Source organism: Mastigoproctus giganteus, chromosome 5 (assembly GCF_048544385.1).
Source record: "Mastigoproctus giganteus isolate SK-2022 chromosome 5, ASM4854438v1, whole genome shotgun sequence".
NCBI lineage: Eukaryota > Metazoa > Arthropoda > Arachnida > Uropygi > Thelyphonidae > Mastigoproctus > Mastigoproctus giganteus.
Genome location: NC_143579.1, coordinates 199,155,745 through 199,299,923, shown reverse-complemented (window position 1 = coordinate 199,299,923; position 144,179 = coordinate 199,155,745). Strand labels below are relative to the sequence as shown.

The window sequence follows — 144,179 nt, the reverse complement described above, 5'->3', positions numbered from 1 at the left end:
CTAAAATTTCTGTTCATACTGCAAACTGTCCACATAAGGCCAGAGGAGTTTACAAAACAGAGAATACAAGACCATTACTGCATTTAGTAGTTGCATTGGCCCAAACCATGGCTAACTAAAACCTGTGTACTGTCCTCCTACATTGACTACTCAGCTACATTAGGCCTAGAAAAGTTGCTAACTTGCATCAATTCTTTCAGAAGGAAAAGGAAGAGGAATGGTCCTCCAATGAATGTTTATATCTACATAAAAATAGCAATAACACTTAAGACCAGGTTACAGCTAAGGCTGCACTGATTGTAGTCTGATACAATAAATGCAGACTGTATCAGACAATAATATTAAGATGTTGTTGCTGACTGACTATAAGACATAACTTATAGTCAGTCAGCAACAACATTGTGAGTCAATGTTGGCTTCTATGGGAAAGGTAAAGTTCAGTTGTGTCGCTACACAAGACAATTTGATAATATTACATTCATATTTGCTCAGGTAAAACCTTATATATATCAAATTACACAAAAAGGTTTGCACACAGCATGAATAAAAATTATTATAGAAATGACTGATGCATAACAAGCTTCTGCACATTTTTAACTAGTTCTTCAAATTGCAACGTGTTCAAAGTTTTCAATAAAGGTGCTAAATTTTCGCATGAAGCAAATTATCAATAACACTTATGTATGACAGTTTTTATTTTAAAGTGCATCAATTTTACAGAAGAAATGAAACTCCTACTGAATCTAAACTGTTGAAGGAAGTAAATGACAATGACCAACCACCAAATTTCGAATGACACTGGATTCATTTACAGAAAAACATAAATGTACAACTGCTTTAATTGAACAAGATGATGATTTCATCGTTTCATCTCCTGAGAGGAGAAAAATATATTGTTTAGATGAAACCTGGGTTAACGCTGTTGTACAAAAACTGAAGTGCGACAGGACTCAACTGTGAAAGATGAGAGAAATTCCTTTTGAGAGGATTGTCTACAGCAAGGGTGGCCAACGAGTCGATCACAGATTTAATTTCAGTCGATCACGACGAATTTTAAATATACAGTCATCCCTCGATTTGTGCAACGAAATTTTTGAGATGGTAGATCACGGCACATTTTGAAGGAAAAAAGTAGATTGCATCACAAATTAAGTTGGCCACTCCTGGTCTACAGGGTTGAAGGCTCCATCTAGAAAAGGTAGGAGGTTTATACTGATACACACTGGAAGCAAATCAGGTTTTGTTCCAGATGTGGAAATGCATTTTCATGCCAAAAGTGACTCTGGTGATTACCTTGAAATGGATGGCTGGTATTTTGAGAAAAGGTTAGAAGAAAAATTATTTAGCCAAACATCAGCCAAAAAGCATAACTGTATTAGACAGTGCTTCATACCACTCTGTTCACCTTGAAGCTATACTGACAAAATCAATGTGGAAAGCAGATATACAAGCTTAGTTAACATAAAAAAATTTGGCATGGCATCCCGATCTACCTAAGCCAGAATGGCTGGAAATTGTTAATATAGTAGAGAATTGGTTTTCTGCTTATGGAATAGACAATAGTTGCTTTGGCTAGTCATGCGGCCCTTTTCTTACCTCAATTTTACTGTGAACTTAAACCAATTGAACATGTATGGAGTCAAGTAAAAGGATACAGTGTCAGAGAAAGAGGTCATTTACAATGCATCTGGAAATTGTAAATTTACAGATGCATTGGCTAATGTTACAGCAGACAACTGGTTACATTACGTTCAGCATGTACAAAATACAGAAAAGGAAATGTGGCAAGCCAATGGTATAACCGATAATTTTGTTATCAGTATTTCAGATGACAGTGCAACCGAATCCAACAGCAATTTAAGTGGAAAAAGGAAATGGCTTAATACCTTTTGAGCTTATGAACTTCACTTTCTACAGCCAGAGTAAAAGGTTCAGCATATAGAGAAATTTCCCAGTGGACTCTTCTGTTTCATGAACAAAGAATAACAATAAAAAATATCATTTGTTATACCAACATACAAGGAAACCCTATGAAACAAACTTAAATAAAAGTGAGTAAAATACAATGTGATTTTAAATCTTGATGTTAAATATACAGTATGTGTGTATATATAAATAAATAAATAAATATATATATATATATATATACACACACACACACACACACATACTTCTTGTATATATATATAGTGCTTTTTTTGTAAAAAAATAGGTGCCGGTACTCATTCTTTGCTATCAGGAAAAATTGAAAATTAAAAGGATATGAAAAGTACTCTAAAAATTTTTTTTTTTCCTGATAGTTACTTTTGTAGTAATGTTTTTGGAATAAGAACAACAAATTTAGTATATTAACACAGTTTATTAAGTATAAATTTATTATTTAAATATATATAGAAAAATTAGTAAAATGTGAATAAAATAAGTAAATAAATCGGTCAACTACTGAGTGCTGGGAACTCAGGATGACACAAATTGTCGTTAGTGTAGTATCTCAAATAGAGAGCTTTGTGGTAACTGAAAAAGTTTCTAGTACCCCGGCTTGGCCTAAAACTTAGGAAATAACGAAAACGTTGTCTATTTGAGTCTTTCCAGTTGTTGTGAATACCAAGGGAGGGAGAAGCGACTCCGACTTCTTCCTGCAGAAGCGATTAAAGTCTTGAGGGAGAAGCTACTGGCAGGTGAGGGCCCTGCAAGACTTCGCGCAGGTGCCAACCTACCACCGCCTCAACACTGGCTCTCTGAGTATCTCCTTGCCAGGGCAACCCCCAGCTTTGAAAATTGTTAAAAAATACTTCTTGTCGCAAAATTTATAAATGACCTTTATAGAATTATTAACTAACTGTTTAGCAATCTTTTTGTCACTAAAAGGAGAGTTACTTAGTAAAAAGAAGCACGCTATTGAAGTTCAATAAATTGAAGTGCAACAAAAAAAAAAAAAAAAAAAGATTTTGAACTAGTTTTAACACAAAAATAAATGATAGATTTCAATCGCAATAGTTTTTCCTTGATAAGCATCAACTAACGCATGGTTAATGTGATTTTTAAATTTTTAGCTCAGTTAGCGACGGAAATAGAGGGGGAACACGAAAATTACTTACATTTTCCTATCTGACGCCACCATTTTTAATTTTAAAAATATACGTTGAGCTCTTTCCAACGGTGTAGCTATAGGTTGTCAACAAATTTTCCCCCCTCCATTTCTCAGACAAATTTTTGTCAACAATGATCAATATGGCGTTATGTTGGCCCACTTGATGTGCAAACCCACGCAAAATTTCTAGTCAATAGGATGAGTGGTTTCAGAGAGATACAATGCTGTGACAGACGGACTGAATTGGACAGGCAGACAACCGAGTGACTTTTTAAGGGTCCTTCATTAAACTATGACTCCTAAAAATAATAAGTAAAAATAATTTTATAATTAAGTTTTTGTAGAATATTCCAAATTTTTATTAAGTTCTCATCCGACACCCTATGCGACTTCTTTTCTTCCTCTTTGTGTGTCTCTTGCTGAATGACCTTTCCGAAGCAGCCACGAATCGACATACTTTGCTGGATCGAAGCGGGTCAGTGTGTGGGGGGGAGGGGGGGGGGCTACAATTTTAAGAAACAGTAGTGAAGAAAGTGTTTTTTGTCACCAACGAAGCTCTGGTTGGGCTGACAATCAGATTCATTTGTGAAAATCCTCATTCACATTCACTCGATGAAATTTATATCATACTCAGAGCATCCATCAAATTCTTCCGAAACCATCTTTTCAATTAGGTACCCCTGAATTCCACGAATTGCATTTAACTGTAACAACAATTTTCTAACTTCATTTTCACCAAATGTTAGCAATTCATGCTTAGAAGGTTTAATACCTTTGTTGTCCTCGTTTTCCTTCTCTCGTCATCGGTATTGTCAGTAGTTCTTAAATTTGAAAATGTCAGTGTCATTCAGATATTCAGGTACTGTGACCATGTAAACAGAGATAGGGAAAATTTACAGAAAATGTGGATAAGGCACTTCCGTGAAACAACAGATGACTTTTTGTCGGGGTAAAAGAAATTACTCCCTTCTAATTCTCGAACGGGGCGCTTACAGTTGATTCACGAAGGTGTCCAACCTACGGTCCATAAGGATAGTGAACTAAAACAGCATTTTAAATTTTGTTAATTACCAAAAAATTCTCATTAAATGTTTTGTTCAGAAAATGTAATTGTGTATTGTACTTAATAAAATGTTTGAATATTTTCAATTTTACTTTTACATGCAACAAGATATGGAAAATGTAACACACTAAAGAAATCTCACTTTGAATTTTTTTTGAATATGGTACCTGTAACGGGAGAAGGTTGGACACCACTGCAGTAGAAGGTGGGCCAGAGCCCATTGGGAATACACCTTGATCTGCTCACTGTTGACCAGCGCGACTTCTCCGTACACGGGACAGGTGATCGGATAGGTTTTACCAGGAACCACTAAATTATAGAATGGTAATTCCTTTAGCTCTCTTAATTCGCTCAGCAGCACTAATTGCCTAAATTGCCTGAAGGCCAGAAATGCGAACAGTGCATACCAAGTTAATTCTCTCCTAATCTGTTCGCTATATGAAAATTTTCTCGCCCAACAGATACTATTTTAAATGTAACTTTCAAGGGAATTTAAAATAATTAAACAGAGGTCCAACTGAGCAATGTAGAATTATAAAAATGGTTATACGGTTTTATATAGAAAATATCTTAACAATAGACAGTGAAAAATTTAGTTAAATAATTTTAAGCTTATTTGAATAATAGATAAACATGTAACAAAAATTTACGGAATATTACAAATTTCAAAGTGCACTGCATCCATATGTCACACGTCACTGTTAATAAAGGTGCCGGTACGCCGTACCGTCACAAAAAAAGCACTGTGTATATATTATACATAGGCTTATTACACACTCTCTACCGACTTAAATTTATACATGCTGCCGTAAATATATTTCCATTTGAAAAATCTGATCAAACATGTCTGAATTGTATACCCTTTGCTACAGAAATAGTCTTCCACGTGCATTAATACATTTAAAACTAGGTAAATAGGATGCTTCCACAGGATCAACGTTGACTCATTATGTGTTGTGAAGTTAAGGTTTGTACATTTACAGAGGGAAATTCCATTCATTGCACAATCAAGTTATTTTTTTTAATACAGAAGATGTTTCTGGCCAGCAGCATGTACGCTAGTTGTGTTGTGGCCCATGCAGCTCTTGTTAGTGACCTACCTCCCAATGTTTTTTTTTTTTTTTGTTAGTTGTTGGCACATCGGCTTCTGTAGCCATAATGCACCTCCCAAAGTTTTTGCATTTTTACTCTGATCCAAGCCAGAGGCAGGATTTGAACCCGCGACCTTTGGGTTGAGAGTTATCAAACTGGTTGTATAATTTTTGATAATAAAGTTCTGGACATGTTCTCTTTAAAGCAAATAAATGACCTAGTCAGTTTCAAATAGCCTTGGTTAAGCTTGGTAATGCACACACTCTCTCTCTCTCTCTCTCTCAAATAATTACAAAATCTGGATAGGGTGTTGAATTATTTTTGGCATGTGCATAGTGTGCTTGCATCAAAAATGTTTGGAAAATACTGTCATACAGTTTAAATACAACTTTCATCACCAGAAATTGACTCTAATTTCAGTACGATGGGAATCTTATTTAGCCTTTTAGTTTTAATCTAGCAGAGGTAAGTAGGGCACCAACGAGTTTCCCATGACATTGATCTTGTGAGAACAAAAATTTATTCATTAACCTATATTAAATTTATTTTATAAACAAAAAGTTCTAATTATTTTATTATAAGCACTTGGTATAAAATTCCTTTATGTAGTTGGCAAAAACATTTGCTTACACCAGGTACAATGTGTGTGTGTGGGGGGGGGGTTGCCCCCACTAGCTTCTAAACACACACCTAGGGGACATGCATTACATTTTCAACCTATGTGGCATGATGTATAACTCTCAAATCCAACAACCTCTGGAATGGATCTTTACCAGATTTTAGAATGGAAATGCTAACATCCCTGTATAATACAGTAATGTATTTGACTGTTTTTATTATAACTTCTACAAGTGGCAGTTAATAAATATTTACTCAAACCTAGAAATATGAGTTAGGGATTTGATATTATGTATAATACTACTAAGTCTCAAAAGTTAATGTATATTTGTTTGTTTTTTTGATCTATCAGTTTTTTAACTATTGCCACGAATACAACGAGAGGTGGTATGCTGGAGGAGGCTGAAGTCTGATACATTATAAATTTTTTTCATTTACAAGGCAAAGAAGCAAAACAAATCCACAAGATGAAAGCACACAATATGGAGAGGATGCCGCTCATGCTCATTTTTTCACTTGATGGTGGGGAAAAGACAGTTTGGGTGTTGGCAAAGAAGTGTGAATTATGACACAGGAGAATGAAGACATGTATCAGCCACAAGACCCTGACATTGCAGTTAAAGTAGAATAGCTAGTCCTTGATATAAATTTTATAGCAAATGGAGTGAACTTTTGCCATGGGTCTGCTTGTACAACAATACACAAGTTCCTGCACATTTTGAGAATGTTGTAACCTCCTCAAAATCTGCACAGAAGTGAGTGTTCTACAGTTGGAGCTTTTGTAAAAGAATGTTGATGATTTTTTGACTGAATTGTGATGATGTAACTATGACCCAGAAACAAAACAGACAGCAAACAATGAAAACATTAATTTTTGCCAATTCCCAAGAAAGCCAAGGTTCAATTAATTGCCAACAAGGTCATGTTGTCAGTCTTCTTTGACTCTAAAGTCAAAGAAGGCTGACAACAACAAAAAAAAATCTCCAAAATCTTTACAAATTATCTCCCAAAAGGCAACAGTATCAATGGGAAGTGATACTGTTTCCTTTTGGGAGGTTGCTTATGGTATACAATCCTCCTGAGAAAGTCGAGAAAGGCTATCCTTGAAGATAAATGGGAAGCTATCCAAAGGTGTTTGCCTCCTAGCTGACAGTGCACAGGGACATTGCAATTAGGTATAGCTTTGAAAATCTGCAGCACCTACCTTATTCTCCTGACTTTCAAGACCTTCCTCTTCCCTAAAATGAAGAAACCATTATGAGGCCACAGATTTTTAGACTGCACTGATGAGGAGGTATTTAACAAAGTCCAATTTTCTGCTCTAAGTGAGGAGTTCTATTCAGGAGGCCCGAAAGTGCTTATCCACGGACGGGAAAATTGTGTAGTTGTAGAAGATAGCTACATGGAGAAGGGCAAAATTGCCAGCCAAGTTTCAAATTATTAATATGAAATTCAATGTTTACATGCTTGACACAGATAATTGCATGAAATGTATTTAATATTTAAGTCACTGATAAACCTTGTTTTGGACAAGTGGGTATATAAAATATTAATCCTGGTGCAACAAAAAATCTGATGATTTTAAAAGACTATAGTATGCAAGGAAATCACTTCATAAGAATTTCTTGTGTTAAAAATCAGTTTTATTTTAAGCTGAAATATCATAACATTTGAATTTCTTTAAAAAGTGCCATATTTTCTCAAATACCCTGTGCCCTTGAATAAGCTGCATACCCAATTTTTTAAGGAAAAAAAAAAAAAAAAAAAACCACACACCAGACAACTCCATGTTTATTTCAGCAGTCATCCTCTTTGTCGCCTTTGTTAAGTTTGATCCGAAATAAAAGAGCTGCCTTTTTTAGAAGGCCAACTAGATGATACTGTCTCTAGCCACAGCTAAGGGTATTGCTATGGATACTTAGTATGCCTTCAGACTATAAGATGCAGGAGAATTTTAAACAACATTTTGCATGACAAAAAGTGCATCTTATGGTCAGAAAAATACAATATTTTCAGTTTTTCACTAACTTTGAAAGATTGTAACAACACAGCTTTAGCATAATATTTAACAGAACTTGTAGACATTGCAGTCACCAGTAAAGAGCACAAAAAAGAAATAATCTCAAGCTGCATGAAATGGATCAGGCAATTTCTGTAATGGGTAAGGAAAGGTGACAAATAAACCTGCTCCACTGTCCACTACCTTTCATTTCCGCTGAGTAGTAAACAATATCAGTGTCGTTATCTATTTCAGTTCCAAAAAAATCAAATGAACTGTGTTTCTAGGAAACAAGAATGTTCCTTTCTGAAACACAGAATCAAAATTTTTATAAAGTGCAGCATTCCAAGTTGCATTTTAATAAATATCAGTAATAAACTACTTCTTTTATGCTACAAGTCAGATGGGCAAATAAAAACTGTTATTAAAACAATGAATTTAGAAACTACACTGATGTTAATTAAAAAACACCAAAATTTTATATTTGCTCACTGGGCCATACATAGTCTTAAGAGAAACCTCAAGCTTTGGATTAAATTAATCTTTGGTTCCAACTACTTTTAGAAATAAAAGTTCATGGAGAATTTGGGAAAATGGTATACCCACTACAGAAAGTTTCCTTACCTAATAACTGGATCCACAAAAAAAAAAAAAAAAAAAAAAAAAAAAAGAACACACAGAAATCTTTATCGCAATAATATGTATGAAATGTAATATCAATTATAATGCATGTGCGCACATGCACCATAAAACTGCAGAAAATCTCACAGAGCTCCAGTTAATTAATACTCTTATGAACATCAAACTTGGTACAATCAGATGATATTCCTACTCTGTGCATGCAAACCTACAACTCATAAAATTAATGGCCAATTATGCATAATATTTTGTACATAATGTGAATAAAACAGAAGTATATCAATATTAAAATTTATTTAAATATCTTGACAGTCAAGAACCAAAACCCCCTTTTTTTAAAAGGCTCTTAACATTGCAGTTTGCAATATCTTTAAACATCCCGATGTTTAAAGATAAACAAAGGTCCTGATGCATTTCCACTTAGTCCCAGTAGTGCTAAATCCACTGTTAAACAAAGGCTCTTTCAGGGCATTAGTAAAAACTTTCCTGCTCATCAATTATGGTGAATACTCGGCTGTACCCCTCAAAAAGAAGATACCTTTTGCACCATGTTTGCTTTATACAGTAATTACTAATTATATGCCAAGATTTTAATACAGTAACTAACCAAAAATTAGAGTTTTGGGAATAGGTTAATAATAATAATAATTAAAAAAAAAAAAAAAAAACAATAAATAAATAAATAAAATAAAATAAATGGTATCTAATGTACTGGGTAAACAGGTGATGAAAGCACAAAATGCCAACAGACATTACCATTAGAAAATTACATTACATTACCTGGTTTTACAAACCACAAGTTTTAATTAACTTATGGGTTAGGGGAGCAGTTGTACAGGATACAACAAATTCTTAAAAGTTTCAATCATATTTCCATTAAACTTATAGAATTTTTGAAACAAGGACCACAAATACTACTTTTTAAATTGTTGTTTGCTTTAATTTAAACCAGTTTTTGTAAACAATCATTGGTATTTGACTTATTAAAAAAAAAGTACCCACAGTTACATTATAATGCTCTCTAAATGTTGGGTGTGAAAATTATATTTTGGAAATATGCCAATATGAGAGTTTGCACTGAGTAACTACAAAAAGATGAATGAATGAATGATGCTGGACAGCAGCTCATTTACTAATGATTTATAATATATATGAGGTTATATGTATATGATCTGACAATACAGTACTCTTCTCTAGTAGGGAAAACAATACGTGTAAACCTAATGGCAATCTAATCATTGGACAGCCTGTAAAATTCATTACACACATAATAAAATGAAATGAACATCAAAGAAGTAAAATTTGTATACCTGACCAAAGCTTTACTGTATTATTACTATATAGTAAAAAGCATTTTTAGTTGACAATTTGGAAATGAATTACCCTTTTTCAAAATGTGGAAAAGCAATGAAATATAAACATATCCTCAAAGGCCATCAACTATGCCCCCCCCCCCAATTTAAACATTTAATACATGATCTCAAATTTGTGCAGGTTTCAATAACCTTAAATTTTATTTCAGGTTTCCAATTAAACTGAAATCTTAACAGTAATATGAATCCTACAAAATTCTAGTACATAAATATATCATTACACAACTCCTATTTCCAGATTACTATATTATATACTGTGATGAAGGAAATAAAGCTAAGAAATACTAGTTATGAATGTATATACAGATGAGAGATCAAAATGAACATTTCCACACCCTACTTTTTACAATAAAATCATCGGAACTTTTCAATTGTATAAATATATTTTGAGCATAATTTATGCTGCAATTAAAAAAAAGCAACATTTCTATAGATTTCAAAATATTCCACATGATATAAACAATTTGGAATAAATAAATACTCAGTCTTTATAAAGAACATTAAATATTTCATTAGAGGTACATCTTTATACAAATAATAACTACAAAATATTAGATCTCTCTCTCTCTCTTTCATCCAAGACTACTGACTTCCATTCCTGTTTTATTCCATCTTGCAAAATTTCTGGTATGCATAAATGTATCAGCTTTGATTGCTTATTAACAGGAACAACACAATACTGAAATGCTAATGCCATTGCTACAATTATTTAAAGTTAAAAAACATGCTAAAATAAACAAATATAACTTTAAAATAAAATATAATAAAGGTTTGTTTAAAATCTTGAAGAGATTAAAATTAGATATATCATTACAGAAGGGCATCAATAAGTTTTCAACATCATAATTATCATTATTAATAATATAAAAGCATAACTTATATATAGGTTCAAAAAGTGTGACAAAGGGGTGTGTGCACGTGTGTGTGTTTATCACCACAAATATTTTAGATTTCTTTCATGCTAGTGTGGTTTTAAATATATTTGGTTTTTTTTATAAATCACACACACAAAAAAAAAAAACAAAAAAACAACAATTGTGTGGCATCTCAATTCATGCATTAGGTTTCATATTACTGGCGTCCTTTGTATCTAATTCTAGTTACTGTCTTTTCAATAGTACTTCCCTGCCCTTTCAAGTTTTCACCAAAGTTGATATAGGCTTTCCAGCTATGGATACTTAAATGGAAAAACAATATCCATTTAAAAAAAAAATAATAATAATATATATATTTAAGGACAAGAAAAGGCAGCCCAAGAAAAAAAGTCCTTTCTTTCCCTTTCAAAAGAATTGAAGTCGCATTAATAAACCAAAACTATATTAATAAAACCATACTCAGTATATAAAAAATACAAACAGTACTAAAATGGTAGATAGCCTGCCAATAGCTGCAATCACAATTAAAATTAAAAAACATGAAATTTCTTTTTCCCATAATATATTATTTGAGAACTGATATATATATATATATATATATATATCCAAAATTCAATTTCTAATTTTCTGTTTCCATACAGCATTGTTAGTGAATATTTTGTGACAATGAAAAATTAAATTAATTATTCAAATGATATTACCTGTGTATCTGTCTCAGGAAATATCATATTTGCAAGCAAAAATTTATGAATTTACAACACGCACGCACACACACGACCTGAATTCAAATGAACATGATAACAAATATGAATCTCATTTTGAACAATTACAACTGAATTTTCTTTATACTTACAGTTTAAGCCTAAATTAATCAGACACTTGTAAACCAGCAACTAGATGTACTTCATTTGCTATACATTTACATAGCTTGCAAATAATCTGATTCAACAATTTCCATATGACCATCAATTTATTTATGCTGTGACAAGTAGGGGGTAGGGGGGGTTACAAAATTTAATATGCAAAACATGCTTTATTTATTAATTAATATTTAGATAACTTAAAATTCCTGGTAATAAGATTTTCAAGCATTTTAATATCGGGGGGGGGGGGGGGGGATGCCATATTTCAGACATTACTTAGCATAAGTATTGTTCAATATTTAGTTAATACAGTTGGGCACTCTGATCTGGAGACATCAATTATCAGGCAATTCCCATAATCTGCAATTTTTTCGGTCTGTTCTGAACTTGTAAAATCATAGCATATTGTGCATATTTAAAGTACTTGTAGATCTTATCAAAATTATTTTAATCATTTCTGTTATTTAAAATAATTATTCTTAACACAGTTTATCAAAATAATTTTTAGTCTTCCATATTATGCAACTTAAAATTTGCAGTCAAGTCCTAAAACTGGAAGTATAAGGACCTGTTTTGAATTTTTGGAATTTTCTTGTTTTTTTACAATAAACCACATAGCTTAACTACACGTTATCATAAATTACATTAATGCAATCAGTTCAGCAGAGCATTTGGTCTTTGTTACCAGAAGTATTATATGCACATTTCAAATGTTCTTCAGTGCTAGCTTACAGATTACTGTATATGGCAGCTGACAGTCCGATTTTCCATTGTACTAAAATTTTATGAATTTAGTATTACATTCCCTACATAAATTCCAATAATTCTGAAGACTGCACACAGAATTTTCACAGTACCATATGAACAAGCATTACCATATCATGGTGGTGGTGGAACTAAAACTTGGTGTGCGATGCCTGATAAAGAGCTAAGCAGAGTTCTCTGACACCAAATTAAAGTTATTTTGCACTAACTCTCTGGACTTTAATTAATATGCTTAAAAATGTCATTTTCAATGGCGATTTTCATTTTTGAGATGGTATTTGTATGTGCCAATGAACATACTTAGACATCAAAAACCTTTTCTTTTTCATTCCTAATATCATAAACACTGATGATTTTCATAATTTATTTACCAATTACGCTGGACGACATCAATTTCCTCCATTAAATAATTTTGACAGATTCTCGTAGGAAATATGTTCAAAAACTCAGATAGGTGCTTAAAAAGTTCTCATCACCCTCAGTTTTCAAACATCATAGGTTAATGACCAAAAAACCAAGACCTGTAGTTGGTTTAATCATCCTTTCCATCTATTTTATCTATTTATTTATTTTTATTTTTGTCCCTAGAACATTCAAGAATGTTCTGGAACATTCTAGAATATTGCCATGCACAGAAGAAAGGTTGGGATGTTTCTGGAAAGTTCTAGAACTTTCAATGAAATTTTCTAGAAACATTGTGAGCCTTATAGAAACTTCTCTACCAGTATATATACAAGTGGTTTCCATACCAAGCAAGAATTTTCATATTTCAAAAAGCTTGTGATTCAGAGAGAGTGGTGAACAAAGTGTTTAGTGAATTAGTGTTTGTAAACAAGTGTTTAGTGAATTAGTGTTTGTAAACAAGTGTTGTGTGCATTAGTGTAAATCGTGAACTGTGTTCTTATGGGCACGTATCTCAACCATAGATGAAACATTTCACAATCTTGTCAAAATAAGCCTGATAGCTTTTGCTACATTTGTGAGGAAGTGGTATTAAAATTGCAGCGGAAGCCACTGTCATAACTTGTGAGAAAAGCCTATGAATTTTATTTTGGATATAAGGTCAGAGATCAAGGTAAAGTACGGGCTCCAAAGGTTTCCTGTAGCTCATGTTCAAGGAGCTTAACAGACTGGCTTAGAGGTAGTCATAAATCAATGCCTTTTGCTGTTCCAGCAATATGGTGGGAATCTCAAGACCACATAAATGATTGTTACCTTTGCATGACCAATATTTCTGGTTTTTCTGGGAAATCCAAGCATAAAGTAGAGTATCCCAACATACTTCTACTCTAAGGCTGGTTCCTCACAATGATACAACACCCAGTGCCAAAGCCACTAGACACTTATGGACTTGACTCTGATTCAGGATTGAAAAAGGAGTCTCTAGAAGATGCAGAACCCAGAACGAGTATAGATCTAGACTTTTCAACTCTTGATACTGCAAAGCAGCATCTAATCACTCAGGCAGAATTGAGTGATTTGGTCAGAAATTTGGACATCTTCAAAACAAAGGCTCAATTACTAGGATCACGGCTTCAGCAATGAAATCTTGAAAAGGATGTCAAATTGCCTTTTATAAGGAAGAGGCAATCTAACATAGCAACCTATTATTCCATGGCTAGTGCTTTGGTTTACTGTAACAATGTCCCTAAATTAATGAAAGAGTTACATCTGAAGCATGTCCCCGAGCAGTGGAGACTTTTCACTGATTCATCCAAGGTCAGTTTGAGAGTAGTTTTACTCCACAGTGGAAATAAGTATCCATCCATACAATTGGCCAGTGCAGTTCACGTGAAGGAAATATATGAGAACCCACAAGTTCTTTTGCAAAAAATATGCTATCAAGGATACAATGGAATATTTGCGCTGACCTAAAAGTGGAAGCTTTGCTGACTGGGTTGCAAGGCGGATACACTAAATACTGCTGCTTTTTGTGAGTTGGACAGCTGAGTGAAGGATTGCCACTACAGGGTAAAAAAAATGCCAACACTGTTCAGAAACTATACCAGGCTAGAAAAATGTAGCTCATCCTCCTTTGGTGAATAAGTCAAAAATCTATTTACCTCCACTGCACATCAAGCAAGGTTTGAAAAAAATAATTTTGAAAGTGATGGACACAAAAGGAGAAGAATTTTCCTATTTGAGGCAAAAAGTTTTCTCAAATCAGTGAGGCCAAGATAAAAGAGGGAATTTTTGTAGGTCCTTAAATCAGACTGCTATTCCAAGATGAGGAATTCACAAAAAAATTAAATGCTACAGAAATAAGAGCCTGAAGGCATTTGAAAATGTCTGCAGGAAATTTTTAGGCGATGAGAAATCACAAAATTACAGTGAAATTTTCGATGAGCTAATTTTAGAGTACAGAGAGTTGGGATGCAACAAGCTGTTAAAGTTTCATTTCCTACATTCCCATTTAGACCTTTTTCCTGAAAAATTGGGGGCGGTCTCCTATAAACACGGTGAAAGGTTTCACAAAGATATTTCTCAAATGGGGGGGAAAGATATCAGGGAAAATGGAATCCAAATATATTGGCATCTCATACGGAAGACACTAATGGACAATTATAAAAGGCAAAAAAAAAAAAAAAAAACCCCAACAAAAGAGGTGTTTTGTTATTATATAAACATTTCTTTTAAAAATAGAATAAAATCAATAGACCCATTGTTCAATAATTAGTGTTGTACTTAAAACATTTTCTTAAAATAAAGAGTGTCTCAAAAATATTGATACAAACGTTTAGGGGAGGCAGGTAACATCTAAAGGAATGTGAATCGCACAGGAACCCATAACCGGAAATGTCACCGTAAGTCAGTACACAGTGCTGTTCATCAGTTCGGGAGAGGGAAAATTTCTGGTTTACTCATTCAAGCATGCATCGATATACAAACTGTGGGCTGGCAGACATGCACCTAGTGTATGGATTAGCAGAGGGCCAAATGGTGTGCGCCCCCATGCAGCACAACATCGCCTCGCAATAAATGTATGGGCAGGTATGGTCGGTGACTGCTTAGTCGACCCATACCTGTTACCATCCCGCATGAACTCCGCTAAATATCGGATCTTTCTTGAACAAGTTCTACCAGGGTTACTTGACGATGTTCCAGCAAATGTGAGATGCAACATTTGGTTTCAACATGACGGGGCGCCTGCCCATTATGGAAGGTGTGTTCGTGACCATTTGAGCAGGCATTTTGGGCGTCGATGAATTGGCTGTGGTGGACCCGTTGCCTGGCCCCCACGCTCACCTGATTTATCGAGCCTTGATTTCTTTCTGTGGGGGCCTTCAAATCTATCGTGCATGAATCGCCTGTGGAGACGGAAATGGATCTCGTGGTGAGACTCGTCTGCGCTGCTGCTACTGTCAAAGAAACTCCAGGTGTGTCCGCCAATCCATGCTGCGTCGGTGTCACGCATGCATCGCGTCTCATGGTGGAACCTTCCAGCATCTGTTGTAATGTCATCTCGTACTCCATTGTTAATATTATGTCAAATAAATGTTTGCCACTAATTACTGTCGTGTGCCATTTCTGCTTCTTGTACCTCTGCTACTACTTTCCCATGACGTTTCCGGTTATGGGTTCCTATGCGATTCACATTCCTTTAGATGTTACCTAACTCCCCTAAACGTTTGTACCAATATTTTTTAGACACCCTGTATATGAAATCTTTTTTTTAACTAGAAACTTAGTTTTTGACTTTAATCCCTTCTCCCTTAAAATTGGTGGGTGTTATACAGCAATATGGTTGCTATATTTGAATTCAGCAATGTCAAATCTACAAGGATCACCCTGAATTTTAACATGGAGTGAAAAAAATTAATTTTTTTGCTGACCACTATTATTGCTTGGTAATAAATATGTTTTTGTGCATATGTATACACATTAGACTTCAGTTCATTAAAACTACAATTATACAAATTAAAATTTTTCTCTTTCATATATATATAAATGATGTTTATATATCATTGCGGAAACCCTGATGTTTATATATAAACATAAACATCAGGGTTTCCGCAGACTGGAAAATTCCACAAATAATCACTGGTCTGGCCTCAAAATTACAATATATGGGGTTCCAGAATGCATTCACAAATTTCATTAATACAATTCATATTTCACATTATTATTTCATTTGGCTTTTGAAACTTAAGGCATAATACAGTGAATTAATAAAATCTTAATTCCCCACCTATTGGATAGATTGATTTTTCACAAAACAATCCAAGACAAATACACTAGACTCCTGCTAGTCCGAACTAATTGGGACCAAGCCCTGTTCGGATTAGCCGAATAACTGCAATAATGCAGAAGCAAGCAGTAAAACAGGTCTGGTTTATTAAGGAATGAATGTATAGTAAGCCTACTAGCGTTTGTACGCGAGCGTAACACACCGGAAGCAAACCCCCCCCTCCACGCTATGACTAATTGCACGTGACATTGTGCATTAAACGTGAATGTTTATATCTTCGCTCTACATTACATTTTATAGTTTAGTTTAGTTTAGTTCAGTCTGCTGCCACAATGGCCACGAAACGGAAACACACAACATGTACGTTGATAGATAAGCTGGAAGTTTTGAAAAGGCTGGACAAGGGGGAAAGTGCAACGAAATTAGCAATAGAGTTTGGAGTGGGCAAGGCCACAGTAACTGACTGGAAAAAAAACCACGCAAAGATCGAGCAGTTTTGTACCTCTACTTCAGAAAAATCAGTTTAAAATCGACAAACAGTAAAGCCCTCAACGTTTGACAAGCTTGATGAAGCCTTATTCATGTGGTTCACTCAGGAAAGAGGAAGGGGAACACCCCTAAGTGAACCTCTTGTTAGAGAAAAGGCCATTCATCTCAACAAACTAATGAAAGGTGATGAATCATTTAGTGCGAGTACCGGTTGGTTTGATCGCTGGAAGAAGCGGCATGGGATTCATAAGCTAACGATCACCGGGGAGCAATTATCAGCTGATCATGCTGCAGCAGAGAAATATTTGGGTGAGTTCGCTGATTTGGTATCACATTATTCACCTCAGCAGATATATAAAGCTGATGAGACAAGTTTAAATTTTAAGGCTTTGCCCACAAAAAGTCTAGCATCTCAAAAAGAAATGCGTGCCCCAGGTTTTAAAATGAATAAGGAGCGAGTGACGTTGATAGCTTGTAGTAATGCTTCAGGAAATCACAAACTACCTTTGATGATGATCGGTAAATCAGCGAAGCCGAGAGCTTTTAAAAATATGAACGTTAACAATCTTCCAGTTCATTATAAAAATAAAAAAAAAAGCTTGGATGAACAGACAGCTTTTCATTGAGTGGTTTCATAATCAATTTGTCCCAGCAGTGAAACGTTTCAGCAATGAAAATGATTTGCCACCTCGTGCCAATCTCCTCATAGACAATGCGCCGTCCCACCCAGACGTTTCCGAGTTGACATCAGGGGATATAAAGGCAGCTTTTTTACCGCCTAATGTAACACCGTTATTACAGCCCATGGACCAGGGGGTGTTACAGTCTATCAAGCTTGCATACAGAAAGAAATATCTTAGGTCCTTGATAGAAGATAACACCAATTCACTTTCTTTACATGAGAAAACGAAACAAGTGAATTATATTGGGTTGCTGAGCCGAGCAGTCCATACAAAGATCATGGAAGAAATTATGGCCCTCTCTCAGCTTTGTCGATAGCTCTGACGAAAACAATGACATAGAACAATTAATTCAGCTCGTACAGGAAATTCCCGGGTGCGAGGAAGCAATAGAATCTGACGTTAACGAGTGGATTGCAGCGGATGGAATAGGTCATGAAAACCTGTCGGATGAGGACATCGTGGCAGCTGTCACCCAAGAAGACTCCAAGCAGAATGATGACGGGAGTGATGACGAGCCCGGTGTTTCTGCGGAACAACTTGTGTTGCACACAGACGCGACAGCGGCCCTTGACCTCGCTTTACGCTACTTAGAACAACATCCCAGCGCTACACCGGCAGACTACATGTTTATGAAGCGGTGGCGAAACATAGCATCATCTAGCCAATTTTCATCGTTACGTCAAAAGAAACTAACAGAGTGTGTTACTTCTGAAAAATGACTTTTGTTCCTGTTTTGGTGTGTAAGTATAGATCTGTAATTTTAATAGGCCATGTCAAACACTGATTTATTAATTTTGTATTAGTACAGTACTACAATAAAATACAATTGTTTTGTGGAATTCTAAATGTTTTTGTACCATTAATGCCATTTAAATTTAACTGGAAAATACAAAAAACGTATATTTTGTGAACTAAAAAATTTCCTCTCCGCCAACCGAAACGTGTTCGGATTAGGCGGATGTTCGGATTAGCGGGGTTCGGATTAGCGGGAGTCCACTGTATGATAAAAAGGGCATGGTTCTGCTGTATTCCTAATGATTTTCTTGCAGATAAAACCAATCATGTTTTGATGATATTCTTTTATTAACAGCAAAAGGTACCAAAAAGCTCAAATTTACAGCTGGTAAACCTGAGTAGTAAACACAGCTGCTGTGCAACTCCATGCCCAATTTGTAGAGCGACACTAATGCCTAGTGTGGAGAGAAGGGGGTGTGATTCTTTGCAAAATTACAAGATAAATAATTCACTCATAAGGTATAATGGTTTATTGGAAAACTGAAGATTACACTTGAGGAGGGGGATAGAATTATCTGTTCACTGCTCCCTGGTCATATAACGTTGTCATTTATACCACAGGACTTTCTGCCTCACCCTGTTGTTTAACGAAATTCTGAGAAAAATATTAATGTTGCTTCTGCAAACATTTCATTGCAGGAGGCTTCCCAACTCAAATGATCCAATCTTGGCAAGGGATGTTTATCAAACAAAGCCATTCCTACTGGTTTTGAGTTTTTTCGTGCAATGATAACCTCTCTTGCCTTACCCTTTCTTTGAGTGGCAGGATTTGCTAATGTTCTTCAAGGTCACTGACCACTACACTGTTTTAGCCATTGCAATTAGTATTGAGCATCTACTGCTGGTGTAAGTGTTGTCACTGCAAATAGAAAAAGGTGATCTATAGCTTGAGAACTTACCAGTGCCAGTGGTCTTTTTTGTTACTGTTCGGTGTGTACTGGTGAATTTTTACATTTTTGCAAGCTTGACAGATGTATGCGACTATCATCCATAATAAATTAGAATGATTTCATGGGTTATGGTGAACATTAATAAAAGAAAGTCTTAAAAAATCAAGGAAAAGCTGACTGTAATTGAAAGAGTAAAAAAAAAGTGGTGCCTCAAAAAGACAAATAAAACAGGAATTGGGTATTCTGGAGGGAATAACACAGGGATAGATTGCAAAAGAAGGATGACTATATTCTTTCTTGGATAAGTTTGACAACACCCTGGGACTGAAAAGGAAGAAATCAAGACTCTGCAAAAATGAGGCAGTGGATGATTATACGTTTATATTCAGAAATGCAGTTTAGGGTATCTACTGTCAAGTCTCATTCTGAATATGCAAGTAGAAAAATTTTTTGAAGATGATGGTAAATTCTCTGCCACTGATGGATGGCTTTGGCAGAAATGTCATAGTATTGGGAAATAACAATTAATGGTGAAGAAAATTCGTCAGATGCCGATAGTGCAAAACACTTTCTTTGTGACTTAAAAATTTATGTGCGAAGATTATTGTGAGGAGCAACCAGACAACGGTGATAAGTCCATACTGTTTTATAGAATGATACCAATGAAATCTTTGTACTTAAATCAGCTCTGAACAAAGCAGTGTCATTCTACTGTTTTGCATGAATAAAACAGGAACCCATAAGCTGCCAACTGTGGTAATTGAGAAAGTAAGAATCTGTGATACTTTAAATCTATCAACCGAAAACATCTTTCTACAGGACACGTGAGAAGCTCAAAAGCATGGGTGACTGCAAATTTATTTTTGACATTTGGAAGGGGGGGGGGAACCACCTTGAACCGGAAGCATTACTGTTTATAGATAACTGTCTGGCACATCCACTTGCCGACAGTCTCATATCCATAGATGGAAAGATTAGGGCTATGTATTTACAAAAAACAATACCACAGCGTTAATCCAGTCCCTTGATTAAGGGATCACTTATAATTTTAAGGTAAACTAAAGCTGCTGACTTTAAAGGAAGTAGCATACAAAATTGGTCTTCTCTGAGAGAAGTATTTTGAAAGATTCAATTCAAAATTGTTGTCAAACTGATCAATAAAGAGCAAAATAGTAGACAAATTGCTTTACATCATGATCTGCAGGCATTAGAATTATCCTCATGAAGCAGGAACTCACAGAATATGATTGATCAGTGGGTTGATACTAACAAAGAATTACTGTATCACTTATTAACAGATGAAAGCAGTGTTGAAAGAGTCACCAATGAGAAAAGGACGGAGGAAAGTGATGTGGAAATGGAAGAACTAGAGGAGAAACTTGTTGATGTTCCTACAAATCAAGAAGCACTACAAGGATTAGAGACTGTGATTGGATGGTTAGAGGCACAGCAGGAATCCGAGCAAGTAAAGATTTTGCAGTTAGTGTCACTAAAAAATATGATATTACAAATAGATTCCCCCATAAAAAACAAAAAATTAGACTTTTTAAAGAAGTGATAAGATATATTACTTGATTTTTTTTATGTTGACTTATTAAAACGTGATTTTGAAAATTTTGTTTGTTCATTCATATTAAACACTACTTGTTTTCTCAGTCACTTTCCTGGTAACCTGCATGCATTTGCAATCGTGCACAACATAAATACAGTACTGTACATGCAGTAAATAACAAATTTATGTAACGCAAGGCTATTTTGCTATTCACTTGGGTTTATTTTTTATTTGTCAAAAAATTCTGAGCACAAAGCTATGTTTATCTTGCTTGTAAGTTTAACATTAAAAGGATTCTCAGACTTTTAGAGAATTAATGAATTGGAGAAAAATTGTAGTTGTCTTATAATGCAGGTCACAGCCCCCCGAAATCCCAATTTGTAACTGGGGAGTGGTGTATTACTACAAAACACGTATCTCTTAATATGAAAAGGGAAATTATTTTCAGATAACTTAATTCATTCAAAGGAATTATAAAAGTTGCTCGTTTACATTTTTTTTTTTAAATTTGAATATTGACAGCATCATATTTATGAGAGAAAAAAATGCCACTCAAAACTTTTTTTATATATACATTTAAACAAGAACTATAATAGTATGTTAAAGCGATGCATACCTTTAAATATTACTTACTATAAGCAGCATATTTCATTTTGGATAACAATATTTAATAATAGATATAACTATGCACAACCTCCACGTTTCATGCATATAAAACTTTTATGCCAAAGTAGTATTTTCTTTATAAAAAGTAAATGATTGGTATGAAACAGATATTTCAAGTACTATTTCAAATACAGTTAAATAAAGCAAGCATAATACAGCATCAGAATTATGTTTGGAGGGATCAAACATTATTTATTTTTTGTTTATGCCAAAAGTAAACTTTCCCTACTTAAAATACTACTAAACACCCAATTCTATTTATCCTTTAAGTATCCTTTAAAGCAAAAAACAAGAATTCACAAATTTAAGCCCCCCATCCCTCAAAATATACCTGATTTATAATTACAGGCAGTTCCTACTTTACGAGTTTCCGAGTTTTTTTTTTCAAGTATTAACAAAATCAAAAATATGAACATTAATTGCAAAAAGTGAATATTAAACATTCATAAATACCGCATTTCAAACCACGCTCGTAGCTATACGATGCAGTGTACCCCCACTTTACGATATTAATCTGTTCCAGAGACACCATCGTATCGTGAAAATATCATAATTGAACCCAATAACACATTGTTTTTTGGTAATTCGCTCCATGACATTGGAAGTTGAAATTTACGCTATATAACTCTCTGAAAGGTCTTTTTTTTATAGTATAAATTGTATTAGTTACCAATTGAAATCATTAAAATGCACTACACTTTCATCGTTATCATATGTTCCATTATAAGAATAAATTTTGAACGTCTTTGTTATATTTTTCTAAAACACATTTCTGGAAGTCATTACCAAATAAAAACAATTTGCACTTTCCAGTTTATTGGGCTTTTCTGTTAGTGCAAGCAATTATAAACGGGTAGTAAACTCCATGTTATTGCATTTGCAAAAATACTGATAGCTGGAATTGTGTGGTTTTTTATGTTATTATGGTGAAATGTGTTTCCCCTTTACTGAAATCTTCAATCGTATGAAAAACATAAATAAATTTTCAGAATCTTCTCTTCATTCCTTTTTTATAAAGCTCCGTAAACTTGTTACTCCACGCAAATTGTGTTAGTTGCAATTTGTGCATTCCATTAACAAATGCTTATGCATGCTATTGAAATTTATAAAGAAAAGAGAAGATTATCTTGGAAACAAATGCCTCTTGAAGCATTTCTGAAGAAGACGACTCCTTTTGCAACAAATCAATGAGTGCCGAGCCAATACTGTACTGAGTGATCAATGAGTGTGCATTTAGTCGATGATGATGAAGAATAAACATTATTTAACATTTGTAAGCCATAAATAATTTATTTATTACAGTGGATTCCGGTTATTTGGGCCACCGGTTAATTGGGGGAGCCATTTATTTGGGGCAAATCTTAAAAAACAGAAACCAATCGAGAAAATAGCCAGGGTTTACTTCGCTTAATTGGGACAGCATGCCGTTTAATCGGGGCAGGAGACAGCAGCACTGGAGATTACCCTACGATTGTCTCCGACGGTACCACGTGGTTCGGTCGAAATTCTGGAGGTCACAACCATAAAACAATTAGCAGTCACCTGTTTATTGGGCTTTTCTGTTAGTGAAATCTATCATAAATGGACAGATCTTACTGAATTTGCGATAATACCGACAGCTGGAATTCTGTGGGTTATTATGGTGAAATGTGTTTACACTTCCATGAAATCTTCAATCATATAAAAAAATAAATTTTCAGATCTTCTCTTTATTCGTATTTTTAAAGCTTTGTAACTCGTTACTCGGTTCTCACTTGCGCATATTGTGTTACTTGCAATTTGTGTGTGCTGTGTTCTTTGTTATTGATTGCGTATCTTTTTACTGTTTTAAATTTTAGACCCCACCCACAAATGTCAGTGAACAGAAATGTCAACTAGTTCGTATGTACATATTAATTATTCCGATTATCACATATATTCTTCTGATTTTCACGTATTTTTTAATTGGTAAGGTAATAAAGGGTAAATTTCTGCTTAATATATCTTTGCTTTTATAGCCTGTGGATAATATTCCTCCTATTTTTGCTAATTAGAATCGCTGTTTAATACAATTAAAATTCAATTCATGAACGTGATCACAATGACCTGCACTTACTGCACATCGTATAGTGAACGGTACTTTACTATGTTGAGTTTATTTGATTGTACAGTGAACCAATTGTAAAAAAAAAAAAAAAAAAAAAAAAGGCGGAGGGGGGGGGGAGGAAAGGTACATTGTATTTTTTTTTTAACTATTTACATGAAATTTCGGATAATTGGGGCAGCTGCTTAATCGGGCCAAAATGCACTAGTCCCAATATGTCCCAAATAACCGGAATGGACTGTATTATAATTTGGTTGATTTTACAGGCTACGTTTTCATTTCTTTGGATAAATCAATCATTGTTTAAAGAAACTAATTTCATTGTTGAGAATGTAACCCCTATTTTTAACATTATGTATATGGGAAAAAATTCCCGCTTTACGAGCGCGTGCTAGAAACGAATTAACTCGTGAAGTCGGGAACTACCTGTATTGCTGAAAATGCAACCACAACCAAGTATTCAATTTAATGCACAAATTTTTCTCAGGAGATTACATATTTATAAATGTGGTAAAAAACTTGTCAACGAAAATGTTTTATACACAGGATGTTCAAAAAAATGTATACATACTTTATCAGCTCATAACTCAGTACCCATGTTTCTTTTTCAGTTGCAAGTTGGTGGTAATAATGGAGAAGACCAGACTTATATTTGAACAGCGGAAATTCATGTTGAAGTGGTATTGGAAGTCAGAAAATATCAACGCAGTCCAGAGACAGTTTAGAAGTTGAATACCACACTGAACCACCAATGCGCCTCACAATTTCGCGTATTTGTGATAAGTTTGAAGAGACTGGCACTGTGCAAAATGTACACAGGCAACAATCAGGAAGACCTCACACATCCATGAGTCCTACAATATCACAAGAGGTGCTGGAACTTTTCTGACAAACACCAAGGAAATCTGTCTGACAAGCTGCTCATGAAACGGCAATCCCCAAATCCAGTGTGCACAACATTTTAAATCGTGCAAAAAAGGTACATTTCAAGCTTTGCGCAGGCCCTGAACGAAGATAATCCTAATTGTAGGGTTGAATTTTGTGAGTGGTCTTTAAGAAAATCTGCAGAGGACACTCTATTTGCCAATAAGATCGTTTGAAGTGATAAGGCAACATTCACGTTAATCACCACAATTGTTCACACTGGGCAACCGAGAATCCACACATTACTGAGAAACAACATGTGAATTTACCAGGCATTACTATGATATGGATTATTATCATCCTTGGGTTTGATTGGACCATTCTTTTTTGATGCAACTGTTATTGGTACTGTTTCCCTCAACTTGCTTCAGGAATCAACCGTCCCACACATTCGCAAGCTATTTGAGGATGATGATGATGAATTTTATTTTCAACACGGTGGGGCACCTCCCCATTTTCATTGCGATGTTAGGGCTTATCTGGATAAAACTTTCCCAAACAGATGGATTGGACAAAGAGGCAGTGTTGAGTTCTCTCCACATTCTTCGGATATAATGCCATTGGATTTTTATTTATGGGGATACCTCAAAGATAGTTTATGCCACAAAACCAGCAAAAATCACTGATTTATGGCAAGCTATTGAAGCAGAATGTGCAGCAATATCAAGAGATATCTTAGGTAATGTTTGCAATTCAGTTTCTTGATGATGTCAACAACGCCTGGATGAGAATGGAGGACAATTTGAACACTTGCGTTAATGCATTTTTTTTTCTCACATTTTTTCTTCATTATAAAATTATAAAATTGAATTTATGAAAATAATCATAGAAGTTATTAACAATCAAAGTGTGTATACATTGTTTTTAGGACACCCTGTATAAATGAAAACTTGTATTGGCAATTTTCCCTTTGTCTTTAGTTGGAGATGCCACATTATTTAAAATTCTAGAGCAATACCATAACCAAATTCAACATATCAACATTAAATGGAAAGTCATTTTTTATAAAGATATACACAGGAAACATATCTAATTATATCCTGAAGAAAAACAAAAAATTCTATAGTCTGCTTTTCAAAAGCAAGCAGCACAGTATGTAAGAATTGTTCTAAATCCAAAAATAAATATCTATAACCATAACAAAAGAGGGCAATAAAGATAATTCTCACAAATTGTGAGAATTAACTGATGAAGAATTTCTGTTCTTCAGAAAACTGTTATAGCATATGGATCTAGTTAAAGTCAATAATACTTGTAAATATTTGTAAAATTATTATAAAATGCTGCATTATAGGAATTCCAATTAAAACAATAGTCCCACTTAAGAATAATATTTAGTTACTGGAGAAGGGGGAAAGTTTCAGTTTTCTATTTTATTATAAAACGTAGGGTAAAAGGCAGTGAATTCTCACAGCTTGAGTTACCTGATTACCAGCATATGGCATTTTGTCTTATATTTACAATATATAATTGACAATTACACAAGTATGATTACGGCACAGAATTTACAGTACTGCCACTTTACAACATATAATTAAAAGGAAAAAATACACCAGTTATCTGTATCAGAAAATACAGTTTTTTTTGTTTTGTTATTTTTTGAGGTCACATGGTACAATTGTTTCATCTTCCTAAAATTTTTAAATTAAAAATAAATCACTCATCTAGGTTTTTGTTATATATATATATAAAAAAACGTTATCGCCTTTTGTCAAGCATGCCTGTTCCCTATCAACATGGAATCTGATTCCTAACGCCCATGGAACCATCCACTGTATCACAAAAGGTCTGGGGATTGAAACAAATGAGAGGGAAAAAAAGTTATGATACCTTCATTTTCCGGATACGGTGGCGTGCTCTAGTACAGTGGGTAAGTGACATATTGTGAGAGGCAACCAGCCGACAGCTGGCAAGTGCTTCTCCTGTCCAGGAACTTACTCGATGATGTGGACGCACATGTTTAAGTGGCACATGAGAAGTTTCAGCAACATCATCCTCTGGAGGAATTTTTCTTTTAACACCAAGCACTGTACTATTATCTCGAACTCTCTGATATGGCATTTCTTTCCAGTACCTTCTTGCTTCTTTATTTTCAATATCTCCTATTGAGGCAGAGCTGGATGTCCGCGTGTCGAAGGGCTCTGTTTCTATGTTATGATCTCCATCAGTACTTACAATGCATGGCTTCGAACACTCTTTAAGTAACTCTGATGATGACAGTGCCCTCGTATCTTGACTGTGCTTTAAAACCTTTTCTCTATCTGTGTCACCAGTAGTATTAGGTCTCTGAATTTCTGTTAGTTGCTGTTCACTTCTGATTTCCTGTGCATAAAATCTTTTGTCTCTTTCTGTACGGCAACAAGAACAAAGGTTACAATTATCTCCATGTGTAAGCTTCATACATTCTTTTCCTCTAGTACCTGTCTGATGGTCACTTACTCCTAATGGCGGATCATTACTATGATGGGAGGAGCCACTTAATGTTTTGTTACAGCATGTTATTTTAAGGTGTGTATAAGGTGGACTTGTTCTTCCACTAACTTTTGTATAGCAGGGAGAAGATAATGGGCTGTTCTGGCCATCACGAGAAATCACCTTTTTCACTATTACTTTTCTTGGGGACAGCACCACTGGTTTTGGAAGTAAACTACTTCTGACATCTAACAAGTTTCCAGATTTCTTCTTCACTTTCAGAATGCCAAACATGTAAGATTCTTCTGAATTTTTAGCATGCTCAATTCCTCCGGTTCTCTTTACTAACTTATTTTCCTGAGCATCATTCTGACCTATGAAAATAAAATAAATAAATAAAATATAAATAATAAATAAAGAGAAAACGTGGCTGAAAATTTTTTGCAATATAAGTGAGGTGAATTCATGATTTACATTTTTTTCTTTTTTTGTAAGGTATAATAAAAAGATATACAAAAACAGTTAAAAAAATGTATATCCTTATCCTAAATTCTCTGCCCTTCTGATTTGTAAAAAATACAAAGTACAAATACATATAAAGTAAATATATGTATATACGAGTATACAACTACTTCATCTAGAAGTAGTTGTGATAGAAAGATGTTTTTTTTTTTTTTTTAAATACCTTAAAATCTCTATAGCAATCACAGAAATTTTGGTTTCGATCTGACAATTAACTTTTTTTTCCCTTTGCAACAATGAAGTGATGTGTCACAATGGATAAAAGTGGAGTATAGACAAGTGATTCGGTTCCTCTTTCTGCAAGGGAAAACACTAAAAACAATCCACTGAGAAATGGCCACTGTTTATGGAGAAAAGTGCCCAGGTTACATTGTTGTATATTGGTATAAACAGTTAAAATGTGGAGAACCTCAGTGCATGGTGAAGAATGGCACCTCCGTAGCCAGGTGGCTAGGAGCAGCAGCAGTGCGTAGCACACGCTTCTTGATTAGACCGGGATTCGAGCCTGTGACCACCAAATATGGAGGACGCGGAAAGGTCAGGGAATGACCACCGCATATCCCCGGAGCAATATAGCCTTAGTCGCTAATGCTCCTAAAAACCAAATAACAACAAAATAACAACAACATGGTGAATAAATCTCAGAATGCTTAGAAACTGCTGTAACAGAAGAGTGTTGCAAAAATTTAGACATTAATCCTGGAAGATCGTTATATTAGCATCAAAGAACTAGCTACAGAACTCCAAATTAGTGTAGAGTCTGTGGACAACATACAAGTAAAGTATCTGCTAGATGGGTTCCCAGACTTTGAACCCTTATCAGAAGAAGGAAATGTTCATGTGAAACGTTCTCGATATGCCAAGAAAAGCAAGTGGAGTTTTTTTTCCGCCATGGATGAAGCTTAGATCCATCATTGTGATCCCAAATCTAAACAAATGTCGAAACAATGGAAGCATACAGAATTAACACACCCCAAAAAAGGCATAGATCGAATCAAGTGCTCACAAGTACTTGATTGCACCTTTGTGATGAAATGTAAATCTGATGTAATGTAAATAGTAAATACAAGTTTTCTGATTTTCTAAAAAATTTTTTAAATAAATTGTAGCACTGTTAAACATTATTATTATTATTATGTTATTATTTAATGCATTTTTGTCATTTTTAATTTAATTCAGTCTTTTTGTTACTGGTTAAGTAGGTGCAACCGACCTTTTTACAATACAAGATTTTGAAATTGTGCCATTTATGGCTGCACGAGCTTTACCAGGATGAATACCGAACAGCTGGGCTTTTACTGTATATTGTTTCTTGGTGTATTTTTTTAAGGAGAAATTTGAGTTTTTTTGTTGTGCTTGTATGATGGCCTAGTTAATTAAATTATTAGGATAACCTCTGCTTGGAAATCAATGGATAGTTAATGATACCTCACTGTCTCTGTATGCTTTGCTGCAATTGATTTTGATTATGATTATGGTGTTCTTTATTTTCCTACTGAAGACTGAGGTCATGTACTCAACTTACAGACCAATACCATTATCAACAATTCTGTCCAAGCTGCTAATGTTTTAACATTCTGTATCATCACCCAAAAAGGCAAATCCACTATACATATAAAATTCTCAGACACAGCTAGGACAGCAATTTCAAAGCTCGTAAACTGGCAGGTGCATCTTTATTAGTGAATGTATGGCAAACTGTGATTAATGTATTTTGTCTAAATGAACAGCCAAGCAGTTATGGAAGTAAAACTTCATTAAAATATAGAACTGATGTGTGTACCTTCAACTCCTTATAAGTCACTTTCACCCGCGTGCTGGATAATGAGCTGAGGATTTTGACATAAAGATTTACAGACCTCAAGAGAACTGAACTTGGTATGGGCACCCTGTTTTGTGCCCCTGAATAAACCGTGTTGTTCTTCTCTGCACCTGCCAAGAAAAGCTATGGGTGCTGAGAAGAGCAATCACATATTCAAATTTATGAAAGTATATTACAGCATGGGAAGGTTTGACAAAATGAAAGTGACATTAATGTGAATTTTAGTATTCTGTCATTGGTATGAATTTCGATCAGTAGCATTAATTCTTTTGCTATAGATGATTTGGCCACAGCTAGGACAGCATTTTCAAAGCTCGTAAACTGGTCAAGAAACTGGCAGGTGCATCTTTATTAGTGAATGTATGGCAAACTGTGATTAATGTATTTTGTCTAAATGAACAGCCAAGCAGTTATGGAAGTAAAACTTCATTAAAATATAGAACTGATGTGTGTACCTTCAACTCCTTATAAGTCACTTTCACCCGCGTGCTGGATAATGAGCTGAGGATTTTGACATAAAGATTTACAGACCTCAAGAGAACTGAACTTGGTATGGGCACCCTGTTTTGTGCCCCTGAATAAACCGTGTTGTTCTTCTCTGCACCTGCCAAGAAAAGCTATGGGTGCTGAGAAGAGCAATCACGTATTCAAATTTATGAAAGTATATTACAGCATGGGAAGGTTTGACAAAATGAAAGTGACATTAATGTGAATTTTAGTATTCTGTCATTGGTATGAATTTCGATCAGTAGCATTAATTCTTTTGCTATAGATGATTTGGCCACAAAAAGTAAAGTTTGTTATGCTTCGTGAAGCCAATTCTTGCATTTAATTATCCCCCCCCCCCCTCATAATCAGAAGCCTACCATATTTGTAGAAATATTTCTAAAAATCCTACTAAGTGGAAATCAAAGTTTACAGTAACAAAAGTTTCATTGTTTACCTGTAGAAGCTTTTTTCTTAAAAAATCTGAAGAATTATATATTTTGGAGTGATCCTATTACTAGAATTCTAGTAATTAAATTACTAGAAATATCTGTCATACCTGTACACAACTCTGTGTTTGAGGCATCATCACGCTGCCTTAACTTCTGAATTACCTTCTGCCGAAAAAGAACTTCTGGGGAGGTACCTGATAACAAAAAATAAATAAAACAAATCACAATGTGTGAATAGAACCACGGTAATAAGTTACACAGGGTGTAATGAATTGCATAACAGGTAGAGATGACAAATTTTGTTTGGCCTGTCTACCAAAAATAAGCAGAAACAAGTACAAAAATTTTCATGTGCTAAAAAAAAAAATTTTTTTTTTTTTCCCGACTAAAATTAGTAGTTGAAAAATTTATAAAAAAAGCAGTGACGCAAATTTTCTAATGAATTTTTTTTGAATACCATTACACTTATGGTTTTATCATCAGATGTAACTGATAGACAATATTTCGCATCAAAAATAAAACACCTTTTTTTATAACAGTATACACTAAAAGTAATTATGGGTGGCTGCATGGTATATTTTCTGTGCGTGCCACTCGTGACACATATGTAACGCTGATTTGCCACTGATGACAGAGTACTAACATATGCAACCCAACTACACGACTGTAAACATATTACATTACTATTAGCTTCACTGTAGTTTGCACATTTATTTTTTAAATAAAAAATTATATTTCACTAGACCTGTGCTTTATGTGTCCATAAATTTATGGACACACAGAGCTCAGTTACTCTATTACTATCTAACTGCTACCTCAAAGATCAATAACCTTCAGTGTATGAACACATAAAAGCCTATTGAGTAAGGGTTCCAATACGGAAAGGTCAGGGAATGACCACCGCACCGTTGCAGCCAATAGCTTTGGCAAGAGACCAGAATGCTTGGCTACCATACGGCCAAGAAGCAAGTTTTCTACTCTTAGCCTGTTCAAAATCTAGTTTGGACTGATTAATAACTGCTTTACAATTGTTGCGAACTTTGGTGTAGGCAGAAAATGAAACTGAAAAATTGGAAACGAGCCAATTACGATATGTAACATTCTTCTCCTGAATGGCCTTAGCACATTTATTGGAAAACCAAGGTTTAGATAAAGGATGAGATTTTAGCCACAAGAAAAAGGCTCCATTGGAGAAGAGACAATCACCAAGTTGTGATTTGAGGTGCCTAAAAGACCACTTACTTTGATCGTATACTTAGAAGGGTTGTTTGTGAGAAAAAGATCAAGCGTGTTGGTTGTGTGGTTAGGACTGTCCAGTATTCTTGTAGGTAAATGAACAATCTGTGCAAGGTCATTAGTAATTGCAAAAGCCTCAGCATCTCGACCTGCTGGGTCGGTGTGACTAGAAAACGGAAGCCAGCTGCAGTTGTGAACATTAAAATCACCAAGGTACGTCACTGTTAGGAAAGTTGGACTGGAGAAAGTCAAGTTGCAAAGAGCTCCAAGTGATTAGTAGAGTTGGGAGAACGGTAGAGACAACAGATGAGTTTGACACAATGAGGTAGAGAGATTTTAAACCAGAGAAGATCAAAGAGAGGAGATTCCAAATTGCCAATCTCTGACAGGGAATATCGGAACGGACATATGCACAAGTACCACCTTTGAGGTGAAAGGAATCATACAGTGAATAATTTGGGCAACTGAGATGTGCAGCAGTTGAATCAACTGATAACCGAGATTCTGTCAGAAAAAGTACATGCAAGTGGAAATAGACATTGTGAGATTACAATTAAGACCACATATATTTGTGAAATGAACTAGGAAGTGTTGAGTAGTTACTTGAGTAGTTTTTAAAGTCACAAGTTATTGTCACAGAGTAACCACAAGAAATATGCTGACAGATGAGTTGCCATCACTCATGTTATTATTTTTGGCTTCAACTGTCTGTAAACGTCGGACATCTGCTGCTATTACTATGGTACAGTGGAAGACTGAAAGGTAATGCATTTTATTGCATAACCTTTGAAGAAATAGAGATGAATTAAAAAGAAAAAAAAGGCATTTTTAGGAAAAAAAAAATAGGCAAAACATAACATAAAATCCAAGTAACAAAATTCTTGTCAATGCAGCACGGCTGCACATTGTATCAAAACACTGCTGTACTGCCAGAATTCACTTTTATGTTTTTTTTTTGAGCATGCTGAATGTCTTGGTGTATTGTACTAAACTGATTGTAGTCCTTTTTTTCCCAAAAAATTGGTTAGGTAACGTCCACAGTCCCAAAACCAAATATTTAACATCCTTTATCTGGCTGAGGCTTTGGCTGTTTCTTATTGCTATATCAGTGTGATGAATCCAGGATTCATATCTAGTCACAATAAAATTAAGTGTTACTGTCAAAATAAATTCAGCAGGCAGAAACTGAACTACTTTATATTTTGTGGACTTTGTTCAAGATGCCTCCATTTAAAGAAATGCTAGCATGCACATGCTAAGTAGAAACTTGCTGTGCCATCTATTTTTGATGTTATGAATTCAGAGACAACTTTTCAGCCCATCCTCATACTTGCTATGGTAAGTTACTTCATGGTAAGGCGCTTCAGTAAGTTATATTTTGTTTATTTCACGTGGGAATTATTATATAAAATGGCAAAACGTGTGTGCATGTGTAACTTTGCATTTTTGTGTTCTTAAGGTTTTGTAAACTTGAAAATGGAAGTGACTAAGTTTTACAGTTATATCTTTTTTCTTTTTAATTTTAAGGAAGAATTAATTAACAAGTTCTGTTTCTTTGGAAATAACAAGTGTAAAAAACACATTTTTAAATTTAAACTTATCATTAAAAAATTATGATCAATAAGCACTGCAATGCATTCGTAAAAGGTGGTACACAACAAGCAGAGGAAAAAAATAATAATAAAAATCAGAAATAAACAAAAAAGACTAAGAGGACTGGCTACTGACATAAAAAGACAAGGTAACACGTCTAATATCTAATAACATATGCTTTCAGAAAATATGAACTGTGTACTGTACATAGTTCATATTTTCTGGTATAATAAATACTTGGCCAATCAGGCCGCCAGGAATATAACCTCAATTTATAGCATTCAAGCAATGAAAAATGGACTCCAACATCTAGTTTCATTATTTTTGAGGAAATGAAAATTCTGTTTACACTCTGGAACAGACATATAACAAAAGCTGCAGTATTCTGGCAGCTACACAACATTCAATTAATGAAGGGCATATTTTCCAGTGTCACGAGAATTTAAACATTTATGCTAGCAAAGAGACATGACTGGCATACCATTTAACAGTTTGTCTATATATTACAGCAATTTCTGGTGATGATTAAGAAATAATTTTAAAATTTAAATACCTGTTGCAATTTCAGCTTCTGATTGATCATCACGAGGTCTAAGCTTTTGCATCACCCTCTGTCGAAGAAGGACCTCACTTTTTGGAGGACCAGGAGGATCTAAAAGTACTGTCACAACACTAGTATTATCTGCTCTCATTTTCAGTTCATACCAACGATTCAATGCACTGTCCACAAGTAGTTTTGATGGGTTATTGGCTGGCTTGCTCTGTACATTAGAATATATCAGCAAAGGGAAAAAAATTCATCTTGAAATAAGTACTTTAAATAAGAAAGAATGTATGAAACTGCTAAGTTCATAAATTTATTCTTAGTGTTCATGCTTTATGAAACAAAAGCCAAAAAACACGAACTTTTAACCATGAAGAGCATTTAATTTGGCTTTAATGAAACTGGTCTTAATGACTTTCTAAAGAACTGAAGAAGTATTTCAAAAAGGCTATTAAAAAAAAAAAAAAAAAAAAGGTTACTAGTACGCATTGCTGATGTGATATTATTTCAAAGATAGAGGTAATTTAAGAACAGTTTTTGCAAATTAACTGTTTATAATAAAATTACTGTCAAAAGTTGAATGATTTTTTTAATACGAAAAAAGACCTAATTCTCATACATTTGGAAAAAAATGTTCACAGCAGAGGGGAATGTTTGGGTAGTGCATTGGAATCTTCTGTGCAAATAAAGTAAATAAATAACTGTCTTAAAGATGGGATTAACCACAAAGATATGCTACAGTGTTTGGAAAGTTGCAGCCTCTCCCAATGTAAAGATGGAACGTTATATTTAATTTTTTGGAAGAAATTTATTTAACATTTACGTTAAATTTACTTTAAATGAAGAAAAAGGTTAACAACAGTTACTCACTAGAACATCGGAAAACACATATCAGTCATCAACTTCTTTCAGTTCCTCAATTGTGCAGTAATGCTATCTGGCTACTTTCAATGCTCAGGGAGTTTGCAGCAGTCAGTGAAGATGGATAGATAATTTTTGTAAGCCACAGCCAATCCACTATCTCGAAACACTTTGTTGAAGAATTCATGCACAGAGATGGCAAAATGAGCTGAAACTGTCTTGAAACCACATCTGATCAATTAGTTCTAAATATTGCACTTAAAGTACAAACCACCAGTTTAAGATATGTTGATGGGTTTTTAAAATAAATTGTTGCTATTAGAAACTTTTTTGGTAAACGGACAACTAAAGATCATAATCAGCTATCTCAAAGAAATAAAGACTAAACAAGTGTATGAAAACTGCAGCCCATAATCATAATACGAGGGGAGAGCCTTGTTTCAGTTCCTCAAAAAAAAAAAAAATAAATAAAAAAAAAAAAAATGCGAGTTCTCATTTGGTTAGAAATAAATGTTTCTCATTTCTTTGTACCCTACCGGTGACCATTTTTTATATGTGCAGAAAATGGAAAAATTTTGACAAATTTTCAAGAAATATTCAGATTCTTCATACCTATTTTTTTTTGCATTTCTATATTACTTAATTCATTAACCTTTTTGTGTTTATCTACACAAGTATTATTTCTTTGCAAAAGTCTGGAGGCTTTTTTTTTTTTATGTGCATTGTACTGTGCTTAAAAATTCTGGAAAAGGAATTTTAGGCACTTTAATTAAGTCGATTTGCTTATTCTTGTAGTTAGCATTACTAGAGGCATACGATGCAAGAAAGCAAGCTTATGCAGCATCAGCAAAAAAAAAAAAAAAAAAAACCTCGCATTTTATCCCTCCATTTATTCCAAATGCTGTTTCAGCTCAACCTTAAATTTATTTAGGCTATCAACTTCCACAACAAAAGATGGAAGTCTGTTCCAACAATCAGCTACCTGCTGGCTAAAGGCAAATTTCCGTACATCTATTCTACAACTGTCTTTTCTCACAAATTTGAATCTATGCCCTCTCAAGTTCTTAATCTGAGCAAGAGTAAGAATCCCATCGGCATTCAGCTTGCTCAACCATTTGAGGTGTATAAGGCCATTCAAGGCCTTATACACCTCAGTCAGATCACCTCACAGGTGCCTACTCTCCAGGCACTGCAATTTGCAGAACTTAAGCATTTCTTGGTAAGAGCACCCGTTGTTCCCCTCGCCAGTCTTGTTGCCCTTCTTTGTACTCGTTCTAACAACTCTACATCCTTCCTAAAATGAGGCCTCCAGAACTGCACACAGTACTCTAGGTGTGGCCTGACCATTGCCTTGTACAACGGAATAATCACCTTCCTGTCCCTGCTAGCAAAATTCCTATATATCATTGACAAGACTCCATGATCTGTCCTGGCAGCCTGTCTGCACTGCTCAGAAAACTTCATATTTGACTTCACAACTACCCCCAGGTCTTTTTCACTTTCCACTTCCCCGAGTGTAGTATCACACAGTTGGTACATTTCTCTTTGGTTATTGCTACCCATAGGCAGCACTTTGCATTTTTTAATGCTAAACTTCAGTTGCCACTGCTCAGCCCATTTTCCCAAATTATCTAGATCCAGTTGGGTAGCATACTATCTTTACTATCGTTTACAACCCTACCAACCTTTGTATCATCTGCAAACTTGTTAATCCTGATATACCTTCATCAATATCATTGATAAATATACAAAACAACAATGGGCCCAACACCAAACCTTGGGAAACTCCACTAATAACATTAGTCCACGAAGAGCAGTGTCCATTAATTAACACTCTCTGTCTTCTCCCACTCAACTATCGTTTTATCCATTGTAGCAACTTGCCATTAATACCATACTGATCCAATTTGTACAGTAACCGTCCATGTCCAACCTGAAATCAAAAAAGTCTATCATCTCTACTTTCTGTTGAAGAATGTATACTCTCTTCGGTTTGCATTGTGATTTCTACAGCTATAGTTTGCTAAAGAGAGTAAGCAATCGTCTTTGTATAGAATGAGTGGGGAAAATTGCAGCAACAACTGCATTTTCTGCCTTGGCAATTGAAAAATTGTTAAAATCTTTGAATTGGAAATTTTCACTATTAAGTAAGGATTCACTCAAATGTTTACAATGTATCCATTCTCAGTTTATAATATTTTGTGCAATGCTAAGTATGGAGACTCTGTAGTACCTATTTTTCTATCTCTGCAATATACAGTAAACCCCCGCTATTCGCGGGGGTTACGTTCCTGAGAAATTCGCGAATACCGAAAACGCGAATACTGAGTTATGGCTCCCATAGTAATAAAGGGGTTCCGTTCCAAAGTATGAAATATAGAAGAAAAACTAGTCTAAAATTTTGTCTATGTATGTATTATATGTACCTTCATAATATGACATGTACATAGACAGTACATAGTGAAATGCAAGCATATGGCATCGAAATGAAAATAACAAACAATTTAATATTAAATGTAATATTTATTAGAAATTTCAAACCAGCGCCTTTGCTAGCAAAAAAAAAAACATCCCGCCAGTGCTATCACCAGTTTCGCTAAAGTGTTGATAGAGGAGTTTTGCCTTTTCGCGAATGATGAGTGAACTTAACGGAATTTTATTTCGAGTTCGGTCTTCTATCCACAGATTTAAAGCCTTTTCCATTTTTTCTAATTTAACATCACGAGTTACAGAGCAAATTTTTGAAGCAATTAGCGCGTTTTCACGGACACTACGGCGGATTTTTTCTTCCAATTTCTTGATTGATCGTACCGTTGACTCATTGATTTTATAATGTTTTGCCACTGAGGAGACGCTTTCACCATTAGTTATTTTGTCTAATAACTCAATTTTATTCGCTAATGTTATCACCTTCTTTGATATTTTCACCTTTCTCTTTTTATTCGTAGCCATATTTTTTTAGGGGTTAGAAAGAACTTGTCCACAATAAAGTCACTTTCTTCCGTTAACACACTCGAAAAAGTCTGTTTTACACTGCAAAATGGTAGATTTATCATTTTTGTAAGCATATCAATTTATAAATTGATAAATTTATTCAGTTTATAAGCATATAAATTAAAAGCAAACGACGAACCCTTCCATGACTAACACATACTGAACAAAGATTAGCGAGAAACATCCACGCTCGCGATTTTTTCACCCCTCTCCCCCCACCCACTGAGCGCTGTTTTGACCGGGAAAGATAATTTTAGCCACGCCCATGTTTTTTATGGCGGAAAATATTCACGGCGCTTTAAAATTCACATTTTTTCAGGTTTCATTTTATATTAAATCGGCTATCGCGAATACGCGAAACCGCGAATACAGATACCGCGAATAGCGGGGGTTTGCTGTATTCAGGGATTCTGCTAGTGGCTGTGTGCATGTTACATGTTCTGGTATATAATCGAATTCAAATTTAATTCTTTATGCAATCAAACACTTCTTTCTGGAATGCTTAAGGTTTGTTTAAGTGACTTGCGTAAGAAATTCTATCTGGTCTCTCCTTGTCTGGAAAGTGTATAACCCAATACTCTTTCCAAATCTTCAGCCGAATTTTGGGAGTCCTGCTGCTTTCCAGAGCTTATTACATTTCTTTATTACTTCCTTGTGTGTGGCATGCAGTTATGGAAATTGCTTCAGCAATTTTCACAAATCAGCTGAAGCACAAAGATTTAGAGTGTGAGCATAAAACCTTAGATGTCTAGGTAATATTTGTTGCCATGCGATGTTCATATCGCTACCACTAGCCGACTTGCCAGTGTCAGTTGTCAAATATTCCTTGTCTTCATCATTTGAGTTGTTTCCACTTTCTGAGAGGTTTAAAGCTTAACATTATGGCCTATCCTCTTGCATGTGGTTGCATGGTGGGATCAACACAATCAGGAAGCACTGGTCCCACTGGAGGTATCTATTCTTAGTGTCTAATGTCAGGGAAGTCAGGAATATTTGAAAGTAGTGTAATTGCAGTGAAATTCGAGCTCCAATTTTTTTTCATTTACTTATTGTCATATTATATCATACTTTATAAGTAGCTTTATAGACCTAGTTACGCTTGTTATTTTTATTTTAGATAGAGATTTTGTAGGTGACTACTTAATATAGGTAAAACTGTTGTTTCATTCAAATCTTGCTGCCATTGTTACAGTATAGAGTGAGTGGTAGGGAATTCAAATTATTAATTGTGGTAAATAGGTAGCTAACGTAAAACTAGATAGTGTAGTACATATCACTGCATTTAGAAATGTTACATAGTGTAGTATTGATAATTCATTAATTAAATTGATTAATCTTATTAATTTTCATTGTATTCAGTCATGCCCCAGACTAGAGCAGCAAAGCAATGAGCACAAAATAGCAGGAGTGATGTGGCTTGGGGGAGAACCGAGGAGGGCAGTTCTCCAGTGCATCAAAGCCTCAAAAAATGTGCGGCTTCTGAAATGCTTGCAGATCATTCTGGAACAGGACATGATCTAGCCAAGAAAAATGTCTTTGTGTGTGTGTGTGTGCGTGTGTGCTAGGTCCCAGATAATGTCAAGAAATTAGGCACCAACTCAGCGTTCTGATGGCCACCTACGAGAGTTTTGGGGCCCTGGAAAGATTGTGCAAGGCTTAAGAAGTAGAATTTTTTTCAGCCTGGTCTGTACTTGTTAACAGGAGAGACTGCTTCTACAGGAAAGGGATACACTTAAATAGAAAGGGTGCAAGAATATTTGCTAATGCTATCGAGGCAGTGGTAGGTGGGTCGGAAAACTGCTAGTTTGGGGGGGGATACACAGACTAAAAGGTTAACAGTGGCCGCATGCAGAGGCAAAAGTGATTCTTGCACTGCTTCAATTAGAATGAGCAGCAGCCTGGAAAGCAAGGTAATGGAGATTTCCAGAACTGCTGGGAGTCATAGTGGAACAAGTAAATACATGGGCTGTGTTAGGGTAACTAAGAGTAGGAAAAGGTGCATCTATACTTGCATGTACACCAATGCTAGGAGTATAGTTTTGCTAGTCAAGACATCAAAAGCAGATATTGTTGGGATATCAGAGACGTGATGTCACACAGATATAAGCAGTGCAGAATTGGAATTTGGGGAGTACAATGTGTACAGAAAGAACAGACAGGACAGAAAGGGACGAGAGGTTATGCTGTTAGTTAAGATTAGATTTGTCCACCTTGGGTGGACAAAATCTAAGGAAGTGCATCCAATTTATGTTGGTGGCAATGTTGAGTCTGTTTGGTGTGACATAAGCACTGGGAAAGGAAAAATGAGCAGTTATGAGTTATAGGCCTAATGAATCTGATGAGGTAAATGAGCAATTGTGCAGAGAAATAGAGTGGGCCAGTAAATCAGAATGTCTTATAATGGGGGAGTTTAACTTTCCAGATATTGACTGGAACTTGTGGGTTGGTCACTTGCACACTATCAAGACTTTTATGGATTTATTGGATGACTGTTTTCTACAACGACATGTTCGAGAGGCAACCAGAACGAATAATACTCTTGATCTGATATATCAGCAGTGATTATTCATTCAGTAAGAATTTGCAAATAAAGGAACCACTGGGTAACAGTGATCACAATGTACTGATGTGGGAATTACATAAAGATGTAACTACCATCAAGGCTAAAGGGAAGGGCTTTTGCTTTCGTAAAGGTGACTATGGGGGGTCTCAGACAGTTTTTAAATTCTGTACAGTGGGATCAACTGATGATGTTACCAACGCTGAATTTTAAATGAGAAGCTTTCAGGGACTTAATTTTGGAGGCTACTAGTCTTTTCATTCCAACTGAGATATACTGTTCAAGGTTTAGGCCTAAATGGATGTCAGATGAATTAATGGGGCTCGTGGCAGAGAAGAAAAATGTATGGGATGCACATAAAGTATCAGATAACATAGAGGCCTATGGCAGATATAAACTAGTCTGTAATCAAGTCACAAAGGAGGTTAGGCAGGCGAAGGCAAATTACGAGAAATCCTTGGCAAAGAATGCAAAGAGTTCTTTACTTATGTAAACTCTAGAAGGAAAGGGATGAATCAGATTGGATCACTTAACACAGATGGGTTGACTATTGATGATCATGCTCAGGTAGCTGATAAATTGAATGAGTATTTTGCATCTACATTCATGCATGAGAAGTTATTCAATGATGGGAGTGCCAGAAGTTTATCAAACTCTAACAGGGAGCTAAGTGATTTTGAAATAATTGAAAGAAAAATGGAGGAGAAATTGTTGAAGTTAAACATAAGGACCTTGGGTGGACAAGATCTATCCAGTTATATTAAATGGGAGGCAAAGGAAGTAAGCAAACGTTTAGCCATAATTATGAGAGCTTCCTTGGACTCAGGAGAGGTCCCCATGGACTGGAGGTGTGCAAATGTATCACCAATTCACAAACAGGGTTTAAAAAGTGACACAAGTAACTATAGACCTGCTAGTTTAACTTGTGTTCTGGGAAAAATAATGGAATCACTGGTTAAAGAAGCACTGCACCATCATCTAGAAAAGTTGCAGTAATAGTTAAGACACAGCATGGGTTTGTTAAAGGGAGGTCTTGTCCGACCAATTTGATTGGATACTATGATGTGGTCACAAAGGAACTGAATGCCAAAAATAATTTTGATATCATATACTTGGATTTCAGGAAAGCTTTTGAGTTGCACATGGAAGACTGCTGTACAAATTTGAGACGTATGGCATTACGGTTAAGTTGCTACAATGGATAAAGAGATGGTTGAGTGTCAGAATCGTGGACAAATGTTATTAGTGGAGTTCCCCAGGGTTCAGTGTTGAGCCCATTGTTGTTTTGTAAATTTATCAATGATACTGATGAAGGTATATCAGGTTTAATGTCCAAGTTTGCAGATAATACAAAGGTTGGCAGGGTTGTTAACGGCAATAAAGAGAGCATGCTACCCCAACCGGATCTAGATAAATTTGGCAAATGGGTTTAGAGGTGTCAACTGAAGTTTAACATTGACAAATGCAAAGTACTGCATATGGGTAGCAATAGCCCAAGAGAAACGTACAAACTGTGTGGTAATACACTCAGGGAAATAGAAAGTGAAAAGTACCTGGGGGGTAATTGTGCAGTCAAATATGAAGTTCGCTGAGCAGTGCAGACAGACTGCCAGGGCAGATCATGGAGTCTTGTCAATGACATATAGGAATTTGCTAGCAGGGACAGGGAGGTGATTATACCATTGTACAAGGCAATGGTCAGGCCACACCTAGAGTACTGTGTGCAGTACTCTAGGTAATCAAACTGTGTGCAGGTTTGGAGGCTCCATTTTAGGAAGGATGTAGAGTTGCTAGAACGAGTACAAAGGGAACAAAGGGATGGTCTTACCAAGTTCTTAAGTTCTGCAAATTGCAGCGCCTGGAGAGTAGGCACCCGTGAGATGATCTGATCGAGGTGTATAAGGCCTTGAATGGGTTGAGCAAGCTGAATGCAGATGGGATGCTTCTTCTTGCTCAGATTAAGTACCTGAGGGGACACAGTTTCAAATTGAGGAAAGACAATTGTAGAATAGATGTGTGGAAATTTGCCTAAATAAATTTAAGCTGAGCTGGACAGGCGTTTGGAATGAATGGAGGGTTGAAGCGGAAGGTGTTTTTTTTTTTTTTTTTTTTTTTTGCTGATGATGCATAACCTTGTTTTCTTACATTGTATGCCTCTACTAATGCTAATTCAAGGGATTTTGTCAGTACTGCTGAAGATATCTTAGGGGCTCAGGGAAGCTGCTAATTAGGTGGGAGAAGGGAAATATATAGATCTATGTTTATCTATTGGTGAGTCAATGTAATGCTTGCACACATCTTGGGAATTTTTGTTTGTTGCTGTTATTGAGGCAACAAACAAGGATTATGATGTTGGCAAGATGTTCTGAGAGTACAACCATTTCAAATAAGAAGGTAGATAAAGCTAATGAAACGAGCCTAAAAAACTTTAAGGGGTGTGTCAGAGCAGTAAACTATAGAAGAGTACTTATTCTTAACTGTGTCTACAGTAATGTCAGGAGTGTTGTCATTAAAATGAGTGAATTCGAACTCCTGGTTAGGACAACCAATACTGACATGATAGGGTAAACAGAAATGTGGTTTCACTCGGAAATTGATGATGACATGTTTCCCTATGGTATGTATATGTATTCAGGAAAGATAGAAGGATGAAGGAAGGGGTGATGGGGTCATGCTTTTTATCAAAAGCAACCTGAGTGCAAAAAGAGCTTTTACTAGAATCTGTGTGGTGTGAGTTAGTTGGAAGTAAAGGTATAATGAGAGTGAGAGTAATGAGTCTCTACATGCAGGTGGAATGGGCAAACAAATATATTGTCCTATTATGAGTGACTTCCATCTGCCCCATAAATGATTAGAATAAGTGAGAGGGAAACTAAACATAGGGAACAAAATTTTTAAATAAACTAGACGACTAGCGTACAAGTTAGTGCAATTGCATCATTTCTGTACGTAGACAACTACTTTAGTAGTTATAAATTGCCATCATTCAGTATATTTCATATTGTGTTCATGAGTTTCCATGATATTGCACTACCTCGAATAAGTAACACTTCACCACAGGAGAAGACTATTGTTACTCATTCTCAGAGGATACCATCACCCATACGGCACCGTTTCGGAGCTTATTGGCTCCTCATCAGTGGGTGGGCAGGTACCCTGGTGTTGCAAGGATGACAACTCATTTGTGAAGTATAACTCCACAGTATGAGATGCCGATGGCGTGGAGCAGTGCTTTTTTTGGGATGGTACGCAACGGTACGGCTTACTGACACCTTTATTAACAGTGACATGTGACATTTGGATGCAATGCACTTCGAAATTTGTAATATTCCATAAATTTTTTTCACATGTTTACCTACTATTCAAATAAGCTTAAAATTATTTAACTAAATTTGCATTTTTTACTGTTTATTGTTAAGATATTTACTATATAAAACTGTATAACCATTTTTATAATTCTAAATTACTCAACCAAGTCCTTTTATAGCGAATATTTTGAATTCTCCTTGGAAGTTATATTTAAAATAGTTTCTGTTGAGCAAAGAAAAATTTCTTATAGCGAACGGATTAGGAGAGAATTACTCGATATGCACTGTTCACATTTCTGGCCTTCAGGCAATTAGTACTGCTGCATGAATTAAGAGAGCTAAAGGGATTACCATTCTACAACTTAAGGATACCTTGTAAAACCTATCCAACCACCTGTCCCACATACGGAGAAGTTGCGCTGGTCAAGAGTGAGCAGTTCAAGGTGTATTCCCAATGGGCTCTGACACACCTTCTACTGCAGTGGTGTCCAACCTTTTCCCCATACAGTAGCAATATTCAAAAAAATTCAAAGTTAGATTTCTTTAGTGTGTTACATTTTCCATATCTTGTTGCATGTAAAAGTAAAATTAAAAATATTCGAAATTTTATTAAGTACAATACAAAATTACATTTACTGAACAAAACATTTAATGAGAATTTTTTTGATAATTAACAAAATTTAAAATGCTGTTTTATTTCACTTTTCTCGCTGGCCTTAGGTTGGACACCTCTGTGAATCAACTGTAAGCGCCCCATTCGAGAATTAGAAAAGCGATTTTCTTTTACCCCGACAAATAATCATCTTTTGTTTTGCGGAAGTGCGTTATCCACATTTTCCAATACATTTTTCCTAACTCTGTTTACATGGTCACAGTACCTGAATGACACCGTCATTTTGGACAGTTTCAAAAAAAAAAAAAAAAATTCAAATTTAAGAACTAGTGACAATACCGATGACGAGAGAAGAGTAATTATTTCACATTACGAGAACAACGAAGGTATTAATTCTTCTAAATATGACTTGTTGGCATTTGGTGAAAATGAAATTAGAAAATTGTCAATTAGGTTACAGTTAAATGCAATTTGGGAATACCTAATTGATAAGAAGGTTTCGGAAGAATTGAAGCATTTGATGAACGTTCTGAGTATGATGCAAATTTCATTGAGTGAATGTGAACGAGGGTTTTTCACAAATGAATCTGATCGCCAGCTCAACCAGCTTGTCATCACTACAACACCAGGATACCAGCCAACCCACTGATGAGGAGCCAATAAGCTCCGAAACGGTGCCGTATGGGTGATGGTATCCACTGAGAATAAGTAACAATAGTCTTCTCCATATGGTGAAGCATTACTTATTCGAGGTAGTGCAATATCATGGCAACTCGTTGTGAAGGTATTCACAATATGAGATATACTTAATGATGCCAATTTATAACTACTAAAGTAGTTGGCTAAGTACAGAAATTATGCAATTGCGCTAACTTGTACACTGGTTAACTCCCTACGTAATGGGAGGCTTTAACCCTAAACTATTCTATAAACTGGATGATTATTATTTGTACCAGCACATTAGGGTTAAGAACATTCTAGACCTCATCATTACCTTTGAATGATATATGACATCATAGGGCTTACCACAGAGAAAGAGAGAGAGAATTAGAGTCATAGAATACCTTTAAACCAATAATCACGGAAACCATGAATGCATATATATCATTAATAAAATATAGCAAGAGGAGGATGCCGAGATGGATGAATATGGATCTCGCAAGTCTAACAGAGCAGAAAAAGACAGCATGGGAAAGTTAAGAGTTGATTTGTAATAGTACCACAGATAAGGTAGTGAGGCCTTAGCTGAGTTAGAAATGCACTGGCCAAGACAGCAAAGCATGGGAACAAGGAATTTTTCATGTATGTGAATACAAAGAAGAAGAAAACAAATCGGACTGGGCCATTGTGCATCGTGTGTTGTTCTTATATAACCCAGACAATCAACTGAATAGGTACTTCGCATCAGTCTTTAATGATGAAAGACCCTTCATGCTAAGGTGACACTGTGCAAGTGAGGCTAAGACATGAAATTACTAATTTCGAAATTGAAGATGACTGTTTATTAGAAAAACGTTTAAGTCTAAAGGCAAGTAAGGCTCCTGGAGTGTATACTGAACCATTGGGGATAATTATGACAATTATGAGGGAATCATTGGAGAGATGTCATAATTTGCAGATGAATAAAGCAGAATTTGCAGAAAATAAAGACAGAGAGTAGTTAATGATCAGTGCCAAGCAGCATGCCTTCAAGATGACTTGCACTGCTTCAAGAATGGTCAGAAAAGTGGCAGCTATGCTTTAATGCAGCAAAATGTGCAGTCTTAACATTTGGGAATAGCAACCATAAAATAACTTATACAGTTAGTTGGGGTGAATTAAAAACGTAGAGGATCTGGCAGTTACAATATGGACAGATATGAAGTTTCCTGAGCAGTATAAACAAGCAACCAGGAAAGCCCACAGTGTCCTATTGATGATTTACTGAACAATATCCAGTAGAGATAGGGAAGTCATAATCCCACTGTATAAGGCAATTGTAAGACTGTATTTGGAATGATGTGTCCAAGTACAGAGACCTGATCTGAAGAAAGAAAAAAAAACTCCCCACCATCGAGCTTCTTGAAAGGGTCCAAAGATGGACAACTTGCATGGTAAGATTGACAAAGGGTGATCATAAGATGAAAGACTTCGATTATGCGAGCTACAGAGCTTGGCAAACAGGCATACAGTTAATGGGGGTGAATTAAAAACGTAGATTAGGTGGCAGCAATCACTGCATACTGATATTGGACTTATTCAAATAACTACATGGTAAAGCAAAGAGATTTTGTTTTCAAAAAGGTGATTATAATGGGTATTTTTTAAACTCTTTTCAGTGGGACCAACAGATGTCATTATAAAACACACATCCCAAATGGGAACTATTTAAAGATGTAATCTTAGAGGCCATTAAGTATTAAAAGAAGTTAGCATTCAGGACCTAGAAAGGACCTGATTGAGTTTACAGGGCTCTGAAAGAGCACACAGTGAAATGAATGAAGGCAGAATTTTCAATGTTATAAAGAATTCCAGAACTAGGAACCATAAATTCAAAAATTACAGGGGAAGGGGCTTAGATTTGATTGTAGGAAATTTTCTTTAGCCAAGTTGATTATTCGAACAAGTTGCCTCCACAGGTAGTTGAGGCTCACAGTTTGAACAAATCCGTTGGTCAAGTGGATAGTAACTGATATGAGAAGGGTAGTGCATAATTTGTATTTTCCTACCTACTTTTCTTCTTTTTGGCTGGTGCCGTAAATACTTGTGGTTTCTTTGCACTATATGGTTAATAATTTATACATGGGCTGTATCAATTACTAAAAAATACAAATAGGTGCACATTTATTTGCTTATATAATAATGCTAGGAGTATATTAAATAAATTTGATGAGTTTGAAGTATTAATTAAATCATCAAATGCTGACATTATAGGTATAACAGAAACATGGCATCAAGCTGATACTGAAGATGTAGAAGATGTGAAATATGGTGATTATAATGTGTACTGAAAGGACAAGCAAGACAGGAAGTGGGGGTAATGCTTTTGGTTACGAAGCATATATATTCTAAAAACAATAAAACCCACACAGGGTGCCAGTATAATACTGAGTCAGTCCAGTGTGACACAAACACTGGGAAAACAAAAATGAGAGTTGAAGTCTGTTACAGGGCAATGATAGTGATGAGTTATATAGTTATATAATGACCAGTTATATAGACAAACAGAGTGGGCCAGCAAATCATGTCTTATCTTGAGGAATTTAACTTTCCAGATATAAACTGGAACTCATGGGTTGACAGCCTGCACAGCTGCAAAGCATTTCTTGATTTGTCAAACAAGTGCTTTCTAAACCAATGGGTTTAGATAGGCAACAAGGGAAAAGAATGTTCTTAATCTGATTTTCAGCAATGATTCAATGCGTATTCAAGCCTTCAAGTCAAGAAAAGATTAGGTGGCAGCAATCACTGCATACTGATATTGTATTTATTCAAATAACTACATGGTAAAGCAAAGAGATTTTGTTTTCAAAAAGGTGATTATAATGGATATTTTTAAAACTCTTTAAAGTGGGACCAACAGATGTCATTATAAAACACACATCCCAAATGGGAAGTGTTTAAAGATGTAATCTTAGAGGCCATTAAGTATTAAAAGAAGTTAGCATTCAAGATTTAGACCAAAAGGGATGACAAGTGAACTGATGAGCTTAGTAGTGCTGTGTGTGTGTGTGTGTGTGTGTGTGTGTGTGTGTGTGTGTGTGTGTGTGTGTGTGTGTGTGTGTGTGTGTGTGTGTGAGAGAGAGAGAGAGAGAGAGAGAGAGAGAAATGCACAGGATAATTATAAATTGTCAAGTGGTATGGAGTCTTACAATAAGTACAATCTAGTGTGTAAACAAGTTTGTAGTTATCTACTTAGATTTCAGTAAAGCATTTGATGCTGTTCCATATATATAACTGTTGTATAAATTGGAGCAACGTGGCATTAGGGAGAAATTACTACTATAGATAAAGGGATGGCTAAACGGTAGGACACAAAGGGTGGTTGTCAAAGGACACTACTCTTCATGGACTAATGCGATGAGTGGAATCCTACATGGTTTGGTTGAGCCCCTTGCTGTTTTTAATGCTTATTAATGACACTGATACAAACATTTCAAGTTTAATGTCTAAATTTACTAATGATACAAAGATTTTTTTTTTTTTTTTTTTTTTTATGTGAACCCCAAACACAAGAGGTATTAGAACCTATAGTACTTAGTACCGTGCTTGGGTTGGAGGTTGGGAAGATGAAAGAAGATATTTGTTGACATTGGACTTTAACTTCTGTAGATTGTAATTTTCAGGAAATATGTATGAAGGAAGGTTGTTCCAGAAAACGGCAGTTGAATGAATAAATGAGGAAGATGAAAAGTTGGTTCTGTGGGTTTGAAGTTGGACAGTAAATGGATGTTGGCTGGTGGCAGCACGTGTTCGGACTGTTTATCAAGTGAATCTAGATAAATTATGCACATAGACTTCTTTAAAATGGCAATTGTGATTTAATTAATGCATATGGGTAGCAGAAATTCCAGAATAACATACCATTTGGGTGGTATGAAACTCAAAGTAGTGAAATTAATAAAACAATCTAGGGGATTGGTCTGACATGAAATTCTGCCTGAAGTGCAAACAAGAATTAAAACAGATCACAGAGTTCTGCCAATGATATACAGGAACTTTGCCTGAAGGATAAAGAGACGATTATCCCAGTGTATAAGGCAATGGTTAAGCCACATCTGGAATAATGTAGAAGGTTTAGAAATCTCATTTTAGGAAGAATAAAGATCTGTTATAAAGTGGATTGCAGAGATGAAAAACAAGATTACTTGGGGGGAACAACAGGTATTCTAAACAAGACAGACTGGGGCTTTATAAACTGCAGTATCTGGAATTAGGTATCTGTGAGGTTTGTTTGTTTGTTGTTGGTTTGTTATTTGGTTTTTAGGAGCATTAGCAACTAAGGCCATATTGCTCTGGTATCTGTGGGGTGATCTAACTGAAGTGTAAAGTGTGTTAGTTGTCTGACGGCACCAGGTGTTTCCCCCATCTCCACGTATTCTTTGTGAATGACACAGAACTCTGTGGAGGCCAGAGATTTAAAAAGTGTGTGGGGAGTGGTTTGTTGTGTAGCATTATGTTCTGTTATTTCTCTGACCATTTAGCTTTTGGCCCCCTATTGCCCACACTTTGCCATGAGGAGGCAGGTCAGGCACCCAGGATTTCAGTGGCAAGGCAAAAAAAAAAAAAAAAAAAAAAAGAGGAGGTATACACTAAAATTTGGCCAAGAGATTTACAAGAAAATGGTAGAATTTAGCATTGATTATAATTTGGCGGCATTGTTAAGGGATGTATTCGGTCAGTTTAGTGAGAGGAGGGGGGGTAGAGACTGAAGACTGGGGGAAAAACAGATAAAAGAAAAAGGACGACCGAGTAGGCAACCCCAAAGATGTCAGTGATAGAAGAGCCCCATCAGGCAAAGTATGGGGGTAGGCAGGGAGGAGAGGAGACAGAGACCTGTCTCCTCCCTCCCCAGCCCAGGGATGGGGTTTTAAAGGGAACTGGGTTAGAGTACCCAGTTCAGAACGCTAATGGCGTGTCGGCAGCAAAGCCGCATAATGTCTTCGTCGGTGTCATGTCCAAGTAGTGTCAAATCCGGTAGGAAGGTCAAGCTGCCCATCCCGCTCCGGGGGTGGGATATGTTAGTTAGCAGTGGGGAACCCACCAGGTGAAGGGGTAGGAGAGACACACATTTACTTCATTCATAATCTGCATTCTCACTCTACTTGCATTCTATTTTTATATCTTTTTTTTTTTTTTCATACTTTTTTCTTATATTTTATATATATATATAAACAATAGGGATGAATATAAAAGTTATTAGCCAGATCAGATTAATGCCATCAAAAACAGATTGTACATTACATCAGTCTGTAATCTAGTTATTATAGTAAAAGCACAATAAGTACTATGCATTACATCAGTCTATAATCTAGTTATTATAGCACAATAAGTACTATACAGATGCTGAACATGTATATGAACACAACAGTATGCCAGCATGGGCTATTTTATTTTTATAAGTTATTTTGGCCTTATGGCCTACTGCAAGCTGTATACTATTGTGTTCATATACATGTTCAGCATCTGTAGAGTACTTATTGTGCTATAATAACTAGATTATAGATTGATGTATAGTAATGTATAGTACTTATTGTGCTTTTACTATAATAACTATATATATATATATATATATATATATATAGTTTTTTTTTCTTTCTTTTTTTTTCCACTCACACTCATTCATCACTTTCTCACACACCAGGGGTGGATGCAATGATGTGTAGTGTAAATTTAAATACCAATTAAAACTAGGGTTAGTGTGTACTTAACTGTAGCATTTATGGTTTGTGTTCTTTTTCTAACACACTTACACTTTCATTCATTCTTCTGGCTTTCATTTCATTTATTCAACTCTTTCTTTCTGCACTGCCCTCTCTGGACACCTCAACTTACTGTAATTCTTCAGTTGTGGTGCAGGCCTAGCCGCAAGTTTTTTGCAGGCCAGGGGGAATGCAGTGATAGTGTTTGTGTTGTTAGTAAATGTTTGTTAGTATATATAAAGTAATGTAAGTTATTTTTAACTTTGTATTCTTTCGGCCAATTACATTTGCTTTTCCACGCACTCCCATTCACTCTCTCTTTCCCTCATGCTTGGTCACTCTTTCTTTTGCCATGAACTGTCATTTATTTCCTTTTACCATAATTCCTACTTCACTCAGTGCCCAGCCTATTCATTCTGTCTTTCATTCTACATTGCATCCCTTTGCTACTAGCTTACTGATATTTTTCAGCCAATCTGCTTCCCTGGCTGCCTGTACATCTCCCTCCCCTAAGTGGTTACTTATTTGGTGTGGGGCCCCAGGTTCCCCAGTATACATGGCAGGGTAGTCCTGGGGAGGTTTGTCATGTCAGGTTTCTGTCAGGGTGGAGAATACTGCTATCCTGACAGTTTTTAAGTCATCGTCTGGGTGTGGTGAGAAACTTGGGTAATTTTAACTATTGATTATTGTTAACTAAAGTGTCTGTGGCTTTAAAAAGGGTTACATAAATTTAAATTGGAAAAGGATGGCTGCAGAATAGATGTGCAGAAATTTGCATTCAGCCAAAGTGTAATCAATTGTTGTCAAACTTTCACCTAGTGTTGTGGAGGTGGATAGTTTGAATAAATTTAAGGACGGTTTGGATAAATTATTAGAAGGAATGGACAAATGATTTCTTTTTTTGACTGGTGCTTTATGAGCCTTACTTTCTTGCATTCATATTGTCAATACGAATACTAATATGCAGTTTTCATGTATGGGCTCTGTAAGAGCGCATATGTATATATACATTTTTGAAGGCGGTTTCAAACATGTCCATTAATGTACCAATTGTTTTGAACATCTCTCGGTAAGTGCTGCCATCTCTTATATGTGATTCCAAATAATTGCAAACAGTTTGTAAGAAATGGTAGCACAAAAACAGTTTTAAAATTGCACACATTGTCAACCATTCATATTCAATTTGGGCATCGAAAAGATAAAACTCTGGAATTCAATCCACATGCTGATGAAATTTCATCAGATCAGCTGATACTTAAACAGATATTGTTATTATTATTATTATTATTTTTTTTTTACAAATTAAAAATTATTTTCAAAATTCTGATTTGATTTTCGACAATATTTCATTTTATCAATGGGCAACCAAGTCAAAATAAGAACAAATTAATATTCAAAAGGATTATGTACAAAGTTTTCTTTTTTTAAATTTTTTAAAACTTCGTGAAAAAACTAAATCCACAGAGTCTGTCTGCCTCTAGTGAGAAACTCATTAACTGAAGCCCACATGCATTCAGAGAATTTACTCCTAAAAAGGGTTAATGAATTAATGGTAATATTGCTGAGATCTTTGGTGATGTGATCTCTCATTGTGAATATAGAGATTCTGCACTCAAATCAAAAGATGAAGAATGTGCCTATACTGCCTGTCCTATTTCTCTTAATGGGCTTACTAACTGTGATTTATTTATCCTTAATGGAACCAGTTTCAAACAGTTTCTTCTCACAGAATCATTTTCCAGATTTAACAATTTCACTGTTTCCTCGCGAAATATGTGGCTTTGAATTTTTAATCCAATTGGAGAGGAAACCACCCTATTTTTAAAACAACCTTTTCTTCCAATTTGTAAGAAGAAAAACTGCACATTTTTGTCAAGCAACCTTCACTGGAGGCTGATTAATTCAGTCATAGTGAGAAGAAAGTCCAAAAATGTCTCTACCCTTCTCAATCCAAATTGACTCAATCCCATGGTTTTCAATTTCTGGGCAAAAAGGCCACCAGAAAAGTTGGTAGCAAAACAGGCTGCCTGTATCATAACTCCCAAATACTTTTCTTCTTCTCCTGTCCTTAATTCAACCCTACTAAATGCATAAGTTGCTATTCCCTAAATGTTTTGCTGCATTAAAAGATGCAGCAAAACCAACTTGATGCCTATTCAAGTCATTCTCAAAAAGTACCACTTGGTATGATCATTAAGACAGAAATGGACAAGGACATAATTTGATGCCTATTCAAGTCATCCTCAAGAAGTACCACTTGGTATGACCATTAAGACAGAAATGGACACGGACATAATTTATAATTGAAAATGGACATCACATTTGAATTCAGATCACATACATTTGTGAAATAAATTAAGAAGTGTTTGGGAGGTTTAGTTATTTTTGCAGATAAGGTTGTTTCACTAGTCTTAACTTCTATAAAGAGAATGCTGAAGTTCATAAATCATCTCAAAACAAATCATTCAGGTACAACTGAACATCTTTTTCTTTTGTGCTCACCTTAACCCAAACACTAGATGTAGTCAATCATCACAGCTCTATTCCTCCTTCACTGATATATCTTCACAGGCTGAATGTTCTTGATAAACCTTCACAAGCAAAACCTAAATGCCTACTAGGCATTCTTATCAACACCAGGCATTCTACCTTCCAAACCTTAAGCAGCAGCATCAGTTTATCTTGTAGCCCAATGAATGTTCCGTTTCACTTTTGTTTCAAAACATTGAGCAGATAGGCTAGATGGCATCATTTCAAGTATACAACGTTCTGAAAAACTGCTTCATTAGTCCTAGATTAATAAAAAGTAGTAGCAACAAGATCCTGCCGATTTAAAACAGAGACTGGACTTTATTTCCCATCTGAAAGGCCATTCTCTTCTGATAGTGCTGGACAGCTAGAGGAAACAAGAAACCACCCACACAGTTCAAGAAAGAATCACAGCACCTTGAAATTCCTGAGGCATTCCACCTATATCAGCATTAGCAATGACAAATGATGCAAGAAAGCAAGTTTATAATACATAAAAAAAAAAAAAATGTTCCCACATCATCTGTCCATGCCTCGAATAATCAACCACCCACTGGCAGAAGCAAAATTTCCATATATATGTACTGCAACCAACCTCCCTCGATTTGAATTCATGCCCCCACACACATATATAGTTGGAGCAAAAAGAAGAGTGCAATCAGCAATGAGCTTGCTCAATCCGTTCAAAATCTTAAACATTTCAATCAAATAGGTGCCTAGTCTCCAACACTGCAATTTGCAGAACTGAAGCCTTTCTTAGTAAGACCACCCTTTTGTTCCCATCTCTGCACCTGTTCCAGTACACCTACATCCTTCCTAAAATGAGGCCTTTGGACCTGTATATAGTACTCAATATGTGGCCTAACCATTGCCTTATACAATAGGATGATCACTTCCTTATCCCTGCTAGCAAGGTTCCTGTATATTGCTGACAAATTCGCATCAGCTGTCTTGGCAGCCTGTCTGCATTGTTCTGAGACTGCTCAGAGAACTTATCTGACTGTACAATTATCCCAGGGCTTTTTTCATTTTCCACTAACCAGGGTGCTGTGCCACACAGTGATTGTTAATCTGGGATTACTGCTATTCACATGCAATACTCACATGCATTTGTCATTGTTAAAATTCAATTGCCATTTCTCATCTCATTCGACTAATTTTTCTAGATCTTGTTGTAGTAGCTTACCCTGATTACTGTCATTAACCACCAACCTCTGTATCATTTGATCTGACATGCCTTCACCAATATCATTAATAAACACACAAAATAGCAATGAGCCCAGCACCAAACCCTGGGGGAATTTACTAATAACTTTAATCCACAAAGAGCAATGTCCATTAATAACAACTTTCTTCTCTCACTCAACCATCCTTTTATCCAGAGCAGTAACATGCCTTAATGTCACACTGCTCCAGTTTATACAGCAGTCTTTTATATGCACCAATATCAAAAGCTTTCCTGAAATCCAAGTTTATAAAATTATTTATTTATTTTTTTTGCATCAAGTTCCTTTGTTACTGGATCATAGTATCCAGTCAGATAAGATCAAAAGATTTGTGAACTGGGAATACATTCGTACATCTACAATCCAAAAGAACACCTGCTGAATTCAAAGATGCTCTCATAATTGGGTTTGCACACCTAATTTGCTAAATTCCCTTAATATAACTGGATAGATCCTAACTATCCTAGGTACCTTTTTTATGTTTATCTTTCAACAATTTCTCTTCCACCTTCCTCTCAATTATCACAATATCATTTAGCTCCCGGTTTTTTGATGAACTTCTGTCATCCCCTCTCCCAAAAGAACTCCTTATGTGTAAACATAGATGCAAAATACCTATTCAGTTTGTTGGCAACCTGAGCAGTATAGTCAACAGTAAACTATTGACATCAAATGAACTAACGTGATTAAACTCCATCCTTCGGTTAAAGTAAAGAAGGTTTTGCTGCTTTTCTTTGCCAGAGATTTCTCATAATCTGCCTTAGCTTGCCTAACCTTCTTTGTGACTTGATTACATACTAGTTTATATCTACCATAGGCTTCTTCATTACCTGATAATTTACACACATCCCATGAATTTTTCTTCTCTGCCACCAGCCTCATCAATTCAATTGATATCCATTTTGGTCTAAGCCTTGAACAGTATTTTTTAATTGTATGAAAAGCCTAGTATCGTCTAGAATTACTTCCCTGAATGCTTCCCGCTTAGAATTTGGTGATATCCATTTAATCAAAATGGATATCAGTAGTCATTCCCTCTACCCTTGACAGTAGCCATGTCTTTAAATAAATCCCACAACAGTACATCGTGATCACTGCCACTCACCAGTGGGTCTTTTATTTGCAGATTTTTAATGCATGAAGAATCACTGCTGATAATCAGATCAAGAGTATTGCTTCCTCTTGTTGCTTCTCTAATATGCTGCTGTAGAAAACAGTCATCCAATAAATCAACAAATTCTTGCTAGTATGTTAAAATCCCCCAATATAAGACATTCTGATTTACTGGCCCACTCTATTTCTCTGTATAGTTCTTTGTTATATGCATCAGTCATTTGGTATATAATACGCTGCCACTCTCACTTTCGTTTTCTTAGTGCTTATGTCACATCAAACTGAATCAACATTGCTCTGGCCACCCATGGCAACTGGATACACTGCCTTAGATTTAATGTGCTTCTTAAATAAGAAACATAATCCCTTCCTCCCTCCTGTCCTGTCTAACCTTTCAATACACACTGTATTCCTCATATTCAAATTCCACATCCTGTACATCTGAGTGCCATGTCTCCAATATCACTACAATGTCTGCATTTGATGACTTAATCAGTATTTCAAATTCATCAGTTATTTACTATGCTCCAAGCAGTAGTGTATATGCACGTATACATGCACCTTTTCTTACTCTTAGTTCCCCTAACATAGGCCACGTATTTACTTGTTCCATGATGATCCACAGCCGAGCTTGAAATCTCCAAACACCTCGTTTTCCAGGATGCATGTTCCAATAGAAGCAGTGCAAGAATCACTTTGCAGCTTTCATATTCGATCTGCAACAAATGTTTTGCATTTTCATAATCTTCTTTTGTGGGAAATGAGCTGCAGTACAGAAAGCATCAATTGAAATTTCTTTTTGTCATGAATGAAATGGACTTTCGGACTTCTTGTTGAGCTGTTAATAAATAGATGTCAATCCAGACTGCAATTATTGTTCAACCTCTTTGCAAAGATAATTCAGTTCAGCAATGACACAAAGAACTAGCAACCATATAGAAAGATGCAAAAAAAGAAAAGAAAAGAAAAAAAAAAAAGTGAAATACCTTTCCTGTAAACAAACTACATTTTGCAGCTGTAATTGAATGAAGTCCTCTTTTACATGAGATTCCTAGAGCTTGGCAGTAGATTAGACCAAAGTAACCATTTAAATATTGCTAATTAGGGCACTGTGGAGATTGCTTGAGTGTTTCAATGGAACCACAATCACTATCATGTTCTCCAAATGGAACTTCCACCTCTGAAGTCACTTTTGATGAAGACGGATTACAGCAGTGGGATAAAAGAGGGCAGAATTCTCAAGATAGATAATATTTCTTCGAGCTTTTTGGCTTTTTATATATTAGAATATCCACCATACAAAAGTAAAAGTCATCGTGGTAGTTTGGACTTTAGCTACCACAACCTAAGTAAGGGACTCGTGACTTGCCTTTGTTATTTACAGGCACTGTACAACAATAGACTTCCACTGCAAAAGCTTTATAAAACCCAAAATTTCAAATGTATGATGTTTTTAATCAATCTAGTACACATACAGATGCAGCATATGGACTCTGAAGAGAGAGAGAGAGAGAGAGCGCTTACAACCTAAAATGATAGCCAAAACAATCTGAAAACAAACAAATTTATATGCGTTTGAAAGTATTTGTGTAATGTATGCAGAAATTGTAAAAAGTTAAACATCTTCACTGTACAGCAAACTTTAGTTGTGTTGCACTTAGCACACTAAATTATGAAACAAATAAAGGCATAAACAAATTACTATTAGTGAAGTAATGAAAACAGGGACAACTAGCAAACAGTAGCCAAATTATGGTTATAGAAAATGAAACATCATATTATGGGCAAATCATATAATGCTAATGTTTTTGGGTATTTATTTGCAGTCAAAACAAAACTGAAACATCAAAATATATGGCGCATGTGCCAGGTATGGACAAGTCAGATATATGGTTTAAATTATTTTAATAATAACAATAATAATTTATCGAAAGAGTAAATAGTAAATATTTTCAAAGTGAAGACAGCCCACACAATTTTGTGTTTATATGTTGATTTATTGAGTATTGAAATTCTGATTACAAAAAAAGGAGTAAAAATAAGTTAATTCTGCACCAAACTACTAACCAGCTGTTTTTTATTGATGACATTTTAAAACATTTTAAAAATCAACCTTTGGGATTCATTATCAAGTTCTTGAAACAAGCTAGGTTGGTTAGTAAATGAGGATAGGGTTAACTTCTGTCAACTCTTTTATGTAATTAGAATTCCAGTAAAAATAAACAAACAACTGAAGCTCAAAATTACACGAAGCTAAGTGTCTTTACTTCATAAATACTACAAGTAATCTTTCAAATATTGCATTACAATCTTATGCATGATTTACATACAGCTAATATTTCGTAATCAGAAATGGAGTTTCTAATAAATGTATATTTATCACAAATCATGAACAGGAAATAAAAAGTGATGTTCCAAAAGGAAAAAAATAAGAGTTACCAATTAAAAAACTGAGGAAAGACAGTGTAATGAGTGAGGCACAGAACTTAACTGATAATAGAAGTTAACACTTCTATCTGAAGTAATGTAATAAATACATAGTGCAATTCTGTATTTATTCACACATTGTTTCAACTTTAGTCAAGCAAATAGTTATTATTTTGTATTCCTTATAATTCAAATTCTACATAGAAGAGATTAAGAAAAAAAATAAGACAACTGGATGACAAAAATAGGCAGAAATCAGTTATCAGATAAGTTTGGCATACCAATACAGATGAATGTCCTGATTCTAGAATAATTTGCTCATTTTCTTGTTCAGCTTTCTGCACTAAACGAACAGCATCCCATGGAGTGACCATATTCCAAAGTCCATCTGAAGCTAAGATAACACAACGATCCCTCTTTGGATCTAATGTTATGACACACACATCAGGTTCTGGACTGACAACAAATTCTCCTTGAAGATAGTTGTAACTCCATAAATCCCCTGAAGAAAGGAATAGATTTATAACTGCACTAAAATATTTTCAGAATTACAATACTTTTAATCAATGAAATTATCAAGATGCTTAGTACATTAAGAAAGAATAAATATTACAATATATACAAAGAAATCTGCATTATATTTTAAATCAACAATGACAAAATCTATTTTGTCATTGTTGTTATTTATATAGTGCATTATGGCTATATTGCATTGTGTCTATTTATGTCATTATAAACTTGCATCTGTGTGTTCATAGTAGTGATGGACAAAACCAAGAGGCCATAATCATTTATTTCAATTAGGGCAAATCATTTGATTATATTCATATTCAAATGATTAGTATTTACCAAATACTATTCATTCAATTGGGGCTTAGAGGGGAACAGGCATTCCATGTGTTATCAGACACTCAGTTTAACACACTGATGGATCCAATATCTTTATATTTCAGAAGATTTTGGAGAAGTCCCGTTGGCCTGCCTCCCTAAAATCCACTCATGCACACCTTCTCGATGGTAAGCCCTGTTACGTCACTTAGGTGGCAACAAATGTGTAGAGTGGTTCTCTTCAAGACGCCTGGTCAGCGTGAAGAGGAAAAGACCAAACCCTCCAGCACATGACAGATGACGAAACAAACAGCCCTCAGTGGCTTTCACTTCCCCTCTTATGGCAGTGAGAGGATCAGAGTGGAAGCAGAGGGTGCTAAGAATCTCTGGATACAACCAGGCTGCAATGCACAGAAACTGAACTTGGCCTGTTACAATGTAAGATCGCTCATTGGTGAAGATAGGATATTAGAGTTGGAAAAGGAATTTGAAAATGTGAATTGGAATATCATCAGTTTGGCTGAAACAAGAAGAAATGAATCACTTATAAGTTTATCAAGTAGAAATCTGCTGTACACCAATGGGAACAGTGAAAGGAGAGTGAAGGTGGAGTTGGCTTTCTGGTCCATAAAGAAATAAAAAACAACATTTTGGAATTCAAAAGTATATCACCAAGGGTATCAAGACTACTACTCAGGATTTCTAAGAGGTACAAGCTAAAGGTTATAATGATTTATACACCAACATTAAGCCATGATGAAGAGGTTGAAGAAATGTACACCGAAATTGAGTCTTCTAGATGAGCAGAAAACCCACTACACTATTAGTATGAGGGACTTCAATGCTAAGGTTGGAAAGAGACAAACCAGTGCAGAAAGGGGGAACTATAGGAAATTTTGGAATTGGTGAAAGAAATGAAAGAGGTGAAAGACTTGTGGAATTTGCAGAATCTCAAGGAATGTCAGTAACGAACATTTTTTTCAAGAAAAGAGCGAACAGAAAGTGGACATGGAAGAGCCCAAATGGATTAACAACTAATGAAATCGACTTCATCCTCACTAACAGAAGATACATCATGAATGATGTTACCATCCTGAACAAGGTAAATGTTGGAAATGATCATTGAATGGCAAGATGCACACGATATAGATGTAAGGAAAGAAAGGAGAAAAACTGACTAGTAAATAATATGGTCTTTAGACATAACAGAAGGGAAGAAAAAGCAGTACGTACTGGAACTTAAGAACAAGTTTTAGCTTCTGCACAGTTCAGGACCAAGATATCAATGAGGAATACTATAACTTTCTGAAAGTGATAAAGCCCAAGAAACCTATAGGTAAAAAGAAATCCAAAGAAGAAAAAATTAGTCAAGAAACACTTGTCATGATGAACCGAAAACAACAAATGAAGAACAAGATAAACACTGACAAGGATAAAATTGCATATACTGAGTTGTGCAAAGCCATTAGAAAGAGATTCAGAGAGGACATAAGAAGATTTAACACAATAGAAGTAGAACAAGCATTAAGAGAAAACAAAGGACTTAAATGAGCAGTAATACAGAAAGCAAATGATACTGAAACTGAAAAATAGTAATGGTGTACTTATAAATAGTAGAAGACTACTATAGAGAATTATACAAGGAGCGAGGGAATGATGCCAGCAGTGGGGAGGATGGATCACAAATTAGTAACACATACGACATACCCGACATCCTTCCTGATGAGGTAAAATGTATATTGAAGAAAATGAAGAATCAGAAAGCCCCAGGGGAAGATGAAGTTGGGAGGAGGAGACAACACAGAAACTGGCAAGACTCTTCACAAAATGCATTAGAAAAGGCGTGAAATAATGCAATCATAGTTTTGCTGCACAAGAAAGGCAATAAATTTGAAATTGGAAATTATAGACCAATTAGTTTGTTCAAATTTTGGTATTAATGTGTTCACCATTTTATTTATTATATATTTTTTCTCCCTTTCATTTGCATTAATGACAGAACCTATAATTTATTTATAATAATTTGTATTTTATCTTCCTGTTAAATATTAACCTATTTTTCATTATAATGTATCTATACACTTTTTCCCCCTCACTTTAATATTTATTTTTTTAATTTCTTCCTATATGCCTTTTTCCCTTTACACTCCTAACTGGTAATGCATACAAGGCCCATTATACACCTTCTTATGTTCTTTGTAATTCTACATATACCAGTGTACTTGCTAAAGGCAGTTACTACAAGTCACAAGTGGTTCAATCACAACTAACTGACTGCTAAGCATATTTTGGTATATCTCAGTGCACAGAAATAAAAATATTGTATAATTTTCTGGAGAACACCAATGCCAGAATCTTGTTAATTGCTTGTCAAATTAAGTTTTTAAGTTTATTCCATATTTTTTATTTACCTGCCTATGCTTTTCATAATAAAAAAATTTATAATAATTCTATAACCAGCATTTTTATATAAAATAAAGATACGCTTGAAAAAAAAAAAAAAAAAAAAATTGACATAAAGTCAGTCTAGAGAGCTTGTTTACTTTTAAAGCACTGTGTATCATGGAAAAGGTTGTTGACCACTGCTCTAAGGTATTTGCACGAGTATATAAAATTTTTTCCTCCCCATATTGTTTGTGCAAGTCAAAGTCACTTCATTAATTTTCTAATGCAGGATCATATGCTTTCAAGCCAAGAACTTTTAACCCACAATCTTTTATTGTAAATGTGAGGACTACAAGTTCCCATGACTGCTTCTGAAGTGATTTCTTTGGTGAACATTCCACAGATGCACCTATGCTTACACATGGACTTCCCAATCTTGGTCTGTCCTTACTGAATAGGTTTCAACTGCTTCTTCTCCAAGTGTAATACTGTCGTTTTTGGTGGTGCATTTTATTGAATCTGTCAATGAAATCAGTCTGGAAACCTCTCTACTTTTGCCACTGTGGCTTTTTGTGATCCCATGTGCTCATTATTATCCTTCATTCCCTTCCCTTGGCAGGGGATGGTTACTCTGTACCCTCCCCCCCCCGCCATCCCCTATCTTCACCTGGTGAGGCATGGGCCTGCCCCGCCGACTTTTGGGGTTATCTTCACTATTGACTCCATATTTCTGTCTTTCACCCCCCAGTCTTCAGTCTCCCTTCCCTCTCTAGCTATCTTGCGACTAGCGTTTGACCCTTGCCTAAACTACACAAGCCCCACACAAAAATTTAAAAAATAAAAAAATAATAAAACATGAACTCTAACCCGTATAACTTATACCTCTTTCGGCCTGACCCAATTTCTAGCGTTCCTCCCCCCCCCCTCCACTTTTTTTTTTAAGGTCCTAGCCACTGAAATCTCAGGAAATTAGGTGGCAGGACCTGCCAGAGTAAATAGTAAATTTCTAAAATACTGGTGTACCTGGTCTGCCTCCACGAGGTATAGTGTGGGCAACGGTGGGCCTCATTTGAGACCCAACAGCTAAAAGACCAGATGAACAACGGTACAAAACATTACACACCACAATATCCACACACTTTTAAACCTCTGGCCTCTACAGTGTTCTGTATCACACCACAATGTATATTACGCAGAGATGGGGGGAAACCCCTGGTGCCGTTAAACCCTAAAAACACTATACACTATTATCCTTCATGTGGTAAAGAAACCCATCAAATTGCACAATTACAACAGCTTTATTAAAACAAAAAATTCACCAGAGAACAGGAAAGTACACACACCTTTGCATTTATGATACAAAACAGTAAAATTTTAAAACTGGTGTTTTGTGCAGGCATTATAGAATTATTTTCAATGAAACTAGAATAGGAAGTTGTCTATAAAGAACAAAAACAGTTTACTTAATTTTAATTCCATTGAAAAAGCTATGCTTTATTTGAAGTAATATTTGCATTTTATTTTATACAGGGTCAAAAATACATTTCAAAAAATCACAAAAATGAAAATTGTCATTTATTATTGTTAAAACACACACAAATGAAGAGAAATCTCTAAAATTTTTTCTATGGACAATACCGGCCCACAAACATGACCAAATCAAATTGATAGTCCATTTCTTCCTAAACCTTTGCTAGAATGTTTGTGATAATTAACATCACTGCCTTAGTAATTCGCATTTCAATTCAGGTATATCTGTTGGCAATGGGGACACAACATGCCATCTTTAGTATCTTGACCTATCCATCACGGAGGTAGTATGTTATTGGGATATTCTTGCATCTCTACATGAAAGTGAAGAGGTGCATAGCCTATTATTCAATACGTACAGTTATGCACATGGCCTCTCTTTTCAAACTGATTACATCAATTGTTAAACTGACTTATGTTGTGTGGGGTTTATGTAGGATGCACAACAGTTACATTGCACACACTAGTCACTGAATTTGTCATTGCAAACTAGATGACACAAAATACTTTTTGTGTCATCCATGTGTTCCCTGATGGACATAAATGAAATTACATTTATTTATGTCTGTACAAGTGTGTGTTCATGGGTCAATTCACAAGATGCAGTAATGTTCTGTTTCTTCTGGACTTTTAGGCACATCACCAACATGTGCTCCATCATTATTATTATTATTCATTAGCCATATGATGCAAGGCCCATATTCACCAGACGTGAGCCCCTGCATTGATGTCTAAACAAATGTATTCACGGGACAATATTTGCATGTTGTGCAGGCAAAAAAAAAAAATAAATAAAAACACGCCCCAAATGTGTACCCTGTATGAATGAAAGATATTTTATGTGAAAACAACTCTGACAAAAACCAGAACCACTTTAAAATCAAACAGCTAGAACTGAAGTTATGAATGATATAGCATTTTATGCTCATGCCTGCTACTTACTCTACCGAATCATCGTAAATAGGTAATTAGGCTATTTGCTTGGAGAAAAATCCAAGCGAATAGCCTAATTGCAACAATACAAGTATTTGTATTTTTGCAATCCACATTTTCGTTACATTCCACTGTTAGGTGCCACTATATCTTCACATCAATAATTTTCTGATTAATGATGCCACAAAGTCAAATGTTGCATTGTTGAGAGTATCAAGCAAGCCAACCTAAGAAAATAAAAATAGCAGTAGCAATGAGTGCACGAGAACGACAAAGACTATCGAGGATTGCATAAAAGACAAACAGAAAATTAAGCATTGGATTTAGCAGTGCCTTCAACCAGCAGTGCTGTTCCATCTAACAATGATGTACCCAAAGTGAGTACTAATTATGTACAAAGGAACATTTCTCGAATTGCGGAGCAGATGAGGTTAAATAATCAAGATCCTTTTCCTTACACCGACTGCTATTTACATAAGAACGTGCATTGAGAGTTTCAAAGAATATTTATGAAAAATGACTTCTGTTCTGTATGCTACATTTATTTGCGATCCTCTATAGTTCGAAAAGTACACACACACACACACAAAAAAAAAAAAAAAACCCAGCTGCTAAAGAAACACCATTGATTTGCACTGCATTTCCCAGTGTTGATGCTGACAGGAGCCTTGTGTGTAATAGATGTAGAGGATCACTTAAGAACAACACCATTCCAGCACTATCTAAGTCAAATGGTTATATAGCCAGAAATTCCATCGCATTTACTGAAGTTGGATTTAGTGACAGAGAGACTTATTTCTCCTCGCTCACCATTCATGCAGATAAGGTACCTGCAACATGCATAAGGACAATATGGCATTCTGGGCCAAGTGATCACTGTGCCTGTTTTTTGTTGTCTCTGCGGGTTACAGAGGACCATTTCGTTTGTTGGCTAATTGTATTTTGTTAATTCATCTCGTTTCATTGGTGAATTATATATGCTACATTACTTTAAATTGTTATGTTCTTAATAATGTAAATATCATCCTGTTGTCTCTGTGGGTTGCAGAGGGCCATTGAGTTTAGTTGGCTAATTGTATTTTGTTAATTCACCTTGTTCTGTTGATGAATTGTTCATGTTAATTATTTTTAGCTGATGATTCAGGGTTTTAGTGGATCTTTCACCCATAGCTTGGGTCATATGTCTTTGGCAGCAGGGGTTCTGTTGTCTCAATAACCTTAATAGTTGTTTAAACTTGAACTTATTTAAAATGATTTTATGCGAGTTGCTGCATAAAGGGTTTTAGATTTTATGACCTGTTTTATCGTTTTAACTTCTATTTGTTTGTTCATGCTGATAGTTTCAGCTGAACTTGTATATTATAGAAGTTATCGTGGCTGTTTAGTAAACTGCTATCAGTACCGGTTGAGGATTCTCAACATTAGTGATTTCTCCTTGTCTCTGTCGTGATAGTCTGAATTTGTGTTTGCTGGCTTGACCCTGATCCCAGTTTTCTGGTGTCGGGGTTAGGTTCAGACTATCACTTATTAAAATGTAAAATACTACTTGATTATTGTTAAGTTAAATTTTAAGTTGTCTATTTGGACTTGCTCTCTGATTGTGTCTTGGAAGTAGTATTAGATTAATTACCTTGTTATGTGTTGTTATCTTGCATTAATCGTGTTGTTGGGGGTTTTGCTGATTGACTGGCTGTTTTAGTCGTAAGTTTTTCAAGGTTTTGTAATCTTACTGATTTGTAGTCTTTCGATTGCTTATTGGTATGATTCTTGCCTTGTTGTTTTTGGAGTTTTAAATTTGAATTTAAGTTATTATCTGCCCTAATGGTTGATATTATGACTGGGTTTATTATGATTACTAGGTAAAATTGATTGTATGTATATATGCATTGGTTTTTAATTACATGTTCCTTGTAGTCTTCTTACTTTTCTCTTTTATATTCTTCTGCTTATATTTCTAGAGGATATCTGTATTCCTCTTCTCTCCTGTTCCTTTTTCTTCATCCTTTCTCCCCTTTTCCCTTCTTTCTTTCTAATTATTTTGAGGTTCTCCTTGTGACAACCTCGGTTCGTGTCTCTTGTTAGTAGAACCTGGCTGTCTCCTTGTGGCTCGGGACGGGAGTCAGAGAGCCTTCGTTCTCCTGCCCCCTGACTGCTAAATGCCATGTGCCGGCTTACAACATACAACAAAACACACATTAATATACACATAAACATACAAACGTTTCATTAGGCCTTTTTTTTTTTATTATTTTTAATATGCCGGCCTTGGCACTTTGCCATTAGATGACTTGGTGGCATATAGGGGAAACCCTGGTTACCGCCTTTACATACACCTTACTTCAGTCCGCTATGTAAGTAGCGGACATTTAGGAAGTGACATAATATACGTCATTCCCATATTACATTTTCATGACAAATTGGTTTTTACTTCAGTCTGAAATTTAGTAGGTGCCGCCAAAGATGTTTTCACATAAAAAAAAAAACAAAAAACTGGATACTCTGTGCCTGTTTCAGTCAACACGGTGGTCCATTGCTTGCCAAGGGAGATTGAAGACAATCATTGTATAAATGTGCATATAAAATACAAGAAAATACACAAGTCCAACTATCTAATTGGGTGAGCAAGAAAGTGAGTGGTTAAAGCGTGGCTTCAATATTTGGTCCACAAGTCTGTCTACTGATTGTATCAAATCACGATAGATCAATCATTCTTTGATGATAGTCACATGGAAATTAGGCTATTAGGCATAAATCCATTATATCTTGTCTTCCAGCTTAAATTATGGAAATTTGTGAATGATCAAATAAAACATTTACAATACAAAAACTCTTTTATTTCATAATCAATATATACAAATCAAAATACCTAAAAGAAACGCAAAGATTAGTAACCTTTACGGAAATTGTGACATTTACATCTCACATTTTTGTCACCACCTTACTTCAGTCCGCTACGTAAGTAGCGGACTGAAGTAAGGTGGTGACAAAATTTTACAAAAATTTTTACTTCAGTCTGAAATTTAGTAGGTGCCGCCAAAGATGTTTTCACATAAAAATCAATATCTTCTCTGCCTGAGATTGGCTACCTACAGTCCCAATTGATTAAAACTTTAAAAATTCTTCCAGTCATTGACAGGATTCAAACGTGGGCCTCACAATTACGTGATTCTTGTTCATTTTGTGTTTAAAAGGTGATGTCTTGTGGAGTTGTGGAAATTGTGCAAAAGTTTGCAAATTGGAAGATTACTGCATAGAATGAATTCTTATAAATGGAAAGAAGACAAAATTAATGAATTATATGTTTGGAGAGAATACCTAAATTTCTAAAACTGATAATATCAATTTTAATTAAATGAGTAATTTTAATTCAAAAGGTAAAATTTTCAGTCTTCACTGATAATCAGAAATGACATAACATTAAGTGCACAAGTGAACTATTTACCTAAGGACCTGGCAACAGCTAAAAAAGGAATCTGGTCAAAATGAGTACTCCGACGAATAGGTCCCCTATGACCTAATCTGGGCCTATTCCACACTACTCTTTCCACGCCAGCTTTATTCATGACTAAGCCTCCAACACTATAAATACGCTCCTTTTCTGCTGGAGATTCTGGCTTGTGATCTTTGGTGAGTGACTGTGGCATCCACATATCAGAGTCTAATACATAAAAGGAAAAATCTTTTAAATACATGCAAAAGGTGTTTTTTTTTTTTTTTTGCACCAAAATTTCCATAGAACAATCAAATTAAAAAAATTTTAATATTCTATTTACGAAAAATCAATTAAAAACAAAATAAACTAACTGCTACCTAAGCCAAGAGAGTTCAACAGAAAATTTGTATTTTATAGTGATTTATAATGGTAAGTGAGCGTATAATAGTACCAGCAACAAGAAAAAAGAAAAAAGAAGTGAATCCCTTCTAATAATCTGTGCACTCTTTCTTTAAATTCATTCAAACCTCCTACACCTACCAAACTAGGAAGGCTATTCTAGACTTAAGGTAGCTGAGTGGATAGGCTGACCACACTCAAGCCAATGTAAATGCCAAATATGGTGAATGATTTTATTTATTGTCAAAATGATTAATTATAAACAGAACAATGTATTAGTATTAGTATTAGCTATAAGGTGCAAGAAAGCACCAAGTTTTTGCTGCACCAATCAAAAATGCTACCTATGTGTTTCACTTATATAGACAACAATTCAGCTGCCCTGTGAATTTCCCGAAGTTATCATCCTCAAACCCATGGAAGCAATTTATTTCAGTAATTAACAACTCTCTGGCTAAAAGAAAACTTCCTGACATCTATCCTTAAAACCTATCCCAGCTGTCCTGAATTGGTTGTCACAAACCACACTTCCCATGTTGATATCAGCTCCTAATTTTGACACTACACCCTTCATGCATCTATCGTATCATTACACTAATCTGTGCAATGAATAAATTAAATTATGTACTGGCTATTACTTCCCCCCAGCAAAGTAAAAAAGTGGCAGTTTTTACTGTATCACCTAAATAGACTTTAAAATCAGTGATCAAAAGAATAAACCATGCATTGAGCATGTTTTTAAAAATGTGTTCAGATAAAAATTCCCTTTAATGGCCCAGTCATTCTGCAAAAATGCATTTGAATTAGTAACTTAATTAAATTCAGTACATTTTCAATTGCACCAAGATAAAAATTTTCATATAATATACACAAAAAGTTAAACATTAAAACAAAAACTGGCATATTAATATGCAAAAAATAACAATGTTATATCTATTACTGCTAAATGAATGAAGTTTATTCTTTATGTTACTGATTTTAAAGTCGATATTTAGATAAAATACAGCAGCATTCCTACTTTTTTAAACTTATTTTTTACTTTGTTACTGTGTAAAAAAAAAAAAAAATGACACAGAATATTTCAACAAGTAAGGGTTCTTTTGAAATACAAATTTTATTTAATTCATAAAATCTGTACCCTACCACCCACTTTTACTTTACCTCTTGAACATATCATGAATAGCCAGACAAATAAAACATACTTATCTGTAAAAATATCTAAATCCCCTAAAAATTTCCTCACTGATTTCACAAATACACGTGGTCTCAATTCTAAATTCAGTTATATCCATTTCCACTTACTTTTTCTAACAGTCTCAATTTTCAGTTGCCTCAACTGCTCCTCTCAGTTGCCCTAACTATTTACTCTATGATTCCTTTTGCTTTAAAGGTGGCACTTGTGCATATATGCAATCTGATATTTCTTTTACCTAATTTGGAATCTCTCTGCCCCAATGTATCAAATTCATCTGCTGCTACTATCATCTGCTCCCAACTCTACTAATCATACAGAACTCTTTGACTTTGACACACACACTCTCTCTCTCTCTCTCTCTCTCTCTCTCTCTCTCTCTCTCTCTCTCTCTCTCTCTCTCTCTCTCTCTCTCTCTCTCTCTCTCCCTCCCTCCCTCCAGTCTAACTTTCCTAACAGAATGGTAATTTTCCTTGGTGATTTTAATATTTGCAATTCAAAGTGGCTTCAGTTTTCTAGTTACATTGTCCTAGCTGGTCAAGATGACAAAGCTTTTGCGATAACTAATGATCACCCAGTAACTGCAACCACCCAGTGGATTTTTTATTTGCAGATAACCAGATCAAGAATTTTGCTTCCTCTTGTTGCGTCTCTAACATACTGCTGTAGAAAACAGTCATCCAAGAAATCCACAAAAGTCTTGCTAGTGTGTGTGACCAACCCACAAATTCCAGTCAACATCTGGAAAGTTAAAATCTCCCATTTTTGAGACATTCTGATTTGCTGGTCCATTCTATTTCACTGTATTGCTATTTGGTATACTCATCAGTCATTAGGCCTATAACACACTCCTAATCTCAATTTTGTTTTCCCAGTGTATCACACCAAACTGACTCAACATTGCACTTGTTACCAAAGTCAACTGGATGCACTGCTTTATATTTAGTATTCCTCTTAACTAAGGGCATAACCCCTCCACCTTTCCTGTCCTGTCCTGTCTGTCTTTACAGTATACACTGTACTCCCCATATCCAAATTCAGCATCACTTATGTCTGAGTGGCACCACGTGTCCACTACTCCCATAATGTCAGGATTCAACAAATTAATCAGTACTTCAAATTGATCAAATATATTTACAGTGCTCCTAGCATTAGTGTACAGCAATACTCTGCATATCACTGATAATTGGTACCGAAACTATTCCATGTTATGTGAAACTGTGCTGATTGAGGTATAATTATAATGGGTTTTAATTGAATGCGTACCAGAGAAACAGTCTATAAACAAATTATAATAAATCTATAAACAATTTGCACTTGATAGCCAATTAAAAGGATTTGACATTTACAAAAATATTGCAAAAATTTTATTAATGAAAAGGTAACATCATGAGAGATGAGAAAAAAAATCTTTAAAAAAGCAGTTGTTTATTTAGATATTTCAATAATGAAGTCTGGTGAAGCCATCTCTTCTTTTTCTCGGCATACAAGTCTTTGTAGCATCAAATCCCATTTTGTAAAATTTGCCGTATCTTGATGCTACGTTCAACATTCGGATCTCCATTCGTAATCGCCTCGCAGGCCATGTCAACCCCCCAAAAAAAACCTCTCTAGTTCTTCTGTTGAAAATTGTTTTGGTGGTATCCACTTCAGAATTGTTTCTGAAGTGTTATCCACTTCAGAATTGTTTTCCTCTTCTGCATATGCAGTTTGCTCGTCAATTTCAAGGAGAGTTGCATCATCTAAGCCGCACGTGAGTCAATGCAGTCACGTACATTGGTAGTGTCCAAAGTTTTCCAACCTTCACAATATCTTCGGAAATTGTCTGAACTTGCGATTCAAAACCAGTGAAATCATTTACCAAATGGGTCAAAACATGCTGTCAAACAGAACGCATGTTGTTGGCAGTGATTTCTAGACCAAGATGTAGGATATATTTTCGATCGTATTTAAAGGGGTAAAAAATAAATTTTGAAATGAAAAGTTTGAAAAACTATAATTACATCTCATCAGGATGGAATTAAGAATACTGAACACTGTTGCACGTTGCAGCTGACTGCCCGAAGGGAGCTATTGTCACATGTGCATGGTAGACAATAGAGTTGGCACCGCAGCATATATGTATAGTACCTGGCTACGACAATGCAGCATATATGCATAGTACCTGTCTAAGCTATTGAATGAGTTTTGGCAGTGTTGTTGGCAGTGATTTCTAGACCAAGATGTAGGATATATTTTCAATCGTATTTAAAGGGGTAAAAAATAAATTTTGAAATGAAAAGTTTGAAAAACTATAATTTCATCTCATCAGGATGGAATTAAGAATACTGAACACCGTTGCACGTTGCAGCTGACTGCCTGAAGGGAGCTATTGTCACATGTGCATGGTAGACAATAGAGTTGGCACCGCGGCATATATGTATAGTACCTGGCTATGACAATGCAGCATATATGCATAGTACCTGTCTAAGCTATTGAATGAGTTTTAATATGTACAGTAAATTTTCGGCTTAAACTTAATTGAAAACCGTGTTACAGTGAAACCCGTGTTGTTTGAAGCCGTGCTAAGTGAGGTATTGCTGCACATGCATGTGTTCTTACTCTTAGTTACCCTAACACAGCCCACGCATCCATTTGTTTCGTGATGACTCACAGCAGGGCTCAAAATCCCAGACATATATTGCTTTCCAGGCTGCAGCATGTACCAACAGTAGCAATGCAAGAATCACTTTCACCTCTGCCTGCAGCTCTAGTTAAACTATTAGGTAGTGCAGGACTATCTGGACAAGATTGCAGTTATACTTCAGCATAGGTTTGTTAAGGGAAATCTTGTCTGACCAATCTCATTGGATTCTGTGATAAAGGAACTGGAACTGATGCAGTAACAAATGAACTTTATATCATATACTTGGATTACAGGCAAACTTTTGATACTGTTGCACATAAAAAATTGCTGCACAAATTGGAGCAGTGTGGCATTAAGGGCAAGTTGCTGCAATGGATAAAGGAATGACTGAGTGAGAGAAGACAAAGAGTTGTTATTAATGGACACTGCTGACTGTAGACTAATATTATCAGGAGTCCTCCTGGGTTCACTGCTGGGCCCATCATTGTTTTCTGTATTTATTAATGGTATCAAAGGTGTATCAGGATTAATGTCTAAGTTTTCAGATGATACGAATGTTGGCAGATTGGTTAATGACAGTATGCTCCTGCAACAGTATCTAAAAACGTAAGGCAGATGAGCAGAGAAATGGCAATTGAAGTTTAACATTGACAAATGTAAAGCACTGCATATGGTAGCAGTAACACCAGAGTAGCTTACCAACTGTGTGGTAATTGATCAAAAAGATATGATGTTAATTGTGCAGTCAGAGAACTTCATATCTGATTGCACATTGACAGAACTTAACGAGATCAGAGGAATTTGGCTAGCAAGGATAAGGAGGTCATTATCCCATTGTGTAAGGCAATGGTTAGGCCACATCTTGAGGACTGCATACAGGAGGCCTATACACAGTACTCTGGAGGCCTTATTTTAGGAAGGATGTAAAGCTGCTGGAACGAGTACAGAGAAGGGCAACAAGACTGGTGAGGAGAACAAAGAGGTGCTCTTACCAAGAAAGTATTCAGTTCTGCAAACTGCAGTATCTAGAGACTAGGCACCTGCGAGGTGATCAGATTGAGGTGTTTAAGGCTTTCAATGGATTGAGCAAACTCAGTGCTGGGGGAGCATAAATTCAAATCGAGGAAGGACAGTTGCAGAATAAATGTGGGGAAGTTCACCTTAGCTAGTGGGTGGTTGATTGCTGGAACAAACTTACATCTGTTGTTAAAAAAGTTGATAGCTTAAATAAATTCAAGGAAAAACTAGCCAGAGTATTGAAGGGAATGGATAGGTAAAACGGGAAGCCTTCCACCCGCCCTGATGCTGCCTTGCGTTCTTGCATCATTTTCTAATTACATTTTAATTACCTTCTATCTTTATAATAATGGTCCAATTATGAAATTTACCTGCTTACCCAATAATGTGAAGTTACTGCTATTTCAATACATGACTAGAAATAAACTAATGGCAACCACATTATTTTGTGCATGAACATCAGATATAAAAAAAAAAAAAAAACACATTATGGAAATCCTAATGTCTTAAAACTTGATACTAGAAGCATGTTGGACAGACAACTTGTGTATTAGAGGCCTGCTAATACCGGACAAATGCTAACTCGTTGAGATTTTATTTTGTAATGGATCTGTGTCCTCATTTTAAATTAAAATTTTAATTCAATCTAAGATTTCAGGCAGATTTTTTTTTTTTTTTTAAATAGAAATATTATAAATATAGATATTTTAGAAATTTTAAGGCAGGAATTCTCTTACCTGAGATTTAAGTTTTTTTCACTTCTTTAGGAAAAGGAACCCACAATAACGTTACAAATCGTTTGATGGATGAACCTTGTAACAGGACAAAAGAATGAAAGGCTTTGACCTTAAATCCATGCAGGGTAATAACTAGAGGTATAAAGGGAGAAGCAAACACGTGTCGAAGGCTGTATTTATATAGCACAGTCACTTTCCACTGAAGCATTTGAAAAGTGTGTGGGGGATTAAATAAGTGAAAGGAAGAGAAGAAGGACAAAAGGAAAATTTCCTGCCCCTTGTATTTAACTAATAGTTTGGGAATTTAAAAATCTAGAGATTTAGAACAGTTAAAAGTTTTTATGGTGGAAAGGATATCAAAGTTAGCATTAGCAAAGGCACATGATGCAAGAAAGCAAGCTTATATAACATCAGCCAAAAAAAAAAACCCTTATTTCACCCATCTAATCGCTCCAAATGTTTGGACAATGTTTGTCCAAATGATTCTGCCTTGATTCCATTCAAGCTATCAACTTCTACGACAGATGGAAGTTTGTTCTAGCAATTAACCACCTGCTGGCTAAAGGTAAACTTTCCACACATCTATCTTACAACCGTCTTTCCTCAATTTGAATTTATGCCCTCTCAGGCGATTATTCTGAGCAAGAGGAAGAATCCCATCAGCATTGAGCATGCTCAAACCATTCAAGACTTTATACACCTCAATCAGATCACCTCGCAGTTGCCTAGTCTCCAGACACTGTAATTTGCAAAACTTAAGCCTTTCTTTATAAGAGCAACCCTTTGTTCCATTCACTAATCTTGTTGCCCTTCTCTGTTCTCGTTCCAACAGCTCTACATCCTTCTTAAAATGAGGCTTCCAGACCTGTATACAGTACTCAAGGTGTGGTCTGACTATTGCCTTATACAAGGGGATAATCCCCTCCTTATCCCTGCTAGAAAAATTCCTGTATATCATTGACAAGGACACTATGAGCTACTCTTGCAGACCGTTTGCACTGCTCAGAAAACTTCATATCTGCCTGCACAATTACCTCCAGGTCCTTTTCATTCTCTATCACTGTCAGTGTGGTACCACAGAATTGATACGTTACTCTGGGATTACTGCTTCCCATATGTAGTATTTTACATTTGTCAATGTTAAATTTATTTGCCACCTCTCAGCCCATCTGCTCAACTTTTCTAGATCCTGTTGCAGTAGTGTACTGTCATTAGTGTCATTAACAACCCTGCCAACCTTCGTATCGTCTGCAAACTTGGAACTTAAGCCTGATATATCATCATCAATATCATTTATAAATACAGAAAACAACAATGGACCCAACACAGAACCCTGAGAGACTCCACTAATAACATTAGTCCACGAAGAGCAGCGACCATTGATTACCACTCGGTCTTCTCCCACTCAACCATCCCTTTATCCATAGCAGCAATTTGCCTCCAATGCCACACTACTCAAATTTGTGCAGCAGTCTTCCATGTGCAACAGTATCAAAGACTTTTCTAAGATCCAAATATATGATATCAAAGTCATATATTTGGTCTTTGCATCCAGTTCCTTTGTGACTTCATCATAGTATCCAATCAAATTAGTCAGACAAGACTTCCCCTTAACAAACCCATGCCATGTCCAAGCTATAACTGAAGTCTTGTCTAGATGATCCTGCAATGCTTCTTTAACCAGTGCCTCCATTAATTTCCCTGGAACAGAAGTTAAACTAACATGTCTGTAATTACCTGTGTCTCCCTTTGATCCTGTTTTGTGGCTTGGGGGTCACATTTGCACATCTCCAGTCCATGGGTACCTCCCCTGAGTCCAGGGAAGCTCTGAGAGCTTCCTTTTTTAATTATGGCTAAGGGTTTGCTTACTTGAATGGGTTGAGCACGCTGAATTCTGATGGGATCCTTCCACTTGTTCAGATTACAAACCTAAGGGGGCATAAATTCAAATTAAGAAAAGACAGAGGTAGAATAGATGTGCAGAAATTTGCCTTTAGTCAGCGGGTGGTTAATTGCTGGAACAAAACTTCCATCTGTCGTTGTGGAAGTTGATAGGTTGAATAAATTTAAGGATGAACTGGACAGGCATTTTGTAGGGAATGGTGCGATTTTTTTTTTTTTTTTGGCTGATGCTGCATAAGCTCATATATATGCTTTCTTGCATCACATGCCACTACTACTACTACTTCCTTTTCCACCTCCTTTAATATAACTGGATAGATTCCATCCACCCCAGGTGCTTTTCTTGTGTTTATCTTCAACAATTTCTCCTCCACTTTACTCTTAGTTATTACAAGATTATCTAGCTTAATGCCAGAGTTGAATACACCTCTGGCATTCCCCTCCCTGAATAACTTTTCATGTATGAATGTCGATGCAAATATTCATTTAGTTTGTTAGCTACCTGAGCAGGATCATCAACAGTTGAACCATCGATATCAAGTGGACCAATCTGATTCATCCCCTTCCTTCTAGAGTTTACATAAGTAAAGACTCTTGGCTGTGTTTCTTTGCATCCTTTGCCAAAGATTTCTTGTAATCTGCATTCACCTGCCTAACCTCCTTTGTAACTTGGTTACAGACCAGCTTATATCTATCATAGGCTTCTGTGTCACATGTTAATTTATGTATCCCATGCATTTTTCTTCTCTGTTACATGTCTAATTAGTTCATCTGACATCCATTTAGGCGTAAATCTTGAACAATATTTCTTTGTTGGTATGAAAAGTCTAGTAGCTTCCAAGATTAATTCTTTGAATGCTTCCCATTTTGAATTTGCTGTTGGTAACATCATCAGTTGGTTCCACCATATAGAATTTAAATACTGTCTCAGACCACTGTAGTCACCTTTACGAAAACAAAAAACCCTTCTCACTTCAGTACACTGTGATCACTGCCACCTACCTAGTGTGGTTCCTTTATCTGCAGATTCTTGATGCATGAAGAATCATTACTGATAATCAGATCAAGAGTATTACTCTTGATCATGAAGAATCATTACTGATAATCAGATCAAGAGTATTACTCTTGATCTGTGAGAGAGAGAGAGAGAGAGAGAGAGAGAGAGAGAGAGAGAGAGAGAGAGAGAGAGAGAGAGAGAGAGAGAGAGAGAGAGAGAGAGATATTGTTATGTTTTGTTGTTAAATTTGAACCTATAGCATATATTTTTAGATCCCACTCCTCAGAAATTATTACGGTCTATGTATGTTTATTGCCTTGTTCGTTGATCTTATTGCCAGAGTCTCACTGGTTTCTTAACTCGAATTTTGTGTCTCGTTTGTCTAATATTATAGTGTTTTCAAAGGATGGGTAATGCCCTGTGTCTAAGTTGTGAGCTACCAACTCAGAACTAATTTTTTCTTTATTATTTGAAGCTACTTGAAATTGCTTTTGGATTCTTGTATGTAACAATGCTCTCATGCTGCCTATACAATCACAGTCTGGTGTGCAAGGAATTGCATCAACTATGTTTGTTTGTTGTTTAAAATCTATTGTTTTATTATTGTTTTTGGAATTTTCAAGGCATGTGAATAGTTTCTTAGAGCTGCTAAAGGCTAAGTTTACTTCCGAATCTTTGAAAATTTTTTTAAAAGGTTGTTGGTATGTTTCAATATATGGGAGGCCTTTCCATTATTTTTTCATCACTTCTCATTTTGGTTTTTCTTTACTATTTCTTTCAGCAGTATTTAAGGCACTATGTATGAGCCATTTCAGGTAGCCATGGTTGGAGAATTGTCCTTAAATGATTTGATTTCCTGTTTACAATCATCCTCTATAGATGAATACTTGAAAGCATTACTGAACTGGACTATTAAAATTGATTTTTTGCAAGAAAGCGGCCCATAGCTGTCATAATGAACAAAATAAAATTTGAATATCTCAGGTAAGAGAATTCCTAGCGTATAAATTTCTAAAATATCTATATTCATGATATTTATATTAAAAAAAAAAAAAAAAAAAAAAAAAAAAAACACACACACAATTCTGCTTGAAATATCCACCTGAAATCTTAGATTGATTTAAAAATTTAATTTAAAATGAGGACACAGATCCGATACAAAAGAAAATCTCAACGAGTTAGCACTTGTCCAATTTTATGGATATTAAGCAGGTCTTGATTACAAGATTAAATTTTGTCTGTACAACATGTATTTTGTGCATGGTGATAGGAAACAAAGTTACTCAATTCCACTGGTTAAAGATTAACATCAAGCATTACTAATTATGTAATTTACTGGTTGGGAAATAGCCCCATACGTGTGAGGAATATCATTTGACTTGTGATTCCTTGTGAATGTTGAATTACCTACTAAATTATAATTAACAATTCGATGGTTCATTTGATATTTTCTGGCACAGCAGAATCTGGACCATTATGTGAAAATCCACGGTTATATCAAAATAGAAAGGTTAAATTGTTATAGGGTGCACCTTTATAAACACTAACAAAACAGGGGGAAAAAATCAAATACAAAGCACAAACTGGATATTAAAACATGAAAGATACACTAAATAATGTGATGCAATTCCAGATGCCACAATAGCTGAGCATTTTTCCCTAACACCTTATACAAATGCTCATGAAAGCTATAGAACAATAAAAGATATGTACATAAAACTAAATACCTATATCATCAACTTTCTATGATTTTATTATTTTTTCTTATCTTTTAGTCAATGACCTTTACAAATCACTGTAATAAACATACCTGAATCCTGGTAACCTAATACTATTTTGGAGTCACCAACGTGACCGATGTACATTTTCCCCCTTCGGATAAATGCAACACTAGCAGTTGTTCCAGAGGTACTAGGCAAACCGGACACAGTTTTTGGCCATTTTCCTATGATAAAAATAAAACTTTAAATCAGTTTTGCCATTTTTCCTCCTTTAATTCATTTTTAAACAATTACTTCTATTAGTAAAATACGAAAATTATGTAAAATGGTAATAGTAGATTAACAATCAGTTCTAAAAATGGTTTGCACACTGTTATAATGTGCTTAAACATTAAAAAAGTAATGTTATGGAGTTTAATAACTGGAAACAGAGGGATATTTCACTGCAACAGCTGAAAACAAATAAAACTGATATGCATTAACTGCATTCGACTTTTGATCATAGGGATCATCAGTCTGCTTCCACCAACGACCAAGACTGAGTACTCAGTGATAAGCAATATCTGAAATTTGTCCTTCTGAATCATGAAGTGTTTATTATTTAAAAATTCTAACTTATAAACAATAAAATTTAAAATTTTTGTGAACTGATCAGTCACATACACTATATTACCAAATATATTTGGACACCCCTCCACAAATACTGTGCCAGAAACTCTTCCCAATTAGTATATCTAAGCCAATAGATGTGTGTATTGGCTGAGACATACCAAAATAATTTCCATAAGTTTTTCTATACAGCAACGCTGTTAGAAGCAGTATGGGTAGTGAATCGGAACTTAAAAGTCTTTCAATGTGGGATGACGGATGGATGTAATATCAATAACTTTCTAAATCCCCCAAATTCTACTTTGGTTGTTGTTCAAACATAAAAGACCATAGGTGAAAGGGGCTAGACAGTCATACCTCATATTCAAAGAAGCTGTCTGTGGAAAATCACACAGCAGGTTCAAGAGGTCACAAGAATATCTATCAGTGTTCCCATGGTGAATTTCCCCCCCCTCAGACTTCAATCAATTGGGAACAAATGAAATTACCCATTATAAGACACTTACACTTGTTTGGACTCAATGGAAACGCAGCTTTCCATTGAGTCCAGCACATGAGTATCACAGTCACCAATGTGAAACAGAGTTTTGAGTGCTGCTCCAGACATTTGTGGAATCTAAATTAGTGACAGTAGAGGTTTTATACACATATATAAGATCCCTTGTTTTGAAACTACTTGAAGGTCCAAAAACATTCCGTAAGTGCCACCACAAAAGGAATAGAGCTATACAGAAGAATTATGCAAATTATGCAATCCACTGTCGGTAGTTTGTTGTGATAAATGGAAATAAAACAATATAACTATATTCATCCAAAATACAATTCACCGTATTTTGGATGAATACAGTGAACTGTATCCAGGGAAGCATTCTACAATGGTAACTGCATAATATGGGCACGTGTAAAAAAGGGTGACAAGTCAAAAATGGTATTTTTGAAATTACTTTAATTTACGTAGTAATGATACAAAAAAATGTGAAGTTTTTATCTGAAAAAGAATAATGCATAATTGCAGTACTTGTCACAGTACTGTTATACAGAGCAATGAAATTGCATTACTTTTCGTCTAGGCATGATCATCCATAAATCCAGATAAAATGACACTTCTCATTTTGAACTCTTCACTTTTCTTGAGAAGGCCCAAGTCTAAACTACATGTCACAAGAGCTGACTTAAATTAACCTAAGAATGTCTGGATTTTTCTCTTCAGTTCCTTGTCAGGATGAAGGTAGACAGTGTAGGTATAGTCTTCAAACATGCTCTGGACTAGGTGCAAATTCCAACTAATCAGTAATACCAACACTCAAAATTGTTGAATATGGAAACACGATTGATGAAATTTCACTGCATGGAGAATACAGTGAAATTTTATCTCTTTTGACCTTGAGGTAAAATTTCACTGCAACATTTATTATTGGACCCTTCTTTGAGGAGTTTCAACAATTGTGGATCCAGAGCCAATCGTACATCTTTAGATGCCTGAGGTGCAAATCACCTTGGGGGCCCCTTGTAGTTTGAGATATTTTAGATTAAAAAAAAAATATATCAATATAAGAAAAAAACTTTTTAATATTATAACTGATAACACAAAAAAATACACGTACAAATGCTTAATATCAGATAATGTATTCACAAAAGTAAAAAATCACAGATAAAAGAAATAATAACTTAACACAATAATTAAATAACATTTAAATATAATCACAAATAAGATATGAAGTTTCTCACCAGTACTGCAAATATATGGATATTTGCAGTACAGTATTTGTGAGAATATCCACATACTTTGCAAATATATGGATATTTTTTTTCTGGCCTTTCTCTTTGCAAATAGAGTAGAGCATCAGTTATCTGGAATAATTAATGTCAGACCTCTTTCAGATAGCAAAATTTTCTGGATAATCAAAGGTAAGGTAAAATTAAATAAATTCTGTTATAATGTATTAAGGTAAAAAAAAACTAAATAGCATGGGGGAAAAAATTTAATTAAAAATAATAATTTATACATAAAAATTCGCACATTCACATTTTACTGCAAATTTTATGTGGAAAAAATTAAAGCAATTTTTTAAAATAATGTTCAATTATTTTTTTGTTTCATTTGTTGTGACCTATTTTTTGCTGCTAAATCTCTCAAGTTCCTTAATGATATCAATTTAATTATATTGCATTCTTCCTGGTTTTCTGCCCATTTCAGTGCAGTTTCTTTTCGTTGATTTACCATAAAAAAAACTGAGAAAAAACAATAAATCACAGTTTTGGGCTGATATTATTCTTACCAAATCTGGAGCTAAACTAAACACAATATGAAATCAAGAGAGCAAAATAAGTCATAGAAAATTTGGTTCATAGAAGCAAATGGCTAAACTCTATCACTCATGATTTCCGAGAAAACCCACCAGTTCTAATCCAATATTTCACCAGGTATACGCCTGGAAAAAAAAAAAAAAAAAAAAAAGACAGAAATACTCTCATAGCATAATAAACATTTGTCTCAAATACCATTAATAAATAAATAAAAAAATAAAAAATAAAAAATCAGCCTTTCAAATTATTCCGAATAACTGATGTTATGGATAACTGACTTCTGGATAACGGACGTCCTACTATATGTCAATTTTCACCATCACTTATCATGTTCATGACTCTATTTCAATAAATAGCAAGGATAAATTGAAAGTTTTATTTTATATTCAATTATTCCTTAAATAATTCTTGATCCTTTTTAATACTGAAAGTGACCATTCTCCACTTGTGTTAGTTATGGGCACTGTTAAAAATATTTTAAGAATATATTTAACGTTACATAAGGTAGATATCAAACCATCATTTATAATATTATATGTATCTTCAATATTTCAAATAATTTCCTCTTTAGAAAATTTTAAAAACTGCATAACTTCATCTTTAAATTTATTTGCAACAATGTAATTTTTGTGTTTATTAATTTTTCAATATTCATATTAAATTCATTTTTATTCATTTCATTTTTTTAAAAAAATATATTAAATATATTTAGACTACTTCTGTTCAATAATTAATTTCAACAAGTTTATCACAAATAACATTCACAGTATTAGTAATAAACACTTCTTTTCCAAGTCAAGTAACTTCATGATATAGTAGTAAGTAAGCTTATATTACATCAGCCAAAAAAAAAAAAAAAAAAAAATACCATACACAGTTCACTGATCTGTACCCTCCAAGAATTCTAGTACTTCCTTGAATTTATTCCACTTATCCACTTCCACAACAGATTGAAGCCTGTTCCAATAATCAACCACCCAATGGCTCAAGGCAAACTTCTGCACATCTATCCTGCAACCATTCCTTCTCAGTTTGAATTTATGCCCCCTCACGTGTGTAGTGCCAGTAAGTGGAGGAATGCCATTAACATTCAGCTTACTCAATCCATTCAAGGCTTTAAATACCTCAATCAGATCTCCCTGCAGATGCCTAGTCTCCAGACGCTGCAATTTGCAGAATTGAAGTCATTTTTGGTTAGAGGCACCCTTTTGTTCCCTTCGCCAATCTGGTTGCCCTTCTCTGCAATCTACATTATTCCTAAGGTGGGGCCTCCAGATCTGTATACAGCACTCAAGATGCAGCCTAACCATGGCCTTTTACAAAAGGGATAATCACTTCCTTATCCCTGCTAGCAAAGTTTCTGTATATCATTGACAAAACCTCACGAACTGTCCTGGAAACCTGTCTGCACTGCTCAGAGAAATTCATATCTGCACAAATACTCCATGTCTTTTTTCATTTTCCACTACTCCGAGTATAGTACCACAGAGCTGGTATGTTAATGGTTACTGCTCCTCATATGCAGTACCTTGCATCTGTCGATGTTAAACTTCAACTGCCATCAACCCAATTTTCCTAGATTTTGTTGCAATAGCTCATTTTGATTACTATCATTAACCATTAGGACAGGATTCTGCTGCATTATTGCCAATCAAATTTAAAGAATGAATATACATAATATACTGTAGAACTGTGTTGTTTCAATAAGGCCTGTAATCCTGAATACTTTCCTGCCATGATCGAAGCACTGTCATAGCTTTGCCCTCTATAGTTTTTAATATCTATAGATAAACCCTTTAATTTGTTTAAGATTATTCTGCATTGTGCTATTGCATTGATAGGACACCAAAATATCTTTCTTTAATGTTGCCATTAGCTGCAACATACCTAATACAAAAATGAATTGATCTGAGTGGCTAAGATCAGGCATTGAGTCAACTAATAGTCAAAAATAAGTTGCTTCCTTTACTTCTGATATTAAAATTTCTTTTGTTTTATTTGCTATTAAATTTATCACAAGTTTTGTGAGAAAGGTAAGTTGTTCTGCCAGGTCCATAATTAGTTTACATTCTAAATGCTTTAAAAATTAGTCAAATTGACTAAGATATTTTCAAGCAAGTTAAGTAATCCCCATTATGTTCAGAATGTATATTATCATTGCTACCTCTAAATGCTAAACCAAGCTTACTTCACAGTAGTAATGATGCTTTCAAAGAATCTTGCCAGTAATTTTCTTCAGATTGAAATTGTTTATTAATTGTGTACCAACACATCCTTTAACCGAAAGCCTTTTTCTATACTTATACACATAGCCTGAATATGATCCTTGGAACACTTGTGGTCAACGTCCTAGAGAAATTTTACCAAATGCTGGAGCCATTTGTCAAATTATTCATTGAATTTGAAATTAATTTACAAATAAAACAATACACAGTCCTACTGGTATCAGAAAAAATTAAACATTCACATTCCCTTTCTAAAATAAAAATTACATTTGTGTTTATGGCATTCTGGATATGCTATTTTTAAATTTCCTAATTTTCTAAAAATGTTTTGGTTTATTTATTAAAATAATATTCTATAAACTTTTCTTCTATATTTAAGCCACTTTGCAATATCACTGGGATAATTTTCAGTGGTTCTTCATTTATATACAACAATAATGGTTTATACTGTGTTTCTTGAAATTGGTTTTGTTCCATGTGGTTTGCTTCTTCACCACTTTGATTCATAAACTCTTTTACTAATGCTGTCCTTCTGCTTCTGTTTCTTCATCTTTAATTTCAGGTGGATGTAAAAACGATAAAATGGCATTCCTTTGTGTTATCTGTTATTCTTTTTCTCTTCTTCTTCACTTAGCAGCTCCTGAATCAAATTTTCTCTGCATTATTTGAAAAGAAATACAGTGCCCTTACACAAAATATTACCATAATATAAAATAATAAAATATATATTTTATTATAAAATGAAAAAAAAAAAAAAAAATTTAAATTTTAAACATATAACTTAAATATCCTATACAACAACAGTTCATTGTTTTTGTTTCAATTTAGAAGGTGTTTTTTCCCCTATAGCAATTTACATTATAAGGGTGAAGTATATGCTGGAAAGCTTCAGTGAATGGAAATGTGCTTTCATGGTTTCTTCACACAGAAATTTGTATATATCTTGCACTGTGGGTGCTTGCATTGTTCTCTTCCTTCAGAGTACATGTATTTTGTAAGAAAATTTGCAAGTGCTGTAGTTCTGCAGGAAACTCCAAGTCAGTTTCTTACTGTTGCTGTAGTGCATCAAGAGGTTGCTCGACTTTATTGAAGGCATATTTTCCAAAGCTCTGTCAGAATATTGAAAGATGCATAAACTGTATTATATGCATTTTCATGCAGAGGCATAACTAGGATATGGCAAGGGGGCAGCCCCAGCCAATAGGCACCGAATGGAGTTAAAGACTTAGCATAATTAAATTTATAATTTATTATGAAGGCCTTATTTTATATAAAACTATTGCAGTGATCATTTTTATACTTAAAAATTTAATATTAAAATTGATTCAAAATATTAATTAATCTTAATATATAATTTCGTTATTTTTATGAAAACAAGGCACAATTCTGATTTTGGTCATAAGTGCCAAAATTCTTAGCTTGTTTCCATACCCTTCCAACATGGCAAATAGTTTATCAATTAATTATAGATATAAACATTTTCTCAATGAATTTCATGTCAAATCAGCAAAAGTTGTGTATTTTTATATGTATTTTTCTATTTAGATTGCTTTTTTTTTTTTTTCAAATTTTTAAAAATCAACTTGTTACAAATTCATGTGACCTCATTACTTCTTAATTTATTCCAAATTCCAGGTTAGTTTTCTGAAGTGGCAGATTGTCTTTATGATCTCTAGTTAATCATTTCACATTTCAGTCAAAAACAGTTTCAAAGAAAGGATAGTGTCATAAAAGACCCATGATATGTAGCCATTACATTACTTTTTGATAGATAAGATTACATTATGAAAGAATAATATGATTAGGAAAACTGATAAATCAATGATTAAAATATTTTTACACACAGTTTCTTTGTTTAGGAAAACTTTCATATTTTTGTGTACATGTTGTGTTTTGTAGTCATAGGCACCTGTTAGCTAAACCACTATACAGTTGCCTATGACCACAATACACAAATCTCTCTCTCACACTACAATTGTTTATTTGTTATTTTTACCTACTTATTGAAAATATCAAAAACATCAAGTTTTCTTATAATTTATAGGTATATTCATTCAACATTAGTTTTTCAGTCTCAACACATATTTTTATTTATTTTTTCCAAACAAAAACTTAAATATTGCATTTCTATGTTTTAGCTTAAACATATAAATGTATTAGTAATAAGATCCCTAATATAGTTTATTATTGCAAATCTTACCTTTAAAATCAAGTTTGGGTCCTTATATTTCAGAAACATTGGAAAAAAAAAAAAAAAAAAACACTGTAGAGAAATACAAGTAAAAATAATGATCAAGTCTTGGACTAGAATGGCAAAAAGGACTATGAAATATGTTTGTCTGTTCACCCTAACAACTGAAAGTAAAAGAAACATTGTTCAATACACAATAAACCTAGACTTTTCATCTGTGGAAGGGTGCAGTATTGCAGGCAGCAGAGGTAGGAGGAAACAGAAATATAGTGTTGTTTTACTTATATTGTGGAATTATGTCAGACAAAAAATGTAAGAATGAAATACCCCTTCCATTGCAACATAAAAATTGATATACTTATGAATGGTACCTAACAAGCTTTTTTTTTCACAAATTTAGTGATGTTTGAAATTCGCACACACACAAACAAAATCAAGTAAAATATGCACTGTTACGTTTCAAAACAAATATATGAATAATAGTATCCATAAAAAAAAAAAAAAAAAAAAAGGCTGTTGCACTTAGAAATAATCACTGCAAGGATAATTTCTAAGTAACACTACAAAAAATTATTTTCTAAACTGAAGTGAAGTTACAAATTGTCATTTCTCCATAAAATGCATAAACAAATGTCTACTAACAGAGCAAATTCGGGCTGTTAGCTTATCTGAAGCATACTGTACACAGATTAGACAGGGATAAGAAGTGCTTCTTTGTTTTACCCCGATCCTTGCATCTCTTCCTGCTCCAACCTTCATAAACTTTTATGCACAATTGCACATGGATTCTGTAGTCCACAGCAAGTGAAGTATTGATTGTGTACAAAAATGTCAAGCCAAAGGGCAAGGTCCTCCCCACCCTTTGGCTTGACAATTTTGTACACAATTAATTTTCCAAAGACTCTGGGGCCCCCGCAGCCCACCCCTTGCCTTAGCCCAATGGTTAATCCTGCCCTGAAGAGAATTATAAATTTATACAGCAGCAGTTCTTAGACTTCAGTAGTCCAAGGGCCCCTTTCATTTAAATTTTTAGTTTTCAGAATCCTGCCTGTAATATTTCTTCTTTTTTTGGGGGGGGGGGAGAGAACAAGTATGTCCATGAAGGAGTATATTTATTAATACAGAATAATTATTTTTATTAGTATTTAATTACATTTAAATTACAATATATATATTTTTCAATATTTAATTCTTATTTTGTGAAGGATGATATTTCTTTGAAGTAATGCTGTTACTATACAGGGTGATTCTAAATAAGTGTCAAAAAATTTACAGGCATATTCTACACCTCTAATTTGAGAAAAAAGTCCTAATAAACATGGGTCTGCAAACTTCTTGTTTCTGAGATAAATCAATTTTATTTTAGTTACCGTAATTGCGCAAGTAATCAAAACAGATCAAAATAGCCTCCATTGCTAAACATACAGGCATTCATAATCGCATCACTGATTGTCTTAGACATACAAAAATATCTGGTATAATTCTAATCATGTTGCATGAGTACCCGTAATTCTTCAACACTTTCTACTGGACTAGAATATACTATTGATTTTGAATGACCCCACAAATAAAAATCAAGGGGATTTAAATCAGGTGATCGAGGCAGCCATACAACTGGTCCACTACAACCTATCCACCTCTTGTGAACGTTATTAAGATATTCTCAGGCCGCAAGACTGAAATGTGGTGGAGCTCCGTTGTGCATGAACCATGAGGCGCCTCCGTAGCCAGGAGCAGCAGTGCGTAGCACATAGACCAGGGTTCGAGCCCATGACCACCAAATACGGAGGATGCGGAAAGGTCAGAGAATGACCACCGCATATCCCCAGAGCAATATGGCCTTAGTTGCTAATGCTCCTAAAAACCAAATAAACAAACAAACAAGCAAGCATGAACCACTCGTGCATTCTTCTCTCAAGTGGAACATCTAATAAATCTGGAAGAACGTTTTCTATCAAATTTTCTAACAACCCATGGTACAGAGGTCGTCTCATCCAATTTGGCAAAACACACAGACCCACCAATGCATCTCCATGGATGCCTGCCCAAATATTGACTGAGATTTGATGCTGATGATTTGCTTCAAAAATCGAACATGGATTCTCTTCACTCCAAATATGAGTGTTATGGAAATTAATAATTCCGTGTCTTGTGAACATCAAAGAACAATCCGTTACGTGTTCATCTGTGAAGGAGGAACTAAGGATTCTCTACACGTTTATGCAATCATCATTGACAAAATTGTAGTCTACGTTGATAAATCAGGTTCTAAAAAAAAGCTTGTACACATTTCAAGTGATATAGTCCATTTTCACGTACGATTCTCCACATAATGGACTGTGAAACACCTTCAGTTGCTGAAATCCTTAGTGTATTGCTTCGACGATTATCTTCAATTGCATGGAGTATACAATCTTCAACTGCTGCTGTTCAAACACTTTTTAATCTTCCTGTGTCGTGTACGTTTTTAGAAAATTAATCATGTTCCCTCAAACACGAATGAAGATGACTGAAAGTCCGAGCACATGGGATTCTACAAGTAGGAAAGGACTCTTGATAAAGAAGATGAACTATACGTGCATTCCCATTAGCATGACCATAACAGAAATGCATATCAGCCAATATTTTAACACGAGAAAGGAATTGAAGAACACAGCTCTCTTATAAAACCGATAAACTGAAATCATGAATACATACCTTTGTTGTCGTTAAATATGGCAAGGTCGTGAACAGAGATAATATCGACTATGACTGTTTACTTTGCTATTTTTTATCTGATAGAAGAAATATTTTCCTATGCCAACATGTTTGGTTTATCGGTTTTAAATCGGTTTATCTTGAAAACAAGAAATTTGCGGGCCCATGTTTATTAGGACTTTTTTCTCAAATTTGAGGTGTGGAATACGCCTGTAAATTTTGACACTTGTTTAGAAACACCCTGTATATTGTTCTTATTATATTGCTATGTTACCTAAAAACAGAACTATTTCAATGTTTACATAAATTTTTGCACAGTATGCTTCAATTTAGATTTTTAATTTAAATTCACATAAAATTAATTTAAAAATATTCAATAAGCTATTTCTTGCAGACCTCTGTTGACAGCTCTGCAGCCTTCTAGAGCTCAGAGGACATCACTTTTAAGAAACACTGTTCTATGGATAAAGATAAAACATTCCCTCCTCAATCCTCTATTATTTATTATTTCCACAAAATGTCTGTTTACCATCTACAGTTTCTGTTGGCTCTGTAACAGAGTGAGGGGTGATAGATATTTTTGTCACCCTCATATATGTAGAGAAAGACTTATTTGAAACAAATAAATATCTTTGTAAATATAGACAAATAATATATTTGGCAGAAATGCAAGTGAAATAAATATATTTCTTTGAATTAAATAATTTGTTGCAACTATCTGAACACCATTTTGTTTCAGCAATATGTTTTCGAAGGTCCATTGTAAGTGAAATATCCCAGCAAGAGGCGGCCCAGTTAGCACCTTATGCCCCTAGTTATAAGTATGGCCCTGTGTGGACTCATTAATGTTCACAGTAACTACGAACTCTTCACCCAGCATGTTATTCCAAACCTTTGACTGCTTGGGCACTGTGGATTCCATGCAAGGTGGAACACAACATACTGCTTGCCAAAATAATTAAGCACGTTGGAACACATTTCTTGATGACCACACAATTTCCAGTCTATTTTTAAAACTTACCAGCCACCTCACCTTCCTACCCAACTTTGAATTATGTAACTTTTGGTAGTGGACGTACCAGGACAATGCTGAAACTGTGACATATGACAAAAACAGCATAACAAGGCAAGCATGGTAAATTCTGAAGGAAATGTTATCAGTGACAACTGGCAACACGGTTTTACAATTCCAGCATTTTGCTGACATCAGTGGACATCACAATAAACAGTGTGGTAATCATCTGTAATCCCAATAAATCTGTTCACTCCTACATAATATAACCCCCCCCCCACCCATGGCACTTTACAGAACCTTTTTTCTCATTTTTCCATTCTGCATTGCAGTTTTCCATCTATGGACATTAAAGTTTAATTATAACCTTGCACGACTGGATATACAGAAAAGTCCATAAGTAAGGAACCTATTTTGATAACTGCTGATGTAAAGATTTATGTTATTTGAAAAATAGTTTATAATCTTCTTTGTTTATTGTTTTAGAATAATTTGCACATAGAAAAGCACAAGTCTTACAATGAATGAGAGAAGAAGTGAAGAAGTCTGAAGTAGAAACAGTACACAATCTACCAAAACCTATTGTATCTCAAAGACATCTGCCAATTTGGCACTATTAATTTACAAGTGCCAAATTAGCAGATATACTTCTTTCGAGAAATATCTTGAAAGAAGTTTGAAACTTAAAATACCTTAAAAGACGTAAAATAAGGTTTATCAACCCATGTTTATAGCAACCCATGTTGCTACAAAGTTTGAACAAGGATGAGAAAGATGGAAGATTGGAATTTGCTGAAAAGTTTGAAAACCCAGATACTGTTGACAATGTTTTGTGGACTGAGAAGTCACATTTAAACTAAATGGAACCATTAATCACCATAACTGTGTTTATCCCCATTTATTCTTTAATAAGGATTTAAGTGCTCTTAGCTTGATACATTCTGGACTGGAATTTGGACAGGAGACGTATTAAGACCTTTTTTTCTTTCTTTGAGGGCACTGTGACTGGAGAAAGCTATCTGAGACAGCTAAAAGACAAAATAAGTCCATTAATGCACTCCAAAATCAATTTTCAGCATTGCTTTTTTTTTTTTTTTTTTTTTTTTGCTGAATGGAGCATCAGCTCACGATGCAAAAATGTTCTGTGAATTCTTAGATGAAAAGTTCCCAGGTTGATGGATTGGACAGTGGGATTCCATTGAATGGTCTTCCACATTTAACACTGCAATTACTTTTTGTGGAGTTCCTTAAAAGGTAAAGAGATGTTTATTGATAATTATAGGTCTCTGAGTTTTCTCAACTTAGAAGGGAACAGGCATTGTGTGTGTTATCAGACACTCAGTCTAAAACACTGATAGATCCAATATCTTTCTATTTCAGAAGATTTAGGAGAAGTCTGGTTGGCCTGCCTCCCTAAAATCTACTCATGCACACCTTCTCGATGGTAAGCCCTGTTACATCACTTAGGTGGCAACGAACGTGTAGAGTGGTTCTCTTCAAGACGCCTGGTCAGCGTGAAGAGGAAAAGACCAAACCCTCCAGCACATGACAGCACAACGAAACAAATGGCCCTCAGTCCCCGCAGCTTTTGCTCCCCCTCTTACAGCAGCGAGAGGATCAGAGTGGAAGCAGAGGGTGCTAAGAATCTCTGGGTACGATCAGGCTGCCATGCATGGAAACTGAACTTGGCCTGTTACAACGTAAGATCGCTCATCGGGGAAGACAGGATACTAGAGCCGGAAAAGGAATTAGAAAATGTAAATTGGAATATCATCTGTTTGGCTGAAACAATAAGAAGAAACGAATCACTTATAAGTTTATCAAGTGGAAATCTGCTGTACACCAATGGAAACAGTGAAAGGAATGAAGGTGGAGTTGGCTTTCTGGTCCATAAAGATATAAAAAACAACATTTTGTAATTCAAAAGACATCACCAAGGGTGTCAAGACTACTACTCAGGATTTCTAAAAGGTATAAGCTAAAGGTTATAATGATTTATGCACCATCATCAAGCCATGATGATGAAGAGGTTGAAGAAATGTACGCTGAAATTGAGTCTTCTAGATGAACAGAAAACTCACTACACTATCAATTATGGGGGACTTCAATGCTAAGGTTGGAAAGAGACAAAACAGTGCAGAAATGGGAACTATAGGAAATTTTGGAATTGGTGCAAGAAATGAAAGAGGTGAAAGACGTGGAATTTGCAGAATCTAGAGGAATGTCAGTAATGAACACTTTTTTCAAGAAAAGGACGAATAGAAAGTGGACATGGAAGAGCCTAAATGGATTAACAACTAATGAAATCGACTTCATCCTCACTAACAGAAGATATATCATGAATGATGTTACTGTCCTGAACAAGGTAAATGTTGGAAGTGATCACAGAATGGTAAGATGCACACTTGATATAGATGTAAGAAAAGAAAGGAAAAAACTGACTCGAGTAAATAATACAAAGGTCTTTGAGATAACAGAAGAGGAGAAAAGGCAGTATGTACTGGAACTTAAGAACAAGTTTGAGCTTCTGCAGACTGTTCAGGATCAAGATATCGACAAGAAATATTACAACTTTCTGAAAGTGATAAAGTCCAAGAACCCTATAGGCAAAAAGAAATCCAATGAAGAAAAAATCAATCAAGAAACACTTGTCATGTTGAACCGAAGATGACAGAAGGGCAAGAAAAACACTGACAGGGAGAAAATTGAGTATACTGAGTTATGCAAAGCCATTAGAAAGAGACTCAGAGAGGGCATAAGAAGATTTAACACAAGAAAAGTAGAACAAGCATTAAGGGAAAACAAAGGACTTAAATGAGCAGTAATACAGAACGACAAATGATACTGAAACTGAAGAATAGCAATGGTGTACTTATGAATAGCAGAAGACTACTATAAAGTTATACAAGGAGCGAGGGAATGATGCCAGCAGTGGGGAAGATGGATCACAAATTAGTAACACATACCTGACATACAACATACCTGATATCCTTCCTGATGAGGTAGAACATGCGTTGAAGAAAAATGAAGAATCAGAAAGCTCCGGGAGAAGATGAAGTTACTGTAGAGTTGTTAAAATTGGGAGGAAGAGACATGACACAAAAACTGGCAAGAGTCTTCACAAAACACATTTTGTGAAGTATGTAGTGGAATAATGCAATCGTAGTTTTGCTGCATAAGAAAGGAGATAAATCAGAAATTGGAAATTACAGACCATTTAGCTTGTTATCCCACATCTACAAGTTGTTCACAAGGGTCATTACTAACAGGTTAGAAAGAATACTTGATGAGAATCAACCGAAAGAGCAAGCTGGCTTTAGGACAGGATTCTCAACTATGGATCACCTTCACGTAACGTCACAGCTAATGGAGAAGGCAAATGAATATAAAACACCATTATGCCTGGCATTTGAGGATTATGAAAAGGCATTTGACTCCATACAGCATAAGGCAATGTTTCGGGCACTGGAAAGACAAGGCACAGATACCCCATATATTATGATTTTGAAGAAAATATATGAGAATGACAACTCCTTTATTAGACTAGACAAAGACAGCAAATTTAAAATTGAGAAAGCTTCCAGAAGATTAGACTGGTCGCAGAAAGGAGTCAATGCGAATGGAGAGTAGCTAAACCATTTACGATTTGCAGTTAACATTGTAGTCATAAGCCACGATCCTAAAGAATTAGAGGAAAATCTTAATCAGTTATGCAGGGTTAGTAAGGATTTTGGACTAAAGATGAATATGGCTAAAACAAAAGTAATGATGAACAAGTATACCACAGAAAGGGATACAATGATTGAAGGAGTAGTAATTGAAAAGGTGGAGTCATATAGTTATCTGGGACAAGTCATTAGCTGTAATAACGATAAAGGGATGGAAGCCAAGAGAAGAATAAATTTTGGATGGATAGCATTCAGGAAATATAGTCACATACTAGGGAGCAATATCCCAATTTGTCTGAAACGTAATATAATGAACCAATGTATACTCCCTACCATGACTTATGGAAGTGAAACATGGGCACTCACCAAAAGAATGGAAGAGAAGCTGAGAACTACACAGCAAAGAATGGAACGAATTATATTGGGAATCAGACTGTTAGATAAGAAGAGAAACACATGGATTAGGCAGCAAACTCAAGTAAAGGATATTCTTATCAAAACAAAAGAACTAAAATGGTCTTGGGCAGGACACATAGCTCGAAGTCATGATGACAGATGGACTAAGAATATAACAGAATGGTACCCAAGAGGAGCTAAGAGAAAACCTGGAAGACAACAATGGAAATGGACAGATGAAATTCATGAGTTTGGTGGGTAATAAATGGATGGCCATTGCACAAAACAGAAGGAACTGGAAAGTTGCTGGAGAGGCCTTCATCCTGCAGAGGATTTAAAATGGCTGATGATGCTGTCTCAACAATTAGAGAATATGTCTGAGGCAATTGTCCTTGTTGTATGTTGCTCTATGCCCAAAATTCTAAAATTTGTTAAAGACCAAAATGGCAGTCAATATTGAACAGATGTGATTTGGTGTTTTTTTTTTTTTTTTTTTTTGGATTACAGTCAAACATGTTTCCTTGCTTATGGACCACCCTTGTATTATTTTCTACTGTTTCTGATACATCATTCTGTTACAAAAAAATTCATGTTTTATTTTATTTTTAACTCAAGCAATCTAAAAAATAAGTATCCATTACCCTCTACAATACTCCAACACAATATTTATGGCAGTACTCTTTCCGTTCAATATTCAGGTCTCTTATTCCTTGAAACTGTCACAAATAACAAATCAGACAGTCTATGATGAAGGTAGGTTACTTCCTCAGAGTGAAATTATGCCCAGGGAATTACCTTTTATTAATAGGTACTAGAGGGCTTTGCTCGTCCACCCCATGCACGCTTTTCTACGTAAAATGTAGAGGTATAAGGAGTAAGTCAAATCTTTTCTAAGTAAAAGACACACCTGTCGAAATACACTGGTCAATATCTAATCAGGAAATGACCTATGTACTTATTTACCTGTGCATTTGTAGGCATTTTCAAGGCTGAATAGTTGTTGCCTGTTTGTTGAAATATGGGAGTCACAACTGACAAGTTGTGACTCCCATATTTCAACAAACAGGCAGGAACAAAGCAGTGATTAGCAGATGCCACTGCATTTTCCTACCCATCCTAGGTTGATATACCTAGGGTGTTTTTCCCACACTTGCCGCTCTTTTAAAATCGAGAACTCGTTTTCCCATTTTAAAATTGGGATGGAGGGATAAACACCCTACCTAAGCTAAGCCCCCCCTCCTCGACGACACACAACAATCAGAAAAGGGAGGTACCTTCATCTGGCAATTATCGCAGTCTTCCTCGCTTTCATAGAACTACCTCTGGTGTATACTATCCTGGACTTCAGCCAATATCACTATGTAATTATTTACCTGCATTTACATAGGTCACTTAGGAAAAGGCCTTTTGCTTCGGGTTCCATAATACATGAGGAATATTGTTGCATCCCAAAGAGCAGGACTAAAATACGAGTATTTAACTGAAATATTTCTAGCCGTGACTCAAACTATACAAATATTTAAAATAGTTAAAAAATACTAAACCACAGTATTTAAAAATACAGTATTCATTAATATACAAAAACGTTATAATGGAACATCAAATGTTAGACAGAGAATCACATGCACGAGGTTGGTGAATGTTATGGAGGCAGTTGTCAATAATTAATTGCATTTGTAGTGACGTAATTGCCTCGCCCCTCTTCTCCCATTTGCACGAATAAATATCACTAGGAGGAAAACTTTTTTAATGTATAGATAGATACTAACAGTATATGCATTTGAACCTCTTAATGTCCAAAACGGTCACAACCTGCAGTGTTCCAAGAAAACAAAAAGTTCACTTCATAAGTGCTGCCCTATTGAAGGACAGAGGCACCAGAACTAAAGATAAAGGGGAAGGGAGATGATCTGTATATGTTATATAATTACCATACTTCAAGGACACACTTTATATAAGATACACTTTTTTCTCCTGGAAAACATGCATTTTATTTAGCTTTGACTAAAACTCCCCTGCATCTTCTGATCCATAGGTATATTACATGCACACTGTAATGTTTTAATTTCTAGCCGTGACTAGAGAAAGTGTGGTCAAAACATCCAAGTATCCCTCTGAAAAACCTAGTTCTTTTGGTGTGTGTGACTACTTCAAAACGCATGTAATGAATACTGAATTAATCAAAAAGTTAGCTATATCCAGCAGGCCTCGGCCAACTACAACTACTGGACATCAATTAATAAACCCTTTAGAGCATTGATGCACGAGGAGTAGATCAAATGCACTGTGATTTTATATCAACTGGCTAAATGAAGCAACCAACAATTTCAGAGACATGAAGAGAGCGAAAATTTGTGGGAATTAATGAAACATGACACAGTTGCCAAGTCTTTCACAAAATGTGAAACAAGTAATGCACTTGATGGCAATGAAGATGATGTACACATTAAAGAAAGTAAAAATTCATACAAAAAAAAAATTTACTGGTCGAGGTCCACACTGCACGGAGGAATGCTGCCTCACTGTGTTACTAGGTAGTAAATGACTAATAAACCAGTGCAACACAAAAATTTTGCTTATTGGAGCTCGAAGTGATGGAACCCATGTAGTAGTAGTAGTAGCAGCAGTGTGATGCAAGAAAGCAAGTGTATGAGCTTATGCAGCATCAGCAAAAAAAAAAAAAAAATCACACCATTCCCTCCAAATGCCTGTCCAGTTCCTCCTTAACTTTATTTAACCTATCACTTCCACAACGACAGATGGAAGTTTGTTATTATTATTATTAGCCATATGGTGCAAGGAAGCCTGAGGCTTATTCTGCACCAGCCAAAAAAAAAATTCCCAAGTTACCCTGCGAGAGAGAGAGAGAGAGAGAGAGAGAGAGAGAGAGAGAGAGAGAGAGAGAGAGAGAGAGAGAGGTAGAAAGGAATCACCAAGAAAGAGAAGAATGATGATATCCAGCTCAGGACCCTGGGTTTGCCAAGCTCATACTCACCAGATGTATGAACTTGGCAAACCCAGGGGTATCAGCAATTAACCACCCGCTGGCTAAAGGCAAATTTCCGCACATCTATTCTTCATGTCTTTTCTTAATTTGAATTTATGTTCCCTTAGGTTCGTAATCTGAACAAGTGGAAGGATCCCATCAGAATTCAGCGTGCTCAATCCATTCAAGGCCTTATACACCTCAATCAGATAACCGCGCAGGTGCCTAGTCTCCAGCCACTGCAATTTGCAGAACTTAAGCCTCTCTTGGTAAGAGTATCCCTTCATTCCCCTCACCAATCTTGTTGCCCTTCTCTGTACAAGCTCAAACAAATCTACATCCTTCCTAAAATGAGGCCTCCAGACCTGTACGCAGTACTCAAGGCATGGCCTGACCATTGCCTTATACAGAGGGACAATAACCCCCTTTTCCCTGCTAGCAAAATTCCTATATATCATTGACAAAACCCCATGACCTGCCCTGGCAGCCTGTCTGCATTGCTCAGAAAACTTCATACCTGACTGCACAATTACTCCCAGGTCTTTTTCATTTTCTACCACTTTAGTGTAGTACCACACAGTTGGTATGTTTCTATGGGGTTACTTCTACCCATATGCAGTACTTTGCATTTGTCAAGGTTAAACTTCAGTTGCCACTTCTTAGCCCATCTGCCCAAATTATCTAGATCCTGTTGCAGTAGCACGCTGCCATTACTGTCATTAACAACCCTGCCAACCTGTGTATCATCTGCAAACTTCGACATTAAGCCTGATATACCTTCATCAATATCATTGATAAATATACAAAACAACAGTGGACCTAACACCGAACCCTGTGGGACTCCACTAATAACATTAGTCCACGAAGAGCAGCATCCATTAATTACCACCCTCTGTCTTCTCCCACTCTACCATCCTTTTATCCATTGTAGCAACTTACCCTTAATACTATTCTGCTCAAATTTGTGCAATAGTCTTCCATGCGCAACAGTGTCAAAAGCTTTCCTGAAATCCAAATGTATCAAAATTATTTTTTGCATCCAGTTCCTTTGTAACCACATCATAATATCCTATCAAATTTGTCAGACAAGACTTTCCCTTAACAAACCCATGCTGTGTCTGAATTATTTCTGCAGTCTTGTCTAGACGATCCTGCAATGCATCTTTAACCAGTGACTCCATTATTTTACCCGGAACAGAAGTTAAACTAACTGGTCTGTAATTACTCATGTCACCCTTCGATCCTCTCCCTTTGTGAATTGGGGATACATTTGCACATCTCCAGTCCGTGGGGACCTCCCCTGAGTCTAAGGATGCTCTTATAATTATGGCTAAGGGTTTGCTTAGCCATAATAATAATCTCCAGAGCAAAAATCCAGCAACACCTCCTTCAATTCTACCATGCAGTATGAATATCTTTTGAGGTTATGATGGACATCATGGTGTGAGCCAATCTTCCTTACATTTCGAGGGTACAGCTCTAAAATGTTGTGCACAGGTCAGCTGCTAAATAATCCATTGGGCCAAACCTATTTCTAACTTTCTCGGAGAGTTCCAGATCATCTAGCGGATCATCATGTTGCTTCTACCCTGCCAGACAGTGACTCAAGGAAGACCGCAATGTAGAGTCCATGTTATGTCAAGAAGCTAAGTATATTCTTACCGTGAGAATACTATATCGAAAAAATTTCATTACTTCATACATCTCCTCCCCACCTTTTTTTAATACCGAACACTTCATGAATTTTCAAATTAATAGAACAACCTGATCTGTGAAAAGATCTAAACCTCCCAAACACTTCCTCGTTCATTTCACAAATATATGTGGACTCTGTTCCAATCTCAATAATGTCCATTTCCAATCGGCCAAACTCCACGCACGTTTTCTGACAAAATTACAATTATCAGTTGATTAAGTCACTGCTCACCACAGTTGTCCTAATTATTCACTGTATGGTTCCTTTCGCTTCAAAAGGTGGTACTCGTGCAATATCCCCTCTCAAAGACTCAGTAATTTAGAATCTACTCTTTTTGATTTTCTCTCACTTAAAATCTTTCTTTGGAGCTCTTTGACTTCCTCTCTTTGAAACTTGACTTTCTACAGTCCATTTTCCTAAAGAGTGAGATAACTTCCCTTAGTTATTTCAATGTTCGCAACTCCAGGTGGCTTCCGTTTTCTAGTCACACGGACCCAGCTGGTCGAGATGCTGATGCATTTGCAATTACTAATGACCTCACACAGATTGCTCATTTAGCTACCACAATACCAAACAACCCTAGCTGTGCAGCCAACACACTATCTTTTTCTCACAAACAACCCTTCTAAGTACATGAATGGTCCTCTAGGAAGCTCAGATCACAACTTGATGATGGTCACTTCACCAATGGAGCCTTTCTATTGTGGTCATTCTCAACCTCATGCTGTTTGGCATTACAGAAATGCAAAATGAAATGATTTGAGAGATTTCTTTCTTCTTTTCTTTGGTCACGCTGTCACGCTACTGTTTCAAATCTTCTGATATCAACATTAGTTCAGATCGTATCAGTGAAATTATAATTGTAGGGATGAAATCCTTTATTCCACACTCCACATTAAAATCTTGTCCTTTGTCTAAACCTCGGTTTTCTAATAAATGTGCCAAGACTGTTCAAGATAAGAGTGTTGCATATTGGGAGCTTGTATCCAAATCTTCAGGTTCATTTTCTGCCTAGACCAAAGCCTGCAACATTTGTAAAGCAGTTATTCATCAGTCCAAACCAGATTTTGAACAGACTAAGAGTAGAAAACTTGCTTCTTGTCCAAAATGTAGCCGAGCATTCTGGTCTCTTGCCAAACTATTGGCCGCAATTTTTGCCCACCTCTGTTTTCATAGTGTTTGGCATAAAGGTCTTCTAAATAAGCTTCCATCTTATGATTTTTTTTTTTTATAATTGGATATCCAGTTTTCTCTCTGACCACTTACTGCAAGTGATGGTAGATGGCTCTCTCTTTCTCTCTCTCTCTCTCTCTCTCTCTAACTTCTCCAATATTGTTGGCGTTCCCCAAGGTTCACTTCTTTCTCCCACTCTTTTCGTTTTCAAAAAACAGTGAATTGTTTTTTGAAAACAAAATTATACATTCCTTCTTCAGTATGTATCGCACTTACTAACATAATTTCAAGGAAATTCATCTATATTATGAATTCTACTGCATTATAAATTGCAAAAACTGATGTCAAGCAGAAAACCCTATTTTACACACAATCATATGGATATAAAAGAAGAAGTTCTTATTACTCACACAGAATTGTTTTTCATAAATACCACAGCACTTTTCCTGGATGTAGCTGAGTGGTCCAAGCTTGAGTGACTGCTAGATAGTTAACGATTATATTCATTGTTGAAAGGATTAAATTTATAAACTCCTATAACAGAGTATAACAATTTTTTTTTTTTTTAATTTGATCTTGTATTGAAATTTCAAGGAAAAAAAAAAAAAAAAAATATATATAAAAAAAAAAAATATATATATATATATATATATATATATATCTCTCTCTCTATTAGTAGTGCATATACACTGCATATTGTTTTTTTTTTATATATATATTTTTTAATTTTGTACTGTTAAAATATCTTTGATACATTTGAACAAGAACATTCCAGGAAAATTTTTCTATTGGAAGCTATGCTACAAACTTCCAGAAACCAATGCAAAATTGAAAATGAACTGGAATAAACGTTTTTTTTTTTTTAAATAAATACTGCAGCTATTATTAAGTATACACTAGCTAAAAAATAACAAGGTCTCCATAGATTTCATTTATGAAATTCAAGGTTTTCTGTGTATACTTTTAGTGCTAATTCTAAAAATCCAAACCGTTTTACCAATTACATACTTTCAAAAATACAGTAAAATCTCGTTAATACAAACCTGGTTTATACAAAGTTCTCATTTATATGAAGCACATACTATTCCCCCAAGAAAGGACAGGCTTTGCAATGTAAATATATTCGTTTTTACAAAATTCGGTTAATGTATTACAAAGTAATACATTAACCGAAGAGGCAGTTGATGCAAACACCGCTGGCTCCTTTCACGGTATGTTCAGTAATTAATCAGAGCATTAAAGTGGCGAGTGCAGGGCATGTTGGCTTGGATGCGATGAAGAGAAGGCTTTTCATTTTGCAGACTGTTGTTGACTATTCCTTACTGGAGGGAACCTGGGGTGAATTTGCATGTCACTAGATTGCTTCAAGGACACCCCCCCCCCCCCCTGTCTATGCTGAGTGATTGGAGGACATGGGATGTGTGGGATCCAGAATCCTCTTCCTACAGTGTTGGTTAACAGCAAATTTCTCTAAATTGGCATTGATGCCCTGGAATCTTCCGAGCACCTGGTAGGATAGGAAGCGATCTGATAAGTGGAGGCGTGAGTGAAGAGGGCAAACTGTTGGGGTGGCTCGAAGCTGGGCAGGTGGAATACTCCAGCCACAGAAATCCCAGAATGAAAGAGATGTGACGAGACTGGTCGGCATCTTTTTCGTGATTACCAGTCTCCTTTGTTCAATGAGAGAGGGCAGTTCTGGGAATTCCCAGGGCCAGAGCTATTTCAGTCATATGGGCTTGTAGTGGTATCGTGCGTTTGTAGGTTACCCATAGAGCAGCCAGTATTCTGCTGATGGGTTTTGTATTCGTGGGTGCTGCCAACGCCCAGATTTCTGCTGCATAAAGTGGGAGGGGGGGGAAGTATATGATGGTCCTGACATATTTTGTTGCGGTAACCTTGTCTGAGATGTAATGAAGGTGATGCTTCGCTCTACATTTCAGGTGTGCTGCTCGCCTGATGAGTTTTTCGATGTGATGGTTAAATGTCAACTTTGTGTCAAAAATCTAAATGACATGAAACAGGAAGTATGGATACTGCATTAATCTTTGGCGAGATGGTTGTGGGCTCTTTCTTCAAGGAGTAGAGCATGCACTCAGTTTTTCTAAGTTGTTTACTCCCTTGCTCTCGATGGGAAAAGGTCAGTTGCAATCGTTAAGACAGTCCAAAGAGTCTTTTGGTACAGTTTAATCTATTTTTTGTGCCATTTTATCTGAGCTGATGTCTTTTTTTTGGAAACTGTCTTTAAATTAATTTAAAAGTTCGTTTATATTAAATCTAATCTAGCAGGGTTATGGAGAAAAACGTAAAAGGATGGAATTAAGCCTGGAAATTAAACTGAAAATTATATAAATGGCTGATAGGATGGAATGACGCAAAATGGACATTGCAAAGGAAAGGCTCTATATGCTCTCAAGAGAGCATTTAAAGCCTACCTATATGCTCTCAAGTACACAGAAAGAGGTAACAATTTGCAACCAAATGTCTTGGATTCCATCTGAAATCTTGTTATTGCTTGGGACAATATTGCATCAGGTGTAATAAGCAACTGCTTCAGGAAAAAGCGGCTTTGGATATCATCGAAAAACATGGTCCAGCAGATGAATGCAATAGCAACATTGAGGAATGGGGCAATTTGAAGGAGCATATGGATTTTATTGATGAATACGAAGAGTTTCCGAAGGTGGATGATGAAGAGCTGCGGAGCACCAAGCAAAACGATGATGTTTTTGTTACCAGCAACATCGAAAGTGAAGATGTGCAAGCACAAATCTGAAAAAGATGCCCAAAATGCATTGCAGCATAATAGAGAATGTGTTGGCCTGAAGTAACATTGATAAAGAAACAACTATTGTATTTGATAGTGTTTGTCTATAGTTAAAAATGCATATAGGACAAAAACTGTGCAAAGAACATTGGATTCTTTCTTTAAATTAGATTAATTTATCAAAAAGTTAATGGTCTGTATGTCTCTTTTATATTAAAATTGTAATCTAGCATGGGTTTGTTAAGTGGAAGTCTTTTCTGACCAATTTGATTGGATGTTATGATGTGGTCACAAAGGAACTGGATGCAAAGAATAATTTTGATGCCATATATTTGGATCTTAGAAAGGCCTTTGATACTGTTGCACATGAAAGACTGCTGCACAAATTGGAACAGTGTGGCATTGGAGGCAAATTGCTGCTATGGTTAAAGGAATGGTTGAGCGCGAGAAAACAGAGAGTGGTAATCAATGGACACTGCTCTTCGTGGACTAATATTATTAGTGGAGTCCCCCAGGTTTCACTGTTGTTTTCTGTATTTATTAATTATATTGATGATAGTGTATCAGGCTTAATGTCCAAGTTTGCAGATGATATCAAGGTCGGCAGGGTTAGCCTGCACAATTACCCCCAAGTCTTTTTCATTCTCTATCGCTGTCAGTGTAGTACCACACAGTTGATATGTTACTCTGGGTTTATTATTATCCATGCAGTACTTTACATTTGTCAATGTTAAACTTCAGTTGCCACCTCTCAGCCCATCTGCTCAACTTTTCTAGATCCTGTTGCAGCAGCATACTGTCATTAACAACTGTGCCAACCTTTGTATTGTCTGCAAATTTAGACATTAAGCTTGATATACCTTCATCAATATCATTACTAAATACAGAAAATAAAAATGGTCACAACACTGAACCCTGGGGGAATCCACTAATAACATTAGTCCACAAAGAGCAGTGTCCATTGATTAGCACTCTGTCCCACTCAACCATCCTTTCATCCATTGTAGCAATTTACCCATAATACCATACTGCTCCAATTGTACAGTAGTCTTCCAAACACAACAGTGTCAAAAGCTTTCCTGAAATCAGTTGTTGTTGTTGTTATTGGGTTTTTAGGAGCATTAGCAACTAAAGCCATATTGCTCCGGAGATATGCGGTGGTCATTCTCTGACCTTTCCACATCCTCCGTATTTCAGTATCCAATCAAATTTGTCAGACTAGACTTCCTCTTAACAAACCCATGTTGTGTCTGAGCTATTACTGAAGTCTTGTCTAGATGATCATGCAGTGTTTCCTTAACCAGTGCCTACATTAATTTCCCGGAACAGAAGTTAAACTAACAGGTCTCTAATTACTTGTGTCACCCTTTGATCCTTCTTTGTTAATTGGGGTCACATTTGCACATCTCCAGTCCATGGGGATCTCCCCTAAGTCCACTGATGGTCTCATTATTATGTCACGGGTTTGCTTACTTCCTTTGACACCTCCTTTAATATAACTAGATAGATCCCATCCACCCCAGGTGCTTTTCTCATGTTTAACTTCAACAATTTCTCCTCCACTTTGCTTTCAGTTATTACACAATCATTAAGCACTCTGTTACAGTTTGATAGCCTTCTGGTATTTTCCTCCCTTAATAACTCGTTGTATTGAATGTAGATGCAAAATACTCATTCAGATTATCAGCTATCCGAGCAGGATCAACAGTCGAACCATCGATATCAAGTGAACCAATCTGATTCATTCCCCCCTTCTTCTAGAGTTTATACAACTAAAGATGTCCTTGCTGTCTTTCTTTGCATCCTTTGCCAAAAATTTCTCATAATCTGCCTCTCCCTGCCTAACCTCCTTTGTGACTTGATTACAGACCAGCTTATATCTACCATAGGTAGATATAAGCTGGTCTGTAATACCCCTGATGGTAGTTACATTTTTAAGTAAATCCCACATCAACACACTGTGATCACTGCCACCTAGTGGTTCCTTTATCTGCAGATTTTTAATGCATGAAGAATCACTGCTGATAATCAGATCAAGGGGATTACTCCCTCTGGTTGCCTCTCAAACATGCAGCTGTAGAAAACAATCATCCAAAAAATCCACAAAAGTCTTGCTATTGTGCACAATAAAATTTTGACACTTGTGGCAGTTTGTACCTCATTACTATAAACCTCGATACAGTAAAATCTTGTTTATATGAAGCACATACCATTCCCCTGTGAAAGGATAGGCTTTTCTATGTAAATATATTCATTTATTACAAAATTCATTTAATATGTATTACAAAGTTCTTTTTCACCCCGTGAGAAATAAATATTGTCATTTTGTATGTTTAATACAAATCTTGGCAGAGCGATCCGATTATTGGCCCTGGCCACCTAGCTCACTACTTCGCGAAGGATGGCACTGACTTGTTAAAAATTAGTTTTGTGTAAACAAAAGCAGTTTATGGTGGCTACGTCAAGTGCACTCTGAAAAACATCTTTCTGAAGAAAGAGTTGTTAAATTAACAAAAGAATAAAAAATAGTTTTTCTAAGTTGTTTACATGAACTCCCTCATTCTCCACGGGAATAAGGTCAGTTGCAATTGTTACCCCAGTTCAAAGAGTCTGGATCATATACAACTATTTTTTGTGCCATTTTATCTGAGCTGATGTGTTTTTCAGAACTCATCTTTAAATTAATTTAAAATTTGTTTATATTAAATCTTATTTAACAGTGTTATGGCGACAAAAGGTAGACAGACAGAATTAAGCCTGGAAATTAAACTAAAAATTATACAAGAGGCTGATAGGATGGAAAGAAGCAAAATTGGACATTGCAAAGGAATACAATATTACTTTACCCACAATACTGAAAAACCAAAAAAGACTTTAAAGTGCGTGACACTGGAGCAGCGATGAAAAACAGGAAACGAATTTGTATTGCAAAACACAAGGAGCCTGAAATAAAACTTTAAGGGGTACCAACAAATGTGTGCATCTAATTTGCTAATATCAGGTCTGATTTTGCAAGAAAAGGCAAATTATCTAGCTCGGCAACATGGGATTAGCAACTTCAAAAGCAGCAGTGGCTGGCTCCAAAGATTTAAAGACAGGAATAACTTGGTTTCCCGAAATGTTTGCAGTGAGTCTGGATTAGTTGACAAAGAAATGGCTACAGACTGCTTGTGTTCTGTACGGTCCATCCTTGAAAAATATGAGGCAAAGGATATTTTTAATTAATCTCGAAGAGTCAGGTTTATTTTATAATTTGCTGCCAAACAAAACATTTGCTGTTTGAGGAGAGTCTTGTCATGGTGGAAAATTAAGTAAACAAAGACTCACTGTTCTGTTTTGTTTTTAGGAGCATTAGCAACCAAGGCCATATTGCTCCGGGGATATGCGCCGGTCATTCCCTGACCTTTCCGCATCCTCCGTATTTGGTGGTCACAGGCTCGAACCCCGGTCTAATCAAGAAGCGTGTGCTAAGCACTGCTGCTCCTGCCCACCTGGCTACAGAGGCGCCCTGTTCTGTTATGCTGCAATTCAGATGGCAGTACAAAACTACGCCCACTTGTGATTGGCAAGTTTTCCAAGCCAAGATGTTTTAAAGCAGTTAACCAACTTCCCTGTGATCTTGAAGCCAACAGAAGTGTTTGGCTTGCGGTCAAAATTTCCAGTCTTAGTTATCAAAATTGGACATAAGAATGGCTTCGGGAAAAAGGAACATTTTGATGATTCTAGACCGTTGTACAGCACATTCTGCTGAGCCACTTAAGTTGACAAATATACAAATAAAAATATCTGTTGTTTTTACGTCCCAATACCACCAGTTTAATGAAACCATTGGACCAAGGCATTGTTTATAATGCCTCAAGAAAGCATATAGAGCCCGCCTGATTACTCCCTCAAGGTACTTGATCTGCAACATAGGAGGGAAAATTTGCAGCCAAATTGGAATGTTTTGGATGCTATCTGTAATCTTGTTATTGCTTGAGAAAGTATTACATCAGGCAATAATCAACTGCTTCAGAAAGAGTGGCTTTGGAGAGAGAACATCATAAGAAAAACATGGTCCAGTAGACGAATGTGATAGCAACAGTGAAGAATGGAGGAATTTGAAGGAACATATGGATTTTGTTGGCAAATTTGAAGAATTTGTGAAGGTGGATGATGGAGTTGCTACCACTGCAATGCCAACACCAGAAGAGCTGCTGGGTACCAAACAAAATGATGATGTTTTTGTTACCAGCGACAGCAAAAGTGAAGAGCGTGCACATTGCCATCTAAAAAAAGATGACGAAAATGCATTGAACATAATAGAGAATGTGTTGGCCTGCAGTAATGTTGATAGAGAAACAACTAATAGATTTGATAATGTCTTTGCTGTAGTTAAAAATGCATATAGGACAAAAACTGTACAAACAACATTGGATTCTTTCTTTTAATTAGATTAATTTATTAAAAAGTTAATGGTTTGTATGTCCCCTTTTATATTAAGATTGTAATTATTTTTACTGTGATACTAAAATATTGTATATATCAAAATATATACTGTACGATATTTTCATTTCTGTTAATATTGCTTTTATCTTAGTTTATCTTACAAATAAAATAAAATCTTTAAAAAATATGTTATTCCTATTACTGAATTGTTAGACAAGGCTTTTGTTTTTATTAATTTATTTTTGATATTATTATTATTATTATTATTAGATATACAGTATGTACAAAAAAAAAAAAAAAAAAAAAAGCTAAAATTTTGACACTTTTGGGGGACCTCGTTATTACAAAACGTGAAAATTTAGGTCCCTTGAAATTTGTATTAATAACAAGATTCACATTCCATTCACATTCTTAGATACACATTCCATGTATATGCAATATATATACTAATTACTTTGACTGACAAGTGTAGACGTGCCTAGACAGGTCAATATTGCTACCGCAAGTAGCTAAATAAACCTTTTATGTGTTTCTACTGCATTCTGGTGCAGTTGTGTTAACTAGTATATGCTCCTAATAGGACTTCCATATTCTTTGATAATGACAATTCATAGTCACATGAACAATGCAAATATATTTTGTTACATTTTCGGTAATTATGTTGTAGCAGCACAACAAAGGAAAATATAATATTATTTGTGAAAAATATATATGCCACATATATTGGAATTAACTTAGGTGACCAAGATAAAAGTTGGGCTCTCAATAAAGCACACCATACAAGTGTGGAGGGCTTACAATTGCAGAAATTGTGATAAAAAGAAAGCTATAGCATTTGACATTCCCAGTGTGCAGGGAACCTCAAGTTCATATTAATGACGGCTACTTTTGTTCCATAAATGTAGCAGGCTATAATGCAAAGACAGAGAATTCTATAAGGCAGAGAATTGTGTACCCAATGTTACTTCAACTGTAGGGCCAATATCCCACAGACTTGAATTACTGGTACCACCTCCACTAGTTGTTCTTCAACAGTCATCAGATCCTGAATCTGACACTTATGACTTAGAGGATGATATAAACTACTGTGGCAAAGAAATTAACAACTCTGTACTACAGCTGTTTACACAAAGTGATCTCAACAATCTCATGGGATATTTAAATCTATCCAAAGGGTCTGCAGAGCTTTTAGGGTGAAGACTGAAATCCAAGAATATGCTAACCCATGGAATAAGTCTTTTCATGATATAAACATTTTGAAAAATTGGCTCCCCCATTCTTCCAAAGGAGGCACAATGATATATTGTAAAACATTCCTGCGGTTCTGAACATTTTTGGAATTTCCTAGCAACCAAGGGAGTACAGGCTCTCTCAATACAGAGAGTACTGACTCATCGAAGTAATACCTCAAAGAGCTCTATTTTGTAAAGGAAACAAGTACCATCTGTTCCTGTAGCCCAAGCACACTTAAAAGAAAACTATGAAAACATTAAGCTTCTTTTGGAAAAAAATCAAGACATTTTAAGTTATTGGTCAACTATTCAGCCATAAACTTGGGTTACATAAAATGCCTTGCTCATGTGTGAACAGGATAGTCAAGCAAGAAGTGAACACTGGGAGAGGAAAGTGTGTCCATCAAAACAGTCACTGACACCAGGTTCAAAGAACATTAAAGATAGCCACTAATAGAGACAAAGTACTTTTACAAAAACAACATTTTATAATTCAAAAGTACATCACCAAGGGTGTCAAGACTACAACTCAGGATTTCTAAGAGGTATAAGCTAAAGGTTATAATGATTTATGCACCAACATCGAGCCATGATGATGAAGAGGTTCAAGAAATGTACACCGAAATCGAGTCTTCTAGATGAACAGAAAACTCACTACGCTATCATTATGGGGGACTTCAATGCTAAGGTTGGAAAGAGACAAAACAGTGCAGAAAGGGGAACTATAGGAAATTTTGGAATTGTTGAAAGAGGTAAAAGACTTGTGGAATTTGCAGAATCTAGAGGAATGTCAGTAATAAACACTTTTTTCAAGAAAAGGATGAACAGAAAGTGGACATGGAAGAGCCCAAATGGATTAATAACTAATGAAATTGACGTCATCCTCACTAACAGAAGATATCGTGAATGATGTTACTGTCCTGAACAAGGTAAATGTTGGAAGTGATTACAGAATGGTAAGATGCACACTTGATATAGCTGTAAGAAAAGAAAGGAAAAACTGACTCGAGTAAATATTACAAAGGTCTTTGAGATAACAGAAGAGGAGAAAAAGCAGTATGTACTGGAACTTAAGAACAAGTTTGAGCTTCTGTAGACTGTTCAGGACCAAGATATCGACAAGGAATATTACAACTTTCTGAAAGTGATAAAGTCCAAGAACCCTATAGGCAAAAAGAAATCCAATGAAGAAAAAATCAATCAAGAAACACTTGTCATGATGAACTGAAGATGGCAAATGATGAGCAAGAAAAACACTAACAGGGAGAAAATTGAGTATACTGAGTTATGCAAAGCCATTAGAAAGAGACTCAGAGAGGACATAAAATTTAACAGAAGAAAAGTAGAACAAGCATTAAGGGACAACAAAGGATTTAAATCAGCAGTCATGAGCAGTAATACAGAAAGACAAATGATACTGAAACTGAAGAATAGCGATTGTGTATTTATGAATAGCAGAGAAGACATAATTCAAATAGCAGAAGCCTACTATAAAGAGTTATACAAGGAGCGAGGGAATGGTGCCAGCATTGGGGAAGATGGATCGCAAATTAGTAACACATACAACACACCTGATATCCTTCCTGATGAGGTAGAACATGCATTGAAGAAAATGAAGAATCAGAAAGCTCCGGGAGAAGATGAAGTTACTGTAGAGTTGTTAAAATTGGGAGGAAGAGACATGACACAAAAACTGGCAAGACTCTTCACAAAACACATTAGAAAAGGTGTGGCGCCTAAGGAGTGGAATAATGCAATCATAGTTTTGGTGCATAAGAAAGGAGATAAATCAGAAATTGGAAATTACAGACCATTTAGCTTGTTATCCCACATCTACAAGTTGTTCACAAGGGTCATTACTAACAGGTTAGAAAGAATACTTGATGAGAATCAACCGAAAGAGCAAGCTGGCTTTAGGACAAGATTCTCAACTATGGATCACCTTCATGTAATGTCACAGCTAATGGAGAAGGCAAATGAATATAAAACAGCATTATGCCTGGCATTTGAGGATTATGAAAAGGCATTTGACTCCATACAGCATAAGGCAATGTTTTGGGCACTGGAAAGACTGAAGGGTTTGAAAAAGTCATAACTTGTTCATTTTCAATCTTTTTTATTTTTTTTTTTACAGGTTATAGAGGATCCCTTGGAGATTAAAATGGCTATGTATGATGTCCAGCAACGAGTAAAACTCATTGGGTTTTTCTATTCCAGTGAAAGATCAATTATTGAAACTCAGAGAAAATACCGGCAACATTTTAAAGTAAGAGTATCTCCTAGCGATAACATGATTCGGAACCTAATCGCCCGGCTTGAAAGAACTGGATCAGGCAGCGATCTTCCGGGAAGAGGTCCTAAGCACACTGTGTGACATTGACGCAGTGGTGGAAGCGTATGGCAGTGTCCTTGAGGATCCATCTGCCTCTACCCGTCGTTGCTCTGCTCAACTAGGCATCGCCAGAACATCGCTTCAGAAGAGTCTGAAACTGGATTTAAAAATGTTTCCATACAAGATCCAAATGGTCCAAGCTTTACTACCCCAAGATACTCAGCAGTGCCTGCAGTAAGCCTTCGATTTCAACACCTAGCCAGAGATAACGATAACTTTTTGAACAACTTGATAATGAGTTATGAGGCCCATTTTCATTTAAACGGGTACATGAACAAACAAAACTGCAGATTTTGGGGTACTGAGAATCCCAGGGAATTACATCAGCATCAATTGCATTCCCAAAAATGCACTGTTTGGTGCAGTGTTATGGCTGAAAGAGTTATCGGCCCCTATTTCTTTGAAAATGAGGAAGGTCAGCCAGAAAGAATCAACGGGGTCCTGTATAGGACAATGCTTAAAAATGTTTTACGCCCAGCGGCTGAAGATAATCAGGAGGTATGGTTCCAACAGGATTGAGCTACTGCACACACTGCCAGGGTGACGATGGACCTCCTGCGAGAAATTTTCGGTGAACAAATAATAAAAAAAAAAAAATGCTGAATTTGTTTGGCCTCCACGTTCACCTGATTTGACGACTCCAGACTTCTTTTTGTGGGGGCTACATGAAAGAACGGGTTTACGTAAATAAACCTCGAACAATTCAAGAACTTAAGGAGAACATTTGAGTGGAAATCCGACGTTTACGACCTGAAACCTTGCGTACGGTCATGGAAAATGCTGTGGAAAGAGCCTGTATTTGAGCAGGAAAATGGTGGTCATTTGAGGGATGTTGTTTTTCACACACAATACTAAAAAAAATCCATTAATTATATTTCCAAATAAAATAATAAAAAACAACATGTGTTTGTAAAAGTTATTTTTGTTTTATATCATTCAGTCTTTCAGTGGTCACCCTGTATTATGATTTTGAAGAAAATATATGAGAATGCTACTTCCTTTATTAGACTAGACAAAGACGGTAATAAATTTAAAATTGAGAAAGGAGTTCGACAAGGAGACACAATATCTCCGAAGTTGTTTTCTGCTGTCCTTGAGGAAGCTTTCAGAAGATTAGACTGGTCGCAGAAAGGAGAGTACCTAAACCATTTACGATTTGCAGATGGCATTGTGGTCATAAGCCACGATCCCAAAGAATTAGAGGAAAATCTTAATCAGTTATGCAGGGTTAGTAAGGATTTTGGACTAAAGATGAATATGGCTAAAACAAAATTAATGATGAACAAGTATGCCACAGAAAGGGATATAATGATTGAAGGAACAGTAATTGAAAAGGTGGAGTCATATACTTATCTGGGACAAGTCATTAGCTATAATAATGATAAATGGGTGGAAGTCAAGAGAAGAATAAATTTTGGATGGATAGCATTCAGGAAATATAGTCACATACTAAGGAGCAATATCCTAATTTGTCTGAAACGTAAAATTATGAACCAATGCATACTCCCCACCATGACTTATGGAAGTGAAATTTGGGCACTCACCAAAAGAATGGAAGAGAAGCTGAGAACTACATAGCGAAGAATGGAACGAATTATATTGGGAATCAGACTGTTAAATAAGAAGAGAAACACACAGATTAGGCAGCAAACTCAAGTAAAGGACATCAAAAGTAAAGAACTAAAATGGTCTTGGGCAGGATAGCTCGAAGACATGATGACAGATGGACTAAGAAAATAACAGAATAGTACCCAAGAGGAGCTAAGAGAAAACCTGGAAGACAACAACGGAGACGGACAGATGAAATTCATGAGTTTGTGGGTAGTAAATGGATGGCCATTGAACAAAACAGAAGAAACTGGAAAGTTGCTGGAGAGGTCTTCATCCTGCAGTGGATTGAAAATGGCTGATGATGATGACTGTTACCTCTGCTACATATAAATCTAGGTTTAATGAAATAGCTTATCTGAGCAATGGATAAAGAAGGAAATTGTGTCAAGTGTTTTCAATAAATTCTCACACTTACATAATATTTATAAAAAAAAAAAAAAAAAAAAAAAATCAAACCAGGATTTTTGTTGAACCTCAAAGCTACAAGCTGCTACTAGATTATTTGAAGAATTTTGAAATAAAACTGACAGAAACGCTTGGTCTGGCTTTAAAAATGTAGTACAGTTTTTTTAGGAAATAATAAACACCCAGGTTATGACAAAATCCTAAGTGATATGCTAGAGAAGTTCAGAAAAATAGGCTGCAATATGACTGTTAAGGTAGACTTCTTGCACTCTCATCTCAACTATTTCTCAGAAAATTAAGATAGTTTAAGTAAAGAGCAGGAGGAAAGATACCATGAGGATATAAAAAAGGTATCAAGGGGATGGAATGTCAATATGATGGCTGACTACTGCGGGATGCTAAAAAGAGGAACATCCACTGAAACTAGCTCTGAGGAAACTCACTTTGAGGTAGGCAAAATGGTACAAGTTTAACCCAGTCTAGTACTGTATATAAGAAATCCAGTATGCTTGAAAGGCACAGTATTTGATATTTCTGCTTTTGTGTATTTTCATATAAATGTATGTTTCGTATTCATAAGTATTTTCATATTTTTAAATGCTATAAAAATACAAAATAAACCAGAAGTACCTCCACCAATATTTTCGTATTTTTTTTTATTTGGGGGGGAATCTGATGTGATAGATGATGCTAATTTCAAGTAACTTTTGAAATTTCCCTTAAAAAAGTAGTTTATATTTCTTATCAGCAGTGAAACATGAAAGAACATTTCTTAACATGTAGAGCAGTGTTATTAGGTGACACAGAAGCCTACAGTAGATATAAAAATAATCTGCAATCATATCACAAAGGAGGTTAAGCAAGATAAGACTGATTACAATTCCCTAGCAGAGAATGCAAAGAAAAGCAGCAGAGACGTATGTAAACAGGAGGGGAAAGAATCATATTGGTACCCTTAACATCAATATTATCAATGGTTTAACTGTTGACAATCTTCAACAGGCTGCTGACAAACCGAATAGATAATTTGGATATACATTCAGACATAAGGAATTCTTTAGGGAAAGTGTTGCAAGAAGTTTATCAAATTCTTAACAGGAAGCTAAATGATTTTGTGATAACTGAGAGAAAAGTGGATACCTTACCCTCAGTAATGGAAAAGCTACACGTAAATAAGGCACTTGATGACAACCCATATTTGGTCACACCCAGTGTTCTCCCCAGAAAATTTTGCCAGCTGGGTGGCATTATGAAGTAGTCGGATGGAAAGTGTAATACTTCACAATATTATAAAATTTTCTGTTATTTATAAATGTGACTTAAGCGATCCAGAGCAAAAAATTAATTGCATAATTTAGCATTATATGCTCCTATCACATTGAACTCAATTGCATAGTATGTTCGAATTAATATTAATCGAGATCAGCACCATACAGTACAGGGAGAATCGCTTAAATTTTATCCGGGCGGTCAGTTAAATTCAATGGGCAGTACGCCCATTCGATAGGTCCTGGGGATAACACTGGTCGCACCAGTGATTTTCTGTTCCTTGTACATGTACTCAGTTAATAAAGTAAAAAGTTACCTCATTTATAACCTTAAAAATCAGCAAGAAATAATTCAAAATTGTTTGCTTTTTGATGCCGTTTTTACTTTCAATGTTAAATGTACACAACTGTGAAAAATCAATTTTTTTTTAATTAAAAAGTATTTATAAATTATTTTTTGAAAATAAAACACCTCTGCAGCACTTTAGACATGTTTTTTCATCATTCTTAACTGGGAGATTTGAATATTATTATTAGTATTAGTAATTGCCGCATAGTGCAAGAAAGCCTATGGTTTATGCTGCAACAGCCAAAAAAAAAAAAAAATAAAATAATAATAATTAATAAAAAAAAAGTAAATTAAACCTATCATCCTATGCGCTTCCCTTACCCAAAAGTACTATCCAGATGACCTTTGAATTTCCCCAAACTGTCGGCCTCTACCACCCATGAAGGCAACTTATTCCAGTAATTTATAACTCGCTGGCTAAAATAAAACTTCCTGCAGTCCAATCTAAACATTTCCCCCTGTAACTTGAATTTATGTCCCCTAGTTCTAGCATCATTTATAACCTTGAAAATTTCATCCTCATTCATTTTACTGATGCCTCTCAGAATCGCTTAAATTTTATCCCTGCAACCCACATATTCGAAGTCTTTCTTCATAAGGACGCCCTTTTGCCGATCTCACCAGGCGAGTTACCAGTCTGCACCCTTTCAAGAGGCTCGATGTCTTTCTTTAGGTGCGGTCTCTATACTTGAACACAGTATTCCAAGTGTGGTCTAACATAAGCCTTATATAATGGGATTATCACGTCCCTATCTCTACTTGCAAAAGTTTGATAGATCATCGATAGAACACCATGGGCCTTCCTTGCAACCTGTTTACAATGCTCAGAGAATTTCATGTCTGACCGTATCGTAACACCCAAGTCTCTTTCCTCCAGTACTGGGTTTAGTTGAACTCCACCAAGTGGATAAGTTATTTTGGGATTACTGTTTCCCAAGTGTAATACCCTACACTTTGTTGGATTAAAGCATAGCTGCCATTTTTCTGACCATTCCTGAAGTCTAGACATCACGCCCTCTATCCCTTCATCAATGTCGTTTATGAAAATTAAAAACAACAATGGTCCTAATACTGATCCTTGGGGAACCCCACTTCTTACATCATCCCAATCTGAGGAATAGCCATTTATCACAACCCTCTGCCTCCTGCCCTGAAGCCATCCTTCTATCCATCTAAGGATTTTCCCACTGATTCCAACCTGTTCCAGCTTATAAAGCAACCGCTCATGTGGGACTGAGTCAAAAGCTTTGCTGAAATCTAAATAAACAATGTCGAAATTATTCCCTAAATCCAGCTCGTGATTGACCCTTTCGAAATAGCGAACCAGATTTGTTAAACATGATTTTCCCTTTACAAAACCATGCTGAGTATCCTTGAGAATTTCAATTCGATCCAAATGATCCTGAATTCCACCCTTGATCATTGCCTCCATGATTTTCTCTACTACTGAAGTCAGACTGACAGGTCGATAATTTCCTACTTCACTTTTAGAGCCACCCTTATGTATGGGAGATACATTTGCACTTTTCCAATCCAAGGGAATCTCCCCAGAGTCTAGTGATGCTCGCATAATTAGCCTCAATGGTTCAATGCACTCGCTTGCCGCCTCCCTTAAGATTATAGGGTATATTCCGTCAACTCCAGGAGCCTTACTGGTCTGTAGGCTCGAAAGTTTTTTCATTAAATAATCTTGCGAAATTTCAATATTATTAATTACATATTTTTTAACTTCGCTCCCACAATTTCCCATTGCCACAAAAGGCTTTTCATTTGTAAATATCAATGCAAAATAACTGTTGAGTTCATCTGCAACGGCAGCTGGTGTATTTAATACTATCCCCTTTCCCTTACGTAAAGGTCCGATCTGGTTTGTCCTGCTCTTCTTGGCATTTATATATGTGAAGAATTCTTTATCCCCCCCCCCCTTTGCTCTGTTTGCTAGTGATTTCTCATAAACTGCCTTTCCTGTCGAACCTTTTCTGTGGCTCTATTACACATCACCTTGTAGCTGTTATAGGCTTCAGTACTTTTTATTGCTCTGTAACCTTTCCATGCCACCTTTTTCTGCTCAAGTAATGTGGCAACTTCACTATTCATCCAACTTGGAACCCTCCTCGTGGAGTATTTTTTTAATGGTATATACGCATTCAAGGCATCTGTGGTTAATGTTTTAAAAGCATACCACAGTTCAAATGTATTCATTTTCTGCACGATATCTACCCAGTTAATAGAGGCCATGTAATACCTTAAGGCATCGTAATTTCCTTTTCTGAAATTAAAATCCATTCCTTTGCCTTTTACTGCTGCTACCTCTCTCATCATCATCCACCGTAGAACTCCGTGATCACTTCCTGCTACTGATTCCTCTACTGTCAGTCCTGTTATGTCATCTGATTCACGTGTGATGATGAGGTCTAGGATATTCTTTTCTTTAGTACTTTCCCTGACATGTTGATACAAATAACATGTCATCTAGTTGATTTAAAAATTTTGTTCCCCATGTTGAGTTTCCTTCCCATTTACTCCAATCAATTAGAGGCAAATTGAAATCACCCATAATAAGGCATTGACGCTTACTTGCCCATTCCATTTGCATGTAGAGGCTTTTGTCATAATCTTCACAATCACCTGGTCTGTAGATTACTCCTACTCGCATTATACCTTTGTTTCCAACTATCTCATACCATACAGACTAGCATGTGAAATGTCTGAATCCGGGAAAGCTATCGTCGCACTCTTCTGATAAGAAGCATTACCCCACCACCCCTTCTATCTACCCTATCCTTCCTAAATACATTATACAAGCCGTACTGAAACTCATCATCCCCAATTTCCGGGTGGCACCACGTCTCTGTAAGCCCTATTATGTCCGCGTTACTTGTTTAACCAGCAGTTCGAATTCGCTCATTTTATTGACGACACTTCTAACGTTACTGTATAAACAATTAAGATTTACTGTTCTTGTATATTTAACAACCCTAACACAACTTGAAATTTTTTAGGCTCCTTCCCTGATATTAGCTACCCGCTCACGTGAAACGTTTCCGCCCCCAGAACATCTAGATAATATGTCCAGTTGGGGTAACAGATAAGAACTCTTAAGGTATGTGCAAGAGTTACTTTGACCAATATTATCAGATAAACACGTGTCAGTATTACCCACATCCCCCCTAACTAGCAGTTTCCCTGAACCTTTATGGTATCCTCATTAATACTGGCAAAAACTTTTGCACCACCTTTGTTTAAGTGTATCCCATCTCTACAAAACAAATTCCTTCTACCTACAAGTGTGGGCCATGCTGATAGAAATTTCTCCCCTAAAGCCTTGCAGATTCCTTCAAGTCTTGAGTTAATCCACAAGGCTCTTAACATATAATCCCTCCTATCGTGTCTGGGCAGAATTGCAGACACATAGATATTATGGCCTAGCTCGCGACATTTCCTCAGCATGGTCCTGTATTTTTCCAACAAGTCATCAGATCGTGTACGTTTAATATCATTAGTCTCCACATGAATAATAATATTTTCTTTACCCCCTTTAAAATCTGACAATCTGTTGGTGACATCATCAACAACAGTTGCTCCCAGCAGACAATTATCTTTGGCTGACAGCAAGCAAAGTGGCAATTTGAAAAAACACATGCTTCAACAATTGTATGCTAGTCAAACTTTTCCCTAATGCAAAGCCAGACAGCATAATAACTGCATCACACTGCCAATAAAGCATAATGAGCCACTGCTCCAATATTTGGATGGGAGCGATGAGTGCTATTTTAATTTCATGTTCTTCAGCACATTCGTATAATCATTAAGACTTAGGCTTAACTTGGATCTGCATTTCTGCATCATAACTAACAAAGATTTCTAAAATTTTCAATGGAAAAATCAAAGAAAACATACTCATTGAATGGTATTGAGATTTTTGGGATTAAAAATTCAAAAGTCAGTGAGCCCCATATGTTCATACACAATTGCCACCAGATTAAAATGAAGTTTCCCAAGAATTTTAAAATTTTTTATTTCCTTGGTGCACACTTGTTTCTCCAAAATAACAAGAGTGATCTATATACACATACACTGGTGTTCAAAGAAAGTGCATCACCACTTAAAATTGTAATAGTCGCTCGAATAACGTAAGTATATGGCAATATTTCTTACAGATTACACCAGATAAGATTGACACGCGTAGGTGATGACATAATATTGCATCGGCCATAAACTTGGTTCTTTGAAGAATTTTGAAATAAAACTGACAGAAATGCTTGGTCTGGTTTTAAAAATGTAGTACAGTTTTTTTAAAGGAAATAATAAACACCCAGGCTATGACACAATCCTAAGTGATATGCTGGAGAAGTTCAGAAAAATAGGCTGCAATATGACTGGGCACTCTCATCACAACTATTTCTCAGAAAATTAAGATAGTTTAAGTAAAGAGCAGGAGGAAAGATTACACGAGGATATAAAGGATATAAAAGAAATAGAAAAAAGGTACCAAGGGGATGGAATGTCAATATGATGGCTGACTACTGCTGTCACTTTCAGCTATATAAGCACGCTCTGCAAGAGTTGCAGTCATTCCTTTCTTGTGTCAGAATGGAGAGTTATGTGCAGTTGAAGCCACGAAGAAAGAGTGCTATTGTTGCTTTACATTAGGAAGGATGTTCTTCCTGTCATATTGGTTATAGAGTGTCTTGTAATCAGTCGACAGTGAGTAGATTTCTTTCCAAACTCAAGAATACTGGTTCTGCTGATAAGAAAAAAGGAACCGGATGCAAACGAGTCTCTAAGCCAAAACAGGACTGTATTTTGAAGTGCTTATGCCTTAAAAAAACTGTAGCAAGTGCAGTAACAGCCAGAAGACGCCTCTTCAAAAATGGACTTGTAGCCCGTTGTCCTAAGAAGAAGCCCCTCCTCACACAAAAAATTAAAAAGGCTCGATTAATTTGGTGTAAGGAGTATGTCAAATGGACCCCCGAGCAGTGAAAGTCAGTTATTTTCTCCCATTGTGTAGGACGGCTCCTACACAACCAAATCTAAAACGCTATCAAATTCAGCTCTTCACAAAACGATCTACATAATGAACTTCAATACCTTACTGATAAATTCAGGGGGGGTTGGATGAGTTGAGGGGGGCAGCCAGGAGATACCCCCCTCAACTCATCCAACACACAATATCCACCGTTAAAAACAGTATTAATAACCCCACCAGACACAGTAACAAGACAAATACTCGCAGCACAATTCTGGCATATATTCAAAGATACTGACATCTCCCTTACCTTCTTTACTTACAATAAACTAGGTTCCCTATTTAATTCTTATAAAGATAGACACAAATATCCCATCAATGATCTGAATAATATAATATATCTCATAAAATGCCAACCAAACTGCGACCCCTGTTACATCGGCAGCACTACCACCAAATTCGGTTCTTCCAATACCCGCGCATACTACCACTTCAACAGTTTCAGGACAAGTCAATCCTATAACATGAAAAATTTTTCCATCTGCTTTAGGTTTATTAAAGGCATTTCCTTTCCCACTACTAACATGCAGAATTTTTTGAACCTTTTCTTTTTATATATTTATAGTACTGTTTATTAGGTTTGTGCCTTATTTGCTATATTTTGCATAAAAATATTACAATTAAATTTTTACATCCATAATATCCCTATTTTATTTCATAAATTTTTTACATAAATACGGTTCTATTTTCATCCACAACATGGTTCTCTTTGAATTTTGTAGACAGAGGTCATTTAGCAAAAATAATTCCTTTTACTCATTTTTTGGCCTAAAAAAGACCTTCCAGATTAAATACAGTATTAATTTTTATTTTATTTTTTAGGAGCATTAGCAACTAAGGCCATATTGCTCCGGGATATGCGGTGGTCATTTCCCGACCGTTCCGCATCCTCCGTATTTGGTGGTGACAGGCTCGAACCCCGGTCTAATCAAGAAGCGCATGCTACACACTGCTGCTCCTTCCCACCTGGCCCAACTCAATCCTGTCTCAGAAATTCGACAGCCAAAAAAAAAAAAATAAATAAAAAAATAAATAAGTAAATCACTGATTCCCACTTCTTATCCACAAACTCTTTATTTTTTCTGTGAAGGCAGTCCTGGACCGAACTATGCAGTCGCGAATATATTTGTGCAATGTAATTTTCAGATGTGTTGTTTATGTCATGATCAGCCTCTTAGCCTAATCGGTAGCAGAGTATACCACTGGTTTCTGCCCTTTGAGGTAGGCTGGATGGAAACCAATGGGTTGGTAGAAGCATTCCAAATGCATCATGTACTGATAAATCCCACCCTATTATCCATCGAACAGGATCATAACAGGCAATCATCCAAAAAAAGATCAGCTCAAGTCAAAGACTGCACAAGACTGGTGTTAATAGTATACAACTAGGGATTTATTTTATAATATTAATTTTTTTAAAAATTATTTGATTTTTAAAATTTGAGTCCTGGAATAGGATTTAGAGTCATGTTATGTGTACATTATAAGAAAATACATTTAAGAGGATGACTTTTTGATTGTTAATGACACACAAGAATTTATTTCGTGAATTTTGAAAAGTTCAAAATATTTGTGAAAAATCTCAAAGCAGATAGTGCAGTTTCTAGAACAAATAAACAAAAAATCTGCTTGTGCAATCGGGTTAAGGAAATAGTACACTACAGTAAAAATCTCTGCCTACAAAATTCAAAGAAGACCATATTATGGTTGAAAATAGAACCATATTTATGTAAAAAAATTTGAGAAATAAAATAGGGATATTGTGGATGTAAAAATCGATTGTAATATTTTTATACAAAATACAGTAAGGTGAAAAATTAACACACAGTATAAATATAAAAAAAATGTGATGCAGATGAAAGGGGCTCACATCTGGTGAGTATGGGCTTGGCACACCCAGTATATATATAAAAAAAATGTGATGCAGATGAAAGGGGCTCACATCTGGTGAGTATGGGCTTGGCACACCCAGGTCCTGATCTGGATATCATCATTCTTCTCTTTCTTGGTGATTCCTTTCTACTTCTCTCTCTCTCTCTCAGGGGACCTCGGGAATTTTTTTTGGCTGGTGCAGCATAAGCCTCAGGCTTCCTTGCACCATATGGCTGATGATAATAATAATAATAATAAAGTACCCAAAGTTTATAAACTTTTTTTTATATTATATTTAGTACTTATAACAGGTATATATATTCATTTTAACAGTGAGATATGAGGAGCAGCAGTATTTTCCCCCAGTATGCTTTTGTATAAAAGTCAAAACTGATTTAATTAATAATGGTATCATAGGATAATAAAGATAAGTTTACTTCATACTTTTCCAGCATTCTATAGCCTAGGTATTCCATACAATGCCTGGATTCTACACAGTAACATATACTGTATATACACTCAATAATCACTGAATTGTGATCAACCTATCCATAATGGACAATGCCACAAAGTTCATATATAAAATGCTGAACAGCTTCACACACTAGAGCACTGGTAATATACCTCGTCGCACAAGTCAAAATGAAAAAGTAGCAGTTGGGACGTAGTAAATATATCACAGTTTCAAAAGAGGATGATTACGGGAGCTTGTGCATTGGGTGCTTCCATATCAGAAACATCTTGTCGGTTGCTCGTGGTCCACTGTGGTTATGGTGTAAAAAGAATGGCTAAATGTTGATGACATCCTTAACTCTTGCATAGACAACACACCTAAGGAGACAAATTTGAATTAAGGATGGCTGCAGGATAGATGCTTCAAAATTTGCTCTAGCCAGAGGGCAGTTGATTGCTGGAACAAACTTCCATCTGGCATTATGGAAGCGGGTAGTTTGAATAAATTTAAGGGAGGAATTAAACAAATTAATATTAGATTTATAAGGCAATGGTTAGGCCACTACTTGAGTACTGCATACGGGTCTGGAGGTATTATTTTATGAAGGATGTAGAGCTGCTGGAACGAGTACAGAGAGAGGCAACAAGATTAGTGAATGGAACAAAGGGTTGCTCTAATGAAGAAAGGCTTAAGTTTTGCAAATTACAGTGTCTGGAGACTAGGCACCTGTGAGATGATCTGATTGAAGCGTATAAGGCAGTGGTTTTCAACTGGGGTGCCGTGTAATTACTTAAAGTTATTATTATTTTATTTTATTTTGAAAATTATACATTTATTTCATTATAAAAAAGTGTATGGCATCCATTGTACCATATCTTTTTAATTTTGTGGTGATCAATAATTGATCTTTATTTACTACCTCTATATAAAGAATAAAATTATTATATAGGTATATATTAAAAGGTCGAAAACCACTATGTTAGGTATTTCTTTTGGCCTAGGGGTGCCATGAGAAAATTACTGGGACACTTAAGGGCACCGTGAACTGAGAAAGTTTGGGAACCTCTGGTATAAGGCCTTGAATGGTTTGAGCAAGCTCAATGCTGATGGGATTCTTCCGCTTGCCCAAATTAATCACCCGAAGAGAAATTCAAATTGAGGAAATACAGTTGTAGAAGAAATGTGTGGAAATTTGCCTTTAGCCAGTGGGTGGTTGATTTCTGGAACAAACTTCCATCTGTCGTTGTAGAAGTGGACAGCTTAAATAAATTCAAGGCAGAACTAGACAAACATTTGGAGCAAATGGTGAAATGAGAAGGTTTTTTTTTTTTTGGCTGATGCTGTATAAGCTTGCTTGCATCATATGCCAATGCTAATGCTAAGTCGTCAACAGGTGATGTAGGAAGTGGGTGGTTTTTTTTTGGTTGCTGCTGTATAAGCTTGCTTGCTTCCATCACTTGCCAAATATTATTAAAAAGTCATGCATCTTCACTTGAATAAGGTAAAAAAAAAAAAAAAAAAAAACAGACCACATGTTTGCATTTTTTTGCAAAAGTGTCACTGGCAATTATACATAGTAAGGCTCTCTAATTTTTTTCAGAAATGCAAGGCAGCTTTTCCAAAAGCATGCAAGCACATTTGTTTGGTGTTTAGCCACTGATGTTGTTGGAATATACCTTGTCATTTTTCATTCATGCAACCACATTAACTCATTTATTATCACGTAGTCAGTATCCTCTAGCTGTAAAGGGACATTCCTTAAGAAATAAAATATTAATAATGTTGCTGGATTATGTGCAAGTTATTCTAATTGAAAAGCCAGAACAACTCACATATAATTACCCCTCCACCTGAGATTGGCTAAGTACAGCTCTGATTAAGAAGCCTTGAGAAATTCATCCAGTCTGTGAATGGAATAAAGTGCAAGCCTCTCCAAATGAGTGATGGAAAAACCACTACATTGTCACAGATGATGAAGAGTGAGAGAAAAACATGATTTTTGCTTTTTTTTTTAAATCAGTTATCCAAATTAACAGATTTTCTTGTTACCTGCAGTGCTGTTATCACACTGTTCAAGTTACCTGCATGGTACAAAATTCCTTCCATCTTATACATTACAGGCAGGATATATTTATGTTATGACAAGCATTTCAAACTAGCATAATGCAGAACTTCATTCTTGTATATCTGTGGCTGCAACCAATTCCTTAGGAGCAGAAATATGAGTAATTTTAATCTTAATTTTTTTGTAATCTCCAGCCTATTAGTGTTTAATGATTAAAAAGTTATATTATTATTGTGTTATGTTATATCATTAAATACTGATTAGTGTAATATACTAATAATCTTATTACCAAAATTTTCTTTGTGTCAATCACTTAAGGATATAAATTACTTAAAAAATAATAACTTTATTGTCTAGTACTGTAACCTTCAAATTATCTGTATGGGCAACATTATTTACATTGCGGAAATACTTCATTTAAAAAGAATGCAAATAAGTGTCATACTACAGTTTACTAAATCATGTTATCTATGGCGAACAAAAAATGAAAACCATCGTATAATTTAATGCAATACAGAATTTAATACACTTTATTCTTCTACATTTTGGTGTCAACTATCACGTGTAGCATAAATTATTACTCTTACTATCGAGTATGGCCGATGGCGCTTCGGAAAACGCTCAAGAGTACAGCAATGGCAGATTCTCTATATTAGATTTATAAATACAAGTACTGTATATTTCTGTTATCAACATCTCCATGACAGGTAATCATAAACACAAGCTTTATCAATAGCTTTGTTTCTCTAAAAATAGTTGCCCAAGCACATTACAAATTATACAACGTGAACGCTAACGATTTTTTTCATGGTGTGAAGAGTAGCATCGTTTCTCGCTGAATAGCACTGCTTAATCCAACTTGCATCTCTCCCTCTGTATTTACTGTGTTATATAAACTGCAAGCATTTCGTTAAGTGAACCAAGCTGCATCCTGTTTTTCACAATAGAATCATATCAGTAAAAATTAAATTACTGATATGATTTAATTTAATATGCCTATGCGGAAATAAAAGGCTGATTAAAACCGAGAAAGTAAAACTTCGATTGACCTAACCAGTAATTTACCTATCTTAAAACAGAAATTTTGAGAAGGCTCACATATACAATTAATATAAAATCGTTACAATGCTGGTAACAACAAAAATTTACCATCTTCTGCACAAAATTCAGCTTATTCTACAGTTCTTTTAGCAACTAACGCAATTAATATATTTCTAATAGAACTCTCATTCAAATAAATTCAATTCTGCATTCATTTCAGAATACCCAGATAATCAAAATTGCATTATCATTATTATCAATATAGAGCATATTATTAAGATGGAGGAGCGTTTAACATTACAAATATGCAAACTTTTAAAATTATTATGAAGCGTAAATAATTAAATGAAAATTATTCTCGTTCCTATGTATTCAAATAAGCAATTCAAGCAGTTGCTATTCAAGTGAGAGAGACCCGCTTTTGTTTTCATAACAAGAACACGCAAGGCATGATGGGAAACATTTGGTCCCTTGCTCCCATAAGGCATTTGACTGTACAAGGATAGGCTTAAGTATACGGCGGTAAAGTTTAAGATGAGGTCAGTTAAAAATAGGCACTTACCCACTTCTTTCCACATTGCATGATGAGTTGTAATAAAGCCGTCTCGTATTGCTTTCAACACTTGTTCGTCATTGTCAGACCAAAAATTTTTCTGATTCACAACATAATCCATCAAATTTTCCTTTGCAAAAAGAGCAGCTTCGCGTCCACCGTGACCATCGAAGATACCAAAGTATGCGTATTCCAAATCCTTTTCGTCTTCCGTCTGTTGATATGCCACCACAAATGCATCTTCCATATATTTCCTACCACCTTGATTACAATGACCAGTCACACGCAAATTTACTCCAATTTTGGGGGCCATCGCAGTAGACCTTTTCTAACAGACGCACCCTTGCTTCTCCTTGATTCCATGCATGGGACGTCAGCACAAGGCAATTCGAATATTATTGGCTAGCACTTCATGACGTTGAAAACGTCATACCTACTCTCTGTCGTTCGCATTACTTCACAGCAAGCAGAACGAACAGAGCTGACAATGTTATTGGCTTACGCAATCTTGAAGGTAAGGTTAGAGGCTAATATTGTAGAGGTAGACATGCACTTTGTCAGGTCAGCTGAGAAAGCCCTTCTTCAGTTTGGCTGATTCTCGTTGTTGTGCTTGTGCTACGCGTCACCGAACGACTATTCGGTAACACAACATTTGTGTGCAATTCACTACTTGCTACCAGTTTAGAAGAAAATATTTTTGAAAATATTTATTATGGTTGAACGAATTAGGATGGACGTCTTAAATACACTGCACAACATTATTAATAAAACTAGAAACCTTCGATCCGAAAATTTCAACTTTCTTTAGTATGAATTAGCTCATGTCTACAAGTTAGGGCATAATGCAATTTGCTAGGATAACAGTATAACGAAAAGGTAATTAAATGCAGGTTATAATTCTGGATTAATTACCACAGATAATTCTTAATGAAAAATTATACCAGTTTTTAATGATATATTCATTAATATTACTTCGAAAGGGTATTTAAATATTTTGATAAATAAATCAATCTGACACCAGTCGTTACCTTAAAAACGATCACTGAATATCAATTATTTTTGTGAAGGTGAACAGTATATACACTGTATAAGGCATCATCTTCATCACTTCCAACTTAAGGTTGGGTCAGGTAAGTCAAATATATAATTCATATATTATATATAAATATATGTATTACACTATGTGTATACATACAGTATAATATATATTTACCGCCTTTATAGTAAATCCGTTACCAGCACATTTTGGTAAAAACCCAAAATTAGAACTTTTATCATTCATACAGTAAAAGTGTGAAATTTCAAAAAAAAAATTACACATAATCAGTGGTTCAATTCACTCTTCGTATTTTAAGAAGGAAATAGAAGGGTGTGTTTCTTCGCAAAGCTGTCTCTGCAACATATTCACTATTTTTGGAATATAGTGAATATCTAACACACAGCCTAAAAGAATATGCGATGTATCCCTCTATTCCTTTGCTTAAAAATCGGAAAAGTGAATTATCATTGGTTCCCGTTTTGTACGTATCACCAACGGTCTTTCGGGGATAGGGAATATATGCCTGTTTAAAAACCGGAAATATGATAATTGGACAGCGCGTAACGGGAACCAATGAAATTTTTTGGTTCATTCAAATTTTTCCGTCATGAATGAACGTAAACTTTTTTTTCTATTCACGATTTTTTAAACAAGGTCATGGGGAAGAGGGAATATAGCTGTTATCCTCGCAAAGTTGCCTGGGTAAATTTGTTCACTATATTCGGAGCGCAGCCGTAGCCGAGTGGTCATGGCCAAGAGCACACATACACATGCTTCGAGTGTCCGGGATTCAAGTTCACATGACTGTTTATGCGATATTGTTTCTTATATTCTCACTATTTTGTGAACTTTTCGGAGCATGTCTATCCAGTAATATTAAAAGAGGTAGTAATAATTTTAATATTCCAGTAATATTAAAGGAAGCAAGCAAACCCTTAGCCATAATTATGAGAGCATCCTTGTATTCAGAGGGAGGTCTGGACTGGAGATGTGCAATGTATACCCAATTCACAAAGGGAATTCAAAGGATGAAATGATTAAATATCCTCAGGGACTCATATCTCGTGAATATGGGTTTGGCACACCCAGGGTCGGAGCTGGATAACATCATTCTTCTCTTTCTTGGTGATTCCCTTCTCTCTATCTCAGGGGTATTTTTTTTTTTTTTTTTTGGCTGGTGCAGCATAAGCCTCAGGTTTCTTGGAAATATATGGCTAATAATAATAATTACTGACCTGTTCAACTTCTGTTTCGGGGAAAATAATGGAGTCACTGGTTAAAGAAGCAATTCAGGAACATCTAAACAAGACTGCAGTTATAATTCAGACACAGCATTCGTTTGTTAAGGGGAAGTCTTGTCTGACCAATTTGATTGGATACTACACTTGTGTGGTAAACTTAAGGACCAACACTAATTCTAAAGGTTACAACCACAAAATCAAACGAAGCAGCCTGTGGCGATTTGCATAACTGTGGTCGTTCAATAGAAAGCTGGTGCACATGCAAAAATTTGAATCGTGGTGAGAGGGCTCACATAAACAGATAAAAGCAGCAGTTATGTGCAAAATTACCGAATTGTGAGCACGATTGTTACAGACGTTCGATTGGTTTCATACAGTGCTACAGACAACGAAATGGCCATTAGACAACATCTGGATGTCTTTACCCGGGGTCGAAGTGCGAGGAGTGTGGCTGCAGAGTTCGGTATCGCCCATAGCATCGTCTCACGTGCGTGGTCGACCTTCAGAACGACAGGTACAGCTGCTCGAAGAACCAGAGGTGGTCGTCCACGAAAATCAAAGCCCAATTATGACCGTTATATACTCCTACAAGCCAAGAGCGACCGACACTAGACAGTGGGATCCATTGCAAACCAGCAGCACAGGACGCAGGATATCGCGATTCACTGTGGCCAGGCGACTCCACAAAGGTGGACTGTTTGCGCCAGTACGTTGTATCCTTTAACACCGTTTACAGTGGTGCATCGAACACAAGGACTGCTGGACAGCAGCACAATGGGGCAAGGAACTCTTTACTAATGAGGGTAGATTCAGTCTCAGCAGCGATTCTGGACGACAGCTAATCTGGCGAGAAGTTGGCACACGGTATCACCCCGCAAACATCAATGAAAGGGATCGATATGGCGGCCGAAGTGTTCTCGTCTGGGGAGGCATTACCTTGGATGGACGTACACAACTCCAGATACTGGAAGGCGGTGCTGTAACCGGTGCACGCTACTGTACTGAGGTAATCCTTCCCCATGTGCGTCTGTTCCGAGGTGCCATTGGCCTCGAGTTCGTGTTTATGGATGATAACGCCACAACCCATCGCACTGCAGCTGTTGATATGCTTTTGGAAAGTGAGGACATTGTTCGTATGGATTGGCCTGCCCGTTCCACCGACCGATCTAAATCCCATCGAACACATATGGGACGCTCTGGGGAGACTCTTAGCGGCACGTCCACACCCACCAGAAAATGTTCACCAGCTGAAGATGGCGCTGACAGAGGAATGCACGATGTTACCACAAGAACTTATCAATAACATTGTGCTAAGTATGGACAGGCGGTGTAAAGCCTGCATCGACATTAGGGGGTGGCCATATCTCCTACTTAGGACCACCTAAGTAGGAGATGCAAGAATATTTGCTGATGCTATCGAGGCAGTGTTAGATGGGTCGGAAAACTGATAACTTTGTGGGATACAAGGACTAACAGTTTAACAGCAGCCATAGGCAGAGTTGAAGGTGATTCTTCCACAACTTTTATTAGAATAAGTAGCGACCTGGAGCGAGGGGTGTTGGGCGTTTCAGGGACGGATGGCAGTCATCCTGAAATAGGTGGGTATATGGGATCTGTTAGGGTAACTAGGAATAGGAATGGGAGCATGTATACCAATGCTAGAAGTATAGTAAATAAATTTGTGAATTTGAAGTGTTGGTCAAGACATCAAAGGTGGATACTGTTGGGATAGCAGAGACGTGGTGTCACACAGATATAAGGAATGCTGAACTGGAATTTGGGGAGTACAATGTGTATAGAAAGGAAGGAGGTGTTATGCTGTTAATTAAGAAAAACATAAAATCAAAAGAAGTGCATCCAGTTGATATAGATGAACAGTGCACTGTTGAGTCAGTTTGGTGTGACATAAGCACTGCGAAAGCAAAAATAAGAGTAGCCGTGTGTTATAGGCCTAATGACTTGAATGAGTACAATGAACAATTGTACAGAGAAATAGAGTGGGCCAGTAAATCAGAATGTCTTATAATGGGGGATTTTAACTTCCCAGATATTGACTGGAACTTGTGGGTTGGTCACTCACACACTAGTCAGACTTTTGTGGATTTATTGGATGATTGTTTTCTGCAGCAGCATGTTCGAGAGGCAATCAGAGAGAGTAATACTCTTGATCTGGTTATCAGCAGTGATCATTCGTGTACTAAGAATTTGCAGATAAAGGAACCACTAGGTGGCAGTGATCACAGTGTACTGATGTGGGATTTACTTAAAGATCTAATTACCATCAGGGGTAAAGGAAAGGGTTTTTGCTTCCGTAAGGGTGAGTACAGTGGTCTCCGACAGTTTTTAAATTCTGTACAGTGGGATCAACTGATGATGTTACCAACAGTAATTTCTAAGTGGGAAGCATTCAAGGAATTAATCGTGGATGCTACTAAATGTTTCATACCTATTAAGAAATATTGTTCAAGGTTTACGCCAAAACTGTTATCTAATGAACTAATGAGACTCGTGACAGAAAAGAAAAATGCATGGGATGCATATAAATTATCAAGCGACTCAGAAGCCTATGGCAGATATAAGCTAGTCTGTAATCAGGTCACAAAAGAGGTTAGGCAGGCGAAGGCAGATTACGAGAAATCCTTGGCAAAAGATGCTAAGAAAAACAGCAAGGATTTCTTTACTTATATAAACTCTAAAAGGAAGGGGATAAATCTGATTGGTTCGATGATTCAACAGTCGAACCATCGATTGACATCGATGGTTCGACTGTTGATGATCCTGCTCAGATAGCAAACAAACTGAATGAGTATTTTGCATCGACATTCACACATGAGGAATTATTATGGTTTGAAAATGGCAGAAGGCTATCAAATTGTAGCAGGATTTTGATTTTGTAATAACTGAGAGCAAAGTGGAGGAGAAATTGTTGAAATTAAACATAAGAGAAGCACCTGGGGTGGATGGGATCTATTCAGTTATATTAAAGGAGACGGCAAAGTAACTAAGCAAACCCTTAGCCATAATTATGAGAGCATCATTGGACTCAGGTGAAGTTCCCACGGACTGGAGTTGTGCAAATGTATCCCCAATTCACAGAGGGAGGGGGGTCGAAGGGTGACACGAGTAATTACAGACCAGTTAGTTTAACTTCTGTTCCGGGTAAAATAATGGAGTCACTGGTTAAAGATGCATTGCAGGATCATCTAGACAAGACTGCAGCAATAATTCAGACACAGCATGGGTTTGTTAAGGGAAAGTCTTGTCTGACAAATTTGATAGGATATTATGATGTGGTTACAAAGGAACTGGAGGCAAAAAATAATTTTGATATCATGTATTTGGATTTCAAGAAAGCTTTTGACACTGTTGCGCATGGAAGACTATTGTACAAATTGGAGCAGAATGCTATTAAGGGTAAGTTGCTACAATGGATAAAAGGATGGTTAAGTGGAAGAAGACAGAAGGTGATAATCAATGGGTGCTGCTCTTCGTGGACTAATGTTATTAGTGGAGTCCCACAGGGTTCGGTGTTGGGTCAACTGTTGTTTTGTATATTTATCAATAATATTGATGAAGGTATATCAGGTTTAATGTCGAAGTTTGCAGATGATACAAATGTTGGCAGGGTTGTTAATGGCAGTGTGCTACTGCAACAGGATCTAGATAATTTGGGCAGATGGGCTAAGAAGTGGCAACTGAAGTTTAACCTTGACAAATGCAAAGTACTGCATATGTGTAGAAGTAACCCCAGAGAAACGTACCAACTGTGTGGTACTACACTTAAGGTGGTAGAAAATGAAAAAGACCTGGGAGTAATTGTGCAGTCAGATATTAAGCTTTCTGAGCAATGCAGACAGGCTGCCAGGTCATGCAGGTCATGGGGTTTTGTCAATGATATATAGGAATTTTGCTAGCAAGGAGAAGGAGGTGATTGTCGCTCTGTATAAGGCAATGGTCAGGCCACGCCTTGAGTACTGCATACAGGTCTGGAGGCCTCATTTTAGGAAGGATGTAGATTTACTTGAGCGTGTACAGAGAAGGGCAACAAGATTTGTGAGGGGAATGAAGGGATCCTCTTACCAAGAGAGGCATAAGTTCTGCAAATTGCAGTGGCTGGTGACTAGGCACCTGCGCGGTGATCTGATTGAGGTGTATAAGTCCTTGAATGGGTTGAGCACGCTGAATTCTGATGGGATCCTTCCACTTGTTCAGATTACGAAATTAAGGGGGCATAAATTCAAATTAAGAAAGGACAGGTGTAGAATAGATGTTCGGAAATTTGCCTTTAGCCAGCGGGTGGTTAATTGCTGGAACAAACTTCCATCTGTCGTTATGGAAGTTGATAGGTTGAATAAATTTAAGGAGGAACTGGACATGCATTTGGAGGGAATGGTGTGATTTTTTTTTTTTTTTTTTTTTTTTTTGGCTGATGCTGCATAAGCTCATACACTTGCTTTCTTGCATCACATGCTACTACTACTACCTCTTCCCTTTGTTCCATCTTTGGCAGTGATGCATCTGTATCATGGCAGCCAGTGCTATGTTGCCATTTTTGAATAAAGTCCCTCTGTACCGTTTTGTTTCCTTCATTATTTTTGTACCTCACAAGGTTCCTTTGGTATGCTTTTCCCATATTCAGTCCACTCCTATGAGAAGCTACAGGTGAAAACCTGACTGGTCCTTAAGTTTTGCACACTAGTGTATGATGCGGTTACAAAGGACCCGGAAGCAAAAAATAATTTTGATATCATATACTTGGATTTCAGGAAAGCTTTTGATACTGTTGCACATAGAAGGCTGCTGTACGAATTAGAGCAGTATGGCATTAAAGGCAAGTTGCGGCTTGTTGGTAGGCATTGTGGAACTGCAGCACGCCAGCTTTTTAAATCTCAATATACACTCAATGGAGTTTATATTTTTTTATTAACAGGTCCCGCATATAGTATACTTATCCTCTATTTCCAATAATCATTTCAATAATAAACGAATAAAAAACAGGAAATCGTTTTCAACTTTGAAGTTTAACCGTAGGCGGAACTGTGCATTATGCAGTTCTTCATTTAAACCCAGTGGTTGAGTCAATGCCTTGTTGAAAGGTTGCCAATACGCATTTTTCCGAAGTGACAATACGAGTCAAGGGAACTGGGGAGCGAGCAGTGCCGATTTGAACAGTGCACCAAACCTGAATGAAAAGTTATTAATCTATTTTCGACAAATAAAAACCGAAGAATGGATTTTATTTTTAAATAAAATTACCCAAGTCTATTAATGGTAAGTGTCCAGTTAATGTTTTGTAGTATTTTTAACTTGCTTATTATTATTACTATCTATGCTACATGTCTTGTAACCAAGGCAATTTAATGTAACCTTTAAGAAGCAGCACCCCTGTACATCGGAGGCACGAGTAGCCACTGGTATTAATCAATGGACACTGCTCTTCATGGACTAATGTTATTAGTGGAGTCCCCTAGGGTCCGGTGTTGGGCCCATGTTGTTTTGTATATTTATCAATAATGTCCAAGTTTGCAGACAATACGAAGGTTGGCAGAGTTGTTAATAACAGTAAGCTGCTGCAACAGCGTTCTGTCATGCAACAAATAATTTTGATACTACAGGGTGTCTCAAAAATATTGGTACAAACGTTCAGGGGAGGTAGGTAACATCTAAAGGAATGTGAATCGCATAGGAACCCATAACCGGAAACATCACCGTAAGTCGGTACACGGCGCTGTTCATCAGTTCGCGAGAGGGAAAATTTCTAGTTTACTCATTCAAGCAGTAGTCGCCGCACGAATTGCATGTATCGATATACGAACTGTGAGCTGGCAGACATGTACCTAGTGTATGGATTAGCAGAGGGCAATGGACGAGCCGCTCAACGAATTTATGGAGAACGCTTCTCAGACAGACATGTACCAGATCATCGTTTGTTTGCGCGTGTGCATCAAAATTTGTGCGATTATGGGTCATTTAGAAGTAACAGGAGTAGTGCGGGCAGACCACGTTCGACGCGAACTCCCGCCGAGGAAGAAAGTGTGTTGAATGCCGTCCAGAATAATCCTACTACCAGCACACGTGCCGTTGCCTCTGCCTTAGGAGTGTCTCGTTGCAGTGTACAGTGTGTCTGGCACCACGATTCCTTACACCCCTTTCATCTCCAAAGAGTTCAGTTACTGCTCCCCCAAGATCATCCTGCACGTGTGGCTTGTGCAGTGGTTTCTCCAAGAAAGTGTTCAAGATTTGAATTTTCCAGCCTATATTTTGGTCACGGATGAGGCTTATTTCACTCGGGAAGGCTTATTCAATCAGCACAATGCTCATGTGTGGGCTCATGACAACCCGCACGGTGTGTGCCCTCATGCGGCACAAAAAAAAAAAAAAAATACTATATTAGGGTTACCCTTAAATGATTACATTAACCCGTATTCGTGTCTGTATATTGCGTGTGTTCTCTGGTCGATTTGCCTGTTTTGCTGGACGAAAAGACCTCAGTTTCTGAGGGAAAAAACCTTGCTATCTACGCCTGAGACCGACTAACTCAGCCACGGAGTGAAAAAAGCCCACTAAAGTTCCTCGCGTCATCGACGGGATTCGAACCCGGGCCTTTTCCACCCGGTGTGGGGAGGACGGTGACGATACCACTGTGTCTGCGTGGGTAGCACAGTGGGGTCTACGTGGGTAGCACAGCATCGCTTCGCAATAAATGTATGGGCAGGTATGGTCGGTGACTGCTTAGTCGGCTCATACCTGTTACCATCCCGCATGAACTCCGCTAAATATCGGATCTTTCTTGAACAAGTTCTACTAGGCTTACTTGATGATGTTCCAGCAAATGTGAGACGCAACATTTGGTTTCAACATGACGGGGCGGCGCCTACTCATTATAGAAGGTGTGTTCGTGACCATTTGAACAGGCGTTTTGGGCGTCGATGGATGGCCGTGGTGAACCCCTACGTCTGGCTCCCACGCTCACCTGATTTATCGAGCCTTGATTTCTTTCTGTGGGGGGCCCTTAAATCTATCGTGTATGAATCGCCTGTGGAGATGGAAATGGATCTATCTCGTCTGCGCTGCTGCTACTGTCAAAGAAACTCCAGGTGTGTTCGACCGTGTCCACCAATCCATGCTGCGTCGGTGTCATGCATGCATCACGTCTCATGGTGGAACCTTCGAGTATCTGTTGTAACATCATGAAATGCAACCATCTCGTACTCCATTGTTAATATTATGTCAAATAAATGTCTGCCACTAATTACTGTCTTGTGTCATTTCTGCTTCTTGTGCCTCTGCTACTACTTTCCCGTGACGTTTCCGGTTATGGGTTCCTGTGCGATTCACATTCCTTTAGATGTTACCTACCTCCTCTAAACGTTTGTACCAATATTTTTGAGACACCCTGTATATACTTGGATTTAATATTATGTCAAATAAATGTTTACCACTAATTACTGTCTTGTGCCTCTGCTACTACTTTCCCGTGACGTTTCCGGTTATGGGTTCCTGTGCGATTCACATTCCTTTAGATGTTACCTACCTCCTCTAAACGTTTGTACCAATATTTTTGAGACACCCTGTATATACTTGGATTTCAGGAAAGCTTTTGATACTGTTGCACATGGAAGTACAGAGAAGGACAACGAGATTGGTGAGGGGAACAAAGAGTTGCTCTTACCAAGAAAAGCTTAAGTTCTGCAAATTGCAGCGTCTGGAGACTAGGCATCTGCGTGCTGACTTGATTGAGGCGTATAAAGCCTTGAATGGTTTTAGCAAGCTCGATACTGATTGGATTCTTTCTCTTCCCCCAGATTAATCCCCTGAGGGGACATAAATTCCATCTGTCGTCGAAATTCAAATTGAGAAAAGACAGCCTGTAGAATACCTTTGCCGCAATTTTTTTTAGCCAGTGTCTTCTTGATTGCTGGAACAAACTTCCATCGGTCGTTTTGGAAGTTGATAGTTTGAATAAATTCAAAGAACTGGACAAACTTTTGGAGCGAATGGATGGGTGAAATCGGAAGGTTTTTTAATGTTTTGTTTTCCTTTGGCTGATGCTGTATAAGTCGGCTTTCTTGGATGATATGTCTGTGCTAATGCTAATATTCCGAAATGAAGTGAAATGTGTTGTTATTTCGGGTATTTACCATGGCGAACTGGCAAATCCTAAGATTTCCGCTATTAAAGCAATAACAATCCGTAACGGAGCGTTATTAGCTAGATATAAACATACATTTTGAACTCCTAGAATTTCAGGCTTTTTGTGCGATGCTACACTAGAGTAGAAAACACGTGTAGTAAATACACCGGCGTTTCTTGGCAGTTAATACAATTCAAATGGATTTCATCCCGATCGTTCAGAATCCTGCCTCTATTTAAAAACAAAATCACAAAAGAGGCGTTGTTGCTAGGCCAATCCAATGCTTATGAGAATTTTAAGTACTTCCCCCAATATAAATTTGAATGAACAAAAAAAGTATTCCGACGAAATTCTTGTCATATAACCCTAGGTAAAAACATAACTTCGATGAACGTTTAGCATTTCTGACTAAGAAAGATAGGTCATTATTTTGTTTACTGTGTCTTGTAAGCGTAATTCATTTTCGTTCTGCTAGCAGGATTTAAGTTAATGCATCGTTCACAGCAGAAGAAACTTTGCCTTGTAATTGCACTGCTTTCAAATATATGGCATTACCGATAGTAGTAGTAGGAATGGAGGCATGTGAAGCAAGAAAGCAAGTGTTATGAGCTTATGTAGCATCAGCCAAAAAACACAATTTCACACATCCATTCCCTCTAAACGTTTGTCCGGTTTCTCCTTGAATTTATTTAAATTATCAACTTAGACGACGACCGATGGAAGTTTGTTCCAGAAATAAACCACCCGCTGGCTAAAGGAAAATTTCCGCACATCTATTCTACAACTGACTTTCCTCAATTTGAATTTATGCCCCCTCAGGTTCGTAATCTGAGAAAGCGGAAAAATCCCATTAGAGATTCAGCGTGCTCAACCCATTCAAGCCCTTATACACCTCAATTAGATCACCTTGCACGTACCTACTCTCCAGGCGCTACAATTTGCAGATCTTAAGCCTTTCTTGGTAGGAGAACCCTTTGTTCCCCTCAACAATCTTGTTGCCCTTTTAAGTACACGCTCAAGCATCTCTACATCCTTCCTAATATGAGGCCTCCAGACCTGCACTCAAGGTGTGGTCTGACCATTGCCTTATACAAAGGGATAATCACCTACTAGCAAAATTTCTGAATATCATTGACAATAGCCCACGACCTGCTCTGGCAGCCTGTCTACATTGCTCAGAAAACTTCATATCTGACTGCACAATTACTCCCAGATCTTTTTCATTTTCTACCACCCTAACTGTATTACTACACAGTTGATACGTTTCTCTGGGGTTACTTCTACTCATATGCAGCACTTTGCATTTGTCAATGTTAAACTTCAGCTGCCACTTCTCAGCAAATCTGCCTAAGTTTTCTAGATCCTGTTCTAGAACAACCCTGCCAATCTTTCTATCATCTAAAAACTATGACATTAAGCCTGATATACCCAAATCTGAATTAACAGAATGTTAGCAAAACGGCATCGTTTTATGTTACATGTCATATTGTGAATGCCTTTACAACGAGTTGCCATGATATTGCACTACTTCGAATAAGTAACGCTTCACCTGAGGGGTGGACTAATGTTACTTATTCTCAGATGGGTACCACCACCCAGACGGTACCGTTTCAGGGCTATTTTGTATTTGTGTGGGATAATAACTCGACTATCCAGTTGTCCCTATTATACTTAGAAAAGCAAAAAGATAGAGAGAAAGTAATAGTAGGAGTGGAAGAGGAAATGAAATGGTGTAGAAGAATGAAAGGGACAGTAATCCTTCAACTCACACCATTCAAAAACTCCTCGAATAGGCAACGCTTCCCCAGTGGAGAAGGCTGTTGTTACCTATTCTTGGAAAATCTGGACATCATCAGGCTGCCCCTGGTGCCGTTTCAGGGCTATTTTGTATTTGTGTTGGATAATAACTCGACTATCCAGTTGCTCCTATTAGACTTAGAAAAGCAAAAAGGTAGAGGGAAAGTAATAGTAGGAGTGGAAGAGGAAAAGAAATGGTGTAGAAGAATGAAAGGGACAGTAACTCCTTCAATTCACACCACTGAAAAACTCGTAAACTCCTCGAATAGGCAATGCTTCCCCAGTGGAGAAGGCTGTTGTTGTTGCCTATTCTTGGAAACTGCGGACATCACAGGCTTTCCCCCTGGTGCCGTTTTGAAATATGGTATGGGATAATAGTTCTCGGTTATCCTCATACTGTCCCTATTAGACTAAGAAAAGCAATAAAAATGTAGGAAGGTGATAGTAGGAGAGGTAGAGGAAGGAAATGCCGTAGAAGGAAGAAAGGGACAGTTACTCCTTCAACTCACACTCAAAGGTCATACATTCCTCGAATAGGCAACGCTTCCCCAGTGGAGAAGGCTGTTGTTACATATTCTTAGAAAATCCGGACATCATCAGGCTCCCCTTGTGCCGTTTCAGGGCTATTTTGTATATGTGTGGGATAATAACTCGACTATCCACTTGTCCCTATTAGACTTAGAAAAGCAAAAAGGTAGAAGGAAAGTAATAGTAGGAGTGGAAGATGGAAAGAAACGGTGTAGAAGAATGAAAGGGACAGTAACTCCTTCAACTCACACCACTCAAAAACTCCTCGAATAGGCAACGCTTCCCCAGTGGAGAAGGCTGTTGTTACCTATTCTTGGAAACTCCGGACATCATCAGGCTCCCCCTGGTGCTGTTTCAGGGCTATTTGTATGTATGTATGTGAATATCTACTCGATTATCCACTTGTCCCTATTAGACTTAGAAAAGCAAAAAAGTAGAGGGAAAGTTATAGTAGGAGCGGAAGAGGAAGCGAAACGATGCAGAAGAATGAAAGGGACAGTAACTCCTTCAACTCACACCACTCAAAAACTCATAAATTCCTCGAATAGGCAACACTTCTCCAGTAGAGAAGACTGTTGTTACCTATTCTCGGAAACTCCGTGATTATCTGGCTCCCCTAGCGACCGTTTCAAGACTCTTGGTCTATCATCAGTGGGCGGGCAGGTACAGGCTCCCCCTGGTGCTGTTTCAGGGCTATTTGGCCCTTCTTTGGTGGGTGGGTGGTTAGGTACCCAAGTGATGCATTGAGGGCAAAACAGTTATGAAGTTTAACTACACAATATGAGAGATGCCTGATTGTGTATGATGTGTTTAGACTATATAGCATTTAGGGCTGAAGCCTCAAGCTATGGAAAAGTCTAGACTGTGTATAAATATAGTGCAAAAGCATCAATAATACATAGCCAAATCTTAATTAACAGAATGTTAGCAAAACGGCATCGTTTTAAGTTATATCTCATACTGTGAATATCTGGGTTGTGGTATCCATCTGAGAATAAATAACATTAGTCTTCTCCTCAGGTGAAGCGTTACTTATTCGAAGTAGTGCAATATCATAGCAACTCGTTGTAAAGGTATTCATAATATGAGATATAACTTAAAACGATGCCGTTTTGCTAACATTCTGTTAAATCAGATTTCGCTATGTATTATTGATGCTTTTGCACTATACTTATACATAGTCTAGACTTTTCCATAGCTTGAGGCTTCAGCCCTAAACGCTTTATAGCCTGATACGCCTTCATCAGTATCATTGATAAATATACAAAACAACAGTGGGTTCAACATCGAACCCTGGGGAACTCCACGAAGAGCAGCGTCCATTGATTATCACTCTCACTCTTCTCCCACTCAACCACCCTTTTATCCATTGTAACAAATTACCCTTAATACCATACTGCTCCATTGCACAGTAGTCTTCCATTCGTAACAGTTTTACTGAAATCCAAGTATATGATATCAAAATTATTTTTTGCATCCAGTTCCTTTGTAACCACATCACAGTATCCAATCAAATTTGTCAGACAAGACTTTCCCCTAACGAACCCATGCTGTGTCTGACTTATTACTGCAGTTTTGTCTAGATGATCCTGCAGTGTCTCCATTATTTTTCTCGGAACACAAGTTAAACTAACAGGTCTATAGTTACTTGTTTCACCTTTTGATCCCCCCTTTATGAATTGGGGATACATTTGGACAGATGTTCCCACGGACATCTCCAGTCCGTGGGGACTTACCCTGAGTCCAAGGATGCTCTCATAATTGTGGGTAAGGGTTTTCTTATTTCCTTTCCCGCCTTCTTTAATATAACTGGTCCCATTCACCCCAGGTGCCTTGCTCATGTTTAACTTCAACAATTTCTCCTCCATTTTGCTCTTAGTTATTACAAAATCATTAAGAACCCTGTTATATTTTGATAAACTTCTGGCATTTTCCTCCCTTAATAACTCGTCATGTGTGAATGTAGATGCAAAATATTCATTCAGATTATCAACTACCTGAGCAGGATCATCGACAGTTGAACCATCAATATCAAGTTTACCAATCTGATTCATCCCCTTCCTTCTAGAGTTTAAATAAGTCTTTGCTGTTTTTCTTAGCACCTTTGCGAAAGATTTCTCGTAATCTGCATTTGCTTGCCTAATTTCCTTTGAGACTTCATTACAGACTAGCTTATATACACTAAATGAGCACTGAATTATGACCACCCCTATGAAAACTGAATGCGACCCGTTGACCACTTCAGGTACAAGAGTACGGAGTTATTCGACCTATGTAGCATAGATAAGGGGTCAGTGGTTCAGTAGGTAGTAAAATTCCGAGCGTGATGGGTAAAAGGAAGGATTTAGGGAATTTGATAAAGGACAGATTGTGGGTGCTTGACGAGCTGATGCCTCGATTTCCCAAACGGCTGAACTGGTGGGGTAATCGAGAGCCGCCGTAGTTAAAGTGTACCAGGACTGGCGTGAAAATGGTCAAACAACGACGCGACTGCAAAGGTCAGCGAAAGATTGCTGTTAGAGTTGAGCGCCGTGTCCAACGATTCGTACAGGCGAACAGGCCCAGCACTGTTGAAGAGTTGACTACCCAGTACAACATGGGCCAACCCCGAACAATATCTGGCATAACTGCGTCGCACGTATGGGCTATACCAGCAGACGACCCCTATGGCATCCTCCCCTAACCAAGGTTCATCGCCGTAAAAGACTCGCCTGGTGCAAACAGCATGAAAGTTTCACATCAGAAGACTGGAAGGTGTGCTGGACGCGTTATTTACTCCACACCGTGGATCGTCGTGTACGGATTTGGCGTCAACAACATGAGGCTATTGAGCCATCATGCTATCAAAAGTGCAGGCCAGTGGAGGCGGTTGTATGGTGTGGGGCCTGTTACACTGGCAGGAACTTGGACCCTGGTGCATGTGGAACAACGTATCAATGGTCTCCGCTATCGTCAACTGCTTGCTGACTGTGTTACACATTTTTTCGAATGGCGATGGTGTCTTCCAAGATGACAATGCCCTGAGCCATCGGGCACGTTGTTGTTCAGGAATAGTTTGAGGAACACAGTTCTGACTTCCAGCATAGTCGATTTGCCTCCGAACTACACCGATAACAATCCCATAGAGCACTTGTGGGACATTATGAAAAGGCATATCAGGCCTCTGGATATACCAATAAACCTGCATTGCAGACCGCATTACACATAGCTTGGTTGGCCATTCTTCCCGAACGCTTCCGACATCTTGTTGAATCAATGCTACGTCGGATAGCTGCTGTACTGAGGGCAAAAAGGAGGACCTACGAAGTATTAGGTAGGTGGTCATAATTCAATGATCACTCAGTATATACCATGGGCTTCTGTGTCACCTTATAATTTGTAATCACCCCATGCGTTTTTCTTCTCTGCCACGAGTCTCATTAGTTCATCTGACATCAATTTAGGCCTAAACCTTGAACAATATTTCTTAATTGGTGTGAAAAGCCTAGTAGCTTCCACGATTAGTTCCTTGAATGCTTTCCTCTTCCCTCAGTGATATTCACGGAGTTTCCGAGAATAGGTAACAACAGTCTTCTCCACTGGGAAAGCGTTGCCTATTCGAGGAATTTATGAGTTTTTGAGGGGTGTGAGTTAAAGGAGTTGCTGTCCCTTTCATTCTTCTACACCGTTTCTTTTTTCCTTCCAATCCTACTATAACTTTCCCTCTACTTTTGCTTTTCTAAGTCTAATAGGGACAAGTGGATAGTAAGTTATTATCCCACACATATACAAACACGCCTTGAAACTTTGCCGTCTGGGTGGTGCTCACTGAGAATAAGTAACAATAGTCTTCTCTATTAGTGAAGCGTTACTTATTCGAGGTAGTGCAATACATGGTAACTCGTTGTGAAGGATGAGCACAATATGAGATACAGTTGAAATGATGCCTTTTACACTACTATCGTAGTTTTTTCCTTTAAGAGTTGTCTATGGTGTTTTTACACCTATGTTATATTACATAAAATAATATAGAAAAGTTTTGGCTTGTCTTTAAGTGGTGCCATCCCAGTAAAGCAATTAAAAAAACTTCAGGTTACTGAATAAATTTTTAAGTAAAACACATCGTAACTAGTTGCCGCGCGTTGAGAAAGAGTCTCGATCACTCGTCTCGTCTAGTTTCAAAAGTGTATTGGCGTGTGCGGGCAAAACGGCACATGCAGCGTCTGCCTGTGCACGATGAAACATGCCGTCTGCAACGCGACGTACAATCGTCTGAGACTACCACATAGAGAAAGCATGTACATTGGTTCCATTCCAGTGTGTAAAACGCTCGTGTTACGTCATCCTTAGGGATCTTTTAGAATGTGTTTCCCGCGGCGAATCTCCCTCAGAAAGTTGTTGAATTACAAGGCAATATAAACCGACGGGTAGGCGGAGCGTGTAAAACACGGGGAGGGGAGGTAGCACGCGCGGTTTCTAGTAATTTATTTTATTTATATACAGGCTTCTCACCCTCAGGGTACACAGACCCTAGATAATGGTGAGAACGCTGAGAATTACAGAATCAATGCAAAAAAGTACAAACTAGAATTAAAATACTGTACATACGAAATTTAGATTAACAAAACAGAGTAAGGAGCATATTCTTATACATAGACGGATTAAGTGTAAAATCAATGTAATTATTTAATACTTTAAGGAACCGAAACAGAGGACTTCCAAGTAAGTGCTGAGTAGGAGGGACAGGCAGTGAGAAATTAGTTTTATAACGAGAATTCGAGAGGGGTATAATGAAAGGTACTTGATCAAGAAGAGATGGAAAATCGATAATAGAGTTTATGATATTGTAGACAAAAAGGGACCCATGGAATTCTTGTCTGGAGTGAAGAGGAACGATTCTGAAGCCACGACAAAGAGCTGCATAGTTTCGACGGTGAAAGGCAAGGTGATTTCGAAAGCATAAGAATTTAATTTGAATTCTCTTAAGTTTGTGAGAAAGATATTAATGTTGTGGGGACCAAATAATGTCACAATAATCAAAACTGGGAAGTATAAACTGCTTGTAGAGAATAATTATAACTTTGTCACTCTTGAAATTTGAGGAAGAACGCTTAATTAATCCAAGAAGTTTGGAAGTCTGAGTTATTACATGATCAACACGGCAATAAGGATGAAGGTCAGATCCAAATAGGAGACCTAAGTCCTTGAAAGTAATCAGGAAAAACAGAGGGTCTAACTGTACGATTTGAGCGAAAGCGACATAATTTACATTTTAATGGATTTAGAAACAAGTTATTTTTATTGAGCCAAAGTGAGAGGGAATCAAGACAGGGCTGGAGTTCATCGCTGTCAGTCAATAAATAACTTTTTAAAGTTTAATGGTATCTGTATAGAGTTGCCACTCAACATTAACGGACTGAAATAAGGTTGACAGATGATTAATGTAAACAATAAAGAAGAGGACCAAAGCATGTGCCTTGAGGATCACCTTGCGAAACAGTAAACGGAGTTGATGAAGTACCGTCAATTATTACGGATAGTTTACGATTTCTAAGCAGTGAATCAAGCAAATCCAGTAAAAATCATTGATTCCCTCTCACTCTGGCTCAATAAAAGTAACTTGTTTCTAACCCCATTAAAATCTAAATTATGTCGCTTTCGCTCGAATCGTGCAGTTAGACCAGTGGTTTTCAACCTTTTTTTTAATAACGGTACCCCTAAGTAATTTATTTTGTTTTGCGGCACCCGTACTCAATTTTCTGCCTGTTAGATCAGATTCTCTCTCTCTCTGTGTATATATATATATATGTTATATGATAGTTATTACAATAATATAATTATAAAAATTACATTTCATAATACAAATTATATATGCAGTATATAATAATTTTATTCTTTATATAGAGGTAGTACTGAGTAAACATCAATTAAAGATCACCACAAAATTAAAAAGCTACTGTACACCTTTTTATAATGAAATAAACATATAAATGTAAAAAAAAAAAAGAAGTTTAAATAACTTAACCCCAAATTACATGGTACCCCTGAAATGACTTTGCGGCACCCCGATTGAAAACCACTGAGTTAGACCCTCTATTTTTACTGTTTATTATATTGGAAACTCTCTAATTGCAAGTACTGATACGTTCAAGGACTTAGGTGTACTACTTCGATCTGACCTTCATCTCTCTCTCTCTTCCCAGTTGATCATGTAATATCTCAGACTTCCAAACTTCTTGGATTAATTAAGCATCTTTCTCGATTTTCAAGAATTATAATTCTTCTCTGCAAGCAGCTTATACGTTTGATTATTGTGATATTATTTGGCAACAAGGATATCTTTCTGACAGACCTGAGAGAATTCAAATGAAATTCATTAAATCCAGTAAAAGTTCAGTTTTGTCTGAACATCAGGAATTGATACAACCCACAAATTAATAAATCAGAAAGATACCGCCGTTGGTGGGTTCATCCTATCTTGTCAACAAGTTTTTTTTCATTTGAAGTTTAGCGATCATAGAAAAGACCTGATAGATTCCTTTTGTATTATCGCATGTCAGTGAAGAGGTTTGATGATTACTATATTCCTTCGATCTCGTATCGCACAGAGCTACACATTTTTCAACTTCACTAATAAATTTTTTAAAGTCGAACCTATTAATCAATTTAAAAAGCAAAATATAAATGAAGTAACCCCAACGAGTACTGGAGGAGAACTTAAGTGAGTCTAAGCTCGCTTGTAGTTCACCCGGTGTGTGTATCTTGAAAACAAATAGGCACATTCGCGGGTACAACGCGCTTAGTTGCGTTGTTCCGCGGATCTTCCATTCATTTCATTCATTTATTTATTACACACAATTTACAATTTCAAGGTTATATACACAATTTCAAGATTATATACAAGATTTATTATCTACATATATTAATATGCTCTCTGTACAAATTTTAGTTCATGTATGTGTAAGTGTGTATTTTCTTGTATCGGGGTGGCTCCCAGGCATAAGCCCATCTTTATCTTGGTAACCTGTGTTGTTGTTATTGTTGTTGTAGAACCTACATAACTGGCCTGAGGATTATTTAGAATAAAAGCGTAAGCTGGGCCTTGGTTTACTTTCACTGTATGTGCATATTGCACGAATACCGCACCCATATGAAGTAGTACAGTACCAGTGGGTGCACTGGTACTGTACTAAAGGGCGGCTCCTAGAACGTCTGTTCAACTCCGCCTCGTATCTCTGTGAAGAACAGTATCACTACAAATGAGCCAGATATGTGTGTGACGTAGGTTTGTGTGTGTTCTGTTCTGGCCTCTTGGCTACCCAGAAGCATCAGTCACCTGGACAGATGAGGGTACTCGTCCACACCACTTTGCTTATTGGAGGCTTGAAGTGGTGAAACCCATGTTTAGTCTCTAGAGCAAAGTTTCCGGCATCCCCCTCCCCCATACTTCTCCTTCAACCCATGCACGGTACTAAGTACTATAGGTTTTGATACCTTTCGTGTTTGGGGTTTTCATATAAAAAAAAAAAAAAAACACCACGGGAAAGTGGGCCAGTCCCAGTAAAACACGTACCGTCTCCAAAGAGACTC

The 144,179-nt window shown here is 36.3% G+C and overlaps 1 protein-coding gene across 1 annotated transcript; it reads right to left on the bottom strand.

The window, feature by feature from the left end:
• Positions 1 to 26,396: 26,396 nt before the first annotated feature.
• Pp2C1 (protein phosphatase 2C) lies at positions 26,397 to 124,188 on the bottom strand. The gene is made up of 7 exons (XM_090373643.1): positions 123,881 to 124,188; positions 77,538 to 77,672; positions 66,867 to 67,082; positions 58,036 to 58,250; positions 33,726 to 33,927; positions 30,451 to 30,537; positions 26,397 to 27,435 (listed from the first exon to the last, which is right to left on the bottom strand). Exons 1-7 carry the CDS (start codon positions 124,182 to 124,184, stop codon positions 26,471 to 26,473), a joined length of 2,124 nt encoding a protein of 707 aa, XP_090229769.1. The 5' UTR covers positions 124,185 to 124,188; the 3' UTR covers positions 26,397 to 26,470.
• Positions 124,189 to 144,179: the final 19,991 nt, after the last annotated feature.

What these genes read in the sequence shown, in the direction of transcription:
- Pp2C1 (XM_090373643.1), bottom strand. Translation starts at nt 124,184, where the DNA reads ATGGCCCCCAAAATTGGAGTAAATTTGCGTGTGACTGGTCATTGTAAT. An exon ending in TAGAATCAGGACATTCATCT is followed by an intron (nt 33,928 to 58,035) that starts GTATTGGTATGC and finishes GTACAGAGCAAG; the next exon opens with CCAGCCAATAACCCATCAAA. An exon ending in AAACACAGAGTTGTGTACAG is followed by an intron (nt 27,436 to 30,450) that starts GTATGACAGATA and finishes TTATTTTCATAG; the next exon opens with GTCAGAATGATGCTCAGGAA.